This window comes from Plasmodium malariae (genome assembly GCF_900090045.1).
Source record: "Plasmodium malariae genome assembly, chromosome: 12".
NCBI lineage: Eukaryota > Apicomplexa > Aconoidasida > Haemosporida > Plasmodiidae > Plasmodium > Plasmodium malariae.
The window spans coordinates 3,323,407-3,436,770 of record NC_041786.1 but is presented as its reverse complement, the minus strand read 5'-3'; the positions used below and the strand labels follow the sequence as shown (position 1 = coordinate 3,436,770).

Genomic DNA, 113,364 nt, shown 5'->3' with positions numbered 1-113,364 from the left:
GAACCCTAAAACCTGAACCCTAAACCTAAACCCTGAACCCTAAACCCTAAACCCTAAACCCTGAACCCTAACCCTGAACCCTGAACCCTGAACCCTAAACCCTAACCCTAAACCTAAACCTAAACCCTGAACCCTGAACCCTAAACCCTAAACCCTGAACCCTAAACCCTAAAACCAAACCCTGAACCCTGAACCCTAAACCCTGAACCCTAAAACCTAAAACCCTGAACCCTAACCCTAAACCCTAAAACCTGAACCCTGAACCCTAAACCCTGAACCCTGAACCCTAAACCCTGAACCCTAAACCCTGAAACCCTAAACCCTGAACCCTGAAACCCTGAACCCTAAACCCTAAACCCTGAACCCTAAACCCTAAACCCTAAACCCTGAACCCTAAACCCTGAACCCTAAACCCTGAACCCTAAACCCTGAACCCTAAACCCTGAACCCTAAACCCTGAACCCTAAACCCTGAACCCTGAACCCTAAACCTAAACCCTAAACCCTAAACCCTAAACCCTAAAACCTGAACCCTGAACCCTAAACCCTGAACCCCTAAACCTAAACCCTGAACCCTAAACCCTAAACCAAAACCCTGACACCTGAACCCTGAACCCTAAACCCCTGAACCCTAAACCTGAACCCTGAACCCTGAACCCTGAACCCTGAACCCTGAACCCTGAACCCTAAACCCTAAACCCTGAACCCTAAACCCTGAACCCTAAACCCTAAACCCTGAACCCTAAACCCTAAACCCTGAACCCTAAACCCTGAACCCTGAACCCTAAACCCTGAACCCTAAAACCCTAAACCCTGAACCCTGAACCCTAAACCAGTAATCATTTTGATGTACAACTATATTTATTTTAGCTAAACCATTCTTCTACTATGTTTTTGGTATTCTCTTATTCTTTATTATAAAAGAATAATTCCTTTACAAAAATTATTTAAAGTTTTAATCAATTTTGCACATAATAATACTTTATAACATAATTAACTTTTATAAATTTATTATTTATTATTTTTTTTTTTTTTAAGGATATTTTCTTATATTTGTTGGAAAGGAATTAATTAAAAAAAGTTCATTTGTTAAAATTTTTATTTTTAATATTGTTTCTTATATTATTAATTTTTTTTAATAAAAGAAGTAGCTAAATGCTTAGATATATTTAAAATAATGTTTTAAATTATATATAAAAATAAAATTTTAATTTGTCTTATGCATTGCACCAATAAAATTAAAATCAAATAATATATATTTTATTATTAACAGACTATTAAAGATTTATGAATAAAATAAATAATTATTTTATTAGTGTATAAACTACATGTGCAATAAATAAATTCTGTTATATTGTAATTATATATATAATGTATCTTGTTTTTGATCAAATTATTTTTTTTTTTCAAATTATTTAAAAAAAAAATTTAATATGTAAAAGTTAGGGTGACTTTAATACATTTTTCATTATTTAAATTGTAAAAGGGAAATATAAAAAGATATTTTTGCTAAAGCTAAGATTCGTATGTTAATTAATTTAAATATATTTTATCTATTTCTATAAACAGAGACTAAGATCGTTATTGATATATGAGTAATATAAAATATAATTATTTTTGAAGTAAATTATATGCAGATTGCCTAGTTCAAGTTATTATATGGCATGTTATTTATCTTTTCTTTATATTTATTTTATATTTATTATAATTCATAATTTACATAAAAAAATTATTGTAATATATTTTTTAATGCATTTATTTTTGTATTGAATATATATATATATACATATATTGTAATTGAATATTTAAAAGAATTTTAATGTTTTTATGTAGCTCAAAACAATAAAGAGAATATATAACAAATCTTCTATTTAATATTATCGAAAAAATTATATTCCAAAAATTCATTTATCACAAAATACTTAGCATTTATAATTAAGTTCGAAAAAATGGAATATTCAAATAATTTATTTTTTTTTGTTAAAATTTTCTCATTTTCCCTATTAATATGGATATGCCAGGACATATATGAGGTATAATAATTATTATATTTAATAATTTCTATACATTCGTTGTAATAAAATAATTTCATTTTAAAACTATTATTTTATTCATATGAGAATACAGATATTTTTAATAAAAATATACTAAAATTTTTAGACAAATAACTCTACAAAATCATGGAATAAGAAAATCAATCCAAATAATATATTAGATACAAGGGTAAGTAGATTATTAACTCCACAAACGGATGTAGATTTAATTCAGCTTAGCAATCATTTAAAACAAATGCTTCCACGCAATCTTCTAAAACCTGTTAGTACATCTACGTATGTGAATACCATTATAAATTCCTTTGATTCATCAATATCTAAAATTTATCTTAAAAATATATATAATGAATTAAGGAGAAAAGCATCTCGAAAGAAAGGATACGAACAAAGAAAAAAAGAAGTAAGAGCATTTATAAAACAAATTTTAACAAATTTACAATTAAAATATGAAAAACTACTAAGTAGAACGAAACCATTTTGTTATAAAAAGTACAGTATATTTTTACACATTATAACCCACCCCAAAATCATGCATATTCTTGAGCTTACTATTCCAAAATTAGCAAAAACAAAGATATCGTTTAGATATAACCCATTGCGAGATACTAGATATGATGAAGCAATATTATATGAACTTTTATCACAAGCATATGCTATTATACAGGCACGTTATCATGATTGGATTAGAGTTGAAAAGGATGAGTAGTCCAAATATCAAAAAATTTCTGCACTGTTGCTAGTTTTACACTAACAAATAATTTTTGGAAATCTTTAAAATTAAAACATATATTTTAATATACATAAAATTTTATATATTTAATAGTACGTAGAATCTACCACACTATATATATTATACATGAGTTATCTACTTTCAATTTTTAATTAAATAAATCCGTTTAGAGTTATTCGTATATAACTTTATTTAAATAAATCATTTATATGATTTGTGTGTATTTATACTATTAATTTAACACTTCGATAAGAAAACGTAAATTCTTAAATTAACTGTTTTCTTCTTATTATTTTTTTACCTATTTAAGTATTAAAATCACCTGTATATGTTTCTTTTCGTCCTTTTTCCCCAAGTAAATATTTACTAATTCCTTTATTGACTTTTTTTTTACCGTATTCATGTTTAATTTTTCATTTATATATCAATATATATTTTAAATTTTTAAAGTTAGAACATTATTACGCTTTATTATTAACCTCTTTATATGAATGTATTTAAGTAATTCGAATATATATGCGCGTTACACGCAAATTAAGAAAATGTTGTTGAAAATAATAATTAACTCAATAATGAAGAGCTATAATTATATATAAAGATTAATTTAATAATAATGTTTACTTAATAGAAATATTGTTTAAGAAGAAATTTTAATTTTTTCTTATCTTTTATTTTGATCCTGGGGCAAATGAGTATAATAGGGAATTATAATTTTTATATTATAAGCAAGAACATCATTTCATGTTCATGTATTAACTATTTTTAGATGAACGCATCTGTGATTATATTTATTTTTTTTTACCTATACATTATTCTAATTATGTAATAATATTCCATTTTAGATATCTTTTTTAAAACCTAATGTCTAAGTTCTTTCTTTATTTTATGTTCCATAAAATATTAATGCAGAATAAATTTAGTGGAGTTCTATATCTATATATATATATTTTGCTTAACATATTTTTCTTTTTATTCTTATTAATTTTTATACATTTCTGAAATTTAATATTCTTAAATTCTATTTCATCCTGCTATATTATAATAATTATTGAATATATAAAATGGGAAACAAAATATGAAATTCTAATATAGTAATAAGTAAAAGAATAATCCGGATAGTTTAATAAATACTTACTGGTTCAAATGCAATATTTCCATTACACCATTTTATAAGTGGCATATAACTTCGTTTTTATATATACTATATCTTTCTATAAAAAAAACATAGTAATCAATAATTTTCATAAGATTATAATAAAAAAATAAGTTCATGATTTTTCATAATTTGATTCTATTATATATAGGTTCATCTTCCAATTGTTATGATTACAGTAAAATTGACAAATTACTTATATGCCATTTCTAAGCGTTAAATTAAAATCTGAATAAATATATAAAAACATAGAATGTTATTTTAGAATACATCTTTCAATGAATAACATACCATATGCAAGTTAAAAGTATTATTTTAATTATTATTATAACTTTTATTATTGAAATGTTTGAAAGTTTTAATACTTTATAATATCATAATAAAAACATATATTATTCAGTACTATTTTTATAATCATGTAATTATATGAAAAAATAAAAATTATCTTATTAAGAAGTATTCATCTTTTACTTTAGACATGAATACTCACATATATGGAAACCTTTTAAGTACTGGAAAATTATACATCTTTTCTCTTGTTCATTAAATATTTGACATTTTGTATATTTTCTTTATTTTTTAAAATGTCTATTAATTATTTAAGTTATAATATGTTCTAATTTATACTATATTTTGCATGATACTATATATATTGTTGGCACTTCAAAAGTATTTTTATTTATTTTATGTATTACTAATTTAGAATGACTATTAAATTTATTAAAAAGAGACCATAAATATACTATATTGTGAGTTTCACTATACAAAGGCCAAAAATATAAGAATCAAACATAAAAATTAAAAAAAAATAATAAATTCTGAAAGAATTTATGCATACATTTCAAATAAATTAACTACTTTTCCTATTTTCTCCAAATAAATATCTGTAGTATAAAAATAATTTCCATTACGAATATAATTGTATTCTTCCATCTTTTGTTAATTTGTATGCATTTTAATTTGATTTTTTACTGTTAATATTTATCGCTCCTCCTTATAAATTTTATTACTTATTTTTCACATTGTTTATTACATAATGAGGGTGCTATTAACCATTTATTAATTAAAAGTCTTAATTTACAGTATTATATAAACCTGCGCTGAACAAAAGTATCATCAGATTATAAATTTCCGTTTTATCATTATACATTCTTTATAAGGATAATGAGTAATAGAAAATAATATTTTTAAATGACATAAGGATTCTTATAAAAGTATGTCACATAATCACATTTTTATATCTTTTATAATATTTGTTCGTAAAATATTCAATACATAAAATATAAGAATAACACGTACACTTATAAGTGTATACCCAATAAATATAAAATTGATCCATTTTGTTAAAGCATATTATACAGAATAAAATAATAATTCCATATGTAATCATATTCTTTAATCGTCAATTATATGAAATACAAATAATGTAATATAATATAATTTTGCATATTCTACTGTGTTGATGTATGATATCATAAAATCAGAATGTCCTCATTTATGTACTATGAATAATTAATAAATGATACTAAATTTTTTTTTTTATTAAGTATCAAAATTTTATATTATTAAAGAATGCTTTTAATAAATCCTACAACTATAACAGTGTACAACAGAAATAAGTTTATGAACTTAACTATTAATTTCCATATTTCGCATATTAACAACGGCTTCTTAACCGTTTACATCACATTTTGTTTTTGATAAAAATAATGCATCCTTTTTCCTACATAAAAATTAAATTATATATTCCCATAAAAATTTGATAATATAATGGTAAAAATTAATTCTGTATATTGTTATAAATTATCGTGAATTATCATAATTATTAATAAATATTCGTTTTAATTGCAAATACGTTAATGCAGAAATTAATAAATTTCTACTTTATATATTAAATAAGACTTTACATTAATAAAATTAATACACAAAAGCAAGAAGAAAAAAAAATGTTATCATAATTTAATTATTAATTATATACATATATTTACATATAACAGTGGCACAAATTACATTAACTTTGTTTCATTATACACAAAACAGAATATATGTATTTTTAATTTAAAACTAATAAAACATTTTTTTAAATATGAAAACAAATAATCATTTTAAAATATAATAATGTAAAAAATTGAAACAATCATTTTTTATTTCAAGTAAAAATTTTAACTTTTCAATAAAATTATACGAACTGTACTCTTGTATACTAGTACTAACGCACAAACATATGTTTTTTACAAGAATCTATTTAAATACACAAATATGTATATTTAGCCATAATAATTAATTAAGATGGAACAACTTACAATAGAAATATAAAAACATTAAAACATTCAAATAAACAATAAATATAAAAATATATTTTTTTACGAGTGTTTCAAATATATTAGTTATATGTAAATGTATTTATTAAATTTAAGCAATTATATATAGGTATATTAAATATATTACTAAACATATTACAATTATTACTTTATATTAAGGACTATTCTAAAGAAAAAAACATACTACTTATTATTCGTTTTAGCAATACCTCTTCGAAATTCAACTACGTTTTATAATTTTTATATATACATAAATATACCTTAGTATTAATATAGCATATGCTATGCAGAATAATGGTAAAATTAATTTTTCTGGAATATTAATACTTATTACACCTTTAAGGACTTTATAAAGTAATGATAAAAATAAAACCCCTTAGTATATTATAAAAGGTAAATACTTTTGTAATCCATGCTTTTTATGTAATATCGTTATGTTAGTGTCTTGCATTTAAATGGAGGGTCTTTTTCTGATAAAATCCATAAAAAGAAGATGTTTCAATATCTTTTTTTTTAAATGGGTTAAGTATTTTCCTCTATATTTTAATTTTTTATGTCTTTATATGGTTTATTGAATTCCTCCTTATATAGTGAGCTCCCACTTAAATTTATTTTTGTTCCTTTTTTTTATTTTTCACTGTTATATAAAACTTCATTTTCAGTCTCGTCATTAGCTTCATTATTTGGTAACTCTTTTTTCAACTTTCCCATACTTGAATCATTTATTTTATGAAATTTTTCTAGTAATGGATAATTTGATATATCTAATTTTCTACTGATTTTGTACTCTCCACCGCATTTATTAGAAGCACTTTTAAAACACAAGGTAAATATTTATTGTCTAAATGCATAAAAAAAATTTTACTAAAAAACAGCATATATGAAAATAAAATACACAAAATATGAATACAAAAATCCTTTAATAATATTTTGATACCACATCATTGTAAAAATTTGATGTCCAAGTTATAAGAATATACACAGAACATTTAATAAAAAAGAGCGATAATTTTTTTCTCATAATATACACTTTTAATATTGTAATATAATCAAAAAAGAATTAACAATTATACAATATTCTTTTAAGCATAAAGAACAATATATTTTTTTTTTTTTTAATTATTTTAATATTTTTTCATAAAAAATTTAATAATATGTTTATAACCAATATTCAAATATAAAAAAAGGAAAAAAATCTTAAAAGCGTTAATAAATTTTTATGTTAATGCTATATACATAAAAAACATACATTAATATGATTAAAATAATTTTAATTAATTCGTAAATAACCAAAATATATAATTTAAGACATTTGTTATATAATGTCATTTTTTAAGGTATTTCAAACGACAAAAGAAAAGAAAATATATAATTTCTTAATATTTCAAAATATTGAATATATTTAAAATATAAAAAATACAAAGTATACATCATGAATTATATGTTAAGAGAATAATTTCTAATTTTAATGATTTTTTCTTATTAAAAATTATAATTTTATAAATACATTATTTTTTAATAAATGTTTATTATTGTTAAAAAAATATTAAATATTATAGTAACATAATTTTCGTAATAATCAAAAAAAAGAAATATTTTAAACAAATTTTGTGTGTTATTAATTATAAAACATTTCCTCCGTTGCAATGTATTATGAATATAAAACACCAAATTTATAAAACACTATCTAATATGTGAAGAAATATATAAAGACATGTACAAACTAAAAATTTTTTTATTTTTGTACAATACTTTTTGAAAATTATAATTGTTAATTATTTTTTATAGATATTATTTCTAAATGAAATTCATGTAAATTTATCGCCCTAATTCTTGACGTTAATATATAAAATAAATGTATTTACATTTAGAAGAATTTTTAATATAAAAAAAATTAAAGTAAAAAAAAAGGAGTTAAATTTTCATAAAAACATTTAGTTTAATTCAGACTAAAAAATTTTCAAATGAAATAAATTTACAAAGAATTAGATAAATGATATAATATTTAAATAATAAATAAAGAAAAATAACAGTATATTATTCTAAAATATTTAATTTAATAGTTTTTTTTATGATAATCTTAAAACAAATACGTTTTATTCAATATATTCTTTCACAATTTCTTAATATTACGAACTAATTCTAAAGGTAATGCCTAAACAATGTCTATAAATAAAAATAATACTTCATTAATAGTGCCTTTAGCAAAAAAAAATATATTATCCCAAAGTAATTATATTCCTTATATATTTTAATTTTGAAAATTACAATTATGAATGTGTCACAGGCACAAACAAGTATTGTAGTTTGAAAAAAAACTTTGTATTATTGTTCTTAAATTGTGATATGTACTTACTGAAAAAAAAAAATATATTTATAAAAACAAACATTCTTACATTTTTATTAATTTAATATTTATTTTATTTTCGTCATAACATTTATGAAGACTGTCTATTAGCTTCTTTTATTATTTAGCACTATTTGTTCATTTCTATTTATACTCTCAGTTAATGTTACCCATGTAAAATATACATTAACGCATTTTTAATTTAAAATAATCTATATATAAAAATTGTAAAACAAATGATGAAAAATAAGTGTATTATAAAATAAAATACTTCTAAACATTTACTTATAATTAGATTTTCTCAATTTTAACAATATTCATTGCTATTACTTATTTTGTCTAACCATTTCTTCAAAAAAATTAATATATATTTATCTAAATTATTTATGTTTTTCCTAAATTAAGAAATCGTATGCAAACACTTTAAACGCATTATGAAATATTTGATTTTTTCCATAACAAGTATATTTATCATAAGAGTATCGTTTTCTTACACACACACTTATATATATATATCAGTAACAGTAACATGCTTTTCTTATCATATATTATATATATATATAATAAATAATATTATTCACACGTAGTGCATACAAAGAAAAATGGTTAAATATAAAATAATATTTATATTTAATTTTCAAAATAATATTTTCATATTTATACAATTTAAGAAGTTCCATATTTAAAAAAAATAAATCATTCATTTAAATATTTTATTTTTATCAGAAATAATATATTCCTTATATGGTTTCATTTGTAATTTACTTAAAAGAACTCTATATTTTACTTTTCTACAAAAAACTATTTGATTTTTTAACACTTATAATTTTGCATATAAATTAAAGGTTTTACTATTTCTAACAAGTACCTATAATTCAATTAATTAATGTCCTCTCACATATGTTGTGAAATATGATTAATTATGTAACGTCATATAATTAGATATGTTGTATAAAATTGCAATGATTTTTTTATACAATTGAGAAACATTATAATTAAATATGATACTCCTAAAATATATATGACTAAGAGGAAAAGTGGACTGTTCTTAAAATATATTATTGAAGTACATGAATATGCTGAATCTCCTTGAAAATAAGTTTCTGAAAATTTCTCATTTAATTGTTCACTATTACAAGGAGAATCTTCTTCTGATATTCCTACTTACGAATTTACTAATTATTTCTATTGATTACACTAACATTTATTACAGAGTTTTTCTTATTACTTCTATCTTCTTTCTAATATTATAAATTATTACATTTAAATTGATTACACTACCACATTCCCCGTAATTTACTACGACATAAAATTACTGTTATAATAATATTGTATTTACTCATACGTACTTTTTTTATAAGTCGTTTACTTCATATAAACATTGTTGTTCTATTCAATAAGAAAAAAAGTAAACAATTTGTAACATCTAAATGAACAAAATGGACTAATACCGATAAATTCTTTTGAAAATTATCAGTTAAATTCTTGTGACATCAAGTATTACATAACATGTCATGCTGTACAATATACTACTTCATAAAATTTCAATAATATATATATATTTTCATATAAAATAGAGTTTCTAACAAATTAATTGAAGTGTATTTTCATAAAATACAAAAATATTATAATTCCAAAATATATTTTTTTAATAATATTATTTCTAAATCGGCAGTATATACTTGAACATTATTCTAAGATAAGTATCAAAATTTTATAGTAAAAGACACTTATAAGCCAGATTAAAATAATAATAAATTATAAAATTATAAAACTAAAGGATAATTATTTTATGGAAATTTATATTTTATAAGGAAGTTTACCGTGCTAAAATAAAAGCACGTTAATATTAGAAGCATAACTAATATTAATACTATTACTAATGAATATGATAGTTAGAATATGTAATAATTATAATGAAAAATGCACTCATATATTTCATATATAAGGACAATTTAATAAATAAATATATATAACAAAAGCACTAGGTATAGTTCAAAAATAGAAGTCTCTTTAAATTGCCTAAAAACTTGGTATAATAAAGATTTATCCCATTTTGATATAATATTAATGCATTTTTAATTATTATTATATCATGATAACAAAATTGTCATATATCTGATAAAATATGGAAATTAATTTTGAAAAATCAGTCTTATATCTGTATGATTTTATATTAAACAAATTATATATATAATGAAAACATGTAATCAAATAGGATTAAACTATATTAATTAAAATATAACAATAATATCAAGTATTTTACATTTCAGTAATGTGTATAAATATAATTTACTTATATATTACTGAAATCACATACAAATGAAGTTCTATATATAAAGTATTATGAACCTATATAATTATATGTATAACTAAAAGGGAGTGCGTAAAATTAAAATATATTTATTATAAAATAAATCTTTTTATAATATTTTTCATATATATTATTTTATAGAATACTTTTACTATTATAGTATGTTGATAATTATGAATTCTAATATAAAATATTATGAATTATTAATTTAAATATGTAAAAGTTTTGTTATAATTATTAACATTACATCTGCTGTGTTATGCATTTATGCACATTAAAGAAGATAAAATTATATTATGTTTTTTAAAGTAAATAGGGAATGTTAAATAGTATTAATTTTATGCATATGTTCGCACAAATTCTTCCTGACTTTATAAATACATACATATATAAAAATTGCAATTCAATGGATGTATAAGTTGAGAACAATTTTAATTCCCACTATATCTATTATATTGTTAAATATTATTTAAAAAAAAAAAAAATCTAATTACCATGAAGATATATTCAATAATCCATGTTAATATTTATTAATTTTTATTAAGATAAATGTCTTGAATAAACTTCAGAATTATAAAATATGTTGGAATATATATTAAAAAAAAGCAATAAAAAACATATCAATAAAAGAAAAATATTTTCATATATATATAATATAGTAAAAAAAAAAAAGAAAAAAAAGGAGAGAAATATATATACTCCTATATAAACATTTGAAAATCAATTTCACGTAGTTCTATCCATATGAGACCAGACATTTAGAAAAATCATATTTTTCTTTTTGTTTCCATATATTTTCCCATTATTATAAGTTCATTATATAATATATTTACCATATATGTAACTAATATGTTCAAATACATCTTAAAATATAAAAAAATGTTATATTGCTTTTATATGAATTCTCGTTTATACTGTTATTAAGCAATATATTTTGAAAAGAAACAGTATATAACATAAGACAATAAAATAAAAAGAAAAGATAAAGCAAAAAATTTGCATAAATCTAAATTCTAAAATTAGATACAATATATGTACATTATAATACCATAATCTATGTTGTTTCTGGTAAGGACAAATTTTTTAATGAATACTTTTACCTGTTCATTTGTTAAAATGAAATATAAAATAATTCAACAGTTTTTATATTTTACAAGAAGAACAAATATTTATTTATAGTGTTGAAAAGTTATTTACATTAATTTATCAAATACAGAAAAAATTAAAAAGTAAATAACAATTTTCTTTAGTCTATTTATTCTAACATATCTTCGAATAATTAGCCAACAATAATTATGAATTTTGAATTTAAATAGTTTTGTTTAATATAGCATATTATTTTATTTTCAAAGAATTATAAATTAATATTCCTTATTAAAAAGTTATAGACTTTTTTACATTTTTTAATTATATATACTAATTAATTCGGATATATTATATTCTAAAAAATTTTCACATTTTGTATGATACCAATTTATGTTAATTAATTAATTAATATACCTTATTATATATTTAATTAATTGATGTTGTGTCGAAATTAAATAATGCATATAGCAAAGAGGTAACAGAGATATACGGAAGAACATATATTAATAATAAAGTTTATTATTTTAAATGTATTCAATGATTCTGCGCATACAATAAATAATGCATTTTTAAGTAATTTATATAAATTATATTAAAAGTAATTTGTACATATTAATTGCAAGTGCTATTCATAATTATTGCATCAAATTAGTATAATTTATATATTGTTAATTTTCTTCTCTAGATAGAGTACAGTAAATACAAAAAAGTGTTGACATATCAGTTAAAACACCAAAGTGCTCATAATAACAATAACTAAGAAAAGTAACCCAAAAAAACAGAAAATATGTGCAATAAGTTCTAATAAATTTTTGCTTCACAGATTTTTTATTTTCGGAAAAAATAAGAATAAAAAGTATTACATTAATACAGGAAATAATGTATATATATATATATATATATATGTTTTTTTTTATTTAAAAAAAAGAAGAAAAGGATGCAGTACATAAAATAAACATATACTTACACGATAACTTTTATATGACTTGTTAACGTAACCTACATGTAATTTTTTATTGTTACGTATTTGAATTTTTCCTTGTAATGTGAATATTAATTTTATGTGAATATATATACCTACTATTTAATATCACAACAAAATTTCAACATGTATCCTGTTGTGTTTTATTTTTTTAAAGTAAAAAGCAAAAATTATATAATGTAAATATTAATATATTCACTTATTTTATAGTTCTACTATTCTTATGTAGTTGGTAATTTAACAATTTCTGTTAACTGATTTATATTAAAATAAAAATTACATTATACATAACTAAAAAGATATAAATTTTTATTTTTTTTAAGCTTTTTATTTACAGCAAACTATGATATTAATATAGAATCATTATGCAAAATTATTTCTCTCCGGTAATATCTACTTTTTTATAACATTCTTAAATTTATGCATAAATAATTTATTTATTATAAAATAATTGGTAATTCCACCAAATGTAAGAATTAATTCTTAAGTAATTATTAATAATTCCTTTGTATATAGTATTCTATGGTTCAGATTTCTTGTAAATACGTTTATTACACGAAACCATATTTTAAAAATATTGGAAAATATATAAAAGAGAGAATTCGTTCCTTACATATTTGGATAGATAAGGAAAAATTTAGGAACGGACGCCCAAACTTCGACAAATGTATAATTAATAATAAGTCTGCGATAACATATATAAATAAAAATATGTTCTACATAGCACTAAAAACTTGCTACAATAGTAATTATACAGAATTAACTAAGTATAATGGATGATATATATTTTTAAATCATAACGATAAAAATATTTTACAAATTAATTTATGATACAAAATATTTCTGTGAATAAGAACAAAATGAATATAAGAAAATACTGCGTTAAGGTTAAGTAGAAAATGGAAGATTATATAACTGTAATAATAAGAATTGTACACGTAAATATGGGAAATATAATGGGGAAATAAAGGACAGTATGTATAATTTTAAATATAAAACAGAACTCCTTAATGAAAATTGAAAAGATAAAAAAAATTATTTTATTTTATAACAACAAAATGCAACATAAAGAATTATACAACTTTTCACAAAGCTCACGAATGCATATCCTCATAACAATCTATACATAAGAACCACGCATGAAAAAAAGGAGGAATTTTCCAAAAAAGAACAAGATACGCCTGAAGCTTTAGCTTTGATTATACCTAAAGGAGAAAATCTATATTTACATAAAACTCAACAACAAAGAGAATCACAGCATGCAACATTAAATGCGGAAAAAAAAACTGCAAAAACTAATGATGTACAATCAGCACAGCCTGGAGAATCATAATTTTCTGAATATTCTCAATCTTTAGATTTATTATTATCAACTGATACTATATTACAGACTCAAATTTATCAAGATACATCAAAACGGTATGCTAATAAAAATATTTTACTATATCATGAAGCATCATATACCATAACCAATATTCCTGTTTCTTCATCATCTCTTAAAGTTCCAGGTACTTCTAATGTTCCTTATTTTTTATTTTTGAAATATTTACACCAAATACTATATATATTTAAAAAGCTATTTCGGATCCAGTAGGAAATTTATGTAACATATATGTACCATTTCTTTTAATAAGCTTTGTAATTACTGTATTTCCCCTTTTTATTAAAGAAAATTAAAACTTAAATATTGAAAATGTGAGAAACACTTGATTATTGCAATAATGTATTTTACATATCTATTCCTTTTATATCGTAGTACGATTTAACAGGAATGTATACAAAAAAAAAAAAAAAAAGGATAAAAAGAATACACGTGAATTTTCTGAGAAAACGAGAATCATCACATTCTAACAAAAAAAAGGATGTATTAGCGGAAGATCATTTAGAACATCTGCAATATAATGATGAAGACATCATAAAAATATAGAAAAACATGAACATAGTATGAAAATAAATTGTGAAACAGTCAAAGCGAAATAAGGACAGAACCAAAAATATTGAAAAGGTATACATCGAAATACTTCAAAAATGCATAAATGAGGAACGACAATACAACGAAGGGGAATTTTTAGCAATATACCTATGCGAGTTCAAAAAAAAAGAACATACGCCCTTTCGTAATTTAACAAATGATGAACTGATAATGGGAAATATTAAAAGTATCAGTAATACGAAAAAAAAAAAATTATATTGAATAAATGGAAACATATAGAAATACTTTTGAAAAATTAAAAAAAAATTTAAGGTTTAATAACCTGCAAAATTAATGGAAAAGACAGGATTACATAAAAAAAACTAACGAATTAAAAAATAACCATAAAAGTAAAATTATAAAAGTTCAATTTTTAGAAACAAAAAAAGATATATTAAGAAAGTACATATAAAAAAAGCGTATTCTTATAGAATAATATTTCGAAAAAGAATAGTTTAATTGAATGACACAAGTTTTTCACATTATGTCAGAAAAATACAAGAATGAAAAAAAAAAAAATCATGTAATATTAATAAATATTAACGAATTATATCACATAGAATATTATGAAGAATTACATAAATATATAAAAAAAAAATTATGAGTAAAACTGAGTGTACTCGTCTTCATGGTGGTATTGAAAAAATAAAAAAAAGAGGATTTTATAGAAAGTTGTGAATCACATTTAGATAATTCAATAAATGAGTGGAAGACAGAAGTAATATTATGTAGAAAATAAGGAATTACGAAAGACACAACTGATATTAACTGAGATGTTTTGAAAAAATCGGAAAATATTAGCCATATAGAGGAAGACAATTTTAGAAAGTAAATAGATTACTGTATAGGAGAAGTTGACACACATATACATTCAATAATTAATGAGGAGACACAAGGAAAATCCGCTGAAATGTTAGAAAAACGGTTTTTGTAAATTCATAGATTTACAACCAAAATATATTCTGATGCTATTTAGGAGAAAAATGATTCTTTCAATAAAAAATATTTCTTAAATATTCTAATATCAAAAGGGAACATAGATGTCGAAGAATGTAAGGTGACGAGTAATATAGAAAAAAAAAAAATCAAGAGTGAAATGTGATCAGTTAAATGCAGGTATTTAAAAAATATTGCTTATATATATAACTTTTTTTATTTATTTAAGAATATCTATAAAAAATTTATATCAATCCTTTATTTAATAAAAATAGGAATATTTTTTGGTATTATTTATTAGAATGTCTATTAATGAAATTATGAGCATTGCTTATTATATGACTGCATAATAAATACTTTTTTTAGTAAATTCATACTATACAATTAATCTTTAACTTATAATTTTAACATATATATTACTTTCTTATATATATATATAGATAGATTAGATTAATATATGATAATGATAATCCAGTTCTCATAATAGTAATAGTAAGGGGAGCATAAGTACCCTACATAAGAATTCTTTTAATTATATATATATATATATATACACCATTTATTAACATTTTTTCGTGTTTTTTCTAAATAATTAACTTGTTAAAACTTCCTCTATATAATTTATTATTGAAATATTCCAATTATATATATTATATTTTACCTTTAGAGAAATTTATTATAAGTAAGTTTTATAATAATATAATTTTTAATTCACCATTTAAACAAAAATATTACATTATTTGATAATTTATTTTTCTTTAACATTAAGATATGAAGTTTCATGTTATAATTTGTAGTACTTTTTAGTGTGTAAAGTATAATCTAATAAAAATTTTAATATATTTGTTTTTAACAGAATATGTAATAATACAAATATATGTAATTATCCTTTGATTTATAAGATACATGGTTATTATATGCTTGTAATAAACTGTTTTACGTTCCAAAGATACAATATAATTAATTAATAAAAGCATATTATATTCTTTATATTAGAAACTTTGGATTTGTAAAAAAAAGGGAAAAAAAAAATTTAATCATGTCATCGTGTATACATACTTTTTCTTATAAATTTAAGCGATAATGTATTTTAAATCAATATACGACACTTAATATGAAAAATAAATATATTTGAGGTATATGAAAAATATAATTATTGTAGTTATGTTAATTACAAGGGACAATTATAAAGAATATAATATCTCTAATATGAAAGAATAAATATTCGTGTGTACAAATAATGAATATCTCATTTATTCTTAAATACAAGAAAAATTGCACGTTTATCAATATACAATTTATTATTTTTGTGTAATGTAATATTAAAGGTTAGTTATTTAATAATTAAGCAAAATTTAGCTATATTGAAAATATTCTTATTCTGCTAATTATTATTTTTCAAATAAATTAGTTTTAAAATTACAGAAAATATTATTAGCCTTTTTTTCTTTCGCTTTAATTTATTGCTTTTTGTGTTATATAATATTATTAAATAAGGAAAAATATATATACTCTTAAATTACTTTTTAAAAAATAAAAATATCTGTTTAAAAAATTAGAAGACAATCAAAATTAATTTTTCCACAAATTTTTATTAATTTATTATAGAATAGATACATTTTACACGATATTAACCATTGTAAAATAAAGTACAAAACTATTATTCTTTCAACTTATTTGCTGTATATATTTAATCAATTATTCTTCCTTATTTTTATATATAGGCGTTTTGCAATCTCCTTATATTAATAATTATCAGTAATATCATTTTATGTTCAGTGTATTCCTAATAAATATAAATCGTTCACATACTTTAAAGATTATTTATATTAAATATATATTGTAATAAAGGACACTGCAAACGAACACACTAATATTGGTTAAGAAGTGCTAACCAATAGGTATTACATATTTTTACTTTGCATAGTAATTCTTTAATGTCTTATTAGATTCTATAAAAATTTATTAAAATATATGCACATATACTAATCTTACCAATTCATTGGTAATAGTATTTAAAATATAAAATATAAGCATTATTCTATTATATATACATATTGTATAAGATCATCGCTTATAAATTTTTATTACATTGAGTTTCATTTTATTATTTACTGTTTAGTTTTTTAATATTATGTTCAAAATGTATCATAAAAAAAAATATATATAAATTAAGAAAAATAATTCTTTTTCAAATAATTTAACATAGTTAATCATACCTTATATGTAAAATTCACCAATAAAATAACTTTCTTAAACTATGTCTTACTCATAGCAACGATTTATTATATAAGACCTATATGTCACGAAACACCACCATTGTTAAGGCTCATTTTTTGTTGTTTGGGAAATGATCTGTAAATTTCTATTACATATTATACAAAGCTATAAATATAAATACATTTCATATAATTAATATCCTTTCTTTAGAACATTTCATTAAATATATATTTATACACCAATAAATTTTATTGTTTACATAAAATAAAAATTCTTTATTCTTACATGAACATAATGCCTATTTAAAATGCGACGTTCGAATATAACCCCACATTTTTAAATAAAAATTCTAGGACTGCATTTATTATTGAGTTTTATATAAAAATGATATTTCTATTCAATTTATAGATGTACATCATCGCCTTTTACCTGAACGTTTTTATAAATAAAAAAATATATTATTATAAGTATAAATTTATTAGATGATTAATAAATATATATAATAAAGTAACATAGGAAACTACTCTATAAATATCAGTTTACACATAATTTATCATCCAAATATATATATAAAAATATTTTTTTACCAAGGTGTCCTTTTACATATATATCGTAAAAAGGAACAATATAAATAATCAGTAATGTATAATTTATTATACCCTGAATAAATATATAAGAACAGAATTTTACTTATTCATTAATGATTCATTTACACAGAAGAAATATGTTATAAATGGGTAGTATATTTATAATATTATTTCAAGATATATATTTTAAAAAAAATACATGGAACAGTAGTCAGAAAAAAAATTCAATTTTAATAGTATAAAAATATATTGCATATAAAATTAACTTATAAGTTCTTTATTACTGGTAATGTTGATTCATATTTTTTAGTTCATAATCTCGATTTCATTCTTCTAATTAAATATTTTAGTAAACCCTTTTTCTAGCAAAAATATATTCTTATTATTTTGCTCAAAGTAATAAACTAATATTGAAGTACCATGATAGTATCATTTAATTATATATATTATATATATATAAATTCATTATAATGTTTTCAAAATATAAAAATTTTTTATTTTTCATTAATTTTTTTTTTTTAAGTATATTGTCTTCTTTAATTACAAGAATTTTATAAAAAATTTTGCACTTCTTCGAATATATATTTTTAACATTATTTCATACATATGTATTATTTAATTTTTTAAATTAATTTTCATTTACTATATTATTATAAAATTTTTTAATTAATATTTAACGCTTTTAAAGTGCCACAGACACATAAAAATATTATTTTCTCTTTTAAATTATTATTAAAAAATATGACAATAATTTATATTATATAATACAACAATAAAAGTAACCTCAATTAAAAATTTAATATATTGTTCATAGCGCTATTAAGCATTTTTGTTTAAAGTAAATAATTACGTCCACGTTGCACATGTTATATGCATATTAACTAAAATTTATTTTCATTATTATTATTATATATATAATTTCTGTAATTCTAATTATTATACCTATACAGACTATTTTAATAAAAGTGCTCTATAAGGTTAAGATGTCTTTAAATATTTATCTTTATATTAGTGGTAGCAAAAAAATTTCAAATGGTCTTTTTTTAAAGGTATCCATTTTTTTATATTCATAACTTTTTTACTTTTTAACTATTTTTATAGACAAATTAAGAAAGAAGTTTAATAATGTGGGTAAAATAATAGTTAATGTATAAATCAATTTTTTGAAATAAATTATTTATGGCTTGTTTAGTTGCACTTCCTATATAATAATTATATATTTTTTAATGTTTCTAGAAGTTCTTTTTAATTTATATTATTTTAATTAATAATATTTTTATATAGAAAAACTACTATAATATTTTTGTTTATTGCTTTTTTTAGCTTTTTACTCTTGAATATATTTTATAATTAACACAAATAAGATAAAGTCAAAAAGTTTTAAACTTTAAAATAACAAAAAATCATAGAGAAAAATTATAACAAATTTTCTATTATATATTATCAAGAAAAATATATTCATGAAAGTTATACTGTCAAAAAATAAATAGTACTCCAAATAAATTCAACAGGATGGGAAAAAAAAACGAATTCTTCTTTACATTATTAATATGGATATTCTATTACTCCTATGAGGTAAGATAATTTTTATATTCAATAATAATTATATATTATTTTTTATTCTTAAATATTCATTTCAAAATGATATTTTATTAACATTGAAACAGAGATATATTTTTAAATATTATGTGTTTACCCTAATTTTTAGCTCACCATCTCTGGTAAACAATTGAATAAAAATATAAATCTAAATAATACATCTGATTCAAGGGTAAACAAATTATTATGTGTGGAAACAGAAGGTGTAGATTCACAACATACTGATTTCTACTTAAAAAATAGGTTTCAAGATTATTTTCGAGACCCATTTAATCCATTAAAATTTGAGGATAATTTCGAAAATTCCTGTGATTCATTAGCATCTATTGATTACCTTGAAGATGTTCATGAAGAAATAAAATAACCAATTCGAATGACAAAATATAAGTTACCAGAAAAAAATATATCACCATTAAGATATAAAAATTCAAAGAGATTAGATCTACAGAATATAATAGAAGTACAAAAACAGTTGCACACTCATAAAGAATTAAACAAATTAATGGGTAAATCAGGGGAATATATTTCTAAGAATGCGTTTAAGATATTTGGTCCACTAATAATAAACTCTGCAATTTTATTATTCAGTTTTACAACTCAGTCGGGTTACACTATTTTAACAGCATTTGTATTATGGTTATTATCATTTTTATATGTATTTTTAAAATTAAGTAAAAATATTAATGAGTTCTTTCCTAATATAGTCATTCCATTGAAGCAGTTACCTAATCATTTATAAGGATCATATTAGAGAATAATTATTATATATCTTTAACTTCAATACAGTCATTTTAATATACATACAATTTTTTAAATTTAAGAATATATATATATAAAACAGCCAATTTTTATATAATACAAAAGTTATATTCAACTTTAATCTAAAAAAATCCTTTAATATTATGCTTGTTTCCCCTAACCTAAAAATGTTATTACATTTTTAGCTTTTCGTTATACAATTAATTTTTTATAAATTTAAGAAGACAACGGAAATTTTTAAATTATTTTTTTATTATCATGAAATATTATATATATATATGTAAGAAAATTCATTGTATATGTTTCATTTTTCATATTTTACCATGGTTTTGTTTAATCATTTTTTTTTTTTTTTGTTATGTATGCAATTTATGGCATTCATGTTTGTTTTTTTAGTTGTGTATAATTATATATGTAAATTTTTAAATATATAACATTATTAAATTTCATTATTATCCTTGTAATGTTCATTACATTAGTAAACTTGTGAGCATGGGCATTACATGTTAATTAGGATAATCTTACTGATAAAATCAGAATAGTAGACTTAAAGCTTTTTAATTAAATATAAAAATTAACTTCGTAATAAATTTTCCCTAACAGGAATGTTGTTTATTCGTAAATTTTATCTTTTTCCAATGATTTATTATGATCTTTAGACAAATAAATATATCAAAAAAAAACTACTTTTATATTGCAGACAAAAGCATTACATCATTTCCATTTATTAAGTAATCCCATTAAAATGAATTCACATATTAATTTTATTTTTTAATACATATTATTTTTCTATTTATTCTTATTAAAATTATGCAATTTTGAAATTACATGTTCTTTAAGAAATTGTATCTTAGAATATATTATTAGAATAATTTATAAAAGTCAAAAATATGAAAAAAAAGTTCTATATCAACATAATTTTTAATTGAAGAAACTAATATGTATAGTAATAAATATATATTATTTGCGAATATAATTGTTCCTTTGTATTTTCTTGTAAGTAAAAATTAATGTCTTTTGTACATACGTTCTAACGTTGCATAAAAAAGCTTAGTAATAAAAAATGTTCGTAACATAAAAATAAAAATACAAATGTATATATTTTTAAAATATAATTATACTATATCAATTCAAATTCTATTTTATTATGCTAAGTTTGCACTCAACATATTCAATATATAATGTGATTATTAATAAAAATAAATTGTATTTGAATTAATATTAAAAAAAGAAGCATTTAATTTTTCATTCAGTCAAAAATTGAATAACATATTATGTACCAGTTGTATACAATAGTTATATATATTTTAATGTAATTTATACTCATTTTTTCATTATGAATGTATTTATATTTTACAAAAATATATATACATATATAATTTTACAGTAAATAAACTAAAAAATAAAAACCATAAATTTATACACATACCATTTTTATTTAGTTACAAAGAAAGATACGTAAAAATATACATATACATATTTACACCATTCTAAAATTTTATTAAAAAAAAATAAATCCCTAGTTTTTATAGGGCATTATAAAAATAGAAAAGGATTAGTAATTAAATCGTAAAAATTAATTTTTGTTAAAACGTTATTTTATACAAAACTATGTTTCGTATGTCTTAATATCTGTTTATCCTGTAATTATAATATTAAAAAACTACTATTATCTTATTATCCATGTTTATAATTTTCGCTATAATTAAATGTGTTTAACTGAGATGTGTTAACGGTTAGAAAAAATACCATTTAGCTAAAATTAAAATTGTTAGTTAAACGAATTCATTAAAATTTATAGATATTTTCATAATAATGCATATTATATATATACTTCTTATACATCACTCTATATTATAAATAAAATATCAAAATTTTTAAAAGTATCATATTTTTTTTCATTTTATTTTTTTATTTTCACTTCTGCTAATATAAAAAAGTATTTTGAATTACTATTAAACGAAAAATTAGGTTTTATGCACATTAAATATATTTTACATTTATTAATAAATACCATTTAAATTATTTATATTAAACGAATTTACATAAATAAAATTAATAATAAATAATAATCTATTCGTTATTTATAATGTTTCAATTTCTTATCGTATAAATTAATATCAATTATATTGTTATAATATAATAAAACCCTTTAAAAAAATAGAGTTGGAAATATTAAAAACAAATTACATTAGATTGTATAGTAGCACCTTCTATAACTAACTGTATAAAAAATCAATTACCATTTTTCTTACTTAACTCAATACGACATTAAAAATTTATCTCAATAAAAAAAAATCAAATTTTTCAGTTTTATCAAAATTTTTAGCTATGTTCTAATTTGATTATTCCATTACTATGACGACAAGGTAAAAAACAATAATACTGAATATTTTTACTTTTTTTTTTATACTCTATATAGTCCCTTTCTATTTTATTTTACTTTATACTTTTTTTAAAAAGTAATTTTTTATACTATGTAAAAATCTATTTATGCAAATAAAAAAGAATTTAAGCTTTTTTTCCTTTTTTTTATGGTACCTCTATCAAAACATTAGAAAAAATTTTAAAATCAGAGTTTAATTTAACACTAAGATATATATTACTGTAATAAAAAATTATAGTGAAAAAGGATAATAAATTATGTGTGCACTTGAATATAAACCATATAATGAAAAGCACGAAAAATTAGAAAATAAGGAATTAGAAAATACGCAAGAACAAAATATAGATAATCAACATAGAAACAATATATTTAAAATAATTCACTTATAACTTGAGGCTAAAATATTCAAGTCATTTGCTTCTGTAGAAAACTATTTGAATAAAAATAAAAATGCCTACAAATTAGAAATTTTTTTTGTTATGCTTAAGAATGTATATTTATTGTATATTCCACTCATTTTGGTACCTCTTGTTGGAGCTCTTTTTAGAATTGAAATAGACAGTTTTTGGCTATGGAGTTATAGCATGTTGTGTTATAAGTATTCTTATGATGACATGTGTTATTTTGAAAAATTTAAAAGTACGTGCAATACAAGCATGTCACAATAATCCTAGTTTTGAAAATTATATTGATTTAATAAAAGAATCATTTAAATTATGGTAATTTGTAGTAAATTATATTACTTATTTAATAAAATGTACTGATTAATAGTTAATTTGTTATAAAAAATATTATACCTTACATATTTTCATATAAAAAGTTAAAGTACTTATGCATAATATTTATAAATGTTTGTTTTCCCCATTTTTATTTTGTACTTCGTTTCAAATTTATTTAATTCTTTCCTTTCTACACATATATATATATATTATTCATATACTGTTTTATACAAATATTTATATTAATAAACATCAAATTCAACGAAGAATTTGTTCTTTATAAACTCCAATATAAAAATAAGATACATTTCTGTATTCATTTGTTCGATCCATTCATATAACGGATGTTGCAATTAATATAAGAAAATTCATTTGATGTAATTTCTGTTTTAATTTGTTATTTTGTATTTTTTACCATGAAAAATTATCTATGTTTTTATCTTTTTTGTTTTTGTATTTAACTAGTTACAAATAATCATTATTTCGAAGATTAAATAAAAAATGTTATTTATAGGTAAAATTAAATACAAATATGTCTTTCTCTAAATTATGTAAAATAGTACTATGTTTTTTTCTTTTAACTAACATTTGGTTCCTTTTTTTTACTAATAAATAAATTTAATATATATTCGTAATAAAAAAAAATTATTAATAATTTATCATAAAACTTTTTTTCTAAAGTTCTTATTACACTTTTAATGTTTCTAACATCATTTTTAAGTAAAATTATAAGTGTGCACCATAAAATAATTTTTTCTTTATAGAATTAATGCTTTACTTTATTAAATCATTCTTTCAAGAAATTTATAATAAAAATTAAATAATTTAATTCATTTTATCATTTCATTATTACTCCACTTATGTAAACTATGGCATAAATTTAAAGTTTTTAAAAATTAGTTATATAAGCTTAATAAAAAAATATATAGTATATAAATATACGTTCTACTACGTTGAAAAAATGTATTATTAAAGATTAAAAAGAAAAAAATAAATCATTTTATTATTTTTTTTTTTTTTTTTCAAGAATTATAATTTTTTAAAAATACAATAATATTATAAATTGAAATGTCTTTTATATTAGCACATAATTCCATTGAATGGTTTGAATTCACGGAAGTCCATAAAAAAAAAGGAAATTATATATATTCATTATATGAAATAATTTTATAAAATAATAAAAAAAAAGGATCTTATATTTTAGTGCAATAAATACTAACGTATAAAATATAATCATAAAAAATAATAGATTCCTCAAACTGTTATTAATATATATAAAATGTTCTAAATGGATTTGATAAATAAAGCATTAAATATTTCTAACTCGAATGCATAACATAGATAAAAAAAAAAAAAAATTAATTTTAAGAACATTCACATAAGTTATGAACATTTTAAATGTTATTCATATTATTAGTTAATATGTCATAATATATTATTAAATTTTCTTTAATTTCTTCTTTAAAATATCATATTTAATTATACATTCATACGTTACTAAAATATAGATTACTTAATTGGAAAAGTTATAATACCTTGTTGCCAACAATAAATATAGGACCTGAGGAAACTTAACAAATTTTCTAAAAATGTTTAAAAAGCATAAGTAAAAATAAATCGTTTAAAAAAAATTAAAAAAATGTATATTTTCTTGCATATATATATTTTATTTTGTAATTTTCATTATATAATTAAATGCAAACTGTCAAGAAAAACTAACAGAAAGTAAAAAGTTTAAATAAAATTTCTACAATGATATAAATTTGGGACCATTAAAAATGAATATATATAAGAAACTTAAACATCTACGTTATTTCTTCCTAAAAATGTACTCTGTAACATATAATTGTTTCTGTTACAAATAACTACATTTATTTATAATATTTAAAAATATAAAAATATATGTGTATATATATATATATAATTATAATACAATTAATTTATATATATATTGTATACTTTAAATTAATTAATTTAAAGCATATTTCAATATTTAATATTAACTGAAAAGTAAAAGTAGAATTTGAGCATATATTAATAAAATGTATATATAACATATATTTCAGTTATTCTCTTTACACTGCATTAAAAGAACATGTTAAGTAAGAAAAATATTAAGTGTATTTATCCCTTTACTTGTTACAAGTATTTTTAATTCTCAAAATTAGTAACATAATATTAATAGTTCATTCATAAAAAAAATATTATTTTATAACTACTTATATATTTATATTTATATCATTCAAAAAAATGAACATATATTAAAAATATATTTGTAGTATACACGTACTACAGGACATTTATCATAGCATCATTTATAATAAATATTATTTAAATTTCCTTCTTACACAAAGAACAAGAAGAGCAATCACTTTTCGACTAATTATATACAAAAAAGATATATACAGTTAATTTAAAACAAGTCATATGTTTCTTTTAATTAGGTGATAAATCCAACAATTTAAATTAAAAAAAAGCAAAAGAAATTAAAACTGAATAGGTACACTCCTTATAGTTCCCAAAATAAATTTTCTAATTAATTTAATAGATTAAAACTAACTACATTTTATTTGAATTTTATGGAACATATATATATTTTACGTACAATTGTACTTAAAAACTCATATATATATTATGCCGAAATAATATATTATACTTAAGAAAATATTTAAAATACAAATTTACAAAATAAAACGATCACGTTAAGAATTATTAATTAAGAATATATATTAGTATAATTTATACCAAAATAATTATGTATATATACATGCAACATGAAGACTAAATAAATGTATATATTTCACTTATATTTATTTAACATTTTAAAGGATACCACTTATTCTCTCATTGCATATTAAAAGTTTTTCTAAACGAAAAATTTAACAAATTATGAAAATTTTTTCATTTCCTTTTATTTTTATATTTTACAAATTTTCTCAAAATATAAACAGAACACATTATAAGTAAAAACGGTAAAATTCCTGATATTACTGATTTTAGAACTGGGTACAAGTTCTTTGGATTAAACGATAATACATAAACAATTATAGGTATAAATAATATTGCAATTACTAATCTTGCCTATAAAATAAAAAAGAGTGGAATAACTACTAAAGCTACCCTTTTAACTATCTTTTTATTTGCAGTCCTTTTGTTTATAAACTTGTTCTCCATAATTTTATTTATCGATTCTAACTGCTCGCATATATTGTTTTCACAAAATATATCTAATCTATTAAGTAATGAAGAATTTTTTCTATTAGCTGATTTGTACCATCCTTCTGTATTTAATAAGCTTTTATTTGATCCTCCTAATTAGGACGCAGTTCCATTGCCATTTTTATATATATCCTTATCATGTAATATATTATGACTATCGTTAAAATTTAAATAATCAGTTGATGTAAAATCATACGAATCCTATACTAATAGTCTGTTAGATCTTTAATCAGAATAATAATATACTTTATCTAATAATTTACAACAGTTCTAAAAAAAAAATGTAATCATTTTTAATTTATAAAAATATATATTCCCGTACTTAGAAAATAATATTTTCATATATAATACACAAAACAAAAAAAAAAAAAAATAATATATATAAAATGTTAATGTAATAACACGATGTATTTATAATGGCTCATCCAAACATAAAGGGTAAATGTAAGTTTTTTAATAAAAATGAGAAACTTGAAATTTTCTTTCAATCTGTATTTATTTAATTCTATTATATATTGACTAATAAAAATATTAAGTATGTTTCAAATCCTTAAATTGATAATAGAAGCTGTTTATATTATTATTTTTGATATATCTATATTATTCTAAAAGTAATAAAGGGAAAAAATATAGATATATACCATATTAAATTTTATATATGCAAAATAAATTTAAAATTGATTTAGTATTATTTTTATATAGATCTATTACATAAAAAAATAAAAATTATTATTATGAAAATAATTTAAATATAACTATAAGATAAATGCTTAAAAAATTTAAATTAATTTTTTGATATATAAAAGCTACAAATGTTCTTTCATCATTTAAAAAAAAAAAAAATATTAATAGAAGAAAATTAGATAAAATAATATTAAACAAAAAATTATTCAATCAGACAAAATATTTTTACATGCATTTAAAAGTAAAACATGTTGAAAATGTGTGTTAATATATGTTTAAAAGTATGATATAAACATTTATGTTGTTTTCAAGCGAATAGTTCTAAATTTATACATGTCAATTATAAAGTTGAATTTTACATTTTAATAATACTGATATGATAGATAAAATAGTAGAAAAGATTTGTGAGGATTTGATATTTATTTTTATTATAATATATATTCCATAAAATCTATCTATAAAAAATATGTTTTCTCATATAAACTATTATATATTAATAAAATAAAATTTACAATTACTAAATATATGTACATATATATATAATTTTAAAAGTACTATAATGATGAACACTATATATTTGTATAATAAATTTTTAATATTACAATTTGTAACTAATTTTGAATGCATTTTATTCTTATTTAATGGAATATCTAAAAAAACATAAATTCCATAATTTTATTTTATTTCAAAAAAACAAATAAATATATATTAAATATAATGTTAATATACCTAAAAAAAAAAATAACATAAAATAATTACAGTTAAATTAACATTTTTTATGTAGCTAGATCAATTTCTAGATATTGACATAGTTACTCTCCATTACCAAATAAGTAATATTTTATCATTCATAGTAATATTAGTTTGGTTTCATCTATATGCTTTTGTTCTTCCTTCAACAAAAATTTTAACGGATTAAAAAAATTTTTTTACATAAAAATTCATACAAAAAAAGAAAATATAACTAATATAACGAAATGGATAAAGATAAAATTTATGACCTATTTTATATAATGAATCTATTATATTATTATGTTCCATTCTCAAGTATACTTCAGAATACTTATTTTTCTGAAAACTTTTTTTTTCATTTTTCTATATAATAAAAATATTTATTGACTTATTTGTTTAATATATTCAAGAATAGAAATACAAATATTTTTTTGTGATCAATTTATTTTATTAAAGACTTCTAAGTAATGTTTATAATATGGAATTAAATAAAAATCTAAATAGTAATAATAATGACATAATAAACCACGATTTACCCTTAATGTAAAATATCACACGAAAAAAAAACAATTAATAATAATCTATACACATCTGTCCCTAAAATTAATAATCAATTATAAACATTGACTCATTCTTAACAATAAAATGAACCCTAAAAACTAAACCTGCTTTTTAGCATTGCATACAGAAAAATAATTCACTTATTTTTACTTTATTTAAAAAATGGACGTCCTAATTGTTAAAGATTTAGTAATGGTTAATATATAATATGTATACATATATATAATTATATTTTCTTAAAATAATATCAATTCCTTAATATATTTATATATTCTACCATTAAAAAAACAAAAATATGTAAATCCCTATTTATGATCAGCTTCTTATAAAATTATATATTTATATCAATTATTCCTAAAGATAATTCAGCATTTCACAAATATATAACACAATTTTAGAAATTTACGAACATAAAGATCAAAAAAAGAAATAACTATTTACATATCATCTGTAAATATGTAATTAATATAAATTTATTAATTTAATCCTTTAATGATATAAAAAAGGATAAGATATAATCTATTTGTACATTTATTTATTAATATACAATTTAATATATATTTAATTAATTTTTTTAATAATAAATTAAGATTACGATTATAAACAATACAGTTATAATAATTCGTTTTAACTTTTTATAGAATTGAAATTATTTTGAACTCCCAATTTAGTAAAGAAGTTCAAATAATACATAATTAAAAAGTATATTATTTTATTATATATTTATAATTTCACATTTATCCTATGCAACAAATTCTAAAATGAGCCCATAATTATTTTAAAAATAAATATGTTTTACAGCATATATTTTTTGAAATATACACTATAAAATACATGTGTTTTTTCTTTAGTAAAAAAGTATACATATACATTATAGTGCAACAAATTTTAATCACTTTGTTTTATTAGGCACAAAATGATATACATTTATTTCTAACTTAAATCTAATAATATATTTTCTTAATAAAATAGTTTAATCGTCATTTTATATTAGAACATAAAATACACCAAGAAACAATTATTATATGAAATGTATATTATCACACTTCAATAAAGTTATAAGAATTGTTCTAATATATATTTATTTTAACTCATATACATAATTTTTCCACTAATAACTATTTTAATATTCATATATATATATTATTACATAATATTTAAATAACCTAAAATAATACATTAAAGCGTAGTGTGGAAAATATTAAAACGCTCAAATTAAAAAAAAAATAAATAATAGGGTACATTTTTACTGCTCTATACGAAAAGGATAAAGTTCACTCAGGGAATATATACAATATTAGAAATTATAAGTATGTTTATTAATTGTATATATCACATCTTAAAATATAAATAACAATGACTTTGAGAAACTAGGTTAAGGAGAGGATATTTTGCATCATTCAATTTCCCTTTTTCTTCCTATTAACTTTTCACATTTTACAACGTTTCCATAGGAAGAAATCATATTTGACACAACTACTATGGTCAATAATAATAAAACTACTATACTTATCTTTGGTATAGTGAAAATTCCACCTGAAGTTGTAATATTAGAAAATTTATTACAGAAAAACCATTCTAATACAAATATTATTAATGTAACTGCTAGAAGTATCTTAGGTGAAGTAAAAATCATATACTTTTTTTTTATACAATTTTTTTTACAGATTTAACATCAGCACAATTAACATTCTTATCTTGATTTTTACCGTATATCCTATCTAACATAATTTTGTCAAAATATTTTTCCATTCTTTCATATTGAGAAGATTAACTTTCCGAATCTAATTCATAATCTCCATAAATTAAAGAACTTTTATATGGATAATTATTTTTTCCTTTAGATAAGTATTCATCATTAAGTGTATTTTTTTCTTTGTAATCTGTATTATTTTTTATATTATTTTTTACTCAAACATCATTTGTACCCTTTTCGCGCTTTTATTTTACTAATAATCCATAAGTTCTTGCATATGCATTTCTGTCATAGTCATTCTCTACAGAACCCTTATAAAATGTACTCTTCTAAAAGAAAGTAAACATTTATTATTTAAAAGAATAAATAACCTCATGCTTATAAATAATATTAATAAAATTAAAAAAAAGATAAAGTTAATAATACAAATATAATTAAACAACACTATCATACCATATCGTTGTAAAAATGGCATATCCACGTTAGAAGAACAGACAAACTAATTTTAATAAAAAAGGGTAAATTAATTTTTTATTCAATGATAAACATTTTTAATACTGTAATATATTCGAAAAGTATAAAATTAACAATAATAGAATATTCTTCGAATGATAAAAGATAATAAATGTAAATGTTTTTTTTTTTTTTACTATTTTTTATTTTTTCTTAAGAAAATAGTAAAATATATACAAACTACAATGCCTTTTACATCACAAAAGAAGAAAAATAACATTAAATAAATCTTACATAGTGCTTATTCCAATATTATTTTTAAAAAACTCAGATTCGTTAGAATAATAAGATAATTTTAATTCATTAATAAATATTCAAATATGGAATATATTTATTTTGCATAATAAATAAAATGGATAATTTCTTTTAATCCTTTTACATTTAAATACGTAATTACTTAAATAATAAAGTATAAGGAATTTATTCAAAATATTGAATATGGAGAATTTATTGTTCTATAAACAAAATAATTAGTATTTTTAATGATTCTTACTAATTATTCTAATTTTATAAATATTATACTTATTAGAAACTTCTTATTATACCTATAAAACATTAATTTATATAACCGTATAATACTAGTAAAAATAAATGAAAAGTGCAATAACCTACTAACTTTTTGTGTAATATTCATTATAAAAATTCCATTTATTATGGTCTATGATTCATATATATATATAACAATTCTACCAACTTGTTTGATATGAAAAATATAAATATGCATAATACCTCTTCTAATAATAAATATTATTTTTTTAAATAATATATTTATTATACTATGAATAAGTACTCAACAATATCCAATAACAGTTATTAATTTTGCATTACTTTGAATTAAATGTGATGTATAAACTATATCGCTAAACAATAATCTGGATAATATATCATAGCCAAATAACGAAATATACATCAAGATAGAAAAAAATATATTTTTATATATATACAAAATAATGAAAAAAAAAAATATAATAAAAAATATTGTTATATAAGTATATTTTAAAACTAACATTACGCATTTATTTCTTTATAATTTCAGTTATTTAAGAGGGTGGTATTTTGCATTATGGTTTCCTCTTATATATTTCGTGTTATATGTTTATTATATAATATGTCTTTTGTAAATTTAATATATTCAAATACAACAACTTTAATATATAATATTTTAAAATATCATTAATTATTATTATATTTACTCCAGAGTAGGTTATTACTAAGCGGGATATTTTAAAAAGAATTACGTTAGAAAGTAAGGGATTAGTATAAAACTGAAGATTATAGCGAAAAACAAGAAAACTGTGTAATATTAAATTTAAAAAAAAATTAAAAATTAGATCAATAATTATTTATTATAATATACTCATTAAACATGGCTATAATTACGTAATAGTTAAGTAATTATTAATAAGAATTTGTTATAAATTAATGTATATATATATATTTTTTTTTATTTCCTCTCCATTCTCTATCTATCATGTAAATTTTTTTAGAAAAAGAAATATAATTATAAATATTATATTTACATTATAACACAATAACGAATATTGCTAGGAATTCGTTTAAAAAGTTCCGTAATTTAATTTATAAATTAATGTCTTACGAAATATTTTAAAATAATACATGAATTTTTTTAATTTTTATGCTAAATAAATATTTATTAATAGTGTTGAAAAGATATTTTCATTTACTTAAATGCATAAAAAAAAAAAAAAAATATATATATATATATATATATATATAACTTTTTTAATCTATTAATTAGAATATATCTGTGAATAATGTGAAAACGGTAATTGTAAAATCCCAATATTTTATTTATTATCAAATGTAAAATATTATTCAATTTACATGGAATTAAAATAATATTATGTTTTATTACAAAGTTATAATTTATTTTACAATTATTTTAACCACATATTATAATAAATTTTTCTATAAATTTGTTCTAATACGTTTTAATACTTTGAATAAGTAAATAATCTTATTTTTATTTATTTTTATGCCTAAAATTACTTTTTGTTAATTAAAATTTAACACCCATGAAATCGTTCATATCTAGAAGTGATAAGAGACATATAGAGAAACTGTACGTATAATAAATTATACCATATAATAACTATTCAGTGGCATGATATATATCTTAAATAATTAATTTTTAGGTAAGTGATATATATATATATATATATAATATCAATAGATATAAGAACATTTTAATGTTATGTACTTTGTCCAACTATAGCAACAATTTACATAATTTACATGTAATTAAACCACATATATACCTACAACGTAGTAAATATAAAAGGTATTATCATAATAATAATGGAAGGCTTAATATAAAAATTAAGTAACAAAATTAACACAATAAATAAGAAACACACTATCAATGCTAATAACATATTGACTTGTAGATTATATATTTTCGGAAAAATAGAATATTAAAAAAAATTTTTTACATTAATATAGGTAATAACATTTGCATATACATAAGCTTGTATTAAAAAAAAGAATAAGAATAAACTTAAAAACATATATTAACAAAATTTTTTACTCAGCAACTTTTATATTACATAAGCGCGTTAATTCTTTATATTGTTCTATAGTTATTTTGCCTTTTCTTTATAAATGTAATATGAATTTTATATAAGTATATTTAACTGTTTTTTAATATCATAATATGATTAATATATATCCACAGTTGTGACATATTTATTTTAGGTAAAAGAAGATAAGAAGCATATAAAATAAATAGTTCCGTACTCAGTTTTTACATAGTTCATATATAAATTATGAAGGAAATGATGATTTCAAAATTTCTTTTTATTAAGTTATATTAATTTAAAATTGATATATTGATAAATTTAAGAGTATAATTCTGTTTTTTTCGTTAGACTGTTCTTTAAAAAATCTCGAAAATTAATGTAGTCATCATATCATGGATAATTGTTTTTCCTCGGTAATATTCATTGTTTCTTAGTACAGATAAACTTATGCATAGAATATTTGCGATAAAAAAAAAGTGATATTACATATAACATAAAAATTAATACTTAAATAATACTTAATAATTCTTTTGAATCCAGAAATTGAATGTCTTAGGTTTCAGCCATTTCGCGTTTATTAACAACTACAAATTTAAAAATATTATAAATAATGTAAAACAGAAAATTAATTCCTTAATTAATGAGAGTGATAAAGAAAAACTTAGGGAAGGATGTCGAGATCTGGCAAATTATCTAATTAAAAATAAATCTCCACCAACATATTATAGTACCTTAAAAAATATATGGGAAGGAACATTAAAGGATTGGGTAAAACCTCATTACGAAAAACTTAATAAACATGGAATATGCCCTGTTATTATGGATGAAAATGGTAAAAAACTTTTAGAATTAAAATATGAAGAAGAAGATTTCTGCGAAAAAAAAAGGAAATATCTAGATGAAATAAAACATTTAAAAAGAGAAAAATCAAGAGAAACTGAAGATACATATTTAAGAAAATGCAATGAATATTATATATGGATTGAACAGAAGCAGAATTTTTTTGATACAAAGAAAGATCTCTTTGGAACATGTTACCAAAAAGATAACCCAAGGGGAAAAAAAAAAAAAAAAACTCCAGAATTTATATGCGACTTAATGAATCCTGACACTTATAAAAAACTTGATGAATGTCCATCCTTAGATAAACTTAAACCTCCAAAACCTGTATCAAAAATAGAAGAAATAAATTTACCACCACATGGTCAAGAAACATCTAAAGATCTAAATAAATCCCAAGTTCCACTTGAACAGGAAATACAAACTGAATCTGCAGACAGAGTCCCAACTAAAAAGATAGCTGAACATGTACAAGATAATAAACCTCAACCACAATCTAAACCTTCACGCGAAATTCAAGAACATGGTCACTCTATATACCCCGAGAAAACTCGATTCATGTTACCTGAGGATATATTTACACAACCTGAATCATCTGATACATTAACAATTCCAACAGATTCCGAGTCATCATCCCTAGTAAAAATAGGTAAAACTGAATCATCTACTCCACATTTACAAGGTATAAATTCAACCAGTTCTTCCGGAGATAAAGCATCATTAACTGAAATATCGCAACATGATTCAAATTCTTTTCTTTCCGTTACCCCCTCTAAAATTCCAGGTATCACTAATGATATTTATGATACTATTTTTGAAATAATAACACTAAATAATATATATATATATTTATATATATTTGAAAAATCATTACATATCCGGCAGGAAATTCAAATATGAAACAGATAACATCTATATTAATAAGTTTTCTAGTTATCACCGTATTTACACTTTTTATTAAAGTAAAATAAAACTAAAGTAATAAAAATATTAAAAATATTAAAAACATTTGACTACTGTAATAAATTATTTTATGAATTTGTTCTGTTTATATCGTAGTACGCTTTAATAGAAATGTTTAAAAAAAAAAAGAAGATAAAAAGAAGACAAGTTAATCTACTGAAAATACTAATACCTGCGCTTCCTGGAAGAAAAGACGAATTCTCAACAAATAATAATTTAGAAAACACAATATATGATAACGAAAAAATAATAAAAAAAATAAAAGTAAATGAATATAATTTGAAAAAAAATTTACATATGGCATACCAGAAAAATAACAGATCTATGACAATCATAGAAATACATATGGAAATAGTACAACAATTTAGAAGTGGAGAATGGGAATTAAACAAAGGACAATATTTAGAAATATGCCTAGAAATGTTTACAAAAGATGAACATAGAACATATTCTAATTTAATGAAGGAAGAACAAATAAATAAAAATACTAAATGCAACACTTATATTGAAAAACAGAAGATTATATTGAATAAATGGGGAAAAAGACATAAAATTTTTTTAGAAAAATTGAAGAAAATAGATTGGTTTAATAATTTAAAAAATGAATGGAAAAATGAACAAACTTACTTAAAAAAAAATGACGAATTAAAAAATAATTTTTCAAATGAAATACAAAATGTTCCATTTTTAGAAAGAGAAAAATATATATGGAAACAATGGATATCAAAAAAAGGTATGATTATAGAACACTATTTGGAGCAGCACTTCTTTGAGGAATTAACACGTGAACTGCAGAACTTGTCAGATGAATACGTTAATGATGAAATGGATAATGAAGTATCACTAATAAATAAAATAGAATTGGAAAACAAAGAAAGCTGTGAAAAATTATACAAATATATAAAACAAAAATTAATATCAAAACTGTGTATACTCATACTTATGATGGTACTAGACGAATGCAAAAAAGAAGAGTATATAGAAAATAAGGAATCACATTTTGATAGCTCCATAAATATATGGAAGACAGAAGAAAATTTATTAATGAAAACACATATTATAGAAAATATTACTGCAAAGAAGAGCAGTGCCCTGGAAAGTAATAGAAACGAGGAAATTCATGATTATATAGGAGGAAACGGCTTCAGAGAGAAGATAGAAGATTGAGTAAGAGAAGATGATACATATGTTAATTCTATAATTAATTACAGAACAGCAGACAAATCCCATGAAATTGAAGAAAATTTTATTTTATAAATCCATAAGTATAAATTCAAAATATATTTTGATCATATTTACCAGAAAAAAGACGTTGACAATAAAAATATTTCTTAAATTTTGTTAATACAGAGGGGAATGAGAAAAAAAAATGTAAAATTACGACACATATAAAAGAAAAAAGCATATGTGAAATATAAAGAATGATTCCGGTGTTTAAAAAATATTCCCAATATATATAATTTTTTTATATTTCTGTAAAAATATATATATATATATATATAATTTACATTAATTCTTAATACTTTAAAAATAGTAAGATTTTAATGTATATATTAAGCAAAATTAATCTTTTCGTATTAGTTATTAGAACACTGATTCACAAAGTTTTAAGCAAAGTTTTTCTTTTAATATGTTAATAACTAATTTTTTCAGTAAAATTAAAAAATAAGTTAAAATTATAACTTACACCAAAAAAATGTATATTATTTTTTTTATATACTTATTAGATTATTACATAATACGATGATTACCTAAATCCATCTTCTCACAGTAGTAATATAAAACAGGGCATTAGTACCCAATATAATATAGCACTTATTTATATATATATATATATATATATATATATACATATATAATTTTAAGATTAGTACACATAAATATTATCATTTTCATTTTTTTTCGAATATTTATTAATTTCTTATCTTTTTCTTCAAAATATATAATAAATAAATTTATGCCCTAAGTAAAATATACTTTCGTGTAATATGACAAAATAATTCATATTTTATTTATAAAGTTCATGAATAAAAAAACTTTCTTAAGCTATACTTCATCTGTACTAACAATTAATTATATGAGACTAAGATTAAGAACCATAAATCACAGTACAATATAAAGTTTTAATTTTAACTTTATGCGGACACATGTTAGTAGCCCATAAGTATTACACATGATTATAACTTAAAATATAAATATTTTTTAAATATCTAGCAAATTTCCTTTTTCAAAACTTCATGAAAAACATTTTCTCTATAATAAATGTATTCATTATAATTATGCTATATCTATATCTTTTCATACGAATGTTTCATATTTCAAGAGTTTTATAAGTGTATAAGTAACTACCGAAATACGTAAAATAGAAAAAAATATTACAAATAATCCTATAAGATCAACATAAGTAACACTGGATGATACAAAAGATCCAATATATAATATATATTTTAATTCATTTCTTAATAAATTATATAATACAGTAGGTAATAAATATCTGAATAGATTATCTAATAAAAAAAGTAATGAAAATACACCACAAAGAAGAATTCCTCGTAAAGAAAATATTAAAAAGTTAATCATACACGCTGAATATTTTAAACTTTGTTTTAAGTGAGATATATATATTTCCTTTATTTACATATAATATTAAATCCTCTTTATAATAGTTTTTCTAAAAAAATATTTATCTCTCCAAAAGTTTTACATATATCATTTGTACATTTCTTCACTAATTTTTTGGATACATAACTTGAATTATCTCTATTTTTGTATTAATCTCTTACATCATTTATTGATTCACAATTATCTTCTTCTTTTTGTAGGTCATCATAACCATTCCCAAATAATATATCTTTTAATCCTATAATTTTTGTTTCATTTTCTAAAAATAATTTGTCATTTCATTAAATTAATGAGCTTTGTGCATTATACTTATGATTGAAAGATTTATAAAAGGTGCACTATAAAGAAAAGAAAATATTTTCATTAATCACAATGTGATAAATTAATTTACACATTATGAAATTTCCTTGTAAATATATATATATATATTTATTTATATATGTTCATAACAAAAAACAGAAAAAAATATCAAGCAAATTTTATAGGATGCTTTATTATATCTCACTATTAAAAAAGAACATATCCAAATAAAAAAGATGAATATAACAATTTTAATTAAAATTAAAGATTTGATCTTTTCATTTATATTGAGATAATTGAATATTATAATATCATTATGTATGTATGAAGTTCACTGTATATTCACATGCTAGGCATAAAAGGGTGTTGTTATTTGGGTCGTTATTTAATTTTTTCTTTCATTTTATTAAAAGTGTATTAAAGTAAGGATATAATCTATATAAAAGAAATGTTAATTTAAAAAATATTTTAATAAATATTTCCTATAAATTTAATAAAAAAGAAAAACAATCTTAATTAAAAAAAACTTTGGTAAAAACAGTTTCATTAATAAACATTCAATATATATATATATAATAGTTTAACAAGAAATTAAAATTTTTTTTGTCAAAACTTTCCAGAAAAAAAATAAAATAAATTGGATTCTTTGATGCTTAAAGTTTTTACATTATACTTATAATAAATATTTGATGAGAATATTTACAATAGCTTGTATGAGGAGGTAGTTATTAATTCTTACTAGACTTACTATTAATAATCCTAGTTATTTGTGAACCTTATACCTTTTAAATATTACTGTGTAGTTAAAAAACATAAATTATTCAATAGCATATAATAGTAATTATAAGATTCCAAAAAAAAAAAAAAAAATTCATTTAACTAATTATGTTCTAATATATGTAATAAAACTGTGACATGTAGAGATTTTACATACTAATCTTTTTAATTTCCTTTCTAGGATTAAATTTACCCATAAAATTCTTATATTTTCAATGGTACAATCCAAGTTGTGAATTATATATCTTTTTATGATATAACTATGTATAGCATATTATAATTTTTACATAATTTAAAAAAACTATATATTATTATTAAGAAAATATTTTTTTAAATTTAAGGATTCAAATATTTTCCTCTTTTTTTTTTTTTGTAAATATAAGATAAATTCATAAATTTCTAAGATATATTAATAATAAAAAAAATAAAATAAATATACATGTAAAATGAAATACAAAAAAAAAAAAACATTTAGAAATCTTAATATACAAAAAATTTAATAAAAAAGAATTTTAAATAAAACATATCACAAAATAAGATGTTATCATTTGGTGTGAACTGATTATAAACAAAAAAATAATGTGCAATAAAATTTTGGAAAATCTTTGATGCCCTAATTTTTTTTTTGAAAATTTAATGCACAAGAAGAACAACCTATTTATTCCTTATTGATTTACAAATAAAAACTAACTCAAATCATATAGTAAATTAAAATTTCTGTTCAACAAATGCAAATAAAATAAATTAAATGTTTTATGATATATGTATATAAAAACAATAATGTTTATATTCCATTTAGATTGTGGAACATGCAGAATGCAGATTATTATGAAAATATAACATATTATGTAAATTGTGTAATTATAAATTCATACTGATTTGTATAAGCAAATTATTCTCCTAAAAAATGATAAAGTAAAAAAAAAATAAAAATAAAATAAAATGATTTAACTTTATTATTTGCTATATAATACATAGTACACTTGAGCACTAAAAAAAATAAGAAAATCATTTTTATGTTTCCAGTGTTCAAAAAAATATAGTATATATATATATATATATACATTTATATGTAAATAAATAGCTCTAAAAATATTTTTAAGCATTATGGTTTGCTGTCATTAAAACATTGCATTGAATTCGCCTTACTTTGTATAATATTACAAATTGTATTAAAAAAAAAAAAATTAATTTAATATCTTAACAGTTAATATTATATCTTACAATAAATATACATTGATATAAATTAATTAAACTTATAATGTTCTATTTAATAAATGTTTTGTAAATTATCATGTATCTTACTGTATTTGTAATTTTTAGGAATATATTTTTTTTTCTAGATTGTTTTTTTAATAAAAATTTTTATTAAAAATGTACATATCCATTTAAATTATATAATTACGAAAATTTACCAAAATTATAAATTATCTATAATAATAATTCATACTTTCACAAAATATTTAGTTAGATCCTGAGTAAATATATATATCTTAAATTAATAGTATTACTACATATATGTATATTAAATATGAATATTTAAATGCTCTGAAGAAATATTATAAAACACAAATAAAAAAAAAAATATACAAATAATAATAAATTCTAAGAAAATATATATAAATTTTCACATAATATATTAGAAAGTTCAAGTATACATTGAAGAATTTATAAAAATTTCTTATCATGCCAATATTTTTTTATCATGTAGTATCACTAAGTATACAATATTTTTTTTGCACATATTATAACAAACAGTATTTTGTGAAAAACATATCCCTGTTAAAACTACAAAACGTTTTTCTTTTGTTGTTCGAATTTATATTGAAGTAATAAAAAAAGATACGTGAGCATTATAACACCTGTATCTGGGAATATTACAACAAAAATGGATACATCTATAAACAAGGGAACCCGATTAATAACATTAAAACAAAAACAGAAAATAATTCAGCGTAGTTACAAAATAGAACTTTATTATAAGTTGTTCCATAAAAATTTAGAACTTTATTATATTTTTCCATATAAAATAGTAAATCCAATACACATTTTTCAAAATATATTTCCTATTTTTTTAGAATTGTTCTGATCTAGAACTTATCTTTATAGAAATAAATTCATTCAATTTCTAAGCATTTAATATACCTTTTAAATTTTAGTATTTTTATCTAAGTTATTATTCTAAACCTTATAAATTTTTTTTTGTATTTTCTTTAAATTAACTTTTCCTCCTATTTTTTATAATTTAATATTTCTAATTTTATTTTTTTATTTTAAAAAAACAAATTATAATTTTTAAATTATACAAAAAAATCCTTGCATCTACTGCAATTTGTTATAATTAGAATATATACTTATTATTTCATTGCAGAAAAAATCGTTAATAAGAAAAAATAATATAACTAAAATATATTTTTACTTCTTAGTAAAATAAAAATTACTTGAAATATTCACTCTTCGCATATATAAATGCTAAAATAAATTTAAATTTTCAATACAAGTAGAAATAATTTCTATTTTCTTTATTTTAAAAATGATAGGACTAAAATTAACTTTTTACTTTTAAATAATTATTTTAGAAAGATTGAATTATATGAACTAATTTAACATCTATTTCTTTTTTTTTTTCTCTAGATATAAATAAATATCTTACATATTCATGAAACTGCGAAATTTATTTCTTTAAAAAAATAATTATTTATATATTTAACAATACACATAAACTAAAATAAAAATAAAGAAAATAAAGTAAATAAACTAAAGAAAAATAGTAAGAGAAATAAAATTAAAATATAAACAATATACCCTATTATTGTTTTTTTCTTTTAACATGTATACAAAAATAAATATTTCCCCACTAAAAATTTTCTGAACAAATACACAAATGTTGATTTTCTAATAATAATACCAATTTTATAATTTACATATATTTATTAACTCTTTATATATATATATAACGTATATTTATTAGTAAAAGGTTATTTTTTTTTTTTTTTTTTTTGTATTGTAAACTTTTGCAGGAACAACTTTCACATAATAATAGCTTACTCTATTATATGTTATGTGTATTTTTTCATATAAACCTTTTGAGCTGTTTGTAAAATTATATGTTAAATAAAAAATTTGTGTAAATCATAAATATAACTTTTATAATTTATAGATAAAACAAATATTCGATAAAAATAAATAAATAAGATATTTAGTATTAAAAGACAAAATAATAGTATTCTTTTTATTCTTTTTTTCAATTTTTATCTTCAACAAATAAAATTTCACTCTTTTAAAACACCATCAAATTTTTTAAACAATATTTCAGTTGATTCCATAAATTTTTTTTTCTAAGGAACTTTGACTTAAAAATAAAATAAAAATATTCAACAAAAATCAAATTTTTTTAAATAAAAAAAAACTTGAATTGGAAATATTGTTCTAAAATTATAAACTATATATATACAAAAATATAAGTAAACTTTTGAAAAACAGTATATATATTTTAAAAAGACAATATTTTTATTTATTTGTATTTGTTTATATACCCCATCCTATATGCATTGTTTAAATAACCACAAAAAAACATCATACTAATACGGGTTTTATATTTTCAATATTTTTTTTACCATTATATTATTGTAATTGTTTCTCTTATATATAGATACTTATCCCCTTAATGAAATCTACAGAACACATTTTTAAATCATTATATAAAATAAAAAATTTATATATTTTTTATAATACAAGAGGTAAAAATATGTTATGTTAAATAATAATATTTGGTAACCGTAGTTCTTATTAATTACTACAGATCAAATTATGTATAAATCTAATAACCATATAAATATATGCAATATATTATAATTTTGTTGCTGTTGTATTTCTCCAACTTTTTTCACTAATAATTTTTACAAAAAATTAATTTAAAATATATCACAAGATAGTACATAATATGCAGAAAATTTTTATTATACAACTCTAATAACATTTTTAAACATCATTATTCCACAAATATAGTGTACATATCTATTATATATCATATTTCATTAATAAATTGTGATTCCTAATTACATCCTCATTAGTGCAGTATTTTATCAATGTATGATATACTTATATATGTATTTATTTTTTGAGATAATATGTTTTCATGGTGAATTATAAACTTTAAACAATTTTATCCTTTTAGTATTAAATGCTGTATTATTTATTTTACTTGAAAAAAATGAAATAATCATAATTTTAAATTAAACAATAAAGTATATTTTTTTTAATATATTTTTTTTATATTTAATTTTATACAATTAATATTTTTAAAAAAATTCTAGAGATTTTTTATATTAACAAAATAGAAAATAATACAAATTATAAATCACCCATTTACTCATTATTATTAAAAATAATATATATATATAGTTCATTAATTTTTGCAAAACATGCAAGAAATTTAAAAAAAATTATTTTAAATCAAAATATCAGTATGCTTATTTTTTTTATTGAAGCTATTATTTTTTTTACTTTGATGTAGACATAGAAATATTCCTACGAGGTACTATGCTTATTATACTTATAGTGTTCTTGTTCTTCTTTGCTATGTTTGATGTTTTTATATGAGAAAAAAAATTTATTAAAATAATACATAAATATGCTCTTTTTTAATGTTAAATATATACCATTATTTTTAGTTAACCAACTGTTGTAAATCTTGGGATAAGGAAAGAAATCGATATAGCATTTTAATGTAACAGTTGTCAGATTATTATATAGTGAAGCAAATGTAGCGCTATAACAGAAATATGAAATGTTAAAAGAAAGAATATTTGGTTTATTAGAAGAAAGTAGTGGTGCTGCACGTAGAGAAAAACTAAGTGCACTAGATCAGAATGACTTCTTTTGAAAACATGTTAATAAATTGATACAATGTGATATTTTTCAACAAGAATATAATGATTTAATGAAACGCAAAAAATTTTAAAACCAAAAGGTTCTATCAGCTTTGAACACAATTTTAAAAAAAAATTAATACCATAAAACCCTGTGTAAATGTTGAGAAATATAAAAGCACTATCAAATTCTTTAAAAAAGTAGACTCTAAAAATTAATAAAATTTACATAAAGCTAGCTCAGGTAATAAACAATAAACGCAATTACTTTAAATTCTAAATCACCTCGAAAATTCTTTACGATACATGAAAAAACATAAATTATCTTCTGCTCTTATAATCTCCTTATCGTTCTTTACAATATTTCTGAGGTTTCTCTATTTATAACTACGATTAAATTTATTCTAAATCAGATTCCAAATCCATTCTTTTTATCATTAATTTAATATCATTTACTTAGCTCTGAGATACTACAGTTTTTTTTAATTAATATATATAAAACTATTTGATATAAAATTATCTAGGGTTAGTAATAAACATAAAAAAAAATATATGGTAAAAAATTAATCTTTTAATTTTTTAAATTTATAAAAATAATTCGAAAGTGCATAAAATTTTTTATGTGTAATAGTAAAAAAAAAAATATATATATATCCTAACACAAATATATAATATTTGAATTATTTATTTCTTCATATTTCATTTTAAAAAATTGTCCTAACATAATTCTATGTATACCGTAAAACAAGTAAATTATTTATAATTTAATGTTAAGTTTAAACTAAATTAAAGTTTCACAATTCATGTAAAAACATACTTTTCAGTGATTTATTTAAATATATATATTTTATTTTTTTTTTTTTTCTTTGTTGTTCATAAATACATTTTTATGAAAAACATTACTATTCGCAAATTTAAATAATTTGACATATTAATGCAATTAAATCACAATAAATCATGAATATTTTTCTCAAAATATATGTAATTCTTTTTATTTTTAATTTTCAAGAGCAAGTTTCATCTCTGATTGGTATTTATTAGTAGATTCGCTAAAATAAGTTTATAATTATTCTTTAACTGCGCTTAATATGTACTGGAAATGTAGAGGCTATTTTTCTTCATCTTTTGCATTATACTTGGGCATTTTCTGGATAATCATCATCTTAACATCATATACTCTCAACATTTTTTTTTACTTACATTCAGGTTCAACTATTTCCAAATTTTATTATCATGAAATATATTTTGAAATAAAATTCATATTATTGCTTCGTCAATAGAAATTCATTTTTAATAACTTTTTAGTAATTTAATTCATAGAATAACTACTTCACACGTTCATATAGATATAGAATTTTTAACGTCTATCCTTATTTACTTTTTTATTTATCAATGTTCATCATAAAGCTAAATCAAGTAAATCTACGTATACATATATACTTCCAATTATAATTATATTTTGGGCAAAAAATAAGACTCCAAAACAATTAAGACTTTTCTTCCTTTTATTACATAAAAGAAGAAACAATAATTAAATAACCCCTGTAACGGTAAGTTAAAATATTTTATTTTAAATATTTTCCTAATATATCAATATTTCTAACAAGCTATTATATATTTAAAATGAATTTATTCATTATAGATCGCTAACAAATATAATTTATATACGTCATTAAATACTTCATTAAATCTAACAAACATATGTACATTTCCCTCTCTTTCATACTTACTAACAATATTGTTCTGTATACTGCTAATCACAAGATAGTATATAAATATAATTTAATAATTCAATGAATGTATAAAAATGCTAAAATTATAGCATCATACAACATAACCCTTCCTACCTGAAAAAAATTACCGCACAAAAAAAATTACATCTATAATGAACAATGAACCCCTAATATAAATCACTAAAACTCTAAAACAGTGGATGTTCATTAATGCATGAATTATAGATTCTTTTAAATATTTTGTTATATGGAATGAGTGTATATACTTTTTGCTTGTTTTATTTTTTTCCATACTATTATTTCATGTAAGAAAATACATTACGATTATCTATAATTTTGATAATAACATATGTCTATATTTTATACTATTTTGTACTTTTCTAATCGCTTATAATAAAGTATATAAATTCTAACTATCTAATTCTAAATATACATAGCCAAAAACTTATTATCATCGTCATATCCTAAATCTTATATATCAATATATCAATGGAAATACCAAATTTGTTTTTATAATAACAAAATTCCTCTATTTATTATTGCAACGATAACTAGACGTAGTTTCATTAATATTCCTCCTTTATAAAAATACGTCTTGTTTGTAAAAAAGGATATTTAATAAAAAATATTCGTCATTTGAGTAAAATAAAAATGGTAGTATACTTATATTTTTATCTCATTTTTAGTATTTTAAAGTGTTACATACTTTAAAAATTCTCTCTTTAAAATATTTATATAATGAAAATAAACATTCCTTTTTTCCCTCAACTGTAATATTCATTCATATTATGGAGAAAATATTTTAAAGAATAATTTTAAATTGAGTAACACAAAAATTATTTTTCTTCGTTAAAGCAGATGATTAATGATATTATATGTTCCATTGAGTCATACAATGCTGATGCAAAACAGTTTCTACATTTGTTTTTTCTGTTAAATTTATTATTTTTTCTCTTGTTTTACCAAAATTTCTATATATATATATTTTTTTTTTTTTTTACATATAATTTCACGTTGTTCACATCATAATTATTATATATGTAATTATAATTTCAATACTTCAAATTGGTATCTTTACTGTCATTTTTTTTCTTTTTTTCTACATTCATTCCACTATATCTCCATCATATAATTCAAAACATCTATTTTTCTTCCATAATTTCTTTTACACTAGATGTATTAGTTCTATTAAAGTTGTGCCTTTGAACATCTTTTTCTTCCTCTTTATATATATTTGTTGATCCAGGAGCATCGTATTTTGATTTTCTTTCCGCTGAACATGTCTCCTTCAAATACTTGGTTTCGGTATGTAACAGTGCTCCCTTATTCGAGTTAAAACCATATCTCCAATTAATATCATCAATAGTTTTATTCCTTTTTATGCTATTTTCATTTTTATTGGCATCATGAACGTTAGTAATAATACCTGTGTTTACAACTGTACCATCTTCTACATTTTTACTGGCATCAAAATACTGGTGGTTAATTCTTCCATCATTTTCTAAATCATAATTTTTACTTCGATTAACAGCAAAATTTCCCTCAACATATGTATCACCACTCGAAGAACGGGATATTCCGGTATTTTCAATATCACCAATATTAGTAGTATTACCTGTACTCTCAGCACCAGTACTACCATCGTCAACTGAATAACTTAGATTAATAGTAGAACTACTTCCTTTTTGACTAAAAACAAGTTCTCTATTATCTCCAGTTTTGAAAACATCATCAATTTTCTTATCTTCAGTACTTTGTTCCTGTTTCGATTCTTCCATTTTTAACTGGACAAATTTTGTATTGTTAGTTGCTCTACAACTACATATACTTTTATATGTATTATAGTTTAGATCAAATATTTTTTCAAAATCTATCCAATTAAACTCCGTGCACACTTCGGATAAAAAATTAACATCATTCTCGATGGTTCCCTTAAGGGCATCTTTTCCAATGTACTTAGTTATGTTCCGTTTTTTTGATAGTACATCATATTTTATTAATTTTTGTTTAATCCATAATATATATACTGTGCACATTCTTGAACATTCTGATTCACTTTTAGATCCACTTTCACATACAAAACCTCTATCTTTTTGACAGTTACATAAATTATTATATTTATTATTTCCAAGATCATTTTCTGTCTTATTAACTTCCTCACACACTTTCTTTAAAAGATTAGAAACATTATCTCTACTTGCTCTTTGAATATATATTTCATTATTCTTTTCAATGTCGAACTTTTTTGATAGGACGTAACACTCCTTTCTTTTTTTATATATCCATTTTTCATATTCTCCACATGCATTTTTACATTCTTGTCCACTACTACAACCGAATTCATCAATAAGACCTTTTTCTTCTTTGCATTTATTTTCCAAATTTTTTAATTCTTTAGACCTTGATCCATAAGATTCTCGAGCCCATTCTTGAACCCATCGTTCAAACTGAGGAGCTTCTTCAAAATTTGAGGATTTTTCGCATTTTCTAAGGGCATTAATAATTTTATCATCTTTAAACTTTGACATTAACTCATTCCAAATATCTTTTCTATTCCTATTCCACCACAAAGTCCTTTCCCTTTTTCCGTTAGGAACTCCAAAAACGTGGCCCAATCTCTTTTCAACTTCTATTGAGTAATAAATTCTCGCCATGTCTGTTCCCTTAATGATATCTCCATAATCAGCAAAACTGCATATAAAATCGTTACAAAATTCAGTATTATTAAATTTATTTTTAATATCCCATTTATTTAACAATAATTCAATTTCCATATTTATTGAATCCATAAGTTTTGTTTTCAAATCATCCCTATAATAATTACTTACATATATAAGACCATTAATACACAGCTGCAATCTTCGATCTGGAATGCATATTTGTTTCACATTCACGTTATTTAAATTACAGTTCCAGTTTCTAGTTAATCTCTTTTCTTTGCAATTAATACGTGGAGATTTATCGATAAAAACATAATTTACAATATTATTTGTAGGAATTTTATCATAATTAGTACCTTTTATAACAGAATCTTTACCAATAGTATCACTGGAAAAACCCTCAAATCTATCAATAATTTCAGGAACATTATAAGTAAAATTAGAAGACTGACCACTACTAGATATCTCATTATTAACCCCTTTCAAGTCATTTGCATTAATATTAAAATCTTTCCTATTTGTTTTACCTTCGTCATATTTATCCTTATTATAAATTTTATTACTAAAATCTTCCTTGCCATCATTCACTCCTTCCAATATCCTAATAGTTCTTTTTCCCATAAAAGCTTTATCATTCATTTTTATACCTTTTACACTATTCAAAATGATTTTTTTTTTCTTGGTTCCATTTTTTTCCGTTGCATGTAAATATAGTTCTAATTTATTTTGTTCCTTTTCCCCTTGTTTCTTAGCCGAAGTAATACCAATTTCATCGTCTATATATTTCTTTTGGCAACTGTTTTGTAATATTTCATTTTTCTTTACTAATGATTCATTGTTTCCTTGAAGAAATGTATAAAAATTACTCCATTTATTATTTGTCTCGTTTTGTAATTTTTTTTTTAATATATATAGATATTCTTTTCTTTTACAATAATTCATTTCCGTAAGGGAAGAATAATCCTTCGATGGTACACAATGGGTCAAAAATAAATATAGAAAAAAAAAATAATTTTTTTTTTCCATAGTTTTCATTAAAAAATATATTTATAAATATTCAATATTATGAAGAACAAAAAGTGTACTATAAAATTATTATTTTCTACTATTTATAAATAAAAAAAAGGATATTAATTGAAGTTAACCTTATGTATAACCAAGTAAACCCGAACAACTTGAACCAATGAATATGTAAAATGTAGATACATTTAGAATGTTTCTACCATTTTACTTTATATTTCAATCTATTTTTTTCTCATTACAATATCAGCCGTTCAACTTAACTCTCTACGCGCACACATATATACATAAGTATAATGGAAAATAAAGTGTGTAATTATATTAATAAAATTTTTTTTTTTTTTTTTTTTTTTTTTTTTCTCCATCTTATAACATCTGAAAGGAAAATATAAATAAAAAAAGTTTTTAATTACAAAACACACAAGTGTTAATCAAATGAAAAAATAATAATTTTTTTACATAAATTTTTGCTAGACCTTAAGTAAAAAAAAAAAAAAAAAAAATTATATTTTTCAAACTTCTACTATAATCGTAATTCATAATTTTAGTTAATTCAGAACTAACGTTAATTCTTTCTGTTAATTCATGGAAAACATTATTTATATGAAAAATTTTAGTTCATTGAATATTTACTAATTTTTTATGTTTAGTTGTTATATTTCTTTAAATTTATAGATTTTTTCATTAAACAAGCGAAATTAAAAACTTTTGGTAAATAAAATATAATTTACAGCTAATATTCCTACCATAAAAATAAATCAAATTTTCTTTTCATTGTGTATATTGAAAAATTTATATAAATTAAGAAAAACAAAACATAATACATATATGAAAATTGTAAGTTTTATTACCTCTTAAATATGATTCATAATGAAAAAAAGCATCCATTGTATCTATATGTATATTAATAATAACTATTTTTCCTCTTTTTTTTATTTTTTATTTTTTTATAATTCTTATAACCATTAAATATACATATTAAGACTTTACAAATTTTGTAACATTATGTTAATATATATCATTTTAATTTTATAAACTAATTTTAGATATTTTGTTTCTAATACAAATCTATAAATAGAAGAAATGTTTGTCAATTTATTAACTTTTTGAACTAATATGTTATTATATTATAGAATTTTTGATAAACAGTTAAAAGTTAAAAATATAAAACAGAAATAAAATTTTCTCAATATGATAAATAATATTCTTCACAACTTCAGAGCCTCTATATAATAAAGGAAAACGTAGTAAATTTCCTGAACTTTCCATATTTATTAAGTAGATTACATCTAATTTTTTACAATGACATTTTTAACCTTATTTTTTTTGTATTATATATATAAAAAATTTTTCATTTTACACTTCACCCTTTAAGATAATTAGTATAATATATATAAAAATATATATATTTTTATTTTTATTCTAAATAGATAAAATTATACTAATTTATAAATTTGTAAATAATAGCATAATATATAACATAATATACTCCATTTTATTATATACTTCAATATTTGCATAACATATTAATATCATTAACTGTATTGCAGATTAAAATGGGATAAAATAATGATGAAATAATTTTTTATAGAGTGTAGAACATCATGTTACACAATTATTATTAAAAAATTTTATAGAAATATTTTCTACACCTAATCAAAAAATTATTTACTTCTTAATTATTATATATTCTTTTTTTATAAAAGTTTATCCATTTATTTATATATTTATTATAGTTCTATGCATTTAGAAAAACGTTATTAATCAACTAGTAGAACTCTTAGAAAAAAACCTAAATACAATAAAAAATTCTGAAGAATTGAACTTCAAAATATAAAAGGTTTTTTCATAAGAAGGTATATATATTTTTTATTTTTTAATAAATAATATTTATATATGCAAAATATTTAAATGAAATAAAAAAACATATGTTTAAAAAAAAAAAAAAAATTATATTTTTCTTTTATATAAAAAAAATAATTTATTCTATTATTTAGCCCTTTAAAACAATGACAATATTTTCCACTAGTTATATAAAGACGAATAATATTTTACAATATAAAATTATTTTTTATAAAATATAATAGTTTTAACTTTCCTTTTATTTTTTATTAGTAATTCTGTCGTTCATTTCATATATGTTTTTAGTAATAATGTAACACTTTAAAATCATACACAATTATGTAGTAGTTTTTGTGAAAAAATATTTTTTTATATTTTTCATTCTACGGAAAAAGTAAAAATATAGTACGCCTAATTAACAATATTATATGATATTATTTAACAAATATACGTATATATAGTTCACATTTCGGAAAATATAATTTATCCCAAAATAGTAAAATGGGTACATTTTTATTTTTTTATTAAGATCATTATTTATATCACTCTATTTTAATATTCTACTGTATGTGAAACGTCAAAATAATTGTTGCCTTAAAATGAACATTTCTATAATTGTAGTTCTGTATATATATATTTTTTTTTAATTTTAAAGTATCCCTGTTTTAGGAGTGTACCTTCAAATAAATTGTACAATGAATTGTTTAATTATGAAGGCTTTCATAATAAAACTATTGACAGTTATATTATTCCTGACATTTATCTAAATAGACATAATTTAATTCAACATTTTCAAAAACATCCTCAAATATTAGCACCATTAAGTGAAATGTGTTAAAAATATAATCAATTTTTATCTAACATTTGTGATTAATTGTAACAATCGGTTATATGAGATAATATCTAACAATAAAGTGCCTAACAACTTAGACACGTTAATATGCTACATATTGCATTTCATAAAGTTTTCAAACAGTATTCATCACATGTGTAACAATAAGACATTATAATATATAAACTAAGGATATATTTGAATAGAAAGAAGTTTATATTATTTTTCCGAATATTTCCAATGCATTAAAAATAAAATTTATAAAAATAATAATATTGTTACATAAAAAAAAAAAAAAAAACACCACCTATTATTCATTGCAGAAAGAGTTAAATATTTTAATAGTATTATTAAAAAATATAGTAATTGTAACAAATAATAAACATATTGATAAAAATTGAAATTATTTAAAGATAATTAGGATAAAATTAATTTACCATCATTAAAATATAATTATTATATACCATTACTTTTACCTTCCGAGGAAGAAGTAACTAAATTATTAAATCAGCATAATTATATCAAATTTAGTAATATTCCTAATAATGTTTGTACTCTGATAAAGCTTTTAATGACATTAGTGCGGATATTTTTCATTTTATTTTGTCTGTTTAAGGTCAATAAAAATTCTATTTAAAAATATATATTTTCTAAAATTTTCATGAACCATTTCAATAAAAAAATTACTATCATGAAAGGAATATATATATTTTTAAATGCATATTTTCTTTTCTTTTTTTTTTTTTTTAGATTAGTTTTCTCCATTTGGGTTCTGGCAAGATCGTCGAATATGAAAAAAAGAACATGAACAACACTTGTTTTTATACATTATTATACAGATTATTCATATTCAGATAACATGTCATATGGGATACACTTCTTCAAGGTAGTACCAATTTGAACATACTATTTAATAAAAAGCCTTTTTTTCATAACAAATATTAACTAATGGAACTATACAAATAAGGTCCAATTTTATTAAGATATATAAAAAACACAAAACATACTATATTAATAACACAGCTTAACTGTATACGCATTTTTGTAATAGTGTTTAATTTTTTTTTTCTATCAATTTAATTATTTACATGAAGAGTGATTTTTCGGAAGAAGCACTTTTAATTACATTTTTAATAAGTTAAATCTTCTATTATATTTGAATAATTTTTGCATAATTCCTCTTTTCTATTTAGTACCTTAATATACTATTCCGAAATGAATATTTTCTTTTCTATTCGTCAAATATATAGAAAAGCTACTTAATAAATTGATTCTATAATTTTTACTTTTCATTCCATTAAGTTACTATCCTGCATTTTTTCCATACTTTTTTTATTATTTCATTCTAAAAAGTTATTTTTTCCTCCTTAATAGACCCTCTCAGAAAAGTTTCTAATAAATGTTCAATTTATAATTCCACTGCTTTTTATTTTAACAGTTATAGCATTTTCATGGGCATTTCCATTATAATCTTAAACTTTGACAGTTGTTCTTTTGATGTAACCTCCCATATAAACATAAATTTACTGTCTTATTATATTTAACTTTGTGTTTTCGCTTCCTTTTAAATAGAATTGATTACATAACCCCATTTGTGAACTTATTATCATAACTCTAAATCATAATGTATAATATATATAACATGTACTAAAGGATGTCGTATAGAATTGTGAGCTATCTGTAATTGCCTGTTTGTATGCTTTATATTAGAAGATTCTGAAATATGCTCTAATAATTCATTCTTTCATTCTTCATCCATATTCTTATAATGTTTTTTTATTTTTTTCCTTTTTCTTCCTTATGTTTTGCCAGGGTCCAAACTTACTACATATTAACAAAAATTAATATTATAAAATGTATATAATACAAGTATTTAGATATGATAAATTTCCAGTACTCACATAAAGTATTTATATTTTTAAAGGGAAATATTTTTTAGTTTTTAAAAAAGAAAAATAATTCCCAATATATCAAGAAATGTAAAAATAAAATTGAATATAATATAATAACATGAAAAATTCAATGATGTCCTTACATATATATATATTAATATCCTTATTATTTAACTTTGCATACTAAGCTATGTATTCATTCATGTTCATACAAATTAAATTCTTTACGAAAGTTAAATATTATATCTGGCTCTTTTACTTCCTATTTGGAATGTTCAGTGGATATTAATTTTCCATCGTTTCCAATTTATATTTTTTACTCTATTACATTAACAAAATATTGATCCTTGGGTTCTTCCAACACACTTAATAGCTTCTTTAGCTTGTACATTTCTTCAACTCCATTATAATTCACACAATGATTCAAGTAATAAATATAACAATCGTTATGTCGATCTTCTTTATACCTATGATATATATCACTAAAACAATGAAGCTATTTATTTTATTTATCAAATTCATATGGTGAACATGTACTAATCATACATTCTATAATATGTTAATGTTTAACAAAAATTTTTATATTTTTATCTTCTATCTTTTCTATATATTCATCTAAAATATTTTATTTAATAAAATATTGATGGTGATATTATTTGGATTCTTTACTAATATAAAATTTTACATGAAGTAATTTAGCAACATCACTGATGAAACAATTATATTCTAATTAACTTTTGGCCATTTTCTTTATTTCATAATATAATTAGTATTTGTAATAGAAAAAGATATCATAAAGATTTTCCTTATCTTTTATTTCTGAAAATTCATTTAAAGTAATTTTAATTTTTTTTTTTTATTTCTTTACACTAATCTTAGTAAGGGTTGTTTCTCGTATTATTTAAATGTATTACCGTAATTACTCTTTTCAAAGGAATTTACTTCATAATATTTCTTATATTTTTTATACGAATATAATCTATATAATATATATTCCTGAAAAATAAGATAAAAATTACGAATTATTAAAATATTTAAAAAATTGTTTTAAGGAAAGAATATTTTTGGAGTGTTCAATGATCAATATTTTATATAAACAACAAGCCATCAATCATTATTTCTTAGTAATAAAATATATATAATTTTCTATTATTATAAAACTAGAACTTATTTTAGAGACATGTTAATTAATAGAAATAAAAAGAAAGGGTACATAGAAAAAAAAGGTAAATAAATTAATATATATATGTAATAAGATCATAAAATCTACAGACACATTATACGTTTCTTTATAATAATTTTATAAAATAAATATTTATTAATGAGAATATTTATTTAATTATAATTTAGTCTTAAATTATTATGATGATATTTCTATAATATTCAAAAAATAGTTTTAATTTTAAAAAATATTACGTAAAGATCAGGAATACAATATACCATGTAAATTGTAACATCGTATAGGAAATTATTATTTTATTAAATTTTTACTAATTATATTATTATAGAAATATGTTAATAATAAATAATAGAAAAAATTACTTTTAATTTACATAAACAAAAAATATTATTAGTATTAAAATGTTTACTTAATAATCCTACATTACTTTATAAAATAATGATTACAGATATGTACACTGTAACTTACAAATATAATTAATATTTCCATTTTTCGTATAAAAGCATAGTTTTTAAGTTAAAAATATCTACCTTAAATATACAATTTATATTATTTTAGGATAAATACATTATCGCGCACCAGTTTTATGGTTGATAACTAAATTCATGTATCAAAATTAAAATTTAAATAAAGGAAAAGTAAACCTTTATAAAGTATTTAATGTAATATATGATAAGATTAAGCTATTTTGATTTATAAAAAATATATTTGCAAAATTTTATATAATAAAAATAATAATAATTGTAAATTCCACTTTAATGAAATTTTATCTCCCTTATTTTAATCTAAGGAAGTTTAAGATTATATTTTGTTTCGTTTAACTACTGTAATCATGTAATATACATATTTTCTCATATTAAATCTATTAAATATATACATAAAATAGAGTTAAATGCGATTATTATTTTATCGAAAATGTATATTTAAAAAAATGCACAATATACAATTATTTCATAAAGATAAACTAACAAAAAAATTTTCGTATATCTAGCACTTAAAAAAAACATGATTAAAAATTTAACTGAATGCATAAGGATAAAATCTACATAAGATACACTATGAAAAAGAATTCGTTGAATTTTTATTATTTTTATTGTATAGAATTGTTCTCTTGAAAATTATATTTTCATGTATTACAATTATAAATATTTTTATATTTTAATTCTTTCTCTTGTGGATAGTTTGAACAAAAATAAAGATAATATTATCTAAGAAAATAGGGAGAAAGATAAAAAAATAAATCATATATATTTTTGCACATATATATATGTATATATATATATTATTTTTGATCTACTTACATTACTACATATAATACATCAAACATAGTTATGTTATTATATCTCATCTATCTTAGTAACATTAATGAATAATTAAATATATTTTGAAGCGAATCATTATTATTATTAAAAAATTGTATGTACAGTGCGTAATTATTTTTTCCTATAATCATGCAAATATGTAAAATAAACTACTTAACATTAAATTTATTCTATTATTTTCAGAATTATCCATGAGCAAATATTTTTTTAAGGGGTAAAAATACACAGTCATAATAGATATCTATGGAATCATATAACATTCATAATTTTTTTTTCTTTCATATTATTTTTTCCCTCATAATATTTGGTATTTAAAATAATTATTTATATATTTATTATACATTAAAATTACATTACAATATTAATAAAAAAAAAAACTATTCATTATAAAACTAACTAAAGCTAAAATTATTTGCCATATTAAGAACTATAAAGAGATAATAATATAAAAAAAAAAGTAAATTAATATTATTAATACTGAAATGTGAAAAGGATAATAATAGTAAATATACTTATTTTTAAATAAATGAAATTTTATTTTTTATGTTTTATGTTAAAAAATTTTTTTAATATGTCATCTCTTTGTTCTACTATGAATTTTTCTTTTCTAACACCCTCATTATCATATATATGAAAAAAATATACCATTTTTAAAATAATGCAATGAATATTTTAAAATCAAATTACTACTTTAAATGATGAAAAATTTTCTTAATACATTGCATTATCAAGCGAGTAAACAATGTATATTATAATTGTTCGTATAATACTATTGTATATTCACAATGATTTAATTATTCTATCTAAAATAAATACAATAAACATTATATTAACTATCATACACAATAGAAAAAGAATAATATTACATTAATCTTAAGTCAAAATAATACAAAATTATTTTCCTTAATTATCTATTATTATTCCTAAAATTTTTAACATGATTTCTTTTCTTATTGGTATTCTAAAAAAAAATATTTGTTCAAAACGATCTTATTATCGGATGGAAATTTAATTATTAGAATAATCATATTTATTTTCCTTTTATATAGGTAAAAATGAAAACGGTATTTATCTTTGTTGGTTCTTATTTCTTATAAAAATATCTAAGTAATAATAAATTTTATTATATCATTCAGTATATCCAAATATATAAAATAATGATTATAAGGTAACAGATTAAGTAACATTTTGTTCTTAATTAATAAATCCTTTATGTATCGTAACTATAATATTATTCATTTGCTCTTTTAACAGAATATAACAATTTTTCATGAAAATACATATACATGTATAATATATTTTTATAATCCATTAATTTATCAGAAATTGCAGCATATACTTCTAAAAAAAAGGTAAAACATAAAATTAAATTGGTTATTATAGTAATATTAGAGTATGATGAATTCATATTATGAAAAAAGTGTGTCATTTTGAAGAAGAATAAACCGAAGATGTAATAAAAATTCCTCATACTTCCTTAAGTTGTATTACTATAAAATTAGTTGCATATTCAAATTTTAACCATTTAATTAAAAGAATTAAATAATATCTTAGTTTAACAGATGAATAAATATAAATCAAGGATAACTGGTACAACAAAAAAAAGAAAAAACAAATTGTAAGATTTAAAAATCTAGATTTTGAGGCATAAACACCCTCTAAAAGGGAAATACACATAAATTAATGTCTAAGGGTAGCTAATATTTATAAATTAATATTCTACAACTATATTATAATAGAATGTATTTCAATATAATATATATCAGAGATATGTACATGCGGGTAGAAGTATGCAGAAAAAGGCGATAAGGTTACTAAGGTATACACTTATAATTTCATAAGAATACACAAAAAATTATCAACATTTTACACTTGATAAACATAATTAACCTTTGAATAAAAGAAAATAATATATATAATAGATTTTCATATATAATGAACTTTTATTTAATAAAAAGATAAAAAAAAATTTGAACATTTTACATAATAATTAACAAATTATAGATTACTTTTAATAATGAAATGGAAAAAGAAAGATATATAACAAAAATATGGACAAACAATTAAACCTGAAAAAGTAAAAACAATATATTAGATACATTTGAGACAATTCAGAAGAAATAAAAAGGTAGACTAAAAAGAAAATATCAAAGAACAAAGTGTACCATAAAAAGGTAAAGCTTTACCTTGAATATTAGATAGTTACGATTTGTAAAATATGTGTTTAAATGAAAGGATATATAAATGTAGATATATACAATTAAAATAATACATATATATTTGAAATAATGAAAAAATATTAATCTTCATATTATTTAAAAGTATAATGGAAAGGTATATAGATAACTAAATGATATCTCTTTCCTTTTTCTTCATTTTGATTAGCTTTCAAAAAATATTTATATAAATACATTCTATTCGTTTCAAATATTCCGTATTTTTACTGTCAGAATACCTTCATATGTTCTTCTATACCATTGTTGTGCATCAATAACTTTTATGATAATTTACTCAGCATATATAATTTTATATTTAAAAAATTCTTATTTATATTTTCTTTTTCTTTTTTTTTGTCCTTTTCTTTTTTTTTTAAATAGAATTTTATATAACACTATTTATGTTTTTTCATTATCATTTTTATTATCCTGTTGAAGTTCTATGAGACATAAACTTGACGTAACTTAAGTATTATGATTAGCTATACTTAATATCCTACTACGTGATTTTATGTATACAGATTGTTAATCATTCTTTAATAATTCCTTTGTAAGAACGTCAAAAGTACCATTCTTAACTTTTATCTTTTTTATTAGAACCCTATTATATAACAAAGTTTCTTCAGTAAATAAAGTTACTCACAAATGAAAACTATGTTATACATATTAATTTTTTATTTTATAGCTATATATTTTTTAAGAAAATGAAATATAAGTTGTAATATAAAAAATTTATATATTAAAAGGCAGCTTATACACTCTTCATAAATAACGAAAAATGTGAAAATAGATAATATTGCCACATTAAGGGAATCATATTTTAATATTTTATATGTTCTTACTTATTTTCATCTACTCCTATTTATAACATAACATCAATAGTTAAATATTCAATTATGTTTTTTATCTTCTCTATGGATATATGAACTTTTTATTCTAATTTACGAAATAAATAATATGGGGTATACAAGTCTTAGATTATCTAAAATTATACTGATAACTCTCGCATTGATATTTATCATAAAATATAAGAACAATGTTCTCCCCAAACACTTTTCATATAGCTGTTTTATGTAAAAAACGTATTAGAAATTCAACTTACGCTAATTTTTAGAAGAATGATATTTAGTTTTAAGTCTATGTATTTTTTAAACTAAACACCTAATTATTTTTCCTCTTTCTAATCATTTTAATTATCACCAAAATAATAATAACATCGTTTCGTTATTATACCAATACTATTATTATTATGTGCCGCAATATTGATTTCAGTAATAACAATATGAACAAGACTATATTTCGAATCCATATTAAACATAAGCCTTATTTGATCACATGCTCAATAAATCAAATCAAAGAAAAAATGAAGAATATTCTTTCAAGCTTCATTGTTAGATATGGTCTTCGTTAAAATTTTTAATAAATTTTAAAAAAGAGTAATGAACTGAACAATTTCTTTTTCAGGCTTAATTTTATCTTTACAAATGGTATCCTGCTCATTGGACTTGTATTCATTATCTACTTATTTATAGATCACATCGAAAGTTAACTTATTTAAAATAATTTCCTAAAAATTAAATGACAAATACACACATGAATACTTATTTTCAGTAAAACAGTATTACATTTTATTCAATAAACTGTATAATATTGAAATAAAGGCCTAAAAATATGATATATTAAAATATTACAGTGTATACTTTCATTTATTCTTTTAGAAGGTCCAACGATACGTGATATTATGTTTTATCTTTAATAAAAGAAGTATTCAAAATTTTAAATATAAATAAATGAACTAGGAGAGTTTGAAATTAATATATATCCATTTTCTAATAATTGGTTGCTAGTTTATTATATAAAAAATGTTTATTTTAACAATATTTATGCTATCTCTTGAATTCTGGTAAAAGATAATCTATATATTAGTGTGTCTAAATTATCCGCATTATCACTATTTTACTGCAGCGACAATATAGGACTTTATTCTCTTACGTACAACAAATTAATTATATTTTACATATATTTTCATTAGTTTTAATGTTATTAAAACAAACAAGCATATGTAGAGCGCATGAAAAGGATAATATAATGGAATAAAAATATATTTGAAAAAATATGAAAGTTAATTATTTTAAAAAATTAAAAAAATGTAACAAAAATACATTTTATATTTGTATTATAACCAAAATATGGCATCATATTTTATTAAGAGAGAACTGATTTATTATGTGTAATACATATATTAAGATATGAAAATAATGTTAAGACATTTATTTTATTTCTGTACATACAATGATATAAATAAAAAATATTATTTATTTAACATTTTCCTATTATATATATTTAAACATTACATTAATTCCTTTCCATATGATCATAATAACATAGTGTAATTCATCATTTAAAAAATATAAAAAATGTAAAATGTACTAACTCGTATACAATTTTTTTCCTAAATTTTGTAATCGAATTTTTTAAGTTATTAAACTCACATATATTATATAATGAACACAATTATGTTATAATGTGATAATGTTATATTTATTTTAGTATTTAATATATAATTACATATATTTTAAAATGAATTAAGATTATTACCAAAAAAATTTATTAGAAATAAAGTATAATTTTCTTCTCTTACTTGAAAGAGGATATATATATTATGTGACATCATATCATTCTTTTCCCCAAGAACCTACAAGGAATTCGTAAATTCTCTATAAATTATGAAAAGAAAAATATATTTATGAAATGATACATATTCATAATTTTTCATTTTCAATTCACATTTTTATTATTGAAGTGGTTGATAAGTTCCTTATAATAATTTTTAAGTTATAAGCAGAATTATTCAAACTTTTTTAATTTATAGGTTATTATCTCCAAAAAGATGAAGGTAATAATGTAATATGTCCTTGTTAAATATAATTATCACTTATAATTTATGTGCTTAGTGATATATATACACTATATAATGTATATTTTTAACAATTATTATCACTAAATTATTGTTAATTCTATAATACCCATGAATTGAATAGTATTATGTAAGTGTTTCTAACTCTTTTCTTTTTTTTTCTTTCTATTTTTTCTTTTGTTCAATGTTTTACTGAAGTTACTTTTTAACATAATATTTTCATTATGTTACTTTTTTTATTGCATTAAAAGAAAATATGAATTTGTAGTGTCTCACTAATTCCACAATTATCATTTACTAAGCATATCCTCTATTTAATTACTTTTCGATGTTTAAGCACATTTAAAATTTGTAAATATTTTTCTATAATGTAAGTATACCAAATTAAGGAATTAATGTTAATTGTACAATGTTTAATTTAAATAATATTCATGTTAACTTTTCTATGACTTCTGGGTTAAAATTTCAGGTAATGATAATAATATATATTTTTCACATTGTTTAATGTAATTTATAATGGATGGAATTTTTTAATTTCTTATTAGCATTCTTTAGCTACATCCTATTTTCCAGGTTATAAAGAAAAATATATTATATTAAAGGTACATTAGGTTCGAAAATTTCATAAAAGTATTATGTACACAAAAACATTTGTAGCACACATTAATTCATAGAGGGTTATTTTGATATCCCATATTTATAAAAAAGATTTATATCTTAAAAAAAAAAATTTTCATGCATACAATTAAATATAATGTAAAGGAAATTCTTTATTTTCAGTAGAGCTGCTCAAATAGTTTCAGTTCTTCCTGACACAATACAAAAAACATATAAACGTACAGTTTTATTTCCTATTTATATTTATGTTACTTTTTCAATAATATTTTCTTCACAAATAAAAGAAACATTCTTTTTGTTGTTTATATAAGTTTTTTTTCCCACAAAGTTTTACTTTAACTTAAATCGTATTACCCTAAAATTTCTTGATTTCATTTAGCACTGCAAAAAATATATAATCTGTAAAGTTGTGTTTCCTTCATGCGTATATTACATAAAAGAATAAACACCCAAACATAGAAATTTTGATTACACATCTTTGCAGGTTTAATAATAATTTTTGTATTGTAGATATAACATAAAGTTTAATGAAACTGTACGCAAAGTGTCAAGATAGTATTCTAGGAATTATATTAAAAAAAAGGTACCGCAATATCATCACATCTTTTATTAGCATAATATTTTGAAAATTAAGCTTCAAAAATAATTGAATAGAACTATATAGTATTTATATTTAATAGCTCAAGACACAATAATCCACTATATTAATAATAATTATATAAAATCTCAATCAATGAAAAATTGCAAAATTAACAAAAAAATAGTAAACATTTTTACAAAGTAAATATATTATATTAATAAATAATATTAAATATAAAAATAAAAAAAATTACTCTGTACTCTTAAACTACTTAAACGATGCAACAATTCATTCAATTAGAGTACTAATTAAAACAAAATATCCTAATTTCCTTTAATTTATAAAACTACACTATGAAAAAAATTTATCTAAGAGTTATAAAATAATAATAAAAAAGAATATCAAGAATATTAGGAATTATAATAATATTATAAATTGTAATAATATTATAAATTGTAATAATATTATAAATTGTAATAATATTATAAATTGTAATAATATTATAAATTGTAATAATATTATAAATTGTAATAATATTATAAATTGTAATAATATTAGAAAACAAAATAATAAATATTAAACATGTAAAAAAGAAAAAAGATATAAAAATGTTTATAAAGGATGAAAATATTATAGATATATGTTAAAAAAAAAATATAATAAAAAAATATTATATATACAAAAATAAAATAATTTGCGAAAATAAATGTAAAAATAGAAATCTTACATAAGATGGCATGTTACACATATAATTGTAAAAAAATTATTCATTTATAAGGAAAGGATCCTCAATTTTCAATATTAATTATATCTATATAATTTTTCTTATCTGCTTAAAAAATTTGCCAATAATTTATGAAAAAACTAGGTACAAATATAACAAAATTTCAGTAGAAAAAAGAACAAAAAAAATTATAAAATAAATTATATTTTTAACAAAAAATAGCTTCTGTGAGAAATCAAATTATAATTTTTCCTTTAAGGCTTAAAACAATGCAATGGTTCTTGTGACTTATTTATAGATATTCATAAGTAATATTTATCAATTTTAAATTTTTAAAAGCAGAGGTGTGTTTTCAGTTAAATATTCAATAGTGTGTTAATAAAAGAAAAAAGAGCGCTGTGAAAAAAAAAAAAAATAACAAACAAAAAAATCATAACGCAATGTAATCCAAATGAAAATTAATATAAATATTTTCACCTATTCATAGTAACAGAAAAATACGAATCAAAATATATTTTTTTTGGGGGGATTTTTGTATCTGCGTGTGTAATAGTTTTTCCTTAAAAGTATGTGAAGGAATAAAATATATGCTGTAAAATTCTTATTAAAGTGAAATTCATAAAATCAAAGGTGTATAAGTATTTTAAACCTAAATCTTTTTAATAATAAATCTTGAATCATGTAATTAAGATATTTATGATAAACTTTTTCTGAAGAACAGTAACATAATAATAATTAACCAAACATACAATAATGAATTAAAAATATTCTATATCAAAGGAAACCTATATAAATACTTTTTCTTTTTTTATTTTCACATAAACATCATTGAATTAACAATACTTTTTTAATGCACTACAAATTTTTTTTATAAATTTTCTCCTCAATGTAGATATTTACACTAGGACTAGTAAATTACGTATATATTTAAAAAAAATAAAATATATTCATTTATTTTTACTTCTTTTTACTAAAATTAAAGATATTCAAAATATAATTTATTCTCTTTTTTTTTTTTTACCTTTTCTGTTCCTTTTTTTTAACAGTTATTAAATTTTTTTTTGAGGAATAAACTCTATCTTTTTATATCAATATTTGTTCATGCATACTATTTTTTTCTAGTGCATAACTATAAAAATATAATATTAATAATTTTCCTTTTAGTTTTATTCTACTTTAAACATTTTCTATTCTTAAATTACTTTTTTTTTTTTTGGAGCCTTTTTTTCTCATCTATATATATAATACTTCTGTTGTACTTTTATAACTTATTTGTATTAAATCTGTTGCAACAAAAAAATAATGTATTTATATATACTTTTTTATCTTATATGCACTTTATATTTATTATGCAAATGTATATTCGGAACACTAAGTTTCATTATTAAATTTTTAATAATAATATTTTTTCATTGTACACTTTTGAGCACAACTTTTAATTGTTTGCCTGTGTACAACCTTTTTTTTATTCCAATTAATTTATAGTATATTTGAAATATTTATTTTATGAGCATAAATTAACTTATTTGTAAAAACTAGATACGCATTAAAATATTATTCTTTAAAAAACAATAAAAAAAGAATATACTTAGTAAATATTTAATTTAGCGAAGTCATGTATAAAATGAAAAGTTAATATTCATTTCTCTTAGTTATTAACAAAATATATTACAATCGTATGATTTAAAATATGGAAAAAAACACCCTTTTTGCAATTATTTATAATCCCCTTTCTATTCATTTATGCAAAACATTATACATGTACGTAAATGCAAATAACTAGATATTTATATTTTTGTACTATCCAATTTGTGCTTACTTTTATTAAAAGCAAATTTTTTTATTATTCTTTTAAATATATCCTATTTTTAATATTTGTACTGTTTTGTAATATCAAGTAAAGAAAGTAGCAGAAGAAAATACAGCACCCTTAAAAAGGGACTACAACTATTACCATCGCAATCTAACATTAAGGAAAATAATAAATTTGAATATAACAGATAAGAAGATAAAATTTTAAAAAGCTCTAATTATACAGATGAAAAGGAAAATAATAAAAATATTTATCATATAATCAATGTCAACTATTTAAAGAAGCCATATTTACGTAACAATGAATCTTTAGTTACTTTTTAAAATTATAAACCTAAAAGAACTCTACCATATTATGCATACATTCAAAAAAATAGTTTATATTCAAATAATAAAACTAATAATCAAATGATAAAGAAAAGCAATAAACTACATACTTATTCAAATACATTTATTCAACAGGGAAGCACAGAAATAGATACATACATTACGTTAGATCACATTGATTATACAGATAACAAAGGATATATACTTTCTCCATTACATCTATATTATCTGTATATGTATTATTTCATTGAAATTAAATTCACGCAATTTTATCATCCTGCAACAAACGTAAAATATGAAACGACATATAATTCAATAGCACAAACTCTTTACATAATGAACTTGCAAAAGAAATAAAAAATTGTAAGAATACAAAAGATGATTTAATAAAATTATATAATTCTTCAGATCCTCAAAAACGTAAACTTAACCTAAATGAATATCCTACAAAATGTCAAAAATACCAAAGAGAGTCTGTTGCTTATAGTAAATACATTTTAAGTAGAAGTTATTATTTTTTGGAGAAGATAACAAAAATTTTGCAAGATTTATATTCATAACTAAAAAATATAAAATGTGCATATTTATTTAACACTTCTACATTAGCTCTTATGATTTGGATATATAAGATGATAGTCAGGGAAATACCTTATAATACCTATGTAAATTATATAAAAAATGTAAAGAATCTTTTGGATTCTTGCAATGATGTAATATCTAATATAGAAAAAGAAATAGGTCGAACAGTTTTTATAGAGTCAACAAAATTTTTATTATGGGAAATTAAATATATTTCTAGTAGGATATGATTTTTACATAACCAATGTTAAAGTTCCAATTAATGAAATAACAATATATTTCAAAGATTACACATCATCACATCTTCCTCCATATTCTGTTAGATAATACTATAATGAATTAGCATACTTTACTTCTAATTTAAAATTGAGTAACAAAATTATCAAAAGGTTAGAAGAAACATTAAAAAATAAAGAAAAATTGATTTTTTCCTCTTCAGGTGCATATGTGAAATAAAAAAAAATGTCTGATTTTATTATAGATTATAAATTTTTTCTTTCAAAGATTAATTCAGTAATTTCATATTCTGAGAAAACATTAAAATTTGCAGAAGATGTATACACCAAAAACACAAAAGTAGTAGAAAATTTTAGCAATTCTATAAATAAGGAAATTATAAGGATCAGAATAAAACACGATGAAACAAGAGCTCAACTAGATGCAGCACTAAAAGAATTAAGACAATTAATTGCTTCTATAAAGAGGTATATACTCTCAATACATTAAAAAAAAAAAAAAAGAAAAAGACTATAAAATGAATGAAAATGTAGGTCCTTCGAAATATATACAGAGGACCGAAGAACTTTTACGTCTTGTAGATTTCATAAAGAAAAATAAAAGAACAATACAAGATAACTCTAAAACAAAAGAAGAATAATATAAAGAAGTTATTCTTATAAAAACTAAAATTAAAGAATTATCAAAACATATTGAAAATTATAATAACGAAATGGAAAACATTAAAGAAAAAGTGTAACAATGCCATACAAATGAAAATAAAAAATAAAATGAATTATATAACTGAAAAAATAGGTAAAAAAGGTAAATTCCAAAAAAGAAGGAATATATAAAAATATCACACAAGTAGAAGAATTAATTAATATAAAATAATTTAACATTCTTTAATTTACAAATAAAAAAAAAGAATTAAGAGAAAAAATATAATCCATAATTACTAATTTCTATAATAGTAATAAACAAGAATTTGTTGACATTTTATTAAAATTTGTAGAGGAACATAAAAATATAATTTATGAATGAGACAATATAAATGATACTGATAACTTACTAGAAAAAACAACAAAAATACATGATGAAATTACAAAAATGAATTGTGATTAGATATTCCAAACACTGAATAATATGGATAGAAAATCATATCACGTATTAACCCTTAAAAATGACATTATTGATAATCCATTTCAGTATATACATGAAGAAATATCAAATACATTTAATCAGATAAGAAGTAACCATAGTTGTTTAAAATGTAATATGGATAATTACAAAGAAGACAGAAAAAAATTACAACAACATAAAGAAAATATAATTAATAGGAAAAACAATTTTCTTAATAATTTACATAAAAATTATAAAGATCTGTCTGTTGGACAAAATACTTATAAGGTATTCTCAGAATATGAAAATACTATTCTGAATAAAGTACAATATTTACTGGTATTAATATATTAAAGGACAATATACAAGAAACTCTGCATAAATTAATATTATGTGATGGCACATTACAAAGACTGAAAACATATAATATGCAAAAATATACAAATATTAATACTTTGTTAAAAAATTATGATAAAAAAAAGATAGATACAAAATTGAGTATAAAAAATAATTTATTATTGAAAAAAAATAGTTTAAATCATAAACCATATTCGTACATCAAACAGAAATATACATAATAATAGAACATTAAACACTGCTATAAAAAACTCAGATATTAACGGCAAATTGATTGAAAAATTAATAAAGAATAAAAATTATTTAAACGCAAAATTAAATATACACATTCGTGAAATACACAATAATAAATTAATAGAACAATACGTCAAGAAAAAATTAAAAACATTTAGAATAGAGACAAAAATGTTAAACATAATTAATTGGCTGATGATACTATAAAAAAATTAAAAATAAGTATAGAAGAAATTTTGGATCTTATCAAAAATTCAAAGCATAATTTTGGGAACAATAATAAAACAACTATGGAAACATTAAATGAAAAAAAAATGAATTGGTATCATATTAAAATTGATATAGATAATTTAAATACCATTTATCAAACGAAAAATAAAAAACTAGATGATTTAATTAAAGAACATAATGAAATTTTTATATTGACTGATAAATTTATAGCAGAGAAAAGCAAAGAAATAAATGAGGAAGCTAAGTAACACATAAGTTATCTAGTACAAATCAAAGATGAATTAGCTTCCTTTCATTTTATTACAAATATTAAAAAAAACACATATAGTATAATTCAACAAAAAATAATTGCATTAAAAAAAAAAAAAAAAATGAAACTCTAACGAACATCATCCAGGAAAACGTTGCACAACTAAAAGAACAAAAAAGAAAATCTGATGAATACATAACAGAATGAAATGTAAAAATAATAAATAAATGGAATTCAATGAATAAATAAGTGGCACAGATAAATTTTATAAAAAAATAGGGGGTATATATGAAGAATAAAATAATATATAAAATGTTGATATTACGTTAGCAAAAATAAACCTCGCAAAGTTAGAATATGAGCGAATTTTAATTTATGACATCATTCAACAGATTAGTGAGGAAAATGCAAAAGCTAAACTGGTGATGAAAGAAGTGGAATCATCAAAAAATGAAATTGTTGAAACATAACATAAAATGCAAGATGGAGAACAAAAATACATAAACGATATTGATTATAATGCATGATACAAGAAAAATAAAGGTAGTTTTAGTAAAATAAATCATCTTATTATAAATGCTTCAGGTGAGCAGAAAAAAGATAATGAGAACTATAATATAAATCATACAAAGGAAATTAAAAAAAAAAACAGATAATTATATGCCAAATGTTTTAAAGGAAAAAAATACTATGTAAGAGTCTCTAAAGGAAATTAGAAATATTATCAAGTTGATTTTATTGAATAGCTCTAAAGTAATTATCAATTCATTATTAAAGAACATCAAAGATACTGAAGAATACAAAAAACAGGCAAAAATTGGATTTGAAAAAGCAAATAATCTAATTAAAGACGTGAAGATACTCTTAGACGGTGTTAATATATATAAAAATAACATTAAAACAATTTTAGATGATGAACAAATTGATAAGTATGTAAATGAAATTAAAAATATCCAGTAAAATGAATATAAGAAAATATAAATAAATTCATTTTTAAATAGGGCCGACTAATATAAAAGAAAAATTTTGTCAGAAATCAGTGAAGAAAATAGGGTGGAAAAAAAATCGAACATTTCCAAATAAAGAGATATAATGTTATTATGAATTGTGTTTATAATAAGATTGGTTAGTCTGTAAAATATTAAGAAGAAGTTGCTTCTACTGAAAAAAATGAGAATGCAAATTATGAATCATTGCTAAAAGATGGCGAAGTTATTATTACTATTTCGAGTCATTAATTTTAGGAATAAAAATTAAGTTATCAAAAAGGAAAAGTGAAGTAACAAAAATAATGAATTAAATTAAAAGAGAAAAATACTAAGATTAAAGAAATTTTTTGACATTTAAAGAAAAAATTAAAAGAATAGAATTAAAAGCAGAGCATTACTCAAATGGAGGATTTTTTTAATGGTAAAAATTATGAGGATACAAATGTAACTATATAATATTACTAAGGAAGAGTTGAACAAAATTTATCAACAGTTAATAATACAGAAAAAAAAATACAAAGTATTTTAACAACAGTTAATGATTCAATAAGTTCAACGCCAAAAATAATTGCAACGACTGGAGTAAATGCTTTTGAGGAAACGAAAAAAAAAGAAATAATTTGTATAGGACAATTAAACAGGACAAAAGGTACAAAACAACTTATGCATGATAAACAAAATAAAATGGATGGAATAAAACCTACCATTGTAAATATAGAAAAAGAACTACAAAAACAAAAATTTATGAAAATGGAGTTTTGCAAAAAAATATAAAATAAATGGCTGGTAAAAGAAAAATATATATGGATATAATGAAAGAATCACTGAATACATCAATGAAAACTTTTATTTCCATTTTTAGTGGAACAGATTTAAAAGAATATAAATATGAAGGAAATTTAGAGTATAAAAGTAAGAAAAATAAAATATATAACGAATTTAATTCGCTGTATAAAATAATTCAAAACAACGTAAAAAGCACTTCGGGCAATTCAAAAAATTATATTGAAGTAAATAAACTAAAGGAAGAAGCTCAGAATGAAGAAACAAAACTCAGAAATAAAGAAGAAGAAACAAAATATCTGAATGATATTATAAAAAAAGAAGCCCTTAGATTAATGCTTCATATAAAAAAAGAAGTACAAAAATTAGTGGGTCTTGCACACGAATATTCCGAAGTTAACAACTACCATGAATCCATTAAAAAACTTGTTGTAGATATTAAATTATTATATGAAGAAAGTAATATATTAAGTAAAATAAAACAAGCAGTATATAGAAATAAGAGCATACAAAATGAAATGCATAAGTCGTTTAAAAATAAAGCAAAAAATATGTTTGCGCATTATAGTTACGTCAGCTAACTATATATGTTTTAAAATGGTAAGATTATTACCATAGAAAGTAACCGCATAAGAACGTTCCATTACAACATCAAGATTACAATTTGAGCCGACAACTGCTATAGAATTAGAAACTACAAATGAAGCATAAAATAACATAGAATTCGATGTGCATAACAGCATAGGATTTTCCCATAAGATTCTTCATAAGATTATTAAATATTCAAATGTTATAGACAAAAAACAAAAAGAAAATGAAAAAATAATTAAAGATTTAAGTGATATAAATCTTAATATTGAAGCCATGAATGAATTAAATAATAAAATGAATAATACAAAAAATAAAAAAAGTTCGGTATTAAGTGAAATGAAAGATATTTTTAAAAAATATAATACTTTAAACAGTATTATGTTCAATAATGAAGGTTATAATCATATTTTGGAAAAATCGAAATATGAACATTTAAAGGAACTATGTGAAGCATTCAGTCAAAAAAAGATTAGCACTGTAGATGCAATAAAAATGAATAAAATAAAATCTGATTTTGATAATTACATAGTATCCTTAGATAAATTAGAAAAACAAGTTGAAAAAATAAACGTAAAGGAAAATTCGGGTGAAACCAAACAAAGAGAAAAATCATCTGTAGATGGAATTTATAAAAACATATAAAATATAGAAGAAAGTATTACAAACATTTATTCCTCTTATGATGAACTTGAAAAGGAATGAAAAGAGAATGGGTCATTTAAGTACAAATCAATAAAGGAGAACCTTAGTACTAAAATATATAATGGTTTCATAATAATTAATAAAAAATAGAATGCAGCTAAAAAGGTTTTAATATACGTTAAATATAACCGTAGTTCAATAATGACATATATTGCTTCATTAAATGTATACTTTGATACAAAATCCATAAGTGACTACATTTTAACCAATGTTGAACAAGCAACTACATTTTATGCTGAATTGATAACAAATGTTCGTGAATTAAAGGAAATAATGATATAAGAAAAGAATTTGTACCTAATGATAAGGAAGAAATAAATATTTTACGAGATATATCAGAATAATTAAAAATTCCTTATATTAAGCTGAAGGATAAAAAAATTACTACAAATGAAATTTACAAAAAAATATATAGTGTCAAATTACAAGTAATAAAAACATTTCAGTATAAATATAATAATATAATAAAACTATTTAATAATGTGATTAATACGCAAGAAAAATAATTATTAAAGAATAAAAATAACCTACAAGATGTTAGTACTTTTATAACAAATAAAGAAAAGGAATTAGCTGACATTGACAGTAAATTTACCCTACAATCAATTAATAGATTTATTGTAATACATTAAAATATTATTACTAATATAAAAACATTGCAAACATTAAAAAAAACTAATGCTAATGAAGACAAAAAATTGAAAATAGATGTAAATAAAATTTTACATTTAAAATGTAGAACCCAGAACTTATTAAATTATGTGCATGAATATTAAAAGAGGTACATTATCGAAAAAAAAAGTGATTACATGAAAATTGTGGAAAGTACTAATTTAACAAAATATAAACAAGAAATTAATGATTTAGAAAGAGTGTTTAACAAATTATTAGAAAATATTAAGGAAAATGCGAAAGTGTATAATAATAATAATGACACAAATCAAATTGTTTCAAAAATTTCGAAAAATGTAGATATTATGAAAAAAAAATTTCAAACAATTTAACATAAATAGAAAAGTTATTTGAAATATAAAAGAACGTAAATAATATAAAAGGTATTTTTAATGAAATCAAAAATAATTATAGAGTAGACAAATTTATTGAAGATGTGTCTAAAAAGATTCAAGATGAAATACAAAAATTTGAAGGATGAGAAGATTGAACAAAAAATAAAAAAAATAACTGAAGAGATGTAAAATTATAATAAAGAAACTAAAAATAAACTATATATAACCTAACGTGTAGTAAAAAGAATTGAAATAAAGAAAAAATTAAGGAATAACTTATTTGTAACATTTTCCAAAAATATTGATGTTAGCATTTTTAATTTTGCAAAAAATTGTATAACTGAATCAGGTAAAATAACTAAAGAATTACAAATCTATATAAATTAAATAAAAGATTTAATATATAATACTCATGGGGAAGTAGAAAATCTAGTAAATAAACTGAAGATATTAAATCAACCTGTTCCTGAAAATTTAAGTCCTCATAGACAAAATTTATTTACGAAAACTAATGAACAAAAACAGAATACAAAAGATGATTCAGAACATGAAAAACCCAAAGGTCAAAGTAACTCAAGAACTAAAGGGTCACACGAGCAAATTCGTTATACTGTTGTAAAGATTTTTGATTTGTCCTTTTGTTTTATATAAGAATAATGAAGAAAAAAAGAGGAATGTTTCAATACATATAATGATGAATTTCCAGGTAGGAACGATATTAATTTAAGAGATAAAGAAGTTATAAAAATTTGTTTCAGTGAAGACGATTATACGTAATATTAAATAAATAAGTATAAACATATTTATATTATTTATTGTTTTTTTTCTTTTATAAATAAATTACATTATTAAAAGTTCACTTTTATTTTAAAAGTTTTTTTTTAAATATTATATTCAAAATATTTAGTATATTTAATTAACTGATGAATAATAAAAGAGAATATTAGCATCACATTAAATGTGCTGCGTATACGTGTATTCCGCCTAATTTACATATTTGTTAGAAGATATTACAAGAATAGTCAATGTAGAACATATATATATACATATGCTAACTTTTGGAGTAATTATTCACTTTATACCATTATATGTAAATTATTACAAAAATAACACATTCATATGTTTGTACAGATTATAATATTATCCCTTTCTCACATATGTAATATTTAAGTTTAAAATAGATCACTTTTTCTAGTATATTTCATCGCTTCTTAATTATATTTTTTTTTTCAAGTACATTTTTACTAAACCCAAAACGTATATATCAAAATGGTTTCCTTAATTTAATTTTTACACATTTCGTAGAGATTTTAATCTAAAATGATTTGCTTTTTAAAATTTTTATATTTATTTTCTACGGAAAATACGAATAGTGTTTACTTTCGTCAACTTCAACTTGTGAACAGTAATAATAACGTTTTAAGTGTATAGCATATATGTACAATATATTATTTACATTCAAAATGAAATAAAAAAGGAAAATAATCCTTATAATTTATTTAAGCCTTTATTTAATTTTTGGTGTTTACTATTTTATTTTTATATTTGTAGAATCAAGCTCAACATAATTATTTAGTTGATTTAAAATTAGTTAATCTTGTTTACAATATATTTTTAATATTTATAAGCTTACTATTATTTTTAGCGTTAACATTAATCTGTGTGCATAGATAACTTATTAAGGAATGAGTAAATAATAGTTATTTTAACAATTTAAAAAGATTTTTTCATTATTCATTATATTTTTTCTTTTAAAATATATATCTTTTAAAAAAGTAAATATTAAGTTCAATAATTAAAGAGATCATATATAAATAAAAATCCAAGAAAAATAAGGTTTTATTTTATTATCTTTCTTGTACACTTAAAGGTTTAATATAAATAAAAATAATTTTAGGGTATATTATAAAACAAAAAAAATTCAATTAATATAAGATCAATTAAAAAGGTTAACATATTAGTAATCTTTTTCATAAATAAGCATTTCTTCTATTACGAAACAGATCTATATAAATGTATAAATACATAGAAATTCAAGAATTGTGTTTTTTAACTAAATTACTTGGTATGGGAATATCAATTATACCTTTTTATTATTAAATTTTAATTTTTTTCTGCATGCTTAATTTTTTTAAAAAGGTGTTAATATAAAAAAAAACAATGATAATAAAAAAAACACGAAAAAAAATTAAAAAAATTTTCTATTTTTACAATAAATTTTATGTAATTTTTTAATAAACTGCAAAATAAACCATATGTATAGAGATAAAAAAAATAAAATTATAACTTTATATAGTAAAAGGTATTTCATATATATGAAAATAATTTAACTAATATTTAATTATTTTATTTTCAAAACATATGCTTGTTGTTTGGAAAAAAAAAGAAATTAAACATCAAATATATTATAATTCAATTAAAAACTTTTTAATTTTAATTAGTCATTTTTATGCAGATTGTAGTACTAACGTAAATTATATTCATTTCTAGATATTTGTGTGAACAATTTAAGGAAAAGTTTTTATCCCATTTTCATATATACATATATGTAATGTTAAAAATTTTTTTTTCGTTGTAAAAATTTGTCCTGTTATTAAAAATTGTTATTGATAATTCATTGTTATTTACAAATAAATGAGGTTTGTTAGTCTTTTTCTAAGAACAGTTCTCCTTCCTACAACATAAATAATAAGAGCATATTGAATTTGTTCGTATTATCAGTATTAGTATATATTAATGAAATAATATATTTATCAATAGTTAGTAATTTGATCATCAATTTCAATTCTAAATATAAAATTAACAAAAAAAAAAATTTCTTTACAACAATGGTGTATGTTACAAATTTAATAGCAATGGGTAAAAAGTATAAATTAAATATTGGTACCCTTCTTAATATTATAATTGTATTACTATTATTACAAGAGAACCATTACTCTTACTACATGAAGTAAAATGCATTTTTAACTAAATTATAAATTCATTGCATTTGTTAATATAATTGTCATTAAACGTATGTACTACACACACACGTATATGTAAATATATATATATGTATTCGTTTATATTTATATAAACATTTAAAGAAAAAACAAAACTGATAATTTTATTTTGCAGAAATCCTGAGAATTATTCAATCAAAAAAAAGAATATACCTCATGATTTGTTAATACAAAGATATGAAAGAGCAATGGCAGAAATGCTTGAAGACCAACTGTATAAAAGTGACTTTGTCCTAGGAAGAAGAAATAGAGGGAGTAAGGTATTATATCGCGATGATTTAAAAGAAGAAACCCCTGTACACAGTTCTGAATTAAAAGAATTATGTTCTAAAATATCAGATCAATGGAAAGTTACAGTAACAAATATGGAAGAAAATTACAATGCCAAAACAAGTGAAATAGACAAAGAATGGAGAGATTCTATCTGGAATAATAAATGGGAAAAATACTTAGAATATATACATTCCGTTATAAATAAAAATTTGAATGATTCATCTAAGGAACCACACGATATTGAAATGAAACTAGAATTCATAATAAACTACGTTTCTTCAGTTTTTGATATGTTCGTACATCAGGTTAATAAAGATTGGAAAAGACTACAGAAAATATAATGTCACAAAAAAAGACAATAAGAAGAAATACAGAGTTAGAATAAAAAATATATACCAAGGAAACAAGAAATGATGGATACTACAGATGTAAAATAATACGATAGATTCATTATTTAGAAACTTTTTATAATGAACTTTTTATGAGTTTGTTTTATTTAAATATTTCTAGTACAGTATATTGTGAACGAATATTAACGCACAACATGATTATAATAATAATAAGGGTGAACATTAAATATGTAAAAAGTTGTGCAGTTAATCCTTTAAATATAAAAAAAATAAATTAAAATAATTCTTTCAATATTTTGTATTTTTCAGTTGGACTAAAAGCACAACAAAATTTACTTTGTATTATATTCTGTATCAACAGAAAAAATGCAGCATTAATTGAAAAAATATATATATCATAGCGAAAATAACATATATAGATAAATGATTTTTTTTATTTTTTATTTTTAATAATTATTATTTTTAATTACCCTTAGATGATTAATTCATTTTCAAGATTTGTTCACGTTTACCTCATATTGAATATTTATTTTGTTGAGGACATCTTCTTACATTTAAATTGCTTATTAATTTATTTTGTTACCAAATATATTTAATATGCATTATTACAACATTTGGTTGTTTATTTTATATATTTGACATTTGGGGAATATACATTTTTGTACGAATAATTTATTAAGCATGCACATACATAATTTTTAACACATATACATATATATATGTGTTAATGTTTTTCCTTTTTTTTAACATAAAGAAATGTGTGCTTTATATATACAATGTGTATTTACAGTGATATTAATATATATACCCAAATAAAATATATTTATTACAAGGTATTTCATTAGTAACACTATTATTATATTACAGTGCCGTAACACTACATATCAAGTGTTCAAGATTTAGTTCGTTAAAAGAAAATTGTAACTTTAAGTATTATAAAATATTTCAATATAGATTATTTCAAACCACCGTAAACTCTTTATTTAATCAAAATTACTTTATGTATATTTCTGTAATATTAATTTTAAAGAATGTGCTAATGAACAAAGTATAATGGAAAAACAAGAATGCTTTAAAATTAATTTCTTAAAATAAATTTCGTATAATAATTAAATAACACGTAAAATATATATTAAAATAAAACCAGAATTTTGTTGACATAAGGAAAAAGTATTATTTAATGTAAGTTCACTAAAATACAGATATATATGTATATATATTCTTTTTTCATTATTAGTTGAAGGATTAATTAGAGCCTTTATTAATACATAAAAACAGACGTATCTTAAAAAAAATAAAAATTTAAATTAAGTGAATATATACTTTAATAATAATAAATAAATATGCACTTTTATATATTAACATATAGCATAATATCGTAAAAAAATACAATTCATATAATTATAGCGCAAGAAAATTTAAGTGATATTTTATTCACATAGCATAAAAGATGCGAAAATGAGAAAAAAATGTAATAATAAAACTAGGATACCATTGTGTAGTAATTTAATATTAAAATTAATTTATTTTATATTTTTTTTGCAAGCTCATAATTGAAATATTGTATATATATGTGCATATTTTTCCCTCTTCATGGTATAGTTTTTGTGTATATGTAATTAAATATATATGTTATTCAAGAACTTAAGACTAAGTATTTTTTTAGCGATAAACTACCAATATGTGTAGTTTAGTGTATATTTTATGCTTATTTATATTTTAGAATTAAAAAGTGATTCAAATATTTCTATATGTATTTTAATAAGTTATTAACTTTTGAAGCAACTTTATTAATTTAATGAAACTATTAATACCTAATTTCTAATTAATAAGTAAATATAAACAATTAGGAATATAAATGTATGTTCTGTACATGTAGTTTAGCGATTATTTATGATGTCTGTATTCTATTAAGGTATTTACCTTAAAATAAAGAATTCGCAATTCTTGTTTATTAAGAAAATTTATATTTTATTACATGCGACATCGCACAATTGGAGTAAGATACTAAAGTAATCATAATATATACAATATTAGTAAAGTATTTTAATTAATGTATTTGCTGTGCTTTTTCTCTAAATTTTTTTTTCTTTATAAATTTTCTGGTTCTATAAATATATATCGCATTCCTAATATGCGTGTGGTATACTTTTATTTGATGTCTAATAAGAAAAATAAGTAACAAATATATGTGATTCTAGTTATTATTCAAGAATTGTTATATACTTAATTATATTAATTATTCATATAGCTATTTTCAATTATTATTATATGTTGAGGTGTATTCAATTACCTCAAACTGAAAATGTAAAATAATCCTGGTGGTACAATATTTCTTTTATAAAATTTTTATTTTTTCTCTAACCTTACTATAAAATATGCAGCCGTAGATAATAATATATAATAACATAAAAAATGAATGAAATAAAATGAATGACTTTTTTCTATATTATTTTATTATATATATAAATTTTTTGTGTCATTTATGTTACTAAGGAAAATAAATATATTAAAAAAGCTTATTGACCTGAAAGAATTCACAACATTAATACACATGTAATGTAATCCTTCAAATTACTTAACATACATTAATATATATAGCTTCACGTTATGTACACAAGGAATTAATGAATCTAAGAAAAAATTGATACTTTGTTATGATAAATAAATAAAATGAAAATATTTATTTGTTACGTATCTAATAAAAGATTTTCCGTTTTTGATTATATTATATAAGCAATAAAGGCTTTAATATAAATGATCCATATTTGTTTTAAAAATATATTATGTTCTTACTCAATAATTTACGATTTTCATATATATATTTGAATGTACATAATAAATTTTTCAAATAAGCTTAATAATGATTTTATGTATAGAAGTTTACTGAACTATAACATAAGTATTTTAATAATAAATTAAATACTTATCAATCTATCATACATCAGCTCATAAAGTAACAGAACAATATAGAACAAAATATAGTGTGTAACAAGTAATATACATAATAGGAATGATTCATAAGTATATCCATACATTCGATCATTCACATTTAATTAAAATAATTTTTACATCAAACATATCATCAAATTTAAATGATAAGATTATTTTTTCCTTTTTAGATTCTTCCTTCTTTTAATTATATAAATTGAACTTGTTATTTCGTATATATCACATGTCCCGTTATTTGTTCGCATTTAAATAGTACTAATATTTTTACATATTTAAATTCTTTAATTTCTTTCCTGAGACTACACTATGCTGTTAAGTAATGAATATCAGTTATACATAATTGGATTATTCATGTAATACATAAAATATGTTAATTCTTAATTTTATATAACCACTAATAGAAAACTACATAAAAAAAATAAAAAAAAAAAAAAAAGAACACTAAACATTAAACCAGGAATCCAGTTATTTCCAAATTTTTAAATTTCATAAAATTCTCAATAGATAAGTATCATGTAAACTTAGTTGAACCACTAAGGTTTTATATCTTTATAGATTCATTATATAATTCACATATATAATTTAAAATTTATCATTATATTTAAAAAAATAAATATAAATACTTTAATCTTTTTTTTTGTATTTTATAAAACTATTAATGAAGGAAAATACATTTCCATGCTACTATACATAAACTTTAATATTTATCTCAATGTGATAATTTTTTAGTTACAAACTAATGCATTATATGAGGATTTACCTAATATCTCCGTGCATATGGTCACTGTTGTAAAGTTAAAACTCAAAAACTCAAAATTGAAAAATCATAAAATTTTGTCCTAAATAATAATTTAAGTACTATTGTTCTATCATTTTATACATTTTGATTTAACAACTTGTGCTTCATTATGTTACAATTATTTTTTCTTATACAAGGTGGTTTATTACAATATATATCTACATATTCATCATTTTTAACATAAGTTCTCTATAAAAAAACCGAAAAAGAAAAATGATCTATTAGCTTTCTTGTTGTATTTACATAAAAAGTTTATGATGTTGCATTTAAATTTCTTATATTATGTCTTCAGTCTTTAAGGTATTGAGCATGCGATTTCTATTTTTTTTTTTTTTTTTCTTTCAAAAATTTCGTTTCTTCGTTTATAACAACTTTTTACGTGCTTTTATTTTTGAAAATATTTATAATTTATAGCTTTATGTTTTTAGCACTTTTAATCTAAATTTGAAATGCTTTTTTTTTATATATTTGAGGATATTCGCACTATATTATAATTTTTATTTTTTTTTTTTGAATGTATATTTCTACCTTATTACTATATTTTTATACTTTCCCATTTTAATTTGTTTAGCTTAGCTTTAAGAGATTTTTCTTTTTATATTTAGTTATAGTTTTTATTTTATAATTACATTAATTATTACTTTTTCTTTATATTCAGCCACTACTAGTGTTTTAAAAAACTCTCAACTATTATATTTTTGACTTTGCAAGATTTTTAATTTTTATGGTTAGTGTCTTAATGGTTCTATTGTAATATTGATAAATGAAAAATGATAATATGGTACTTTTGTTTATTCTCCCCTATCGTAGTTTTACAAGCTTATAGATTAAATTACTCTTCGTCTTTATATTTTTACTTATTTATTTTTTTATATATTGCGCTTTTTCTACGAAAGAGGGCAAAGTAATTTTAATACATTAATTGTTAGAATTTTATTTCTACATATCATTAAATATAGAAATTATATAAAATGAATTCGTTGTTTCAGAAAAATAGTGAAAAAAAGAAATAGATGACAATACTAATTGTCCATTATATATTTCTACCTTTTCCTTCTTTTTCATCGTAAATGGCAATAAACGAAAAACAAGAATAATATACATAATAATATTTATAAATAATTATGTTGTTACAACTATTATTTAGTTGATTCAAAAATTAAAAAAAAAAAATTACAGCATTATTTAATAACTTTTACGCTTGGGATAAAGTATAAAAAAAAAAAAAAAAAAAAAGCGTAAATGTTTATTCTAACACAGAATTTTTTTATTTGTTACTAATAATATATAACCTACAAAAATATTTTTTCATAAAAACATTAAACCTATAATTATTACAAAAAAAAAGTATTTATACAAATATCTATCCATATATATATATGGTTGAAGTGATTCCCAAATATCGTTCTTTTCATTTTAAAAAATATAACTTAATACATATTCTTAAAAATTTATTAATCTGATTCTTCTTTGATATCGTTTTTATTCATTATTGACAAAGATAATTCACTTAACCAGTTCATAATTTTTTTTAAAACATTTTCATTTCCAGGTTCCACACTTAACATATGTTCCATATTCTCCAAGATGTGCAATTCTTTTTTATCATTTGTTAGTCTATTAAAAAATGATACTACACCTCTATAATAACACAAAGTATCATCTTTTGAATGAATAAATAATATAGGAATATCTTTAGGAATATGTCGTATGTCTCTGTCTAAAATCTTCATTGCTTTTAAAAGTTCATGCCCAAATCTACTCGTTATCCCCTTTTTATAACGCATTTTGTCCATACCTAAAATATCATTCATATAGGGGAACCTTGTATAACGCGACTTACTTAAAATTCTAAATCTTGGAAAACACCAAGAAATAACTTTTGCAAAAGGTAAATAAAAGCAACTGTATTTATAAGAACGAGGAGATGCAGTCATTAACTCGATAGAAATCATTCCAGACAATGATATACATCCTCTAATATTTAATTTTTTGATAATATCTCCTTTAGACTTTCCTAATATTTGTAATGTTCTTAAAGCAATATTTCCTCCCATTGATTGACCTATTATATAAGTAGGAAGTGCATCTCTCTTACATATGTTGCTACTACCTGAAATTACACTGTCTGTTTCATCAGCTACGCTTAGCTTTTCTTGAATTTTATTAATATATTCTATTACATCATATACTAAATCATCATATGATTTTATATTAACTTTTAAATCTCTCCATCCATCAGACTTTCCATGACCTTGTAAATCTATACCATATACTGAGTATCCACTTTTATTAAAATGTTCTATCCAACTGTCCTTGTACACATAATAATTTTGCTCATCCCTCAATACAGCCTTATCATTATTTACTATGTCGACGTTATGTCTTAAAAAGGCAAATCTTGCATGTGAATTTAAACCGTGAATTAGTATTATAATACCTATAGCATTTTTTACTAACCACCCGTACGTTCTTAATAATAATCCATCTTTATTATAAAACGCATCCAGTGCTGGTCTACCATCTACGCAATTAGTTAAGTTAAAATCATTATCACATAGATGATTTTCGGCCATTATAATTTCAAAAACAGAACATAAACCATATAAAAATTATAAGAAAAAAGTCTACATTATAATAACACATGAAAATATAATTAACTGTTTAACAAAGTCCTTTTTATACATATTATTACTTAATTTAATCATAACTTATATGTTTATTTAAAATAAATGAAAAGAAAGAAAAACTAATTAAAAAAAATTATACTACACAAATTAAACTTTAATAAATAAATAAATAAATAAATATATATATATATATATACTAAATAAAACATAATATAAAATGATGTTAAACTGTAAATACAGTTAATAAAAATAAATAATCCAACCATTAGCCATGCTTACAAAAAATAAAATATATATAAAATACAAAATAAAAAATATATTATCTAAAATTAAATTTAAAATATAATTAAAAATAAACAAATAACTAAAAATACAATAAAATATTAAATACCATATATATTGTTATTTAAATAAAATATCTTTAAAAAAAATAATTTTGAATACAACATAAAAATCATATTAAATAAAAGGGTAACGTATTCATAAAAAATTATAAAAATTATTTCGTATTAAAAGTCTATAAAAACTATAGCAAAAATTAATAAAAATATTTATGTACATTCTCAGCATGTAAAAAAATATGCCTTAAAGCCCCTAATCACTTGTCAAATATCTTATAATTAAAAAAAACATATATATTTATGTTTTTGTTTAATTACTGAATTCGTTTTAGTTTTATAGAATTCATAATTTATTTAGATTTTTTTTTTATTACTAAATACCATTATGTTAATTAAAAAATTTTTACCACCTTTAAAATATATTTATAAAGAATAAAGGAATTCTTGTATTTTTTCAAACAAATATAAATTTTAATTTTTTTGCAAATTCTCCTTAAATTAAATGAATGAACAGCTATATTTACCTTGTATTTTTGTTAAGAAAATAAAGTGACAACAGGTAAAATTTTTCATTTTTTTTTTTTTTTTTTTGAATATAATATTTTATATATTTATTTATATGCATAAAATAAAACATGTTCTAATAATTTATTTATGAAATAATAACATATAGTTACATCTCAATATTTATTTTATATGCTCTTATAATAAATATATATCATGTAAATTCATTAATTATAAAAGTAGAAGAATATATAGAACTAAAATTATAAATTTGAAATGTATGTATATATGAATATATTTTATATATATATGTAAGGTTCATAAGTGAATTATCTGAAGAACGTAATATTTAAAAAATTACTTTTATATATATACATGTACTAATGATAAAGAAATAATTATTTTTATCATAATTTTACATTAAAATAGCAGAAGTCTATATTATTCTTAAGCCCCCATGTATTGTGAATACACATTTAGTTTTCATAGAATTATTTTTTAGTTGTATGTTGTTATATTTTTCTACTATCTTAATAAAAAAAACAAAAATAAAGAAACAGCCTTTAAATAAAGTTGGAAATATTAATATCGTAGTATGTATATTCCTTTTTTTTTTAATAAGACTACTATTACATTTGTGCTGTATTTATTTATTTTGCACTGAAATGAAAGGAATATTAAATTTTATGATATTTATAAATGCATTTATAGATATAATATTTTAATTTCTCAAAACAGATTAAAGAAGAATAAAATAATTTATTATTTTTTATATGCTAGAGCTTATTTTATTATTCCATAACAAATGATGGAAGAAAAGGATTTATTAATTTAAGAATTAAGAATTAAGTAGGAAGACACATGTTATAAAATTTTATTTCACATTTTATTTTTATTTTTTTTTCAATTGTGCTGTTACACTAAAAGGACTTTTTATTAGTTAATTTCTATTTTTAATATAAATGAAAACATTATAGATAAAAAAAGAAAATATCATGACAGTTGATCAAAATTATTTTCTTTATTAATGAGAACAACAACAGCTGGTGTGTAATGTCACATGCTTGCTTATAATATAATTTTGTAATGATTATAAATAACAGTATTATTAATGATAATCAATTATACTACAACATTCATTCTCATTATATTTCTTTGAAACATTTCTTTTATTTTAACATCTATATTTGGTTTAATCCTTTTTTTTTTTTTTTTTTTTTCGAGTGCACAGTTCATTAGAATTACATGAACGTACAATAAACATTGTAAATTATAATTATAAATAATATTATTTGTAAAAATGTTTCATGCACATATAATATAGGAAGATCATTTTATATTACATGTATATTCTTCAAAAAATAAAAAATATTATAAATATGTCTACAAACTCGTAGTAAGAATTAACATATTATTATTTTCCTTCATTTATATAATATTAAAATATCTCATTTGATGATGGACAAATTTTGTTTTTAATAAAATATTTATGAATTTATTCATTCATACATACTTTGGGTAATACATACAAAAATATTAATTATTACATGTATGTTTTTAAAAATAATGAACGTAAATTGTAATATATATATATTTATTTTTCATTGTTCTCTCTCTGCAATAGTTATTTAATATTAAAAATAGCAAATAAAGCGAATTGTAGATTTATCTCAACATCAGTACCCTTCTTATACCTTAACGTGTCCTTTTAACTATTACTGTTTATAGTTTAAGTAAAAGAAAAAGTTTATAAAGAGAGACGGTGACCAAATTAATTGTTCGTAATATACTGTACATATTAATGTTTATTATTTCGCATTTGTCTAAATGTATTATAATTTGATAACAATTATAAAATAAAGTTATAAAAACAAGTACATTTCAAAATAGATAATTTTATCATTAAAAATGTTCGCAAAACTGATACATTATGTAAATGAAATTTATCATTTTTATAAATAAGCAATTTTGTGTAAATATATATGAAAAAAGGAATTAATTTGCATTACATCCCAAGAAAATACGTAAATTTTATAATAATAACATATATCAGTGTATCTGTATTTTATATGGGTAATAAGAAAACAATTTTCCAATATATTATTACACAAACTTCGTCACATTTTTTCCTAAGATAGTAAGGTATGATAAGGCATGACAGTGCATTACAAGGAATATAATAACTTCTATAATATATTTAACAAATATTAATAATGCATTAACAAATGAAAAATAATTTACTAAACTTCAAATTAAAAATAAAGATTTATCATTTAATAAAACAATTCCATTTTAAAATAAATATATATAATAGAAATTATATATTGAAATAAACATAATTACTAATTACTTAGAATCAAATGGAAATGAATTTTAAGATATTCTCTAATATATTTTTATATCATAAATAATTCATAAAAAGAATATTATTGGTATTCTGTTACAAATAACAAAATAAGATAACAATTTATTATGCAGGAACAATGAAGAATACAGTATACAACAGTATTAAATAATAGTAGATTTTAAAAGATATAAATCAAAAAAATAGATTTTTACTAATATATTTCATTATTCTTCATTTTTTAGGTAAGTTCACAAATTAATTTCAGTATTTTCTTTTATACATGAATATATATATGTAAGCTTCATTGGATTTCCTGGAAATTCCTATTTTTCCAGTATTATAAATTTTAATAACTAAAAAAAAAAAAATTTTATTCATATTTTATCAAATATAATTGCACTGCAAGGCTACTTCTATTTTATTCACTTTAATTAACACTTAAGCGAAAATATGCACACTGTAATTTATGTGTCAGTAATTTTTTTGTAATAATTATAATGTATAAAGAATTTTATTTTCATTTAATTTCTATTCCATTTATCTTAATTTTAAAGCTTTAGTAAGACACAATATAAATCCATAGTATATACCAAATATGTTATTTATAAATATATACTTAAAGTATTTCCATTTTTAATGATGGATTCGAGTAATATACAACTATTACATATAAAAATTCAATTTGCTTTTTTACATATATTAATTTTTTGAAACAGCTATAGATAAAAAAAAGAAAAAGAAAAAAAATCGAGTAATAATAAAAAAAGAAAAAAGAAAAAAACAAATACAAGTAGATAATTTTGAAAAAAAAAACAAATACTCTTAAAGCGTTTTCCCTTAATTCTCTCATTACATAATCTTCTAAGTTATTAATATATTTTTACAAAAAAAAATTCTTTAAGAAGCTAACATTTTTAATTTTATATCTTTTCTTCTTATACCATATACAATATAATTCTTCATTTAATATGTGTATAAATTATATTTTTAAGTTAAATTGAAAAAAACAAACAGACAATATTACATGTGTTATTTATAGAACCAACATATTTATGTTTTTTTAAAAGTTTTTCCTTGTTTTACCTTAAAAATAAATATATCATAGATCTTATATTTTATTATTCACAATGATCCTCACTTCTGCATAAAGTGCATTAAAATAATATAATAATTATATTTTTTCATTTACATTAATTTGTTTTACACTTAAACAAATTAACCTTTAAAGCACTATAAGAAAACAAAATTTTCTATTATTATAGGAAATTAAAATTTTCTAATTTCCAAAAGAATTTTTTTATCATTATTTTCAACCAATAAGTTTTTATATTGGTAAAGTAATTACTATTATTATTATTACAATGGATGAATTTCAAAACTTTCGTATAGTTTTTATTTATTTTTTTTTTTTGTAATTGGATTATTTTATCGTTAATTTTATATAAAACATATACTAAAATATTTTAACTTGAAGCAATTTTTTTCTCTTACTTTTTTTTTTATTACACAACTAAATTTAACTGATGGAAAATAACGTTTTAAAATTTTGAAAAATTATAAAATAATCAAGCAAAAATGTAACACATCTACTATTGGATGTTAAATAAAAAACTGTTAAATAGACAGTAGTATATTTTTTTGCAAAAAATTGAGCAATTTTAAGGAATACCATATGGAAGGGAAAATAAATAAGTTCTTTTTATTTTTTATTAAAATGTGTGCATTTCCAATATTAATATGGATATGGTTGTGTTTCTACGAAGCAGTAAAATTATTACATTTAAGAATTTATACTCTTTGTTCATATAATATTTTAATTCTAAAATTAATATTTTATATTACTGTCAAACTTATATTATATATTTTTAAAATAATGAATTTTTTTCTTAATTTTTAGTTAACTTTCCTTCAAAAAATAAGGGATAAGAAAATTACTATAAATAATTCATTAGATGTAAGAGTTAGCAGATTATTAAATGGAAAAACGAATGTCCATTACTTACATCAATATCCAAATATAAGAAAAAGGATAAAAGATATAGTAGAAGATGAAAATAATTTTTCAGAACGATCTGGTGCATTAACTCATGATGAGAATTTTCAAAATCAAATTAATATGATGCTCCATAATGACATGTCAGAAAAACCATGTAATCCTCGTAAATTCCAAGATAATTTCAAGAAAACATATAATCCATCCACGTATTATTACAATTTTGAAAAATCATATTATTCACCTAAGCATAATGATAATATAAGAAAACAGTTTGATACATTAAAACAAGATTTGCATTTTAAAAAGCATTTTATCGAGCTTCCAAAGAATAAAAATGTAGATAAAATATATAAAACAACAAAACATTACGGTGAAATTTTAGAACAACTTGATATATTAAAATTTGATAAATATTTTAAAAGACCACGTAGTGGTTTAAAACGTAATAATAATTATAAAAAAAGTTCTGACGTATTAAAATATGACAGTGATTACGAACAAACACAAAATGTATTAGAGCCTCATGATTATTTAAAATCAGAAAATGAAATGCAAAAAGGAAATTTTCATGATTTACTTAATAGATCAAAAAACAAATTAAAACCCAAAATTTCCCCTCTTAATTTTCTAAAAAAAACGGATTCAAAGTTTGAATTCAAAGTGTTACAATCTGTAAATAGGAAATCGAATGTCCATACTTTTTCTAATTCTAAAAGTAAATTTTGCACTTTATTACAATGTATGAAAAAATATAATATATTTTTTCCAGTTATTATAAATATTGCAATTGTAATTGGACTTTTGTCAATAAGAAATGATACAGGCACCCTCATGTTTTGCATCATAGGAATTTTATATATAATTTATTATAAATTCAAATTAAACAAAATCATAAAAATATATAAAATTTACAAGACACTTAAAATTAATAATAACGTTAAACATAATCAATACCCTAAAAAATCCTTTTGTTTAAATCAACAAATTTAATTAACTTGATTACACATAATATTCTATATTTTCATGTATAACAACGTATAAAACCCAAATTTATATGTTATATTTATGTTATCTAATCTTTTAAATAAAAAGATTCTCTTAGCACAATTTTATAGTTCTCCTAACAATATGTATCCATTTTGTATATATTGTTTATTTAAATTAATATATTTCAGTAATTATAATGGGGATGTTTTCCTTTTTTTTTTCATTTGGCTCCTTTTTTATATTTTTTTTTTATTTTTTTCCTTTTATATTTTTTAAAAAATTATTATAGTTTATATATTTTCACGAAATAATGGAAACAATCCTAATACAAATATGAGATATAGCATACTTTTCTCCTAAAGTTCATGGCATTTACTATTATGAACTTTTATCAAGTATTAATTAGTATTCATTATTATTTTTGCTCGATCAAATTAAATTTATGTAAACAATATAAATTAAAATCAACCTATACAAATATATATATATATATACATTTCGTAGTACCCAGTTAATGTTTCAAGCTGTCCAATCTAATAATAAATTCATTATTTTCATAATATTTACGATTATTATTGTTATTATTATTATTATTCATTACTTAAAAAAAATCATTTCTAGGTAAAAAATTAATCATTACATTTAATAATACAACAAAAGTAAATGAAATAGTTAGAGGAGTTATTCATATTGTTCATGATACTTTAACGCACTTTATATATTTTATAGATATATATGAAGTGGTGATGAATACTCAAAAAAAAGTAAAAAATAAATGATACCACTTTATAAATAAAAATAATATTACAAATATAAACATGTATTCAATATGGACAAAACATACAGTATGACGAAGTAAAATGTGAACATCATTTCCCTTTACTATGAAATTATTATTGAATAACAATAATTTTCCATATTACTTAGTATTAATAATTATGTAAACACAGTTCAATGTATATAGTGTTTTATCGTATAACATAGCACTTGTATTTTCAGACAGCACATCATTATATGTAACTTAAAACAATCCCTAAAACCTATGCAAATATTCGTACATATTTAATAGCATAAAATAATGGGAAATAAATTACGTTTTGTTCTATTTTAACTATTACTTTCCTTAGTACGAACCTCCGTTACCTCTTAGTGAATGTGAAAAATTATAACGCACTTTTGATAGTGACAGTTAGCTAAATCAACTTATCCATTCATTTTAACATTATCATGAGCATACAAAAATAATCAAAAATTATAAAATATGTATTTTGCAATATAACTTTATATTTTCTCCAAAAATTCAACTATGTTTTATAAGAGATTTTATACAATACCCTATATAACTTTTCATTCAGAATAGATATCCTCGTAATACACTAAATTTAGAGCACAGGTTTTAACACACATAATAAATTTTTATAATTATCCACCAAAAAGGTATTTACAAACAATATTTATTCACATTCATAATATTTTGTCTTGACCATACTGTGAATGAAGTTTAATATAAACTTATTAATAGACAAAATATATTTTTAAATACTATCTTCTTATTTAAATTAATATATTATTATTGTCATAATATATTTGGTTATCAAAAAGTTCCCCTCCCCTTTTTTTTTATATTTGTATATATAATTATAAGGATGTACGTTACATACATGAATATATATTATATATGCATAAATTAGCTTTGTAATAAAAAATACAACCATCATTTACAAATTTAAAACATGAAAAAAAAAAAAAAGAAAGAAAAAACAAAAAAAACAAAAGCAAAAACAAAGACAAAAACAGAAAAAATGAAAAAAAGGAAAAGAAATAAAAACAAAAAAAAAAAAATAACAGAAAAGAATAAAAAAAAGAAAAATAAAAACAAAAAAAAGTCATTTATGAAATATTGTACTATATAACATTTCTTTTCTTTAAAAATTAAATTATTTTCATTCATTTATATGTTTAATATTAATTGGTTTAAAAATGTAAATCATTCATTCTTTTTTTTTTTTTTTTTTCGTTTATTCAAAATGACCACAAGAAATGTTCAGTATATTTACCAATTATAAGCAAATTTTTTTGGAATTTAATAAACCACTTTTATTTTGATGTGGTTAGTTATATAACACTCTTTCCATTATTTTAATTTTTAATTTTTTTTTAAAATGTATTAGCCAAAGCTTCTCTTAATACTTTTTTTCTTTCACTGCTTAAGTTTTTTGGGAATATAACAACAAATTCAAGTATTAAATCTCCTTTTTTGCCTGGATGTTTTGAAGAAGGCATTCCTTCCCCTGGAATCATTCTTTTTGAATTAGGTGTAATAATATCATCTACCCTTATATTTATATCTCTGTTATCTAATGATTTAATATTAAATTGGAATCCTGTTAAGGCCTTATCTAGTGGTATATGACATTTATAAATTAAATTATTACCATCTCTTACAAAGTTCTCATGCTCTTTTGTTTTCACCTTGAATATTAAATCTCCTGGTTTTAACGAAGGACCTGATTGATCACCTTCTCCATAAAATGTAATTGTTGTTCCATCATTCCATCCAGCCTTTACATCTATAGTTACTAATTTATCATCGTCGTAGCTTTTAACTCCATCAAACCTTTTTCTTGTAACTCTTAATTTCTTTTTACATCCGTTATATAATTCTTCTAAAGTCAACATAAGAGCTACTTCATATGTTTCTGACTTGTAAACTTTAGAACCCGACGCTGTCATAAAATATAAAAAAAAGGTAAATAAATTTGTATATACATATACATATGTGATTCAAAGAACGTGTAACACACTTATTCATATTTCATTTATATTTTCATTCTCTTACATCCATGACGTGTTCTACCTCTTCTTGACCCCATATCATGTACGAAGGACTTAAATGGGGAATCATCTTCATCAAAAGTTGATGAAAATGAAAAAGGTCTATTGGAACCAAAAAAATTATTGATCAGATCAGCAAAATTCATTCCTCCCTGAAACATATTTTCTTCAGTAAAAAAATTTCCATTTAAACCTTCCTTACCCGTTAGATCATATGTTCTCCTTTTATCTGGATCTGATAAAACTTCGTAAGCTTCAGAAACAAGCTTAAATTTTTCTTCCGCATCTTTTTTATCTTTCTCATCGGTATGTTTATCCGGATGCCACATCATGGCTAACTTTCTATAAGCTTTTTTTATATCATTTTCGGTAGCATCCTTACTAACACCCAATATGGTATAATAATCCTAGTAAAAATATTGAAATAAAAACGTATATAAATAAATAAATATATATATATATATATATATATATATATACTTATATGATTTATTTCATTGTAATCAAGTTTTCGGGATTATCATTTTCAAAGGTATGACCATATATTTATATTTTTTTTTTTTATATTACATAGTATTTTTAATTTCATCATTTTTTTTTTTTTGTTTAGACATCAATTTTTTATTATTTTTCATTTACTAATAAAATTACATAATTATTTTTCTATACACTTTTATTATGTTATTAGTTTATTTGTTTATTTATTTTATATTTTTTTTTTAATATGTAATATTATATAACTTTTTTTTTTCTTTTATTATTATTCTAATCTTACTTGTGATTTATGAGGTGCACTTGTAAATCGTGAGTTGAATTGTTCGCTTCTTTCTGATAGTGATCTGTCAATTCCTAGATTTATCGTTTTTATAAATTTATACTGGCTATCATAACATTTGTCATTTTCATTCTAATAATTATATAAATATATAAAATTTTATTGAGATATTTATTTTAAAATCAAATAAAATAATAGAAAAAAAATAGATTGCATGCGAATGTGTAAATATAATTAAAGTTTTTCCCTAATTTATTATTTTTCACTGTCCTACATAATTAGAGATATTTAGCGCCCAAATTAAGAGAGAAAATAAAAATATTTTGACACAAAAGAGGGAAATATTTATTTTTTCTCTCCTAAGCCATTTCTTAAAAATTGCCATTTATCCTTTATTAAAATATATAACTACTATTTAAAAGTTTCCATAAATTAAAATAAAGCTTACTAATAATATGTAAATTATTCTTAATAGTTTTCCTTAATTTTATTTAAATTAAAAAAAAGAAATTTCAAAATTTAGATAATATAATATGTAATAACAATGTAATAATATTTTACTACACAAGATTAAAAGAAGTTACACTAATAAATAATTCTAAATATGCTAATTCTGTTAATAAAAAAATTTTATTTAATAAATTAAAGAGTAATAAATTTTATAATTTATGTTTCAGCCTATAGTTGTTATTTAATCTCCTCTTAAACGAAAACCAAACAAAACACTATTATATATATACATATACATACACAAGATATAATTTTTAAAAAACTGATAAAATAAAAAAATCACAAAATTTAAGAAAACTATAATTTAAAATTTAAGAAAATCAAAAAAAATAATTATTTAAAGGATCTTAATTTTTAATGATTAGATAAAAAAAAGCCTGTAATTTTTAAGAACTTGTAACAACTTATAAAATAAGGAATTATAATATTCTATTTAAAGAACAAAACTAAAATACAAACAAATAAAAAGCTTTTAACATTCTTAATTATACAAAACTGAAACTCTTCAAATATTATATATAAAATTAGAAATTATATATATTATATATGTACCGCCATAGCCCAATAATTTCAGGTAACCATGTTTTTATGTAAATATGTACAAAATAATTTTTTTTTAACTTAGCTTTAAAATATATTTTTTGGTTCAAAACTTGAAAAAATCTATTTTAACACTAAAACATTAAATAAATTTAATAGGTTTATACATATATAAATAACACACGCTTCTTTTTTTTCTTTGCACTAAATAATAACTGTTGAATTATCTTTTTTTTTTTTTTCTTAAAATATTATAAACCAAATTTCACCATTATTTGGGCACATGTAATCAATATGATTATTGCTGTTGTGAGAAAATGTGGTAAAAATTGTGTTAATATAGAAAAATTCGTAATCATATCAATTAATACATGCAAAATTTTGCATTGTAAAATATTAGATTATATACAGATTTAGAAACAGTACTTCTTTATCACCTAAAATAGAAGGAAAGAAACTAGAATATAGTAGGCGATAAAGATGACAAAAAAAAAAATAATAATAAAAATTCATAAAAAAGAAAAAATCGAAAACAAAAAGATGCAAAAAAACTAAAACTAAAAATAAGCTGATAAATTTTAAAAGGAAAAAAAGAAAAAAAGTAGGTAATACTGTAAAAACGGAAAAACTAAATTGTAGTGAATAAATTTTATACATTGAAAAATCCCTTGTTTATCCTTAAAAATTTTATGAATTATTAATCTCATTTATAATCTTTTAATAAAAATTAAATAATATAGATTGGAAGGATAAAAAATTATTAATTATAAAGAAATATTATTAAGAAATAATATATAATTATTTATCAATCTTGTAATAAAGTATATTTAGAATTTATGGGGAAAGAAAATGCTCATTAATATTTTCGATCTTATTTCGGATACAAATAGTAGCAATTTATTTACCCCTTCAGTTAGAAATTATCATTTCTATTAAAATATATTTAACAGTAGTGAGTAGAAGAAGATAATGAAATCATTATGTACTATTTGAGAAAAGTTATATATTTTATATTTATTTTTTTCAATTTCAATTTGCTTCTTTTATAACGTTTAGGGAATTCAAAAAAAAAATTTCATCATCTTATTATCACTAAATCAAATTTTATTCAAGAAATGGGTTACAACTACTTTAAAAAAAAAATATATGAACGTTTCGAAAACTGTTTATTCAATCTTCTAAATAATGTGCATCATTAATATAAGTTTTCAGGGAAAAAAAAATTGAAATAAAAGAAGTTACAACGATTTTTTGCATTTCCCAATATACACACTTCTTTTTATAAAAAACAATTCTCATAGAAGTAAAATTTATATAAAAATACATTAAAAAAATGAATATATTTGTACACATATATATTTAACTGTTATCTAAGTCCTTGTCTCCTTAAAATTCGAGGAATTCATAAAATTCGTAAATTTCATATATTTCTTATTTAAGAACTGTGTTGCATTATTACTTGAAATACCTGAAAACTTTAAATACTTTTTTTTTTTTTTTTTCCTGTCTTTTATTTAAACAAATAATTAGTCAACAGAAATTTTTTGAATTCATTAAAAACCTGTTATAAACCACCATGCATATATCTTTTTCTGAAAAAGTATACATCACTTTTATAGTTCTTCATATATAATATTGGATATACATACATTTTTTTTCATTTCAATTAGAATTAACTTAATATTTTATTACAACGTAAAACAGTCTGATGAATATCATAACGCTTCATTGTTTGTACGTGTCCATAAGTTTTCGAACATCTAATAAAAATTGTTCTCCTTTTGCAAATTTTGTAAAACCTTATCTTAATTTAAATAAACATATGAAATGTCTTTCATCTGACTAATAACAAATATATATACCTTAACTGTTTAAAGTACTGTAGCAGCTATACAGGAATTTTATTTATTCTTAGTTTTTTATCATACATCTGAAGTTTTTCATTATACTACCTTATTAATTAAAGCACAACATATAATACAAATGAAAAAAACATCTATTCCGCATTATGAATTCTTTAACAATATTATTTCATATGAAAAATATAAAATATAGTAATTTATTCCTTTCTTAATTTGAATAACAACAGAGGAAAAAAGGAATAACGAGAAAAAAAAAAAAATAAATAAAATAATAAAATAAAGGTATAATGGTACAAAGGTACAAAGGTACAAAGGAATAAAAGAATAAAGGAAATGAACGACAATTATAAAACTAATTTTTTAATGACCAAATCATTGCTCATGACGCTCATAAAATTTTCTTTTTTCACTACATACGAAGATTCATCATCTCCAATTCCTTTTTGTAATTCCCAGATACATTAAAAATTGTAAGGTGTGAAAAAATGAAAATAAGTATTAATATAGTTAGATTCAATTTATAATTTTTAAAATTTTATGTATATATGACAGAAAAAAAACTGTAAAAGTTATATGAATATGGTGAAAATTAAAAATAAGATTAAAATGACTTTATTGTTACACAAAAACGTAGATATTTTAAGTATAAAACCATAAAGGAATTTATTACAATTGAGTTTTTCTGCTTAATAACATGTATATTTATTGAAAATTAACCTTTACAAATTTAATGCAACACATAAATATTACATTTTATAAAAAAAAACGAATGTATTATAATAGAGCATTATTAATATGTAAACTTTTTAAAAACTTTATTCCTTGCTCTCGAAATATTTTATGTAAGAATTCACAGTTCAAAAAAAAAATGCACATATATACATAAAATATATATGAATAATGGGTTTCAATATCATCATTATTTAAGATATGATTATTACAGAAATTAGTTTGTACAATTTATAAACCATGTATATAACCACACATGTAATATAGGAACCAAAAAAAAAAAAAAAAAATTGATCATATTTTTTAAATTTTAATGGTTTTGTTTTTCTTCTTTGAAATATGTTACTTTAATATTTATTTTATTCTTGTATTTTATATTTTTTTTTAATATGTAGTATGTACTATTTTTCTGCTTTTTGCAAAATTTTAAATTAATATTTCAGAACCCACTAAAAAAATGTATTACGCTGGAATACAAGCCACTAACAATTTTAATCAATTTAGGTTGAATAATTCTTCTATGAAAAAAATAACAAATATATACTATAGATTAAAATAATAATTTTATTTATAAATATAGTATATTTTATATGTATTATTTTCTTTTTTTTAAAAATAAAATAATTTTTTTTTTTTTTTTTTTTAATTTTCGAATATTATTTAATCCCTAATATAAAATAAAACAGTTACAGGTTAATATAAGTTAAAATAATGCATTTCTTTTCGTATTATAAAATACTAGACAACATAGTATAATATATAATTAAGCATAAGTACAATAATAAAAAATAACATCATATATATATATATATATATATATATATAGAAAGCGAAATGCAAAAATACCACTACCACATAATGTACCATTTATGAATCAATTTAAGATATCATTATAAAAAATATGACTTAATGTCACAACACAGCATTTTATTTTTATATGAAATCATCCGTTTTGGGAATATTCTAATATAAAAATTTGAAATATTAAAATACATTTAACATAACGTGAATATAAATCTTTATTTTTCATTAATTTAACTGTGAAAATTTAAGCTCAAATTTTTGTTCTATCATTTAATTCTAGTTTTCAAAATGTTTTTTTCTTATATCCAAAATATCCATTCAGAATAGTGTGTTATTCTATAAGTTACAACAACTTATATATCCATGTAATCTATAAAATTATGAACCTATAAAAATAAGAAATAACTAACAAAAATGTTCAATACTAAATATTTTTTTAATTTTCTGAGAAAATATTGCTTTAAAATGAAGTTCCCCTGTATTTCAAAAGTTAATTCAAATTTTAGAAATAAATTTGATAAAGTAATAAAAAAGTCTTCAGTTGTGTCTCCTGACACAGATATGAAATCGAAAAATAGAGATGCACAAATAAGTATGGTAACAATTTTAGTTAATATTATCTGCTTCACCTTTTTATTATGGACATTGCATTACTCTTACAGCGTGAGGTAAACGTTATTCACCAAAATTATTATGTATATAAATATATATATTTATTTATATGTGCATAATTTGGTTACTAATTTAATTTTTAATTAATTATAAAAGAAAAATAATATAAGAGAAAATATATTTAAAATATATTCTTTAATTTTATATGCAGAGATATTAATAAGTACGCAATTGGTAAAAGAAATATATATAAAAGTAAAATAGGATTAATACTAAAAAGAAACATAGCTGAAGGTCATCAACAAAATGAAAATCCACAAATACAAGTAGATTTATTAGAAGATGATATTTATCCCTTATCAAGTTTCGATGAAGTAATGGAGTCGGTTCATGAAGAATTAGATGAGTCAGAAATTCCTGAAACGTTAGAAGAGTTAATAGAAAAAGGTGAAGAGTTATATAATAATGTCATAGAGGAAATGAAGTATCAATATGAAGATTTCTGCGAAAATAAGAATACTGTGTGGTGTCAGAAAAAATGGGACAAACATTGGAATCTCTATTTAAATTATTTGCGTGATGATATAAAAGATTGCTTAAACGATGAAAATATTCCCATACAGGAAAAGTACAAAATTATATTATACTTAAATAAATGGTGTTTACACGATTTTGAAAAATTTAAGGATATGCTTCAGATGGCCTGGGATATGAAAGATGAACCAGAGTTTTATTTAGAAAGGTAAGATCACAATTACTTGGAAATACTTTATCAAAAGTGGAGTTTGCAATAGAATGTTTAAAAAAATATTAAAAAATATTTCTTCACATTTTTTTTTCCATATTCTTATATGAGACTTAAAATTCAACTTTAAGTATAATTTAACAAATATAGGTTATTTGAAATACCATTTTTATATCATAGAATACTTCACATAATAAAAAATTATAACGTTGTAGACATATCGTAATTGAGTTTTATATATAGTACTATTATTCTTTGTATTGGGTATACACGTTTCATAACTTTATTTTTTTTTAAAGTTAGGATATTATATATTTAAAATGGGTATGCCATATTATTTAAAATATATATATATATATATATAACACATGTTCAGCATAAATTTTGTTTTGTTATAATAATATTTATTCTCCATATATACTATAAAATTCAGTTGTATTGTACATTAATATTTGCAGAAAGTGGATAAGATTCACAAAAAAGTTAATTTCATTTTTATTTATTTTTTTTTTTTTGGAGGTTATATCCTAAAAAATCTAAAATTTCTAATAGATACCACCCGAATTAATGGTAAAAATTATAAATTTTCATGTATTAGAAAAAAATATCGAAGAAAAAACACAAAACAAAGAAAATATATTGTCTATCTATAGAATAGTAAATACGTGTATCATTTAGTTAACATAAAAAAAAAAGTAGTGTTCTTGATTTCTTAATTTCATGAAACACTTTATAAGTTAAATATTGAACATACATATTAGTTCTATATATCAAAAAAATAATCCGTAAAATTGAAGATATATAGTTGAGTTATTGTTGTAATTTATTTTATTAAATTTTTAATTTTTTAAAGATGGTAATACCCACTTAATGTATTGTTAAGCAATAATTTACATAATATCATTTTTAAAGGTAAAAATGATATTTATTTGATATATATTTACACACAAAGATAATTCATTTGATGGTATAGTTTATAAATTTGTTTTAATTTTTCTTCCAAAATATATAGAGATAACTAATAAAAATCTCAACACCATTTTCAAAGAAAATTTTAAGCCCAAGTAAAATTAAGAGATTATTAGATAGAGAATATGGGCTAGAAAAAAATCGTAAAAGATACTTAAGGGTTCTTCTTAATAGAATGTATTATTATAAAAGTTATAACAGATGAAAAAATTAAACGGAAGCCGTCAGTTTAAAACTCTAAATTATATATATATTTTCTTTGAAGTATTTTTTTTTTTTTTTTTTTTTGGTATTAATTAGAAGCATAATGCCTTTAAATTATTACTATATATTTGTGCTATATTGCATTGTTTTTATTATAGAAAAACTTCTAATCTAAGAAAAAAAAACTATTTTTTTTATGAATTATATAAATTTTTTTCATTTATACATATATAATAATTTTATGTTACCATGTAATCATAGTTAACAAGTAAATCAAAATTGTGAATTTTTGTTATTGCTTCTTAACTACCTCTAATGAATTAGAACTTTTTATGTGTTAGACAAATTACAACATTCATTTGTTTTAATTTTAAATTAATTAAACATACAAAATTAATAAGATGGTTTTTCACCTTAATTATAAAAAGGGATACAACTAAATTTATAATATAATACATAGATGCATGTATCATGTGAATGGTAGTGATAAAATAATATTTAAAATTAACGCCACTGCAATTAAAAATAAAGAAAACTTTATTTTTAATAGAAAATACATTGTTTTCTTTTATTTTTATTATTCCTTAGTATATCAGAGAATTCATATTCTAAATTCATATTATCATAATGTTATATGGGTATAGAGGGAATAAATCTACTTAAAAGTCAAATTTTTATCATATATATTTTGTTTTCAAATATAACAGAATTGTTTTTAATTTTTTATTTCATGTATATCGTACTATCATATAACAGAATCTTGTTACTTTTCAGCTCATAGATCTTTTTACAATTACATGTTTTATTCAATTTCGTTTTTTGACATAAGTAATGATACATCTATGTATTTATTTTTTCTTTTTTTCCATAAAGAATATGAAAAAAAAGAAAATTTTAATATATTACGCACAAATTCGTGTATCTAAAAAATGTTTCTACACAATATATGCTCATATATAAAACAAGCATGATTCGAATAATAACGAAGTTCGAGTTCAAATATATTATTTCAAAAAATGTCATTATATATATATATATATATATATATTTGTTTACAACCGCGAAGCATCAACTAGTTAATTTCTATGACAATTACCTAATGAAGTAAATGGAAATTTTGTGTAATATATTAATAAATAAATCCACCAAAGTTTATAAAATGTATGATACGCACCAAATAACAATTTAGAGGTTATTATAATTTATAGTTTATAATAATATAATTAAAAAGAGATATATTAATTTTTTCACCACTTTTATAGAAAAAAAGATTTAACAATTAACAGGACAAAAATGAAATTTCGTATAAAAATAACTCTAAAAAATTATTAACGAAAAAAAAAGGTATAATACTTTATTGATAATTCTATTGTAAACTATTAAGTCCACCCCTGAAATAACTGTATCATTCTAAAATTAATAAATTAAAGAACAAAAAGGACATATTCGGTTCATTTTAAACATCCAAAATTAAATGGAAATAAAAATAAAAGTTATGAATGAATATAAAACTTTAAACAACCCTTAACAAACATGTGTGGACTGTAAGACTTATAGTATTTACAACATTTTTGCTTCCAAAATTATAAATATTACCTAAACACAATTATTATTCTCCTATATTTTTAATATAAAAGGTTATCCACACAATCAAGTTGTGAATTAATTCAGTATCAATATCTCTTTATCAAAAACAAGGAAGAAGAAAAATCTATTAACATATATGTTAAACCGAAAAACAAGAGTAATATAATTTAAAATGTTAAATTATTATCGATTCAAGTATATGCATATATTATCATACTGCTTAAAATGCCTACTAAAATTCATATTTTTCACAAATTATAAGTACATAGGTATATATATATATATATGATAAATTCTTACCATAAAATAACTGATAGTAAAAGTATAAAATACTACTAAGTATAATTTTTCAAATAATCTACACAACACCTTTTTATATCTTTAAAAAAAAAGGAAAAACAACTAAACAGATATGAAGTTCAACTTTAATCCTTTTATTTTATTTTTTTATAATTCGACTGAAGTTTTTAAAATGGTAATTAATTCCATTAAAAAAAATAAATAAAAACACATATTATTTTAATAGTATTAGAGATTATATTATGAACTTGTCCTTTTATTTATTTTATAAATTAATTTTCAGAAAAAATAGGATTTCAAAAATATAATAATATAAACTATTTTTTCTTACTAATAATATTAACCTTTATTAGGAGAAATATATAAAAAAGTAAACTAAATACAATATTTTGTTTTTTTTTTTTATTTACTCTTAATTATTTGACCTAAAGTATATAGTTTTTAAAGTATAATATGTATTAATACAAGCTTTGTTTATATTTATAACTGTTTATTTCATAGATTATAAACTATATGTCAAAACATATTGCAGATCAATGATATAAAATACGTAAATCATACTTGTTAAAAAAATTTAATCTAATTGTTCTATAATATTCCTTTTTTTTTATTTTTTTGTTTTTCGTTTTCATCCTTTGTGTATATACTCTTTTTAAGCAAACATTTTCCCCCTAAAATCGTAAATTTTTAATACATTGTTGGCCTTTATAATGAAAAAAAAAATTTTAATGTAAAAAGGCGTTCTTTTGGCTTGTCAATATTTTATCCCGTTGTACGGCTTTTGTTTTTTTTTTTTATACAAGATTAAAACTGTTTTAAAAATATGAATATAAAATTAAAAAAAAAAAAAGTATAATAATACGAAATATAATATATCATTAAAAAATATGTTTTTTAATAACCTGATTTTATAAGTAGCTTGTAATTTTTTTTTTTTTTTTTTTTTTTTTGTATATATTTAATTTTATATTTTTTTTTTATCGCATTATCAAAATTCATATTTACAAATAAATTAGTATAGAATAAATATTATGTTGGTAGCCCATAAGATAATTTTTAATTTAAATAATATTTTAAACAATTTTCTTATTTTATTTTTTTTTTTTTTAGATAGTTTTTATTCTCTTAATTTTTTTTTTTTGTAATTTTTTTTAAGTTCTCTTAATTTTCAGAAAATTTGTTAGAAAAGCTATTTATTAAAGAAAAATTGTAAAATTTTAGAAATAAATTTCTTTTATAAAAATAGTTTTAATAGTTATATCTATTAGATTATTAGAAAATATTATATTATTTTTATGTTTTTAGAATTATATAATGAAATAGACTTTTTTTTTTTTTTGTATGTACATTTATATGGTTCATTGTACTCTATATATATATAGATAATATTGCAGTCTTTTTTAATATGAATATTAGATTCTGGAATTTCAGTAGCATGAAAAATATAAATTTATTTCATGAATTCCATTAAAATGTAAATTAGAAATATTATTTCAGGATATATGGATACTTAAATGAAGTGCCACAAAAGAAAAAAAGAAAACATTTTCTCCTTTTATGTAAGAATATTTTTGTTTTCTCTAATTACCTGGATACTAATTTCTTCTAATGATGTAATATATACAATAAAACAACAGCGTTAGTGAAATTTTTTACTATATATTTATTTTTTCCATATGATATTTTTCATTATCATTTTTTCTAATATAAAAATAAATGGTTCACCAAAAATTTTACAATTTTTACGAATTTGTTAGATAAAATGTGGTAAACACCACGCCAAGTCACAAAATTTGGGAGAGCTGTTAGCTTTAAGAAATGTTAGATGTTTGACGGAAAATGGAGTGACGTACGTTTTAAAGAATTCTTCATTAAAAAATAATTTTGAATCAGAAGGGCCCACAAGTTTTAAAATGAACGAAAATGTTTATCCTAGTGAAATAATAGATCCAATAACAGAAAAAGTAATATCTGGTTCAGTAAGAGAAAGGTTACCTACAGGATTTAAAATTGATAAGGTGAAAGATCGTGTAGCAGGTAGAGCATTTAAGCTAACTATCTCAGGTAAACTAAAAAATGACAAGGTAAAAGATCAAGTAAGAGTTGCTAAAACGGAACCATCCCCAGATGATGTAAAATCAGAAAAAGTAAAAGAGCAGATAAGAGCTGCAAAAAAAGAGAAATCTACAGATAACGTAAAATCAGATAAAGTAAAAGACCAAGTAAAAAGTCCAAAGATAGAAACTACCCCATATAACGTAAAATCTGATAGAGTAGAACACCAACCGACAGGTACTTTATTAGAGGAAACTACCCTAGATGACAAGAGACCTGATAAAACAGAAGACCAACCAACAAGTACTTTATTAAAGGAAAATACCCTAGATAACTTAAAAGCTGACAAAATAAAAGGTCAAGTAAGAACTCCAAAGGAAGAAACTACCTCAGATGACGTAAAAGCTGATAAAGTAGAAGACCAACCAACAAGTAGTTTATTAAAGGAAACTATCTCAGATGACATAAAAGCTGATAAAGCAGAAGACCAACCAACAAGCAGTTTATTAAAGGAAACTATCTCAGATGACGTAAAATCTGATAAAGTAGAAGACCAACCAACAAGCAGTTTATTAAAGGAAACTATCTCAGATGACGTAAAATCTGATAAAGTAGAAGACCAACCAACAAGCAGTTTATTAAAGGAAACTACCTTAGATGACGTGAAACCTGATAAATCAGAAGCCGAAGTAAGAATTCCAAAGGAAGAAACTATCTTAGATAACGTGAAACCTGATAAATCAGAAGCCGAAGTAATAATTCCAAAGGAAGAAACTATCTCAGATGACGTAAAAGCTGATAAAGTAGAAGACCAACCAACAAGCAGTTTATTAAAGGAAACTACCTTAGATGACGTGAAACCTGATAAATCAGAAGCCGAAGTAATAATTCCAAAGGAAGAAACTATCTCAGATGACGTAAAAGCTGATAAAGTAGAAGACCAACCAACAAGTAGTTTATTAAAGGAAACTATCTCAGATGACGTAAAAGCTGATAAAGTAGAAGACCAACCAACAAGCAGTTTATTAAAGGAAACTACCTTAGATGACGTGAAACCTGATAAATCAGAAGCCGAAGTAAGAATTCCAAAGGAAGAAACTATCTCAGATGACGTAAAAGCTGACAAAGTAGAAGACTATTTAACAAGTAGTTATTCAGAGAAAACAACCCCAAGTGACTTAAAAAATGACAAAACAGAAGATAGAAAAAAAGATGATACATCAGAGGAAACACCAAGTGAAGAATTACAAGATGATATAAAAAAAAATAAATCAACTTATAATAAGTTAAAGGAAGCTATTCCTAATTGGTTTAGAGCTCATTTTAAAAAAGATAAATCAGCAGATAATAAAACAGAGGAAACCATGGATGAAAAAGGAACATCTAATAAAAAAAGAGATAGACCAAGAAATTATCCATTCAAACATAGTGTCCCTAGTGGACAATTAGGAAATAAAAATAATGACGAATCAAAAGATTATCCATTTTATAACAAGCCTTCTAATGGAAAACTGGGGAATAAAAAAAGTGATAAATCAAAGGATTTTACCTTAAAAAATACTCCTAGAAGTGAATTAAAAGAAAAAGGAAATACAGAAAAATCAAAAGATAATCATATTGAAAATGAAGTTCCTAGTGGATTAGTAGGTAATCAAAAAGTTTTACAAACAAAAAAAGCTGTAATCCTTGATGATGACCAAGAATACGAGGTTCAATATCGTAAATGGACAGATGGTAACAAAAAATACAAAACTAAAATTTTCCGATTGAAAAAAGCAAATGATGTAAATGAGGATAAAATAATTTATGGAATAAATGATAAGTTAACTCGTGATATACAAGAAATGGAAGACTATGCAAAAAAATCAAATCACATGGCAAACCAAGCCCCTGACCTAAGAGAATATAATAAAAGAAACATATCAAAAGATTATCAGTTGCAAAACCAAAAACCCGAACAAAAAAAATATAATGCAAGTAACATATCAAAAGAATATCAATTAGAACATGCACCCCCTAATACGTTAAAAGAATATGAAACAAAAGATGAATCAAGAAACTACGGATTAAAAGGTAATACAGATACAGAATCAAATGAAAATGAAGCCAAAGAAAAACCAAATATTCATGCGTCACTAGGAAATTTAAGCACAATATCAGAAGGAGCACAAAGCACTTTGACAATAGGATCATTAAATAGTTTAACAGGACTAAATGAAAATACTGATTTAAATAAAAACAATAAAAAAGTATCATTTAGTAAATTTGGTTTAATGGGAAACATCTCGGATGATTTAGATGAATATGAAAGATTAATACATACAGTATTTTGTTCTTACAAGGAAAACGATTTTGGTGAATTACAAGAATATGTAGAAGCACATGATACTAAACATTATAAATTAAAAGCAGATATGAAAGAAGGAAAGAAGGAATTTGATGAATCTTTTGAAAAATCAACTTACGGATTTAGAGAAAAGCTTCCAGTTAAAAATGAAAAATTATTAGAAATTGAGGAATCATTACATCGTGTACCAATAAGTGATAAGACAAATCATGATAAACCAGAAGCACCTGTATCAAATAAAGTGTCAGAAACCTATAGATCATTAGATGAACCTCCTGTTGGTTCAGGTGACAACACATATAACGCTATGCCTTATGTTGAAAAAAAAAAAAAAAAAAAAAAAATTTTCAGTTTTAAAAAAAAAAAATAAGAAGAATACGAAAACAGGTAAAAGTAGTGAATGAACAAAAGAAGAAGAATCAATGCAATACAGGAGAAAATGTTCTTGTTTTTGTTTTTATTTTACGAGCATATAGTAATCGTATTGTTAAAAAATTAATTAGTTAATAATGAATGTATATAGAACCATATATGTAATTAACCGAATCGTGTAGAATATATAAAATATAAACTAACATCAAGAAAATTATACAAAAAAACTGAAAAAACGTGAAGAATATAACAGGAATAAACAAAATAGTAAATCAAAGTTTGTAGCATTTACCTAGAAAATTTGAAATATTGTTCCTGATCTTAATTGCTCTTGCTGCATTATTATTTTTTCTTATAATTTTATTGTTTCTGTTGTAAAATCTGCGTAACTCACGTCTCATTTTTTGTTAGGCATATGAACAAAATATAATAATTAATTATAATAAATTATTATATGTTTTGTTAATAATAAAATATTTGTTTTAAGCAAAAAAAAAAAAAAAAAAAATGCTATGCTTTTTTTCTGATAACGTTGTGTATTTTGTTTTATTTAACGAGTTAGCAATTTGTCATTATGAATCATTTAATTAAATGTAACACTAATTAAAAAATAATATATTATTATCTTATAAATAAATAAATATATATATATATATAATTTGTCTTTTTATTCAGAAAACTTAGCACTTTTTTTTTTTTTTTTTTTTTTTTTTTTGTAGATAAAATATATTTTTATATATATTAACCTTTTATGACAAATTTATATATATATTAATACGTTTAAATATTTTTTTTTGTTTTATATCTATATATTTGTACTAATTTGTTTAAATTACATTTAACTGTATATCCAAATATTTAGAGAACTCAATTTTAATTAACATATTCGTTTTTGTTTGTAAAATTATACTTACAGTGTTAATCTGTGAAAAGATGTTAATAAGATTACAATGAAATTCATAACCAAAGATATAATTTTAAAGATAAAAAAATATGGTCTTCAATTATATTACATTATTACAAATTCTTCCGTTAATTTTTAGTTAAGCACTTTCTGCTATTTGTTTTTTTCTCAATTTTATATATGATCCATAATATATTAGTAAGAACAAAGGAATTTTTTTTTTTCATTTATATTTTTTTATATATTTATAAACATCTGTTGTTAAGTTTCATTAAACGTTATTAGAATTTTATTAAAAAATATATTATCAAAAAAACATTACGGCAAAATATATTTTAATTATATATCCTTCATTAAATCGAAAGAAATTATAACAGTGTAAAAAGGATATCAAATTTTTAATTGTGTTGGAAATAGCACATAATTATTTCTTTTAATGAAGTTTTATTATCAGCAGAATAAATAAAACTTATTGATGGCTATTTTATTTATTAATGCTTCATGTACAATGTTAACATTCTTAAATATGACAAATAAATATATAAATGAAAATGTTTATACAAACTGAGTTAAATATTTTTTTTTTTTTATATCGCTATAAAAATGTTTTACTGTGCTCCAAAATCAATTACATTTTAATAATGGAAACCTATGTAAAAATACACAGTTCTTATTTTACTCTATATAGGAAGGTCAAAAAAAGTTACGATTTTATGAAAAAATTAAATTGTCATTAAGAACTTAAAATTATCTTTAAAAAAATTATTATATATTACCAAAATATACATCAATTACATCGTTTCAGTACATCTTGTGTTTAATTATTCGATTTTATATATCTATATAAGATAATTCCCTCATTAATAAAATTTTTTAATTGTAGAAATATTCTAGGCTTTTATAAAACCATAACTATTCTGGATATATAATTCTTGTTAATTTAAAAAATTTAAACAAGGAATCCAAAAAAGTTCCAACTATAATTCATTCTTGGAATTTATAACTTGTTTTTATTTACTTCATGTATTCCAAAGTTCGGCAAAGCCCCTATTAACCTATCCACATGTATGTGTGTGTAGATTGGTATAAATGTAAAGAACACACCATTAATACTTTTATTATAATAAATAACAACATTTCCTTAGAGATTATTTATTCTTTCCAGTGCTCTTTTTTTTTCCCCCCCCTTTTTTATCAATATATTTCTTCACTCAGTATTTACTTCCATTTATCCATTACAACAAATATAAGAAATTATTTATTTAAATTTTAGACACATCATATATGTTGTTGCCAATATGTATAAATTATTTCGAGAATGCTAGTTCTCTCTTTATATAACTTAAAAATTATTAAACAAATGTTACGTTATCTCTTTTTATTTTTAATAATATTACAGCAATATTTTCCATAGTACAAAAAAAATGTGGAAAATATATACTTGGATAAAAAAACATTTAGGAAGAAATACAAAACATATTATTATATACATGTTAAAAAAGAAAAACTTCTTTATAAGTGTAATAATGATTATAATATGACGACAAGAATAATTCGTAGAAAAATAATAGATAACATATAAGTATTATAGGGAAAAAGATAAAATATTTGCTGATGGTAATAGTAACACAAATGATATATGGAAATTTCACGATAAATAAATAAGACAATTATACTATAAAATAAATACTACTCAATCATTAATAGGAAATTCCCGAAGAAGCATCCTTTTGCCATAAGTTGTACAAATTCAAGGTTTTGTATATTTATAATCGTGTTGTTCACAGGTGTTTGAGGGTATATAAAGAAATATACTAAAATTGAACAAATATACAATCAAATATATTAACCATATGAAAAAGAGATACCAGTAAAAATGAGCAAATACTAAGGGTTACCAATATATAAAATACATATATAAATATATAATATTTATATAATGTTTTATTACCACAAGATTATAATTTTCTAACAAAATTATTATCATATATGTAAAGTTGCACAATTTCCGAACATATATAATTCAATTTACTTTTTATTGTAACTGTTTGCTTTATTACTTTCTATTTATTTCTTCTTTTTTTTTTTTTTAAGTTTAAGAAAAAATCTCTTGGGAAAATAAATTCACAAAAATAATATGAAAATTAAGAACAAATAATAATTACATTTACATTAATGATTATAAAAAAACAATTTAAAATATTAAAATTAAATAAAAATAGAAGAATTAACTTGTACAACAATGATCCATTAAGTTAATGTAACACAGTAATAATTATATTTTCATTTTAAATTATTGTGTAATAGTATGCACAATTTTAATTTAATAATTTTAAGTAAAAATAAATAATAAATAATATATATTATTACTACTCTCAACTCAAATGAAAAAAAAACAAAAAATATTATGGAAATAATTATTATACATAAAGCAAAAATTAATTTTTTAATATTTTAAAAATATGTTCCATACTGTTTTTACGTCATTTTCGTACGTCCATGGGTAATTTTAATTAACGTTCCGGAGGTTAGTCCATTTTTTGTGAATATACCATTAGGTTTTTTCGTAAGTTTATCACAGATTGTCGAATGTTGTATAATGCAAAAGTACATAAATCATCTAGTTGTCTTTGATCATAATTATTAATGTCTAAATTTTTGCATCTAAATTGTTCTTCTACAAATGCTCTTACTTCATCCAAGGATGGAGATAATTTCTTCACATTACATATTTCTTTATAAATCTTCTTCTTTGCTTCATATATACCACATTTAATTGTATTATTCAATATAGTATCTGTCTCATCACCTAAATCTTGCCATAGAGATTTTTTTTTTCTTCTAAAATAATTATATCCAAGTGCACTTAAGGTTATTCCAAGTGTTGCTGCCACTATACCTACAATTCCATAAATTTCCTTTTTTTCCCTCTTTTCATTTAAATTTTTAAAAGGGGAATTTTTGAATATTAAATTACTTTTATTTCTTCTCTCATGGCATAAATATGATTCTAATAAAATAAGAACAAGTAAAAAATGGATAAAATAAAATACTTTTGTTACTCTCATTTACAATAAAAATTTTATGCAATAATGGTCTAATGTGCAAAATAAAAAACCCATATATACAACCCCGGGTATTTATTATATATATAAAAAAAAAAAAAAAATTTCCTGCCTGGGGAAACATCTGTATAATTTTTATAAGGTTCAAATATTAAAAAATAAATTCGTTATTTCTATTCCATTTGGTATTTTGTAGTAAACATTTTTCCATTTTTTTTTTTTTTTTTATTATTATTATTTTATTTCATTCAATTTAATAATTTTCATATTTTACATGCATATTTTTCTAGTAAAGAAAAATACCCTTAATCTTTTATAATGAGTCTCAAATGTATTTTATATGCATTTATATAATAAACGCGCATTCTAACATGTTTAATGCTATAATTCTAATTTTTATGCATTGCTACTACTGAATTTACTAATAAAATGCATAGAAACTCATACGCATAAAACTTTGTTTATGTGTCTATCATTATATGGCGAATGGAGACCTCTCTCAAATACTTACATTTTACTCAGATAAAAACTAATTTAAGTGGTCTAAAAAAAAATTTTTTTTTTACATGCAAAAATAAGAGATTGCAAAGATGAATAAAAAACAATTTTTACGCAAAAAAAAATAAAAAATATATATAAAAAAATTAATTATAATAATCAACGTAAAACAAAAAAAAACAAAAATATACACAATACATATGTATATATGTACAACCATTTCTAGGCTTCCTTTTGAAAGAATAAAATATTAATTCAACAGAATAATATGTAATAAATTTATAAAACGAATCATAAAATTAAAAAATAAGAAAATAATATTACATGCATAAAAAGAAGATTTTTTACATTTCACTATTTATAGAGAACAAATGAATATTTAAGGGAAAAAATGTCTTATTTATATTTTATTCTTGACGTATTGTTGGAACAAATTGTATTGTTTAGTAAATTTCATCACAAAAGTAAAAATTAGAAAGGGAAAAATACTTAATTATAACTTTTTCTTTTGCTTTATTAGACGCTGGATCCTGATATAACCTTTTGTAACAGATGTTTTTATAAAATTTTTTTCTTCATTTAATAATCAGAGATGTACATATTTTGACATACATACCTTATAACAACGCAACACTAGATGTGAAAATTTGCAGTTTTTAACTTATATGCAACTTTACCCTTTATTTGTTGTATTTATAGCAACTTAAAAAGCAATTCTTCAAAAATATGTCTTCAAACGTATTTTATATAATTCCAGAAATCAGATAACAAAATTAAGAAAAAAATTCGCTTTTGTTTATGGAATATTCAGTAATATTATTCAATTTTGCTTGTATAAATAGGAATTCATGCTTTTTTTTCTGTTTTTTCCATCATTTAAAATTTTTTTTATTCTTGAACTTACTATAATTTAATAAATATTAATGGGTTCACAAATAACAATTCAATATTCTTTAATAAAAAAAATAAAATTTACGGCGAGCTAAAGAAAATAATTTCATGTCTTCAATAATTTCACTCTATTACAAAAATACGCCAATTTTTATGACATAACCATAATGAATGAACTTGTATCTCAACTTTATAAAACTTTTAACTTAATAAAAGGAAAAAGTTTAAAAAAAAAGCATATATATATAAATATATACCTACTTTTATATACATACATACGTGTTTGGTTTCTAATTTATGACACAAACTAGCAGCTCGTATACATTATCTACAAATTTACTTTTTGCCATTCTTGTAAAATTTCATAACATTTTTATTTATAAATATGAATATTCATCCAATTTTTAAGGATTATTCTTTCCTTGTTAAACATCTTATATAATGTCAAATAAACCTTTTATGAAAACACATCCAAAACACACTATTATGATGTTTTGTTCCTTAATAAAGTTCTTTATTAAAGCATGAAAAGCTAATATATTTGAATAAATACTTACCTCGAAAATCAGATATATGTAAGTGCACATGTTTAAGTATATACTCACATATATATGGGGATGCAAAAACACCATAATAACCCATATCAGGTACATGTTCTAAGATACCAAAACAAGGAACTGTGAATCTACTAATACCTCGAACTGTCCAACTATCAAAGATTAACAAAATTAATAAGGCTTTAAAAAAAAACTTTTGTAGAGTATATATTTTTATTCATATATAAAATTTTTCATCCAATCACGAAAAATAAGAACAAATAAGCTTATTTTTTCTTAAATTTTGGATAGAATATATTTTTTTCTTCACAAATGGAAATATAATACATAGAGTAAATATTATTATTTACACATGATTTTTAAAGCGGATACACACTGTAAAATGATGTTTATAATTTTAAAAATAAAAGTACAAAGCATTATTAACTATAATAGTTCTTATTCTTTCAAATATATAACATTATATTTAACATATTGAAAACTCTATTATTTTACATGATTAATCTTTATAGTTGCTTGTGATGCTAATAAAGGTATGAAATCTAACATATATGCTTTTATTTAGCACCCAACATATTTATTGAACCGTGTAGATTTCAATTTTTTCACTCTTAAGAATTTCATATGACATGTTATTAATATTCTAATAATTATACAATCCGATAAAACAAAAACATATTATAAAAAGCAAAAATTTATATATGTAGTAAATGTAGAGTACAAATTAAATAAATAATAATCAATAAAGATATTAACATTTATTTACTTATTGTCATATTATCAAACATGCCAAAACTGTGTATA

The 113,364-nt window shown here is 20.6% G+C and overlaps 10 protein-coding genes and 5 pseudogenes across 10 annotated transcripts, besides 5 other annotated features; 9 read left to right on the top strand and 6 right to left on the bottom strand.

Moving 5' to 3' along the window:
- Positions 1-1,948: 1,948 nt before the first annotated feature.
- Positions 1,949-2,759, top strand: PmUG01_12082600 (Plasmodium exported protein, unknown function; the record flags this gene model as incomplete). Its single annotated transcript, XM_029007069.1, has 2 exons — positions 1,949-2,032; positions 2,160-2,759. The coding sequence occupies 2 exons, from the start codon at positions 1,949-1,951 to the stop codon at positions 2,757-2,759; spliced, it is 684 nt and encodes a 227-aa protein (XP_028863495.1).
- A 3,718-nt stretch (positions 2,760-6,477) lies between these two features.
- On the bottom strand, positions 6,478-7,278 carry PmUG01_12082500 (annotated as a pseudogene).
- Positions 6,478-7,278: a sequence feature (Plasmodium exported protein, unknown function, pseudogene).
- A 6,073-nt stretch (positions 7,279-13,351) lies between these two features.
- Positions 13,352-15,892, top strand: PmUG01_12082400 (annotated as a pseudogene).
- Positions 13,352-15,892: a sequence feature (STP1 protein, pseudogene).
- Positions 15,893-20,213: 4,321 nt separating this feature from the next.
- PmUG01_12082300 lies at positions 20,214-21,039 on the top strand (annotated as a pseudogene).
- Positions 20,214-21,039: a sequence feature (Plasmodium exported protein, unknown function, pseudogene).
- A 5,969-nt stretch (positions 21,040-27,008) lies between these two features.
- PmUG01_12082200 lies at positions 27,009-27,653 on the bottom strand (annotated as a pseudogene).
- Positions 27,009-27,653: a sequence feature (Plasmodium exported protein, unknown function, pseudogene).
- A 6,848-nt stretch (positions 27,654-34,501) lies between these two features.
- Positions 34,502-37,079, top strand: PmUG01_12082100 (STP1 protein; the record flags this gene model as incomplete). The annotated part of the gene is made up of 3 exons (XM_029007068.1): positions 34,502-34,522; positions 34,650-35,733; positions 36,022-37,079. 3 exons carry the CDS (start codon positions 34,502-34,504, stop codon positions 37,077-37,079), a joined length of 2,163 nt encoding a protein of 720 aa, XP_028863494.1.
- Positions 37,080-47,357: 10,278 nt separating this feature from the next.
- PmUG01_12082000 (duffy-binding protein, putative) lies at positions 47,358-49,817 on the bottom strand (the record flags this gene model as incomplete). Its single annotated transcript, XM_029007067.1, has 1 exon — positions 47,358-49,817. The coding sequence occupies one exon, from the start codon at positions 49,815-49,817 to the stop codon at positions 47,358-47,360; it is 2,460 nt and encodes an 819-aa protein (XP_028863493.1).
- A 15,944-nt stretch (positions 49,818-65,761) lies between these two features.
- Positions 65,762-73,995, top strand: PmUG01_12081700 (annotated as a pseudogene).
- Positions 65,762-73,995: a sequence feature (reticulocyte binding protein 2b, putative, pseudogene).
- A 2,413-nt stretch (positions 73,996-76,408) lies between these two features.
- PmUG01_12081600 (conserved Plasmodium protein, unknown function) lies at positions 76,409-76,834 on the top strand (the record flags this gene model as incomplete). Its single annotated transcript, XM_029007065.1, has 1 exon — positions 76,409-76,834. One exon carries the CDS (start codon positions 76,409-76,411, stop codon positions 76,832-76,834), a length of 426 nt encoding a protein of 141 aa, XP_028863492.1.
- Positions 76,835-82,048: 5,214 nt separating this feature from the next.
- Positions 82,049-83,170, bottom strand: PmUG01_12081500 (lysophospholipase, putative; the record flags this gene model as incomplete). Its single annotated transcript, XM_029007064.1, has 1 exon — positions 82,049-83,170. The coding sequence occupies one exon, from the start codon at positions 83,168-83,170 to the stop codon at positions 82,049-82,051; it is 1,122 nt and encodes a 373-aa protein (XP_028863491.1).
- Positions 83,171-88,088: 4,918 nt separating this feature from the next.
- Positions 88,089-89,402, top strand: PmUG01_12081400 (Plasmodium exported protein, unknown function; the record flags this gene model as incomplete). Its single annotated transcript, XM_029007063.1, has 2 exons — positions 88,089-88,181; positions 88,314-89,402. The coding sequence occupies 2 exons, from the start codon at positions 88,089-88,091 to the stop codon at positions 89,400-89,402; spliced, it is 1,182 nt and encodes a 393-aa protein (XP_028863490.1).
- Positions 89,403-91,556: 2,154 nt separating this feature from the next.
- On the bottom strand, positions 91,557-93,394 carry PmUG01_12081300 (40 kDa heat shock protein, putative; the record flags this gene model as incomplete). Its single annotated transcript, XM_029007062.1, has 4 exons — positions 91,557-92,125; positions 92,239-92,641; positions 93,010-93,141; positions 93,284-93,394. The coding sequence occupies 4 exons, from the start codon at positions 93,392-93,394 to the stop codon at positions 91,557-91,559; spliced, it is 1,215 nt and encodes a 404-aa protein (XP_028863489.1).
- A 4,525-nt stretch (positions 93,395-97,919) lies between these two features.
- PmUG01_12081200 (Plasmodium exported protein, unknown function) lies at positions 97,920-98,812 on the top strand (the record flags this gene model as incomplete). Its single annotated transcript, XM_029007061.1, has 2 exons — positions 97,920-98,122; positions 98,278-98,812. 2 exons carry the CDS (start codon positions 97,920-97,922, stop codon positions 98,810-98,812), a joined length of 738 nt encoding a protein of 245 aa, XP_028863488.1.
- Positions 98,813-103,385: 4,573 nt separating this feature from the next.
- PmUG01_12081100 (erythrocyte membrane protein 3, putative) lies at positions 103,386-106,643 on the top strand (the record flags this gene model as incomplete). Its single annotated transcript, XM_029007060.1, has 2 exons — positions 103,386-103,484; positions 103,629-106,643. The coding sequence occupies 2 exons, from the start codon at positions 103,386-103,388 to the stop codon at positions 106,641-106,643; spliced, it is 3,114 nt and encodes a 1,037-aa protein (XP_028863487.1).
- A 3,434-nt stretch (positions 106,644-110,077) lies between these two features.
- PMUG01_12081000 (early transcribed membrane protein) lies at positions 110,078-110,617 on the bottom strand (the record flags this gene model as incomplete). Its single annotated transcript, XM_029007059.1, has 1 exon — positions 110,078-110,617. One exon carries the CDS (start codon positions 110,615-110,617, stop codon positions 110,078-110,080), a length of 540 nt encoding a protein of 179 aa, XP_028863486.1.
- Positions 110,618-113,364: the final 2,747 nt, after the last annotated feature.